Consider the following 144,179-nt stretch of genomic DNA (forward strand, 5'->3'; position numbering starts at 1 on the left):
ACATGTTCGTGTCCATCGGCTACATCGTGAGGCTGATCGCCGGACATGAGAAGGTGGCGTGTAACCGGGAGTTCGACCTGGAGCACATCCACTACGAGACCACCGGCCCCGCGCTCTGCACCGTGGTCTTCCTGCTCATCTACTTCTTCGGCATGGCCAGCTCCATCTGGTGGGTCATCCTGTCGCTGACCTGGTTCCTCGCGGCCGGGATGAAGTGGGGCAACGAGGCCATCGCCAGCTACTCTCAGTACTTCCACCTGGCCGCCTGGCTCATCCCCAGCGTGAAGTCCATCGCGGTGCTGGCGCTGAGCTCCGTGGACGGGGACTCTGTGGCTGGGATCTGCTACGTGGGGAACCAGAACTTGGACAACTTGCGGGGCTTTGTTTTGGCCCCTTTGGTGATTTATTTATTCATAGGCACTATGTTCCTGCTGGCCGGATTTGTGTCCCTGTTCCGGATCCGCAGCGTCATCAAACAGGGGGGCACCAAAACGGACAAACTGGAGAAGCTGATGATCAGAATCGGCATCTTCACGGTGCTCTACACCGTCCCAGCAACAATCATTGTCGCCTGTTACTTTTACGAGCAGCACAACAGGCAGAGCTGGGAGATCACGCACAACTGCTCCAACTGCCTGTTGGAGCGGGACCGCAGGAGCCCGGACTATGCCGTTTTTATGCTCAAGTACTTTATGTGCCTTCTGGTGGGCATCACGTCCGGAGTGTGGATCTGGTCCGGGAAAACTTTGGACTCATGGAGGACTTTTTGCACGCGCTGCTGCTGGGGGAGTAAGGGCACGAGCGGCTCCATGTACAGTGACGTGAGCACCGGACTGACGTGGAGGTCAGGCACAGCCAGCTCCGTGTCCTGCCCCAAGCAGATGCCATTGTCCCAGGTTTGAATGCGAGAAAAAGCAGCTTATGTGGACTGCTAATTGTTTGGGAGATAACCCATCACTCCCTGTCTTAAGCAATTTGCATTGTAATGAACTGCTGCTGAGGTGTCCCCCCTTTACTCCCCCCAAACTCACCTCTGCAGGGAGAGCTGGCTGAAACAATGTACCTGGCATTCACACACCTCCCTGTTTTAATGTAGTAGAGGTACACACACAACCTGGGCATTACCTGCTGTAGGCAGAGACACAGTTTGGGTCCTAACTAGCTTCATACAAAGAGTTTTTATTGCCTACAACGTGCCAGAGAACATTGTAACTCAATCACATCAAAGATGGTTTAAATTAAGCCTTAAAGCGCCCAAGTATTTTACGGGTCTTCGTTGTTTTTGTAATTTCAAATGTATTTATATAAAGTTATGTAAAGTCTTGTATATTTGTGTATAAAAGAAAACTTTATAAGCTAAGCTGTAAATTTGTACAAAGTGTAGATGTCTCTTTTTGTGAGAAAAAGCAAATACGACCTTTATTTTGACAATAAAACATTTGATAAATCTGAACTCTCTCTCTGTTGCAGTGTTTTCCCCGAGCATGGCTCCGTGGGGCAGATTTTTGTGGTGCTCAGGAGGGCAGAAACAGCCGCTTTAGAGTCCCGGCTGCAGAAAGGAAGCCCTTTTAACCATCAGAGACCGGTAATTAGAGGCAGGGGTTGAGTTGGAGCATCTCCATAATTGTTAAAGTCCTCTTCACATGCCTGCCGAAGCCCGCTTTCTTAATTTAGTAAAAAGAGGGAGTGTTTGAATGGGGGGGGGGGGGGGTATAAATGCAGGGAACAGACCCTTTTCATCTGCACAAACTTTGATCTTTCTTTTTAGCAGCCCAGAAGAAAGGTGGTGTGTATTAGGAGTGTCTGTCTGATGTGCCAAGGTTCCCCCTAAATGTCCCCATTTGGATGCTTTGATGGACGTCCTGCTATTCAAAGAGCATTTTGGAACTCGCCTTTCTGGGTTTGTCGGAGCTGAAACCTGCCAGAGCCCCCCGCGTCTTGTGTTTGGTTTTTTTCTGCGGCGAGCCTGAATTGAAACATCTTCTCGCTCGGCTCAAGCTGTGTCAGCGAGTGCAGGGGCCTTGACATGAATGATATTGAAAAAGCAATGAAAGCCCCACAGGTGGTCTGTTCACATGATCTCACATCTTAGGGGCCCTAATCGAGCCGTTTTCGGCTACAAATGTATCTGCTTTGGTCCCAATTAACCCAATGCGCTGGCAGTGGATGATACAGTGTAACCCAGAGTAGAAATGTCTTTGATTTGCTGGTCAATGGTGACAGGCGGCTTTGTGCTGACAGCTTTGTTCCTGCTTTACACTCACGCTGGAGATGTTAACCCCAAACGCTTCTTTCAGTGTGGAGTAGACGTGCATCTGTTGGGAGTGTAAAGAGTCTAACATCAGCTCCGCAGAGACACTCACAACTAAAATGTTCCTCAGATCAAAAAAGCTTCTGCAGGATTTTGCTGTCATGAAGCTCCTCTGCAGCTCTGAGAAGTTTTAGCAGTTGTGTAAAGTTACTAAAGAAGTCAGCGAGTTTAGATCTTGTAAATAAGTTCATAAAAAAGTTGCACTTCTCTCTGCTCGGGAAACATCTTGCACATGTTGATGCTGTGATTTATTTTCCATCATTACTCACTGTTGCTCTCCGTCATGAAGTTTGTCTTTCTGGTGTTTACCTCAAAAGCCTCAGACAGTGTGCAGCTTCAGCTCTCAGCGTCCGCCTCTTACTGAGCACAGACTTTAACATGCAGCTCCACCTAGTGGTGGAAGCAGCGCTGCACACCCCGGCATGCAGCCAAAGTTTTTTCCAAGCAAAGTTTCAAGATTCTCATTAAAATGTGGAAGCTTTGTTAGAGGAGAAGGATGATGATATCCAAACAGGAACATGTGTGCTAACAGATACAGACTTCTGAACAACATGAAGACGTTTGTTGCGTGACGGGCACGGCGTTCTAAAGCTATCAAGAGTTCATATGTTAGTATGATTCTTTAAATGTTCACATCAAACACACAAATATAAATGTTATAACAGCAGAGCTGTCAAGTGCAAGTGAACAACAAAACTCAACATGTTAAATTAAAGTGGTTATAAAGACATGAACTTTTCAGTGAACTGGAAATCGTGCAACATGTATTCATTAGTTCATCCTCAAAATAATTAATCATTTGGATTTCCACATTCGTCTCAGGCGACTGATGAGCAACACTAGTGACAAAAATACAAATGTTACAGTTTAATTTATCAGATGAACATCTGAGAGTTAAAACAACACGAGCAACGATCAGGACAGGAGGGAGCAAAGTCAGGAAGAGACAACAAACAGCTTCAGGTGTGATCGGACTCTGGAGCTGACAGGAAGAGCACAGGGCGCTTTTTTTTTTTTTTTTTAATAATAATAATCAGCAGCAGCATCAACAAGGTCAATATAGTCATCATCATCATCATCTAGTCAGCATAAAGTGCATCCTAGTCATCAATCTCATTAAGGTCAAAGGTGTTCATAAAGAGCTGGGTCTTCTGCTTCTTCTTAAAGGTCAAAGGGACTCTGCGGACCGAGTGGAGTTCGGTAGCTCGTTCCACCACCGAGGGACGACTGAGGAGAAGAGTCTAGTTAGAGACTTAGGGCTCGTTGTGATGGGAGCACCAGGTGCCTTTCATTAGTGGGGAACGCAGAGCGTCTCTTATTTAGCTTCTCAGATGTGAGTTTGAACACTTCTGTGTAGGAAAATAAAATGTTTGTTGGTCGATAAAAGCAGACATATGAAAACATCAGCTGGGCTTTTGGGAAGCTGTGAGGGACATGTTTAAAGACAGACGTACAGAAGAGTGTCAGGACCAGGTGTTTGAAAACGTGGATTTTTTGTGTTAGAGGATTTTTTTTCTGTGCTAGAAGAGAGACAAAGTGTCAGGAGTGAGTTTAATAGTTTTAGTTTAATAGTTTTTAAGTATGAGGGAAAAAAATCTTTTGACTTTATTTTTTAAAATGCAAAATTAATTAAAACCTTTCGTCTAATTTTTTAAATCTCATACTTGACAAATACTGAAAGTTTAACTTCATTCTCAACACTGAAATCCATTTTAATATTTGATTTACGTAAATGTGTACAAGGCCCAAATATTCAAGCATTACCTGAAAACACAGCTATATATTTTTATGAATAACATCTCTGATGGTCGGGGGGCATTTGGGTAGATACCGTGTTAGTGATGTCATACCTGCAGTCCCTCTTTCACAACACGTCTGAGTCGCTCACATGTAAACTTCACGTAGTGTCTTTAAGCTTCCTCTAACAAAGCTTCTACATTTTACTTTTATGACACATTATTCAGTGTTCAGGCCGATATAAACAAAATGACCTCCCTGACTCCTCCTCCCCCCATCCCCAACTACCCGGCTCCACACATCAACTGTCCAGGCACTCACAGCGGCGTGTCCCGGCCTGGCCCTCACGCACACACTGTCATTAACTCAGAGGAGAAAGTCTGAGAGCGCCATTAAGAGAAGATTCACACAGACGCAGCACGGCTCTCAGGACGCTCGTCGTCCAGGCCGGGAGGTTTTATTAGGAACTATTTTATGGACATGCTGCTTATCTGATCGTGCCGGGGCCTGTTCCCACCGGCTGTTATCACATGCAGACATTCTCAGGTGGTGTCACCGGGCAGATGGCTGCAGAGCTGCATATTACAACCTGTGCATAAAACCAGCATCTTCCTCTCTCTGTATACAGGTGCAGGAGGATCATTCTGACACGGCTGTCAGTCAAATATTAATGCAGCTGTTTGATGAGAGTCAGACAAAGAGGGGAGCAGAGGGGCGATAGGCAGGGCGTGCTTCTTAATGCGACTGATCCCCGTGAATCACCTGGGAGACGCTTGTTTCTTTATGCATCTTAATGCACGAGAGGAGACGCTGCAGATGTGGACATCAGTTTGTTTCTGTCTCGGAGATCATGACGGACGACTTCATCAGGCCAGATTTAGTGTTTGAATTTGGGGCAAAAGAGTGAAGGATTTTGGGTTAAACCACATGTTGCAACTTTGATTTTATTGTATGAAATGTGCAGAAAAAGTCTCATTATATGTTGTGTTTATGCAGTTTAAATAAGGTGAGGAGGAAAGAGCTGAAACGTGAGTGAAGTCACTTTCTCTGTGGAAGATGAACAATAAAAGTTTCCATGGGTGTATTCGTCCCTGCATGAAGCATAACAGTGACCTCGGGTTCCTGTGACCCCTCTCAGATTAATGTTGCGGCTCCTGACCTCCGGCTCAGGCACATTATTCCCAGCGGGCCGTTACAGACGCAGATGTTGGAAAGTGGAGCGGTTCAGCGCTCAGGCTGCGGGGTTATAGTCTCAGAGGGACGAGGACGTCATCAGAGCCGTTTGGACACTTCAGAAAGTGAGTTTAAGTCAGACAGAAAGATAAATGCATTCAACGTAATCAGGGAAAATGAGCCCAACAAAGATGGCCGACTCCCCATTGGCTCGGTAACAATGCCTGTGGTTTAGTAGTCCTTACAGTGCACCCCCGCTGCCTCCTCTATTCCAAGGAACCCCCACCTCCACACACACACACACACACACACCGCAGCAGAACACTGTGTTCCCTCAGTCCTCCCCTGACTGACGGACACAGACACAAAAGGAAAACTTCTTTCATCTGAAGCGCCGACTGTTTTTCCCAGATTCACTCTGGTTCGGTCACATCAGGCGAGACTTCAGGACAAGAAAGAAGAGCGCTCGGGACCGAACACGGGTGTGATGTCACAGTTCTGATCGTAAACAAATACTGAACAGCAGAATTAAACGTTAACGAGCCAATACGAGCTGAAGTTTGTTATAAAAAAGTGCAACTCCTTCTTCAGGCTTCTTCCCTGAGCTCTGACTGTCCTGTCTCTCCTCAGCTTTAATATCAAATAAAGGCGAGAAAATGCTCCTTTAAAGCCTAATGAACCGTGCCGTTCACTTTATTTACCCACTAACTGACAGAACAGCGGCCTTGAGGAGCATGTTTTGGTTCAGTTCGTTGCCTCAGGACACTTGGACGTGCAGACTTGCAGAGCTGAGGATCAAACACTAAATGCCGGCACTCCGTGTCTCTCGTCTTTTGTTTCATTGCATGCTTTGGAAACCGAAACTTGGCCAATAAGAATAGACTTGGAAGGCTTGTCAAAACCAGTAACATCTCAGGGAGGTGTCAGGCTCGGCTTCTGGCCATTTACAACAGGCAGGTCTGAGGAGGGCTCGTGTTGTGCTGGATTTCCAGAATCATCCTCTTCAGAGTTTTGCTCTCAGGCCGTCGTTTCAGGGCACCGGTGCAAAGACTAAAAGAGTTTATGTCTCGTTTATAACAAGTGCAATTCATATGCTTAATGACAGTTAACACTCAGGTTGCTTCACTTGCACTGCTGCTGTTTTTGCACATTGCACACCTCCAAAAAAGCACGTTTGCATATTTCCACACGGCAGAAATGTTGTTGTTTTGTCCTTTTATATTGTGGTGTTTGTTTTGTGTCTGACGTTCAGGTTTGATCTTTATTGGGTCTGTTTGTACTGTTGATGTTGTCCTTGGGTGTTGCTCTGTGTGCTCCTGCTGCAAACAAGTTTCCCCTTAAATAAAGATAATCTGAGTCTGAGAACCTCGCTCGACTTCCTGAATAACTAACACTGCTGTCCACAAGAAGCAGCCTGTCCCATACTCTTTATGTCATGCAATACCCAACTCTGCCCACTAGATGGAGCTGTTTGCTACATGTTACTGTGTGATCCTGAGTTTGACCTTCATGCACAAAGGTTCATCAGATGGAGTGACCTCAGAGACGGGGGTGTAGCCTGCCTCTCCTGCGTCTTCGGCCTGATTAACTTAAACTCTCTCAGCAGAGTCAGCATGACGAGCAGGAGCTCCGTACGGGTCAGACGTCCTCTGAGAGGAACGAAGACATCAACGATCGTTTTTTAAGGAAGTCACTTACATTCATTAACAAAGGTCCGGGCTGCAGGGACTCACATGAAGGCCTCTGGTGCCAAACTCTGCACAGAGTTCAGGTTTGCACAAGTGAATCCTGTGCTGACAAAAAACTGCTTTTATATAATATGAGGAGGAAATGATGGATTACATCTCCTCTCATAACTCGAACAAATGTGTTTTTCTTTTTATAAATAGGTCATTTCACTTTGACGTATCTAAAGCATTTTATTTTTGCTCCATTTCAAGTAGCATCCAAGTAAGAACAGAATGTAAAAGTCATGAAAAACAGTGTGAGAGAACAGATAAATAAGAGGGGATAAAGGCCGACAAGGTGTCTATTATGAGGACAAACAGGTGAGGGGTCTCATTCCCACACTAACACATGCATGTACGTGCACAGAAAACAGGCCCTGTTTCGTGCACACAACCGTGAGAAATGAGAGCGTCTGATGAATTGAAAATGCGAAGAACAGTTAGAATGGTTGGGAGAATTGATTGTGCTGATTTGTAGCTGTTTGTCTGACCTCTCTCTGCCGTTAATGCTTATTAAAAGACAGCAGTGAAGAAGTCTGACAGGCTTTAACTCGTCCTGATACTCATTGTGACTGCTCCTCTGTTTCACTGACCCTCTTTGCTGCTGCTCTGTTTTCTGCCAGGCAGCAGCAGCAGCAGCAGCAGCATGGGACACACCTGTGACAGTATGCATGATGCACTGTAGTTCTCTGCATGCTTTTTTACATGCAGCAACCTGCAAACTCCTCGACCCCTGCAGAGAGAGCTTTAAACTGTGCAGACCGACACGAAACGGGACACATTAAGTGACCAGACATTGTTGCGTTAGCTGTCCCAAAAAGCTTTTAGTCAGTTAATAACAGTTCATATTGTGCACAAAGTATTCTCACAAGATTTGTTTCTGTTTCTAAATGATTGAAGAAAGCGTCACAACAAAACAGTTTTCTGAAGAAATATAAATATTCACATTCACACTGAGCGTCACCAGAGGGCAGCAGAGTCCGCAGCTGGAGAGACGACAGCTGGAATTAAAACAAGTTACATAATAAAGTTCCTCAGAGAACAAACACCCTCTCAAACGCTCTGATTACATTTATCAACACCCATAACTGTTTTACATACAGACACCATCTAACATGTGAGAGTCAAACACCAACAGAAACAAGAAAAATCCAAAGATGTTCACGAAACAGTTTACAGGAACCATAAAAGTGAACATGAATTTATTTATTTTGTATTCATAGAAAACTAAAACCATTTACTGGAACACAGCCTGAAATCTGAACGAGGCACGGACGGTTTTAAGTCAAATATGTGTGAAAATATGAAATTCAATGCAAGTGAGCGTAAAACAATAATTATTCCACTTCATTAAAAAATATAACAAAACAAGCATTTTATGAAACACATCATTTGAGAAGTCCTCGAGGCTGTTCTCAGTCACTGTTTTTACTTGTACTTTAAAATATTAATGCATTATAATTCATATATAGCCCCGTTAACCATGAGCCAAACTGAAGCCATCTGCAGCACAGCTCAGAGCAACAGCTCCAGACATGCGGGAAGTCAGGTGACGGAGATAAGAGGCTAAGCGGGCCGCGACGTGTCTGTACACAAAAAGACGATCCAAATGTCCGGATACGTTTATTAAACTAAACTAACGACTGAATTCCAATGAAAAAAGGAAAATGTAACGTGACGTGACGGAAAATATCAGAGCCTAACTCGCCCTCTTTGTCTGAGATCCTGCCTCCAAACTCAACAGGTAAATAAAGGTGAAACCACAGCGAGGTGCCAAACACCGGAAGTCTTTAAGCCATAAAAGGAGGGCAACAAAACAAATGATAACTCACAGGCATAAAGCATTACGGCTCCGACATAGTAGACTAATATTGTGCACTTGGGGATCAGACGGCTCAGAAAACAGAAGGTGTTCTCCAGGAAACCAGGGTTAGAGTTCAGCGTGGGTATTTGTTTAACCTGCATTATGATGTGTTTTCAAATCTGAACCAAGTTGTTTATTTTACCTAAGTTCAGCCTTAACCGTGTCTTGAATCAGATGCTCAACACACGCTTCTGTATGAGATGACAGAGGGGGGGCTGCGACAAAATAAGAACACATCAGACATTTGAAGAACTGCGCAAATAAAATGTGCATAACTTTTCCTTACACTGTCGTTCATTGCTTCCTTAAAGCTGCAGGCCGTGCAGCAAAGAATAAAACTGTCACTGATTTTTTCATCTCTTTGACTGAACACTGGGTGAATGAGGGAGGCGTGGCACCATTAGAGCAGCTGTGGTTTGCAGAAAACCCCCTGTGGTCACCTGAGGTAGACACTGTAGGTGAGAGGATGGGCGAGATACGAGGCCGGGAGCTTTTGTTGTCACCTTCAAAGAAACCTCAAGAGGAGGAAGATCAAGGGCTATCGGCTTACACAGAGACCGGCCCTCAGCTGCGGAGCAGATTCTGTGATGCTGCTGATTTACTGCGGGTGTTAGTATATCTTCTATCTATCACGTAAATAGACCTGGGGAAATCTGGAACAATTCAGGAGCAAGTTAATTACAGCAGACCTGCTATATATATCACCTGTGACAGAGTGAGCGGGTGTCTGACCCACATTAATGTGAGCTTTGATCAAGGTGAAACTGAAGCCAGCAGCAGCAGAGAGCAGATATCCTGAAGGGCAACAGGCAGCTCGCTCCTCTGCAGAGCTCCCTGTGCTCTATTTCCAGTCACAGTGTACGCTGCGTCGCTCCTAAGCTCCACAAGGCCCTGAAATAGAGTGACAAGCTGTCTCCATAAATACAGAGCCCCTATGGGGGAGCGTAATTGCTTTGTGAGCCTGCGTCGGCTTCGCGGTGTCCTTCACTACGAAAGGAGGAATTCCTACTCTCTTCTATGATCTTGAAAGCACCATCTTTGCCAGGTTATGCTTTTTTATTTCGGCCTGATTCTGCAAAGGTCAACAAAACACCCAAGTACAGGGCCCAGAGGCTACCTGTGACCTTTGAACCCAGTGACCCAACCATAAAGGAGAAGGGCTCGGTGGTGGTATCATGTAGAGTGCATGTAAGACAGGTCAAGGCTCGTCTTTGTTTATGGACAGTGTTTCCGGGGAGGTGGGGGTAAAGACAACAAGGGGGGAAACAGGTGGGCTGCACTCTTTTAGATATTCTCAAGGTTGAGGTTTGTTCAAGGACGCTTTAGACGTTCTTGTTTTCGTATTCATGACTTGAATTCTTGTCTCTTTGCATCCCTCAGCCGGCGCTCCTCACAGGCAACGGGATCTGATCGTGCGACACAATCGCAGCAGATTTGATTATGTCACATGAGTCCGAGGTGTCTGTTCGATGCATGCCGGTCTGGATTCCCCTCAAGTAAGAGTGCAGACTGCACTGGAGAATCAGGGAGACAGCATGGCGGTGTGTGCAGTCCTGCGTTCACGTGCTCCTCGGATGGTCACATTTCCTGAGTTGGGAAGACTTTCTTCCGACTGAAGTGGGAACAACATGGATGCCACTAAGAAAATATGTCATGTTTTATTGCTCAGCAACTATTTGTCCCGTTCTTTACTTCCAGAAAAGTTGCAAATAAAGTCACCAACTCTTTAAGTCACACCCACTCTGACCTCTTCTCCTGCCCGTCATCAGACTGAAGCTCTGGGCCGCTACTCAGCTCAACCAGCGTATACTGTCCAACTCTTCTGGTACAAGTTGTTATTGAAACTTCCCCAGTGGGCCCTGCTGATCCTCCAGGCGATGACCCAAGGTCCCGTCTGGGTGGAGGTGGCGGTTTGAGTCGACTGCGTTTGCTAACACGGATGGATCTTGGCGTCCCCATCGGCTCTGGGGGGCAAAGCGCCACCTCGCTGCCGTTCCTCTCTTGAGCTTCATCTTGGGTCACAGAGTAGCCGTTGTTCCCGTTGGTGTTGCAGCTTGGCGGTCCTGGAGGACATGTGGAGAGTTGTTCCTGACCTGAAGAAACTACTCCCCCTACACAAGAGCCCTTACTGCCTTGCCTCTTCCGGAAACTCCCCGTCTGACCAGCGTCTACCTCCACATCCTGCTGAGCCAGGGAGTTTGGCTCTGTCCCTCTGGAGGCTCCTCCAGCTGACAGGAAACACTGCTCCTCCTCATACATCTTCTCCACCAGCATCTTCCTCTTGCTCTTCTGCCTCACAGAGCGCTTGATGGCGCAGATGAAGTCCAGCACATTTAGGAAGAGCGACAGAGCGGCCACACCGAGCATGAAGTTGAGCATCACGGTCTTCTCGGTGGGCCTGGAGATGTAGCAGTCCACCTGGGTGGTGCAGGGTGGGTGCTGACACAGGAACCTTCTTGGGATGTAGAAACCAAACAGGTAGTAGTGAGCAGCGCCAAAGCCCGCCTTGAGCCCCGTCCTGAACATCAGATGGAGGATGTACGCTCCTGTGAAGCAGCGGTTCGACCCTTGCGCAAGATGTTTGTTGTTTTCAGACGTCTTTCTGAGCGGCTTCTGGTGGAGCTTAAACAGCGGCAAAGCTTTGACTTTCCCCTCAGATGTTAGATCCACAGCGAGGCCTTTCGAGACGGTGTGGACCACGTAGATGACGAAGATGATGTAAGGCAGACTCAAGGAGACGAGCTGCACCAGCCAGAAGCGGAAGAGAGAGATGGGAGAGAATAGATCGTAGCAGACGTTGGCACAGCCGGGCTGGATGGTGTTACAGACAAACCTCTCCTGCTCGTCCTGGTACAGAGGGTAACCAGCGAAGAGGAGGATGAGGACACGGAGGAAGATCATCACAATGAGCCACACTTTACCTGGGAAGTAAGAATATTGGTGGTAAGAATTTGCTGATTTGCAAATGACTTTAAGAACTCAAAGTCGCAAAAATCCGACCTGTAGAAAAACCAACATATTGGGTACTTTGTATTCTTTATTTACATCTGTTAGAGACCAGGAACCACGTTGCTGAAGTCCACTTACCCATCAAAGTGATGCTGTGATTGACAGAGATAAAGATGACCTCTGAAGCATTTGATCCCGCCATCCTCGCTGAGCTCGAGGCCTTCCAAAATCTACTCTTACAGTCCGAGTCCTCAGGGTGAACCAGCACCTTGATCCCAATCCAGCTCCTCTCCACCCGTTCCACCCAGGGGCACAATGGCTTCACGTTGCACAATAACCTCCAGGTTGACGGACACAATGTTCCCTCAGCAGTCTGACTCTCTCCCTCTCTCCTAGAAGGACTCTGTGCCTCTTTCCGGCAGGTAAAATCCAATCTGATCCACTGTAGTCACTCAGAAAGTCTGAAGAAACCATCTGAACCACCTCTTCCTCTGTCACCGACAACTGTCTGTCCTCAGACAACAGAAGACGGGAGCGAGCCCCATTGTGGGTCTATTCTTAACACACTTCCACAGGCACGTTGCCGTCCTGGCATTGCAGAGATATTTTGGTGCTGCTGGTCGTCCTTACAGGAGAGGAACGAGCCTCCTGGCTTACTCACTCTAAACGACTGTATTAGATTCCGGAGCACAAAGGCGAGCATGTTCAAACTGGCAACTCTGTAAAAATACAAGCACTTACTGCTCCATCTCCGGGTGATGAAGCAAGACAACATGCAGATATGCAGACTGAGGATTAGCTCCTATGAAACGTTAGCAGGTTGTAAATTGTGTTTTCCCACAGCTGAGGCCAGTTTATGACGGAGGCTGTGCAAGCGTGTTAAACTAAACGGTTTGATTGTTACTTTGAAGTTAAAGAAAAGTTTATGTTATGATCAAAGAACCAGCTGCTGGACTTCAACAAATGCACAAAATAGTGCAGATTCCCTTAATAAAAATCTGTAAAGGAGGATAAATATGTTCCTTTCCGACACGCTGCATCCACCCTCGCTCATGGAGGAGGTCTCTGTTGGGACACACGGCTAAAGACAGCTGGCTCGGCTCATAATCACTACAGATCAATGGTCATTAGCACCTTAATACTCACGGGAAGAATCCCACGTGGCTCGTTTGGACTGGATTGCATGGCCGGGAATATTTGGGTTAGGGTCAGGGAATATTTGGGATTATCTTAAGAATATGGTTAATAAATAATGTGTTAAACTGAGAGTATTCCTTTTGTAAAGATAAGATTGGAAAGTTTCTGTTTTAGACCAAATGTCATTCGTTATTTAAGTATCTTCTTAAGGACAAAACGTCTGTGCTTTTGTTTCCTGATGTAGAATTAGATGCATTTAAAGTAAACATGTACCTTTAGTCATGACAGACGTTTAGTTTACAGTGTCCTGATTTTTTCTTCACCCGTCGTTCTTTTCTCTTGAGTTTAATGAGTAAATAATAACCACAGAGACAGACCTGTTCTCTGCAGGAACTCTTCGTCCTCACATTCTGTTTTTATCACAGATGTAAGCTGCATCAAACTCAACAGTATTAACATAATTGTTTCCATAAAGCATCAGGGCCTTCGATTAGACTCAGGGATTGATTACTGCATGTGTGAAAGTCCTTCATAAGGAAACTCTTCCCCCCCCTCCCCGTCCGCTCAGTGTCAGTTCCATGCATACTAACGATCCTCTCGTTTATGAGCAGAACATTTCCCATCTGTCCTGCAGCTTCTGTTCGGGAGTTTTCCCGCCTCAGTGATTTACCTGATCAGCCACCTGATCCTGCAGCTGTTCCCCTGTTTCTCATTAGGAATCGGAGGTTTAGCATAAATATATGATGAGTCTGTGCTGTGTCCGAGTCTCTCTCCCCACTCTCTCGTCCCCATCAGGGGCTTTCTGTCTTTTGACACATTGTTAATGATCTAATTCATCACTTCATTTTTTGATGGCACCTGTAGAACCTCAGAGTTTCTGTCTAAAAGGGACAGTCATGGTTTCATCACCTGAAAGCTGCACTTATCAATATTTTTATGTGAACAATGGGTCAGATAATAATGTGTACTATGATCGTTTGTAATGATGAACCCAAAGACAACAATCACTGTCACACTGTTGTCCCCGTCAGCTCCACGGAGCGTTTCTTTAAGCTTGTGGCTGAGAGCCAGCTTCCTGCTGATGCTGGGAACAAGCTTTATTAGAGAAGTAAAGTCGCAACCTTAACAGCAAAGTGTCTCTTAAAGCCACTGAACACTACCTGCCTGACGCACCTGACTCAAGTTAACGAGTGGCTTGTGCACACCGTGTGGTGATGTCGTGAATGAGTTGGCTCCTTGAAGTGAATAATGCGGGCCAGCTTCAAATATCGCATTTGTCTCGAGGAACTCCACGAGGGACTTTCCTCAGTTTGGCACAAACTGGACTCAGGGATGAACTGATTGGAATTCGATGTAAGAGGTCAAAGGTCAAAGCTCAGTGGTTAAGGCACGCACCCCATGTACTGCTCGACGCAGCTGCCCCAGGTTCAACTCCGACCCGCAGCCCTTTGCTGCATGTCATCCCCCACTCATTCTTTCCATATTTCTATCCACTGTCCCATCAAAGGTCATAGGTCACTGGGAATTTGATGGGAAAGTTCAAAGGTCATTGTTATCTTTTAGAAAATGTTTATGGCAAAAACTCAAGAATAAAAAACGCTTTTTAAATCAATTTCACACAAATTTCTAATAAGAAAAAAATTATTATTAAAATTGTGACATTTTTCAAGGTCAAAGGTCAACTTCACTGTGACATCATAATGTCCAGGAAAAACACTTTTCTCTGCATGATTCCCGTCCCATTATTGTGAACAGTTTCACACCAGTACCTTAGAGAATATCTGCAGATTTGGCGCAAACATCCACTCAAAAATGAAACTGTTTTAGTTGCTGGAGGTCAACGGTCAAAGGTCAAGGTATGTTTGACCTCATATTTCAGCAATGCCTGGAGGAAATTTGATCATTTCTGGTTTATGTTAAAATATGTTTTTTAGTCTGCGAGAACGATTTAATCTCCCCGAGCTCTTCGCCTCGCTCGCTCTGCAGGAAACGCAGCGAGCTGGACGTCCTTCAGCAAATAAAGAAATGAACCCACGGCCACACACACGGTGAGAGGGTGAACTGTGTGCGTCAGTGAACCCAGCAGACGCGGTTTCAGAGGCGTTGGGCAGTTGATCTCTGCAAACCTCCCGCCACCTCTTCATTTTGAATTCTCTTGTATAGTAATTACCGGAGCGGCGATTGAAATGCAAATCAAGGCTAATGCGCGGATTAAACGTGTCCCTCAGTGACAACATGAGCGGAGTGTAATCTCTGTATTACCACGAGCTCTAAACCATTTAAACGGGCCTTTCTGGGAGAGGAGACCCTGCTGAGTCACAGCAGCTGTATAACACAGCACATTGAAATATTGTGATAGCAGTGTGGGACGCTCTACTGATTACACCATGAATGATTAAACGAGATGTGTGTAATGCTTTAGGATATTCTGGTATTTATTTTTATTTTTTAATGTTTGGGGGGTCTCAATGATGACGTGCAAAAGGTTTCATTAATGCTTCATCAAAGTGCGTCCATTAAAAGTTCTTGGTTTTCGTGTCTGACAGCGTGACAGTGATTTCGTGAAATCAGAAACAGTCGTTACATCGCTCTCTCCAAATCCACCAGGGTAATTTTATCTTGCAGAACTTGGGAATGGCCATTTAACCGCTGATTGGTTAGTATTTCTGCTTTACACAACAAAAGCAGAGTCACACGACAACACTTTGAGGCAGCGGTGGACCAGTCACTCCTGTGTTCTGCAGGCTAAAATGAGAGTTTCTTTCGATGGAGTTTGGTGGTTACAAAGCGAGCTCTGCCATGTTTCTTAATCTGTAACACAAAAAGGTCTGTCCTCAGTCCCTCCACGTAGTGCAGGCCATTTCTGTTTCTAATGCAGCTTTTTTAAAAGTGACGATGAATGTTTTGAGGACTGTTTTCTGTGTAACACATCACGCACGACATATTGGCTGAGCGAGCTGTTTGTCTTCTGACATCACTTCTGGACAACTTCTGTGACAAGAAAATATGGGGAGTAGAAGGGGAGATGACATGCACCAAATGATCCTCAGACCAGAGCTGTGAAATCGGATACTACATACTATGTACCACATACTGCAGACTGCGTTCGGCGGTAGTCTGTAGTACGGAGGAGCTTTTTCAATCTATTTTGCAGGATCCTGCCAGGTGACAGTTTCCGGTTTTGGACAAAAGCAAACCGCCGCTTCTTTCACTGTAGCGCCCCCTTCAGCTGTCCGCTATTTTAACTGCCGCTGAGACACTCCAGCGCTTTGCATTGTGAGATACAGTAGGCGAGGCGGACTGGTCCGATGCGTACTGAAGATTTTCTCCAAATCAGTCCAACATTTGGGCATCTTTGTCATACTGCACATTTTGCTTTTGTTTACATGCTACATTTTGGCCAAACCAGTACATACTGCTAGTGTAGCATGGCATTTCAAACACAGCACGGGAGTCGAACCTGCGATCAGTGCATCAAGGACTGTAGCTTCTGTGCATGGGGCACCTGCTCTACCAAGTGAGCTAAACCAGCGCCCCTGCACACGCACACTCAAGGAGAGTATACACATTACATTCACGCTGCTCTACTTATTTCGGCTGCTGCAGCGTTAAACCACTGATAAGAGAACAGGAGGATTACTGTCCCACTGTACAATGACTATCTGAAAGTGGACTGCTAACAGTTTTCAGCACAGAAACACGGAGAGACATACATTCTTAAAGACTCTGTAGTTCGAGGCCGGATCACCGATCAGCTGCGTCACAGCAGAAACGTATTTTGAACACGAAAGATGTGAGTTTGGTGATAATTGGTCAAACTGGCGGAACAAGTTGCAGCAATTGTCAACGTTGTCAGACACTTGGAATAACAATCTGAGTCAGTGGAAAAAAACAAGACCTTTAAATGGACGGACTGACGTCAGGCACATTTGTCCTCCAGGATTATTTCACAGCCACAGCCTGTTTTGTGGCCGACTGAAGCTTCTTCTGGAGATATAAAAAAATGTATCATCAGTCCATTAGAATAAAAAACATGTAAAATCAGGGCATGAGATTAAAAACAATTACACTGTTTTTTATTGCAAATTTTTGAAGTTTAATTTTTGCACAAGTTTTCTAAACATTTCTTGAGAAGAGAAGAATTGGGAGCCGTTCTATAAATCATAGTTAGAAACACACAGAGAAGAAGAGAGAGAGATCTGAGTTAGGCAAACAGATGAGGAACAGACAGAAAGTAACGACAGTAAGAACCGGTTACAGTACAACTCTTTGAAAATATCCATAAAAAACAGATCACAGGTACAGCAGTCGACTGATGTGAGCACGGGACTCGTCATGAACGAAGCAGAGTTTGTGAAACTGTCGTCACAGAGAAGAAAACTGAAGAGGAAAGTAAAACTCTATGCAGAGGTAGAGTTCAGTGCACAAGGCTATGACACACAGCTGACAGGACGCCACGGGCCCCAGGTCTCCGCTGTCCGAGTCCATTTACCACCTCACACGCCACGCCGGGCTGTATGCACACACACATACAATAAATAGGATATACAATCTCTGAACACCTCTAACAGTTTGAACTCACAACAGCAACTCCAGTAACTTTCCTAAACACGTTTTCACTTTCACTTCATTCAAAGCACAACTAAACAACAGTTCTCTCTCCGAGTCCCGACACCGTCACACTTCATGTGCAGGAGGCGGAGTCAGAGCAGCTCGTCCAACGGGATCGTCCTTCATTTCTCCGTCACTTTGGTTCGGTTCTGTCTCTGCTCACGCCTGCTGCTGACCGACTGATTCTCTGTTAGCTTGACGAACAGAACTGAAATCACTGAAGTTTCCAACGAAAAAAAAACAGAGGCTCGAAGGAGGGTGTGCTGAAATGTATCTGACCTTTTGTTTAAAGGAGAAGAATGCTTTAAAAAAAAGGCATTTTTCCAGGTTTTGTCTATTTGTAAGAACAAAGTTTACTTCCTATGTAGAGATGTAGTAGAGGAACAGCAATTATTTAAAATTTTACATTTTAAAAAAATGACGTACAAATTTTCCAGGTGCTAAAACTAGATTTTATGAAGCCAATTAAACACATTTTAAAGTTTAACCTCTCCTACATCCCTGTGTGTTTCCCCGTTACTGATTTAAGATATGTAGAGAGAAAAAAAACAATGACAGGTTTACTTATTTTCAATAAATGCCAGAAACTTTGGAGCCCTGAAACTGAGAGAATGTAAGAGATATAACTCAGTACATAACTACTGTATACTTTTCCTCTAAGCTTCTGTCAGTTGGTGGCTAGCTAGCTTAACTGAAAACAGAACTAGTATTGATGCGCGATGAAGACGAGAACAGCAGGCCTGCAGAAAAACCTAGAAAAGTCAATTATATTTGCACAACAAGTCGATGTTAAGACCAAGTGAGAAGCACTACTGCACATGTGCAGAGCACCACAAGTCCTCTTTGAATGTGTTTCCAACCAAACACCAAGAAGGTTAGCTTTATCTAGATAGCTAGCTGAAAAGAGGGCTAATTAGCTCTCTTTTAAGCTAGCTATCTAGATCCGACTTTCTTTGTCAAATTACAGAAACCAGGGTACGAGGGCTGTCACTTTTCGTTTGAGCCTGGTGAATTATCAATAGTTTGAACTGTAATCATCGAATTCAAAACTGAAGCGCAGCAGAAAGCGCTCGCCCACGAACAGATCTGCTGTCCAGAGTCCCAGAATGCTTCACGTTTAAAGTAGTGTGCCTTGTACTCCAACAGATGGCGATAACACTCTGCCTGCTACAAACCAACGGAGGAAACTAAAGATTGTTGTTAACCTTTCCTGCTTCAGTGTCCCGACCGTAGTCAGAGAGCACAGGGGAGACTTATTCCTGTTCTGCTCCCGGGCCGAAGCTGTAGGCTAGCTTTGGGGCTAACTCCTTTGGGGCTAACTACAGGCGTGACAGCCCTACAGCATCTTGTTGTTGGATTTCTGTGTGAACTATTGTAACAGTAGTTAAAGCATTTTAGCCGCCATCATACGCTAACAGCATTAGCATGCTAACGCTATTTGAATGAGGAAAATGGCAAAGAAGTAAAAAGAAAGAACTGATTGTCGTTGAAGGAAAACGTTGTAAAGTTTGACTTTTTACACTCTATAGTTATGATGTAATTGGAATTTACTATTGATTGATCCATTAGTTATACAGTATTTTTTAGTTGCCTGATACAGATTAATACATTTTGTCAGTCACAGGGCTCCATATGAAACAAACATAATTAAACACATGAATCTGGCGATGCTTCCAAAGAGTTGTTTAAAAGAAATGACAACACATCATGAAGCCTGAATTGTCTTGTATTATCTATTTACCATTTATGTAACATAAAACATTTTGCAGAACATTGTAACAATAGAGACAGAAAACTAAAGTGGTGTCTCCCGATAAACTCCTAATAATTCACCTTTTGTCTTTACTTGATTTGTCATGGTAACGAGGAGTCGAACATGAACGTCCCCGTCACGTACACTCAAACTGACCCGATATAAATACTCTAACATCATTCGGTCAGTCCACAGATCCTGCACACTGTATTTACACTTTACACAGACGATTTAGCAAAATGTATACAATCTGTTTTTTTGTAAGCAGAGTTTGAATGAATGCTCTTCCATTCATCTCGGTCCTCTCAAGAACAACAGAAACTAACCCTGAAGAATCATGCTTTAATGGCTCCTAAATGTCAATAATCCATTTGTGCTGTTTGTTTGTAAGCTGGAAGAACGGTACAAAATGTTAAAGACAAATTACTTCACTTTATTTGTTCTACTTCCTCCAGTAGAAAGAGGAGACGTGTTAAAGTAGCTTATTACAGGCACCACAGGTCAGGACGATGGCAGTGAATTGAGTTGTACACAACATGAACTCTACAGTATGTCTCATATCTGACCCGATCTTCCAATCAGTCGGCTCCCGAGTGTGCATGCTTCATCGTATTCTTCCGCAACAACAGAGCAATGCACGAGTATTGCTTTAGGTGAAGAGCTGTGTTTGAGGGGTTGGTTGGATGGACTTACTGTAGAGTGTGCAGACCAGAAGTGGAGGGAATGCAGGATGGTTTTGGTGAGACGCAACACAGGAATATTCTCTTTTCTAGATACTTCATAAAACCACGTCCATTACATTATCTGGAGGTGCAAACAGCTCGGTTAGCTTCACGTTGTCATCGAGGAACTGTGTCTGGGTTACTTTCCTGCTGCTGCCAGCGACTTGGGGCTGACCAGTGCCCCGTTTGATGAGCTGTTAGCTCGGATCAGTACCAGGATTTCTCCGATGGACACAAACTACCGGCGTTCTGTTTCAGCTCTTAGCGCCCCGGGTTGAACTCCCACCCTCGGCCCTTTGCCGCGCGTCATCCCATCTCTCTTCCCCTGTTCCGACACTATCCACTGTCCCCTCAGATAAAAAATTTAAATGTGGCTTACAGCGTTATGAACCCAAAATAAATACATTTAGTTAATTCGATCCATCCATTACCTTCCACTTATCCGGGGTCGGGTCACGGCAGCAGGCTAAGCAAGGTGACCCAGGCGTCCCTCTCCCCTAGCAATATTTTCCAGCTCCTCCTGGGCGATTCCGAGGTGTTCCCAGGCCAGACGGGATATACAGTATAATCCCTCAAGCAAGCTCTGGGTCTACCCCGGGGCCAGTTGGACGTGCCCGGAAAACCCAGGAGGCATCCCAATCAGAGGCCCGAACCACCTCAACCGGCTCCTTTACATGCGAAGGAGCAGTTGTGATTTAATTGCAATAAAAGATGAAAAAGGAGGGCTAAGTAAGCAATGCATTATGCAGATTTGTGTAAAATAAAAATTCATGCTTTGTCAGGTCTGCACCACGACAAAAACGCCTGTTTTTTAAATGGAGTTTGGTTTGAACATTTCTGCTGTTCGGGACGTTAAGGAGACCCCGCAAGGCTTTCATGACACGGTGTCATTCGCGTCGGCCTTTTTGCACCTTTGCAGTAACCTGGTCTGTGATTGTGCCGTGCAAAGATTCCCTTCCCTTTTGGTCTGAACACACCTCGAGAGAAAGTGTTCATAACTGAAACATGTTGAATTCCCAGGTCCTGTCAAAGCGCCCTTAAGCTAAACACTGACTTGAGTTAAATGGCTACAAATGAATACTGTAGATTAAGTCATGATATGTAGTCCAGTTTATCAACTGTAAACTCACAACAACAACAGTGGAATGTACATGTCTTTCCTTTGTGTGTGTGTGTGTGTTGTGCGAGCGGAGCGTCCTGCTGCATGGGAATGCAAAAGAGCAGAAAAACACCAAAAAAACAAAAACAAATTGAGCATTTTAAAATTTCATAATGTGCCTGTAAGCTGTCATGAAACAGCTCCTGCCTCAGCTGAGAGGCTGAAGCAGGAGATTAAAAACAAAGGAATGTACAAGCAGGTTCCCTCAATCAGCCAGCCGCGCCTCAGAGGGGATTATGGGACGCTGTCGCCGCTGTCGTCTTCACACAGTCTCTCGTATCGCCAGCTTTACTTCTGTTTGGCCTCTTCTTCTTCTTCTTCTTCTTCTTCTTCTGCAGCTTTCATTCTAACGACTTTCACGCACACGCTTCAGTTTGGTTCAGCTCAGCTCTGTTTGGTTCAGTGCAGGCACCCAGTGGGACTTCGTTTATGTACAACAACCAGGGAGGGTGCAGTCACACTCGTAAAAGTGCCAGATTGTGTGAGTGTGTGTACATGTGTGTGTGTGTGTGTGTGTATTCCAGACAGACCCACTGATCCACAGGACTGCTGCCCACCTGGTTCTACCTGCCCACCAGGCAGAAACACAGTACAGTTAGTGTGACAGGTGTTTCTCCGTGCTGCAGGTGTTAGGAAATGATGGCCGGACACCACCGCACCACCGTCAGGTTGTCCGCGCTCTGCGACCGCTTCTTGGCTTGTTTCCTCAAGTCCTTGTATTTGTCGTCACACAACCGAGAGATGGCCTGCAAGTCACAACAGAGAAATGAGATGAGAAGGTCTGCCTTTGCTTTATCTGGGCTGCTGCCAAACAGGGTTTGAGATAATGAAGCTTTACATCCCAGTTTTCTGGCTGAAGGGTCTGCTCATGTGTTTCTGGTCTTGTCCCCTTTATGTCATTACTGGCTTAAAGAATTCAGATGCTTCTCCAGGGTGTTAAACAAAGATATCTAGGGCAGTCTGAGACGAGCACTTTTGTCTAGAGTCGAGTGATTTCCATGTTTACTGACCTTATAATCAATTTCTTATTTATATTTAGATATTTATGGATTCTCAAGGAGGCTCGCAATCCTTTAATTGTTGTTTTACTATGACTCTTTTATGACTTTGCCATCATAATGTAAGTAGAAAGTATCGACTGTGTGTGTTTCCTTGTTTCTGTGCTGCAGGTTCCTGGTAGGCGTGGCTTCTGTGCACCTGGGAGTACCTGGCAAGTCTCCCGAGGTGCACTGAAGCCCCAGCCGTCCCCCAGTGTGGTTCCCTCTCGAGCATCGTCGCTCTCCATGCTTCGGGCACCGCGTTATTGTTTGGTTGGCTTCGGCCGTCTTTGTAGTTTTGTCTCACATCATGCAACATGCTGATTAAGACACCCCATAACCTTTTATTTAATATTTACAAGTTAAACAACCGTGTGTTTCCTCATTCGAGGTGTGTGGGGCCTTTATCTCAGGATTGTTGTATTTCTTTCGCACATAACACCAGAACACAAGTATAATGTGCATAACATAACATAGAAGCGAATGCCCCTGATTCATATGTTCATATGTGAGCAATAACAGTGAGACATCATGCAGAGTATCAGGGTCCTGGTACCAGGCTATCTAAATGGAATGCAGCCATTATTAATGATATTAAACGCTGTGCATTTCCTGCTGTGACGTGTCAGAATTCTGTGAAAACGACCTTTTGGACAGAGGAACATGCAGGCGATGATGCTGCATATCCGCACACATCAACATCATTACTGCTGCATAGATTGTTTCAGACTGTAACTGCAGCGAGGCGGAGGGGCGGGACGGAGGAGGAGACAGATGCTGAGGCAGTGAAGCTAATTACACAGCAACACGTCCTGCGCCCCGTCCTTCACCCAGCTGATGATCTACAGGCTGTGTTTGTGTGCACGACTCTATAGCCGAGGCACCGGCTGGCCTCCAGTCATTGTTTTCCACAGACTGCAAGAAAATTGGGCTCAGATTTTGAGATGTCTGTCTCCAGTTCTATACACATACAGTTCACTCCTCACCTCTAGTTTCTGGGCCTTGTCCCTGCTGAGGGGCTCCAGGGGGAAGCTGAGGTTGTTGGCCTCAGCCAGCGAGCGCAGGTCAAAGTAATACTTGGCGTAGACGCTGGACGGCACGTTGATGTTGAACTGCAGCAGCTCCAGGAACTGACGCTCCAGCTCGTTCCTTTGTAAAGACAGAGAGAGAGAGAGAGAGGATGTGTGAGTTTGACAAATCTGATGTTTTGCAATTAGGAATTAGGAATTAGTTAAAGTTGAGGTTGAAATAAAGCCTCACTGAAATCGAATTGTGTGTCTATAAATAAACTCAGTATAGAGGCTCTGAGAGGAGACGAAGACGCTGGATGCTCATGAGACCCTCCTGGCAGATCCATCACCTCGCACAGACGGTGGGTGTTATTTTCACATGTACAGCGCCAATACATTACACCAAGTAAATCCCCAGTACTCCCACCTAACATAAGCCTTCCCTCATCCTGAAAACGAATGGTATCTTAGCGAGAGGCTCTGAGCGTTACGAGTAAGAAAGCACATTAATCCCACATCCTGAAAATGCTATTGTCATGCATCGCCTCGCGCTGCACGGCCCTGTGATCCCCTCTGCACCGCTCCGACAGCAGGCTTTCATGTGATGATCTCGACTCACGACTGATTCAGTTTGCATTGTAACCTGCAGAAGAAATATCCATCCCTTCTTTTTCCTTTGTTTCCCTCCCACACACATTTACAGGCGTGCAGCAACAGACGAGCTAAATTTAGCCTCCGCTGTAGCCAAACTCTGCCTAATAACGCTGCTTCTTTTAAATCTCGCGGTGGCGCTCATTCAGCTATTCTCTTCTATTTCTTCTCTCTGCTCCTCATAGTTTCCACACTGACACCTCTGCAGTTATTATCAGAGTCGAGCTGTTGGGGGAAAGGAAGGGGAATTCAGCAGGGCAAGGTTCCCGAGCATGGATTTAAAAAAGTCTAAAAGGGATCTACCGGGGAAATCGAGCCGTGAGTCACCGTCCGGTGAATTGCCACAGCAGAAGCGCAGACTGGGCGGCTCTCCCTAGAGAGAGTCCCAAACAGGTGGATCAGAGTCACTGCTGTGTAAAATCTGAGCCCAAGGACAAGAATACACCGCCACGGGTGCAGAGGGGTGTGAATGCAGCGGGGGTTAGAGGTTGCAGCAGTGGCAACACGTCTGCAGCATCGTGTTCCACTCGGAATACGACAGCCAAGATTCCTGAGGATTTCCTCGGAGTGCTTCTTCTGTTCTTGTACACAACATTTTCTTTCTCAGTTATCCTGATTATTATCTTAAAGGGGAATAACCTTTTTTAAACCATGGGCTTTATTTATGCATATTTAGGGGTGGATACAAAAAGTTTTGGAGTGCTCAGAAAGATTACCCGCCATGTAACAGGCTGAGATGGCTGCAGCGTAATCTCTGATGTTCCCTAAAAGTTCTTGTTGTTTCCACTGACCGGCTCAGACAGTTATCCTAAGTGTCTGACAACATGACAGAAAGGATCCCTGCAGAGACAGACCTTTTTGTTCCAGAGGAAGATGAGTAACAGCCGTTACGTCGCTCTCTCCAACGCCACCAGACTCCATTGACAAAAGCAGTCATTTTATCTTGCAGAACACAGGAGCTGCTCGTCCACAACTGCTGGGATCAGTTAGTTAGTTTGTGTTATTATGTCTTGTTGCAACACAGCTGTACCTCTCCAGAAACTATAAAGCAATACAAACTAACAGGTGGAGGCAGCGTTGGACAAACTACCTTCTGTGTTCTTGGAGGTAAAACGCTTGTTTTTGTTCATGGAGTCTGGCAACTACAAAGCGAGGAAGGCAAAGGCTGTTTCTAGTTGACGTTGCAGCAACTACAACCCGTTTTGCAGCTGCTGGTTGAAGCAATCTGCTTGAGCAATTCCAAAACGTTTTGTAGCTCTTAGTGAACGTCATCCAAAATATGTAAAATCAGGGCCTAAGGCTTAAAAATCCCAGAATTCCAATTTACGATAAAGCCACATCATAAAATCTAATGTTTTCTTTTGCTTCAGACTGATTATTTTTAATGAAACCCTTGGTAGTTATTCAGCAGAAGCCAATCATCTACCATCGCTCGTTGGAACTTCAAATCCAGCTCTGTGACTTGATTTGATGTGGAATCACACTATTACTTCATCGGTACAAGAATAGCTCCTAAGAACTGGCAGCACCATCGGTCTGTTGGTGCGTGGAAAGGGATAAACAGAGGGCAGAAGCCATCTTCTCAGGTGCTCCATCACAGGGCGCTTTGGGACCGAGCCAAGAGCCACAACAAAAGAGAGTCAAGGGTGTCAGACGTATCAGGCACAGGTCAGCAGAAGCATGTCCAGACCACCATGCATGTGACGCTCAACACCTCTCAGGCCCGGGCTGACCCCACAAACACAGACTATTCTCAGCATGGAAAGATCCTGAGTGAGTCTGTGAATGGAGTGAAGACAGGTACAGAGGTAAGGACTGAGGAATGACCAATAACAACAGGCACCTTATTCCAAGTAAGACAGAGCAGCATGTGTTTCAAGGACGGCTGAATGTGGCCATCTGGATATTTATATATATTTTTTGTTTTCTATGATAGTCATTGATAGTTTCGACTGTCTGTCAAACTTATATTTTATTTATTTCACATCATAAAGATCAAACTCAGCCGATAACAACGTGCAGATTATTTCACAACAAAGCTTCTGAATCATTAGCAGCCGTCACAGTTTCAAGGCTGGCGTGTTTGGAGCGAAGAGATCCCATCTGTGCTTTGTTTGTAAGGAGATATTAGATATATTAGAGTCATAATGATATGAAAGTGAGGCACAACACACACACACACACACACACACACACACACACACACACATTTCTACATATAATACGAACATATACTGCAGCCAGTCAGCAGGGGGCGATAGAGAGGGTTTGGCTGCTATGCCGTCCATCTTTTAACACAGTCTATGGTACAAACCTAAACTGCTTTATTTAACAGTATCATACAGATATTAACATCTGAAAGTTAACATCATACTCAGGATCTAAGAAAACAGCGCTTGTGTGTTTTATTAACTCAGCAGCTGTTTAACTTTACTGTGAAACAGATGTTTGCAAAAGAAGAAATGCCGTCAAAGCAATTTTCTTTTCTCTAAATGTGGAGCGATGTGAAATCGTCTGTCAGACTTAAAAAAAAAAAAGTTACATAAGTTCCTGTTTCTGCCGCAGAGAGGGAAGTTCGTCCTAAAGCTCGCTGCTGTATCTGATCCCTGCACTTTAACGAAAGGTGCTTCATTAAGCTGTGAGTGAGACTTCAAACGGAGTTCACTGTGCGATGGAGTGGGAGAGGGTCCGGTTTGAGAACGACCCCACATGTCTGTACCCATTCTTTCACCAGAGAGGGATCCCGACACACACACACACACACAGAGTAAGACAAACAGAGGTCAGGATCAACACTCCTCTCTTCTCTTTTGTTCTTTGTCTCTTATACATTTTTACAATGAGGAACAACAACCTGCAAAACAATCTAAGAGCATACGCTGCAGTGCATAAACTCTTGAGCTAACTTTATAAATCATGATTTAACACTCAGCTTTGTTGTTCTGCACCTCCCATGCAGACACACGGGTTTCCTTTAGAGAGGAGGTGGAGGAAATGTTCCCTCAGTCTCTACATCTTTGCTGCTTCCACACTTGTTTCTCCCAACTCCACCCAGTTTCCAACAACGCACCTGTTGTTCTGCACTTTTCTGGTCATGAAATGTCTAAAAGTCTGACAGTCTTCAAATGGGATATGCCGATAAATCAGCTGGAACAGTTTTTAGATTTTACGACTTTAAATATATTCAACAAGTGTCAGAGACGTCAAGCATGCGCACACACGTTTGGTGGAAGTACTTGTTGGCTCTCACACACAAACAGAACCAGCAGGATGTAAAGTTGATTCATAACTGAAGCCGATTAATTTTGCTTTTATGTTCTCTGAGAAGTTAGCTGTAAAAGCTTTGTGTTATTAAGAGCCGTAAAACGACATGATCAGCGCAGTAATAATAAAACACCTGCAGAACACACAGAGACAGTGCTTAACGGATTTCATGCTCAGTGATTATTTTGATGCAGGAGGAAATTAAACTGGTTAAAAATAAGACCCTCAAAGAGCCACAGGAAACAGCTGCTCACACTGATCACGACTGACTTCAGTCCACAGGTCTTTGTGTTGTGACGGAGACACATGAAATAAGAAAGTGTCAAATCAGTTGTAAAAGGGAGTTCATCAGAAGGTTTTAAAACTAAGAGACTGAGGCTACTATATGGGCAGGATGTGGCGTAGATGCAGGGGAGGAGGATTAATGTTGAGTTGGGTAGCGCCAGGCGGGAGTACTGCAGGTGGCTTTTAATAAACCATAGACTGTTCGAATGTGAAAGAAAGTATAAGGAGAAACCTTTGAATGAACTGTGGGGGAATTGAAAGAATCTGAAAGAAGCCCGCGGCTGAACACGCAGGAGGGGAAGCAAGAAGGAAGATGGGATCTAACCGGTGGATTATTCTTCCTCCTGAAACTGGCTGAGACCGGTGCCTGTTTTGTATTTTTGTTACTCGTATTAGTCGCGATCGATCACTTTTCTGGTGGATTATTTTCTGTTTTCGGAACGAACTGAAGGATTTTTGTTTTGGGACAAACGGACGGCGGCATCGGCGGATTTATTGTTTGTTTTCGGGGTGAAAAAGGACTAAAAGAGACTTTATTGAGTGAACTTTTGTTTATTTAAATTCATATTTTGTTAGATTTTGGACTTTTAGCTGGTTTTGAATGTATATGGGACTGATTTAAAGAGTTATTTTTGTTGTTCATTTGTCGTATTGAGCTGAGTGAAGTTAAGTTCCTCGAGTGACGCACATCTTTTGATCACCTAACCGGCCTATCAGTACAAAGTGGCTATAAAGATTAAAATGAACAATTGCTGTAAAGAGGGTGAAACTTATTTTAAAGAGATATTTCCTCTGTTTAAGTTTTTGTTTAAAAGTGTTTTCTTTTCTTCTAAAAGTGTTTAACATCGACAAGATAAAAAGGTCGAGTGTTACAGAGTTCTGCATTTATTGCATTTGTCAGCACTTTTAACTTCTGCCTGAATCTACCTGCTTGGTGGACAAGTAATTTGTCAATTTGTAAGTCTGACAGAAGAAACACAGAAAAATTCTGGCTTGATTTGTCGTGAATCCCGTTGGAAGGATGAAGCACACGCCGAGGAAGAGCCCGATACATCTGCGCATCCAGATCCGACTCAAGAGCAACCAAAAATGTCTTCTTACTGAACAAGCTGCCACGCTCATGATGTTATTTCAGTCTCATCATTTGCACATATGTAATTGACGATAAAGTGTTTCCGTCTGCGAAAAGAATAATGTAAAGAAATAAAAGTGAATAATAAATACGCAGCTGAGATGAGGAAATATAGATCCAGTGGTCGTGCTGCAGGTTATCAGATCATTGGAGACCGGCTCACTGACTCTGACAGGGTCTGTGTGTGTGTTCAGCCACTCACATGTCCTCCACAGTGATGTCCTTGAGAATTTGGCAGTAGTCGACGTTCCAGACCGCCTGGTCGTCCCAGACCTTCGATGCCAGGAGGATGGCTCCTAAGACGATGCGCTTCCAGTTAGCGGGACAGATGTCGATTTCAGCGTAGGTCAGGAGCCTCTCCAAGTAAACCTGGGACAAAGAGACGCGTCACGTGTCAATATATGGGATACATATTCAGTTTCATCCTGACAGCAACATAACAGAACCTTATACTAATGTTTTATCCATAACCTATGTAATCACCACTTCCTCCTGTGTCTCTGGGTGCAATTAGCCTCTGCTCTCCCTGTCTCCAGCCTCAGCCCACAGAGGCAGTCTGCAGCCTCCCTGTTTTGCAGTCTCCTGCCTGCTCCACCTCCAGGTGAAAACCTCAATAACAAGATGTCAGAAGCTGATGAAATCTAGCTTCCCCCGAGCGTGCTCATTAAAATATACAGTCCGTCTCCCTGCCTGTCTCCCTGCCTGTCTCTCTCTCTCTCTCTCTCTCTGTCAGTAGGCAGAATTCCCACAGTCTGCAGCACACAAAGCGCAGTGAGCCTGCGGGCACCTGTTCCTTACAAGATGAAATACTTGTGCAGGAGCTCACTCTTCTGATCCATTGATCATCATTTTGTTAGAAAGAGAGAGAGAGCATTCTGTTAGATTTTATAGTCGTTGTCGGGCGTGCGAGCTGCAGTGATGTGCTGCATGCAGACGACCTTCTGTCTCTGTAGCTCGCCTATGTGTTCCTTACAGTTTGTTTTGTCTCAGAGGCTCATTTATCTCACCCTAAACGCTCTTAAACAACACACTGCATGCCCTCTGTGGAGCATCAAACATCTTGTTCTGTAAGAAGAGAACAAACGAGCACGTATCGCCCTCAGTTCTCACCTTTTTTTGTACGTAAAATGTTGATTTCAGTAACGATTTATCCTGTTATTTAGCATTTTTTATTAACGTGCAACTCAAATAGACTTCAACAGAAGTGCTTGTAGCAGTGTCGGTGGACCGGCAGACTTTCTAAGCATGCAATTTGCACGTTTTGGAACAGATATGTTCCGATACAGGAAGAGAAGCTTATTCTTCTTACAGCATGTTTCCTCTGAGCTGAAGGGAAAAACTGTTTCTTATTTTCCATAAATAAAATCTGCTGCAGGCTCAGCTGAAGTCAGACCAGCTCCGGCAGCTTAGGCTTTGAAATCTGTCATCTCAGAGGACGAGTCTGACAAAGAAATCTAGTTTGCAGAGATGCTGTATTTTTTATGGCAGAGGGAGATATACGTATTATAATTCCGTCTGAATCTGCTCTGTGGCAGAGCTGTCACATTTATGTGGCTTAAAAACCTGAGCAGAATCCCAGAAGACTGACGGAAAGCAGACGATAGATGATCGTTATTTACCAATAAAATGGTGACTAAATAAATAAAGTGGCGAAAATAACGAAAAACAAAAGAAAACACTCTTTTATCCTACGTCGCTGCCTGGTTTGCCCTCCAGGCCAGATCAGGTGGCTAATTGGACGAGTCATGCTGGGCAGGTCTCTGTGCCTGCAGGCGATGCTAACCCGCCTCTGCTGTGGCCCAGAGCCAGCCGACACACACCACACACACACACACACACACACACACACACACACACCACACACACACACACACACACACACACACACACACACGCATCAGGCAGCAGACACGAAACAGCGCCGAGGAAAGCCTGCATGAAATGAGAGCCGGACCACATGCAGGGCGATGTGAATGCATCAGCACAGAGAGAGAAGAACACAAACAAGCAGAACAAAGACTGCAGCGGGCAAACGGCGGCCGAGGGCAACGACAGCACATTTAAATGATTTCATTTTGGGATTCTTGGGTTGATGTCACAAACAAACCGGTCTCCACAGAGCGCACACTAACAGAGGCTGCTGCAGCTGCTCTGAATGTTTGAATCAGAACTTTAATATTTATTATACAACATATTATTTTCATATTAATGTTACTTGTCCGGTTTTATATCGTTTCTTATGTGTATAAAATTAACACATATATGATTCATAACAATTTGAGCTGTGTGAAAGCAGTAATCTGGAGATACAATACAAAACAATGTATCAATATAAACGCTGGATTGCTCTCTGGGTGGGGAGTGAGTCTCTGCCTCAAGCGAAGGAGTTCAAGTATCTCGGGGTCTTGTTCACGAGTGGAGGTAAAATGGATTGCGAGATAGACAGGCGGATCGGTGCAGCATCAGCAGTAGTGGGGGCGTTGTAGAAGGAGCTGAGTCTGAAGGCAAAGCTTTCAGTTTACCAGTCGATCTACGTTCCAACCCTCACCTGTGGTCACAAGCTTTGGGTAGTGACCGAAAGAATGAGATCGTGGATACAAGCGGCCGAAATGAGTTTCCTTCTGAGGGTGTCTGGGCTCAGCCTTAGAGAGAGGGTAAGGAGCTCAGAGTAGAGCCGCTACTCCTTTGCATCCAGGAGCCAGGTGTGGTGGTTCGGGCATCTGGTTAGGATGCCTCCTGGGCGCCTCCCTTTGGAGGTGTTCTAGGCACGTCCAACTGGGAGGAGACCCCGGGGCAGACCCAGAGCTTGCTTGAGGGATTATATATCCCATCTGACCTGGGAACGCCTCGGAATCCCCCAGGAGGAGCTGGAAAATGTTGCTGGGGAGAGGGACGCCTGGGTCACCTTGCCTCACCTTGCCACGGCGACCCGGCCCCGGATAAGCGGAAGATGATGGATGAATGGATGGATGGACAATACATGTTACACCACAGGGGTTACAATTTTGGGTATATATCTGGTATAAGCACGGCTTTATGATGTGTCCTTTGTGACTCTGCCTTTTTAACAGGCCTGTCTTTCTGTGTGTTTATTCGGGATGTAACGACACACTCAACTCACGATTCGATATGAATCCCGACACTGGGTTCACGATATGATCTTTTTTAAATTTTGAGGTTTTATAGTTTATTTATTGTGATGTAAAAAACAGGAAATTATAGATGATAAACACAGTGTGACAAACTGCTCATATACAATTAACTAGAAAAAATACGTTCTATTGGGCTATTTGGGACTTTTAGGTCTGTCAAACAAAAAAATAACCCTAATAAACCCTATAAAAGTAGAGCGAGCTCAGGTGGAGCGACGCGTTTCTTTATAAATACAAACAGACCTGTGGGCTGCAGTCGTGTTATTCATACGGCATTTCATCCACCGTTTCTAACAGCGTTCAAATGTATGTTTAATCAGCGTGAGGAGCCCGGTGATGGTAACTTTTAGAAACGAAGGCTCAAGTCTCCTACTTCCTGTCGACACACACAGCCTCACGCAGGGCACGTACGCTCCATGGACGGTCCGTTTATGTGACCACAGCGTTAACCAACACCAGGGCGAGGAGTCGCTGTTAATGGCAATGCATTCACTGAAAAGCTGCCTCACGTAACTGAAAAGCCCTGAAAGGGTAACTGTAGGAGCCGCATTTCAATTTATTCCTAATTTTGAGATTTTCCTAACATTTTCTGTTTTGTATTTGTGAGCCCTCTGAAGGTGCTGAGGCCGTCCTTATAAGTGAGTGGGATGGAGTATGCTGGGGAGAAAGTGGGCACAGCGACAACGCTCTGGATTCATTTTTTGGCTGCGAGTCAGACACATGCACTCACCCGCTCTCCACATGTGGTAAAACTTTTTTAGGCTGGTATAGACTGAAATAGGGGTTAAAGGAAAAACCAAACCAAAGATTTTTGCCACTACAGTAACCTAGCCGTCATTACGTGTGACAGCAGCAGCAGCAGCATCGCTTGCTAAAAGTTTACATGCAGGAGACACAAGCTAAAACAACACAAGCAACGATCAAGACAGGAGGGAACAAAGTCAGTAAGAGCCAACAAACAGCTTCAAATGTGAGTGGACACTGGAGCTGACAGGCAGAGCACAGAGGTAATGCACAGAGGTAATGCACAGGGTGTAAAGAAGCCGATTTTTTTTATATCCAGTAAGTAAGCATCACAAGTTTTAACTCCAAACCATCAAGACTAACCCTTTAAAAAACTGTCTGCTTGGACAACTACATCATACTGAGCCTGTGATGATGGTTTACTGTAACTCTGGTCCTTCTCCTTAAGTGTTATCTAGTAACAGTACCATCCACTTTAGGTAGGGAATAATATGCAGCAGTAGTTAAACATATCAGTGTAATTTAATGGCACATGTTACAGTTTGCCGTATGTCGCCTGTGTGACCTGCAGACTTCCCGAGCGTCTGTCCCCTCATGAAGACTTCTCTTCCCTCTCCTGTGATGTCGGTGCAGGGACGTAGAGGAAGGCACCCATTACCCATCTCAACACCCGGTCTAAAGTTAGCTGTGTCAGCTAGACTAACCCCAGAAGCAGCAGCCAGCAGCTCGACTCAATTACAGACAGCATGCCAGACTATACCCTGGGGGACTGCAAGAGGCTCAAATGTGCCAGAGTGTGTGTGTGTGTGTGTGTGTGTGTGTGTGTGTGTCTCTGTGTGCACATGTGATTTTGTTAAATGACACATTTTCATTAGAGTACGTCTGTGCACTGATAAAGACACAGAGACACTCTGTGCATCACTGTCTGTTCCTACATCACTGTGTGGACACCACAGCCTGCACACTCACCCGTGCATGCCGTTAACACACGTGTGCATCTGTCAGGAAGCAGAGCAACTCAATACTAGGCCACCAGGCCGGACATATTAACCCCACACCTCACACACTGCAGGGACACACGTGTCAGCCAGAGCGGCAGAGTGTGGAGTGTGGACCATGTTACCGGGCAGACGAGAGGGGAGGAGGAGGAGGAGGAGGAGGAGGAGGAGGAGGAGGAGGAGGAGGAAGAGAGTTGATGTTTATATTTGGGAAAAACTTTGACTAAAAAGTATCGAAAAAAAACGTAGCTCAGTTCTTTGTTAGTTCATGTGTTCTTTAAACACATAGAACTCTTAGACCTCTGCAATAGAAAAGTTTTACCAGTGCGTGAGTCATTTTAAATGCTTCATATCCTTAAGATCTAAAAAAGGTTACGTAAGTTGTAAAAACATAAAAACTGATGAAAGTACTGAAATTCTCAGGATAACAGGAAAGAAATAGAAAAACCGAACATGTGTTTGAAGCTAATTTTACTAAATAAACAAAACAATGGAAAAAAATAAGGATGTAGAAACATGTGTTGTATTGTATGTATGATTTAAACTCTGTACATTTCTTAGTTCTTTACGATGTTCTCATTTTTCCAACAGAGTGCGAAGGAGTTTTATTGTTGTTTTTCATATCTTCAAACTCTGCACAACCTACAGCTCATAGAAGTTATGTGAGTTATGCTTAATGTATTATGATTCTTAGTGTTTTATATCAATTTAACCAGGACAAAAATATCCTGCAGAAAGATCACGACTGCCCCCTCTGGCCAGCATGTAGTCACCATGTTTACATGGCAAAAATACGGTGGCCCTGAAGTGCAAATCACAACGGCAGAAAACACAGCGGCATTAACCAAACCAGAAAAGGTAGGTACCCTCGAGCGACATGCAGCCCTGCTTCTTTAAAACGCGCCTTCAGCGTACGCAGACTCATGTTTATGTTGTGAATTGTCGACAGCAGATCCAGTATCACGTCATATCTGTGTCCTGCATCAAAGTCAACTTTAATAGCAGCGAGTACGTTGTCACTGGCGGCGCTCATATTTTCATAACATGTAAACCACGTCCTTCCGGTTCAAAGGACGGACCAATCAGCGACGTTTCATGTCCCGAGGGTTCCTACCTTTTCCGGTTTGGTTAATGTCGTTGTGTTTTCTGTTTTGCCGCTGTGATTTGCACTTCAGGGCCACCGTACAAGAAATATAATGTAATGTTATCAATAAATGTACAACACTATAATATAAGAGACCGCGATCTAAGTTTTCCAATGCATACTGAAAACATGCTGTAGCTGTTGTAGTTTCAGACCAACTTAAAAAGGATTCTGCAAACGACAATCTGTCTTTTCATAAGGTGGAGTAAAAGTCAGAACTTTGTTACAACTAATTACTGAAGGAATTTTATTTGATGATAAGAGAAAGCAAACAAAAGAGATGATAAGGAAACAAAGAGTCAGGGAGGAGAGGAACAAAGGAAGTAAAGCTGTCCATGTGGACGAGCAGAGCAGGATGTCTTTAGTGACCTTTCTATGGGCACAGACCCACGTCACATCACATGGACCAAACTGATCTTTCCTGTGTCTCTTTATTCTCGTCTCTCCTGTGATAAAAACTGTGGAAGGATACATTCAGCATTTCCTACGATTAAAGAGGAAGAAACGCAAAAATAAAAGAGTCTGAAGAAGTGGATGGAAAGAAGGCAGCACATGACTGTAAAGAGGGCAACCATAGAACCAGGAGGCAACACTCCCTCCTGGTGTCAGCACTGAGACACACACACACAGACACACTCACCAGTGTGACGATGGCACACTCAGCGGTGAGCTGTGCGGCGCTGAACAGCGTCCTGACGAAGCGATAGATCTGCTTCTGCTCGGGGTCGTGTTTGTCGTAATCAGCAGGGATCTCTGACTTCTGAAACACAAGATCAAAGACAGTCTGATTGATTTGACGGTTCACCAATCAGGAAAGAGCCTTGCAGGAGTTGTGTACGAAGAGTCGGGCAGAGCTGCTGTGTACATTAGAGGTTTGAAACTGTTAATAAAAAGGGGAATGAAAACACGTCTGACTGATCCAGATGGCTCCAGAGATTAGAGGACAGATTAGCCCCACATTTGATCCATTTTCACATATTTTCTGCTCGTCAGCTTGTGTGCTTTGTCCTGCTGACAAGTTTGGACAGCTCTGCAGCTTCCACATACAAATTTATCTTCAGTTCACGTCTTACCGAAAGCGGATGCAGCCTCTCATCGAAAATGTCTAACAACATTCGTCCGTCGACGTCTCTGGAAAGACAAAAAGAAGAGAGGAAGAACGTCAGAAAGAAAGAAAAGAACAGATCTCACGGGAGTCATTTCATTTCAAAAAGATATTGCCCGTCTAAAATTAAATTGGTCCGTGAGTCAGAGAGGACGGGCTCAAGAGGACGCGACAGATGCATTTTACAATGGGTGATGTTACAGACTCAGGTGTTTCACTGCAACCTGCAGACACCCTGAGGCAGGTGATGGAGGCGTTTACAGAGCCCATTAAACCGTTAGACTTTTGGAAACTGCTGATCCTGTTTTACTGTTGGGTTGTGTCTCAATTGAGCGGCTGCATCCTTCGAAGGACACGAGCTAGGAAGGACGAGTCATTCCTCACGTCACGCGATAATTTGTTTTCGTTTTCAACATTTGTATCGCAGCTATTCCATCGAGTTGAAACCAAAAACATTTAGAAGTGTATTCCTCGGCCGTGAAGGATGCACCCGATGGATCCTTCGTGGCCCGGGAAAAGGAGGGCATATTTGTCGGCCGCATCTGAAGGAGCCTTTGAAATGGGACGGCCTTCGTGATGCAGTCGGCCTTCAAAGGACTCAGCCCCTGAATTGGGACACAGCTCACGTGTCACGACACGATTCGGCTATTATGTGACCATTTTCCAAATGAAAACAACAATCAGCCTTGACTTGCAGTGTTTAATTCAACATTAATAACTAATTAAAGGCGCTGATGACCTTGTTGTCTGCGCTAGCTGCTGTTGTGCAGTTAAATTCAGCTTGTTTTAACGCTCCTTCATGGGCAGGAGGGGAAGTATTATTCATGTGAATCACATGTGCAGTGTTAAAAAACACAGGACAGATTTTCACAGATTGAGTTCACAGATCAATATTTGGTGGAATAACCTGATTTTTAATTACAGCTTTCATGCATCTCCTGCAGATCCTACACAGAAATGTAGACTCTGTAGGCAGGGACGTGGCTTTTAGGGACGTCATGTGTTCTGGTTTCCGTTTGTACTACACTTGTAGTCCAGTAATATTGACCAATCACGTATCAGCAGGTGATTTAGCTTCTTATTAATCTCTATAAACAGACATCTGCAGCAAGTTCAGCTAACAATCTGTTCTAGATCAAAAATGTAAACTTGAGACAGATTCGCGTAACGCTGTGTCACGAAAGCCGTTCAGCGTTCAGATTTCCCGACTTCCTCGAATGCATCAGAAAAGATCGATCCAATCCGCTCAACAAACGTCTCATGTTAAAGTAGTCTTCTTCTCCTCATGAGACCTGACAAAGCCTCATGTTGACTTGTTCCTAATCTGCATCATGATGTCGTTATTTCAGCAAACTGAAGAGCCGTTAGTTAAAGTCAGTCACAAGAAAAACGAGTTCTTTCTCTGTAAACAATGAAGCACGCAGAACAGGAAGTCTTGACTGGAAGTCGTTTATCGCTAACCGCCGGCTACACGCTCCGGCATGTTCACCGTTGTCCCCCAGAACAGAGGGTATGTCATCATCAGACGATAGCCGATGGGATCTGAGAGTGGTCCACTCTTGGAGCAGCCTGTGACCATCCCTCTTCCTTCAGTGGGATTGGGCTGGCCGTGAGATGTAGAGAGATGCTGATTTAAGGAACATTTGGAGCAGTCTCTTTTTTCTGGAGCTGAATTAATTTAAAGTTTCAGAAATAAGTTCAGTAATTAATTTGCAATGAGTTCAAAGGAGGTTTTGTTTCACTGAGGAGAAAGGCCGACTGTGTGCAAAGATGTCCAGCAGGTCAGGACAACCTCTGATCTGAGGTATGAGAAATTTGGTGAATGCAACGACTTCTTCTGCGTGTTTTTCGTCTCTCACATTTCTGTGCAGAGCGATGCCCGGCTCGCTCAAGCTTTGAATGCACTCAGCCTGCAGACAGAACGTCACCGTGACTACAGAGCTGACATTTCAACACAAGCCTCGGGGGCCAACAGGGACTTATTTATCGTGCAGTGTTTAGCCTTCTTAGATAACCTTTGACGCTGATATGTAACGCAAACCTAGGTGTAAATAAAGTAAATAAAGAAACTCTGCATCATACCTGTTCTTTATGTGGTAGTATATTGCGAGGGCTACGCTGTAGAGACAAAACAAGGAGGAGAAAGACCGTTAGAAACATCAGAGGTCAACGACCCGTAAGAGATTAAATGTGCGAGTCAGCTGCAGCAGATGATGTAGTTACCATTTGATGGTGTACTTGAGGTTGGGCTGACTGACGGTGCTGTCATCGAGGAATATGGTGGAACATGAGCTGTACTTCCGTCTCACTTGACCTGGATGATGCTGGAGTTCAAACACACACACACACACACACACACACACACACACACACACGTATGTCAAACTCTATGTCTATCACTGCCTGCTGACAGGCGTGAATGTAGGGCACCTGTAAGCCCACAGACTCATCCTGTCTGTCCTCTGTCAGACAGTGTTGCATGCAGGGATGGCATTTATAGTGGAGTGCATCTTTGGAGAAGCCAGTTAGTCATCAAACCTCCTTTTCTGGAACATTTTCTTCCAATAATTTTCTGTTGGAAAATAAGTTTTGTACGAAATCCAAGCGTGTTTAAGATGAACACTTTAAAAGTGCACATTGGGGCTTGGGTTGTCACGATACCAGAATTTAAAACTTTGATAAGAAACTCGATATCTGTTTCGTTGCCACGGCAACAAAAAACGAACTCCTGGGAACAAAGAACAAGGTACGTTTTTCATTTCCCACCTTCACACTGTGCTGCTGCAGAACAAGACACTCAACACATCCTGTTAATAGTGCTGAAAGGCTTAATGAGCAGGATCCATATTAAGATATTCCCTCTTCATCATCACTCATCATGCAGGAGAAGTGTGAGCTGGTGTCTGTGTCTGCAGAGGATCCGCCCTTCAGCTGTGTTTCTGTTCTTCTTATCCTGCTGTGTTTGGGACATTTCTGGACGTCCATCGCTGGGAAGAGGTCTGGAGCTCAACCGAGAGTCTGCAGGTCGGGACTACATGAAGACGTGGCCGTCTATCTGCTCTGCTCTCTGTCTGTCTGCAACGTTTGCATCTTAATGTGTCGTCCTGTGAATGAGAACATCTGCTGTGTCGTTGCTGTATCAGAGCTCCAGGTGTGACGGAGGGCGGCACGGACACACACGCACAGACGACTTCAGCCTTCAAAAACTAAACCCTGTCCCTTCCTGCGGGGTCGTACGGAGGTGTAGGCGTGTTAGTTTGTTGTTTAACCGCTGTGAAACAATCAGAAAATTTCTTATACAACTTTCCCACCGAAATTACGTGTTGACGGGACCCGGGAAGACCCCGCTTATAGATGCTGATTGTCTCCGTTCCCATTGCCAGTGAAGTATCCTGTCGGTCTCTTTTCTGCAGCGTCACCGTCTGACGTCGCAAACGCGCCCGAAACAGGGTTAGTAAACAGTGAAGATGTTAGCGTGGTTATTTATCTTTCTTACTCATTGGCGCTGACAAATTCGGAACAATGTTCGAAAGCTGCTCGGACGGAGACGGCCGGAATTTAAAGTTACCGATGGAGCATAGCATCGCGCCGGAAAGGGGGCGGAGATTAGCGTGTCGACACGGGTTTTGTGGGTGTTAGCGGATTTTTTGACCAATGGGAATTAATGGCACTTGCTTTCTTTTGCTCGCGGCAGCTTTGGGTTGAAAATCTGACAGTAGATCTGTTGTTTGCTTAAAGCTTCGGTATCAAACGTAGAATTAACACGTTTTAAAACGTGGTATCGAAAAGTATTTTGACAACCCTGTTTGGGGCTGAGAAAGTGATGCCCAAAGATGAACTCCACCATAATGTGATGAAAATGTTGCTTTAGTATTTCTAAATACTAACATCTAAGCATCAGCTCGCTACACACACACATGAATAAGGCCTTTAATGGAATGAGTGGGACGGTTAAATAAACTATTATAAACAGGTTTATTGTGAGGACGTTACCTTGTTCTCCGAAATATGTGTAAACTTGCAAAAACACAAGACATTAAAATCACTACTTGCAGGATTATAATATGCTCGAGTACTTGACAGTGTGATGATACACTGCTGCTCTTTTAACGACTCGTACAGGATGCCCGTGAGTGTACTTACATGGTTGATGTAAAGGCTCTTCCGCTTTTCTCGAACTGAAAGGGAAGATGAGAGAGTCAGTGTCAGAGAGGTCAGCATGAGTGCAGTACACAACCCTCACAGACAGGGAGCAGCATTTATCCAGGGTTTATTAGTCCCTCATAGATTTTAAGGAAATTTTGGATTGTAAAAAAGAACATTTCAGAACCTGAAGATGTTTTTTTCTCTTCTGATGCATAAAAATGTGTTTTATAACGTGTGTGTAAGTGTAATAATCTGTTCCCCTTTTAGCCCTTCGTGAGTCCAAATGGGTTATTTGAGAGCGTGTGTCTCTTTTCCTTTTTGTGTATTAAAATCAGGTCCTGTACGATACTCATCCTGTCCAAAGGACTGATGATTTGTAAGGTCTACAGAGCTCACCTGACACCCAGCTGTGTGTCTGTCTGTGCACCCATGTGTGTTTCTTTATGTGTCTGTGTGTGCAACCCCCCAAAGCAAACCGGAGCAGATGCAGAGCACACCATCGCACCATCACACAGTGACGTAGTGATGCTGTCTGGCGCCTCTCATCCCGACACCGTCTACCTCACAGACACACACACACACACACACACACACACACACACACAGACACACACTCACACTCTAATGTACGTGTTTGTTTTACCCTCTGGGAGCGTGCGCGCTGCTTTCTAGCAAAAAGCAGCATAATTAGGGTTTTGCATATTTTAGTAAAAACAGCTTAATCACAATCCTGCCTGCTGTGATTTATGGCTCTATTTTTGCTTCACATCAACACCGACACATTTAATATTCTTGTGAAGCAATGTGCTGTGATGCTGGTGTCAAACGCTACTTTTTTACTTCAAAGATTTTCCTCCGTAGAAGTTTTTCTAATCTGCTGCTGATGAGGAAAACCTTGGGTGATATATGTATAATCAAAACAGCACTCTTGTGACCAGTAGAAAGACATGCACGTCAGCACAAACACACACACGTTAAAGAGACACCAGCAGCGCAGAAGTAAAGGCACGTCACCTGCTCACAGAAGACGATACAGGTCGAGTACGAGAATACAGAAAAGCTTGAGACTACATGAAAAGTCGAGCCTGAACACACAGGAGACAAACCCGCCTACTGACACCGGACACACACATGCTTACCTCTCTTGTTGGGCACAGCAACTGAAAAAACACAAAGTTGTCTCTATGATTGTTTATGACACAGATGCACAACCCACTTTTATCATATTTTGGGGACTAAATGACTAAAAGGTAGAAAAACTTGAAGAATTGCTCCAGGAGCTGTTCTGCTTGCAGCCAAAAACGCGCCCCATCAAAGTACGTCCACTAAAAGTCTCAGATTGTTCTTCTAAGTGTCTGAAAACATTACAGAAACGACCCCGACAGAGATAGCCCTCTGTGTTGAGGTGTAAGAGCTGTTACATCGCTCTCTTCAACGCCACCAAACTCCATTGTGAAAAACACGATTTTTACACGGCAGAACACAGGAGTTGCTGGTCTACAAATGTTTCAATGGGTTAGATTGTTTGTGTTGTTGTGTGTTACTTTAATGTTGTGTTTGAGCTGAACTCAGAGTTTTAATCACACAATAAAACAAACAAACCAACCAATCGAGGCAGACGTAGACCAGTGACTCCTGTGTTCTGTGAGGTGGAATTGCTGTTTTCGCTAATGGAGTCTGGCGGCTTTGAAGAGACTGATGTAACAACTCTATTTAAATGCTAATTATGGTATTTTTAAAGCTAGGCTCTGTTTTTTTAAAATATTTTTAAGGAGTAAAAGGTACAAAATTGTTTTGTAAAAGGCTACAGATGCCACACTGCTGGAGTGTCTGCGACGGCACCCTCGGGGGCAAATGCGACCAATCAAAGTAAATCCTCTATAAGTTCTTGTTTTTGGCACTGACTGGTAAAGACTGTTATTCTAAGTGTCTGACATTATAGAAAGGTTCTCTACAGAGATAGACCTTTCAGTTAAAGGGTAAAAGAGTTGTTACATCAGTCTCTTCGAAGCCGCCAGACTCCATTCACAAAAACGGCAATTTTACTGCGCAGAACACAGGAGTTGCTGGTCTACGTCTGCCTCGATCCGTTGGTTGGTTTGTTTTATTGGGTGACTTTGGTGGTTAAAACAGTGACTTCAGAACTAACACAACATTAATGTAACACAGAATCTAACCAACTGAAACATTTGTAGACCAGCAGCTCCTGTCTTCTGCAATCTAAAATAAGGGTTTTTTTCAATGGAGTCTGGTGGCTTTGATGAGAGGGATGTAACAGCTGTTTTGGGTTAAAAAAAAAAATCTTCCTCTTTAACTGAAAGGTCTATCTCTGTTGGGATCCTCAGACGCTTAAAAACATTCTGAGCCTGTCAGTGGAAACAAACAAGGATGTTTAGTGGATGCAGTTTGATCGGTCACATTTGCCCCCAAGGGCACCGTGGCAGACACTCCAGCTGTGTGGCATCTGTCGCCTGAAACAGACCTTAACAATGTTTGACAATAGAGCCCAGGTTTAAAAATACCCTGATTACCATTTAAATAACTTTTGCAGTGTAAAAAAACTCCCTTTCCTGTGGTCTCTAAATGCTATATGAACAATATGTTGAGAAAAGAGGGCAGCAGACATTCACACAGGAGCTTGATGAAGCTAATTAAAGAGCATCAGATCAATACAAAACGCCGTCAGGCTACAAACTCAGCTTTTCTCCTGTGTGAGCAAAGGGAACAATATTAAGCCTCTTATCATCAAAGTAAAGAGATTATGTCTAAACTGAAAGAGTAATCTCAGAAAGGAACTTCATCACATTTCAGATGATTAAAATGAATTACTGTCACTCTGCAGGGTCCACACCGACTCTGACAGAAGTGATCAGAACACCCCGCTGTGTCTGAAAGAAATCTGACGCAGAGTCAGCTGGTGTAACATTTTCCACCGGAGCCTTTTACACCAGAGGAAGCAGCACTTTAATACAGCCCCACATCTGAAATCCCTGCTTCAGTCGGCCCGCTTGCTCTCCAACGAAACAGGTGGTGGATGTCTGCGTTTGACTTGTAAGAGTTTGTAACATAAAAGACACTTCAGAGATTATTTTCCAGGCGGCGTCATGGCTTAACGTGCAAACTGCCACATATGGCCACGCCGCTCTCTGAATGACTCAGTCAGCAGGTGCTGCACGAGAATCAATGGCAGCTGATGAAAACAAACATCATCATGAAAGTTTAAAGCCAACAAACGAAAGAGAGGACTGTGTGAAGTTTGGGAAAATGTTATAAATACAAGAGCATTGATGGAAATCTCTGATCTGTGTGTGTACGTGAACCTGGACCCTGTTTTACATATTTGAGGTGTAAATTAGTAACAGGTAGGGCTGCACAACTAATGGAACATCAATCCAGATCACAATTTTGTCTTCCCATGATTAAATAAACATGAACATATTGACAGCAAAATGCTCCGCCCATAGAAAACTCTGCTGCATATCAAATCTGCCGCCTCCTAAACTAACAGCCCCTCCACCAGGGGGCGATGGAGAGGTTTGGGCTTCAGTTTTGGGGGAGCTGGCAGGTCATGTGATGAGCGCCGACCTCGCAGCTGCAGTTTAGAGTGAAAGAGTAAACAACAGAGACAATCGGGAGAAGGGATGCAGCTAATATATATCACGCTTATTTAATTGTTATTGGTTTATTCTGCTCTCACTCTCATATAAAGGGACATTGTTCACATAATTTTTGGAGCAACCTGCACGGAACGAAAACAAAGTGACACCTGTGGTGCACCAGCTTAATGTGACGTGCTTATCAAGAGCCCGGAGGCTACGCTACATTAGCTTTACTATGGCGGAGGGACCACGCAGCGAAGCTTTGCATCCACCGAAGAAAGGAGTGAAGTCGGCCTTGTGGGGGATTTCAGGTACACTATGAATGACTAGGGACTTATTCAATCCCAGGTCTGCAAAACCTGCCGGAAAAAAGTTGCAGCTAAAGTGCAAAACGCATCAAACTTGATGCAGCATCGGCGGCGTCACCACCCAGCACTACACGCCCAACGTGATAACTGTGGTAACTGACGTAGGGAATTAAATGTAAACGCGTCACTTACAATCAGTGGCCTCGCGGTGAAAGTTGGGCTCTCAGTGCAACGCAAACAAACAGCAGGAAAGCAGCATGTACTCTAATGGAGGACAAAGTAGTCCTCAAGGAACCGGAGGGTGGCCGGTTCAAGTCCCGGTATGGACTAAGCGTGGAATTGGGCTGGTAGCTGGAGAGGTGCCAGCTCCTTTCCTGGGCCCCGTCGAGGTGTCCCTGAGCAAAGCCCCGAATCCCCCACCGCTCGGGGCACATGTGCAGCTCCCTCACTCTGACATCTCTCCGTTAGTTCATGTCCATAGAGTCCTGTTTGTGCAGGTGTGCATTTCAAATGAAGCATGTTTGTAGAAACAGAGTGGAAAAACAGAACTCCCCTCGGGGATAAATAAAGTCTCACTTCTTCTTCTTCTGTCAGTGACCGTTTAAGGTTGCTTCCTCCCATCTGTGTGGAGGAAACGCTAGGCATTTTAGGTAAATGTACCAGGTGTAAAACACTAACACAACATCAGGAGCTTGTTGACTTACAGCACTATACCATTTAAATTACTGCATTTAAGTTACTAATAACGCTGCATGAGAGAGATTTTGCCTCTAGTCTAGATTTTAAGTCTTAGTGAGTTTTCACATTAGGTTCGATTGCTTCGTCCTGTGCCTGAGTACGGTTGCCCCCCCCTCTCCTCTCCCCTGCCGGTCAGCTTTCACGTTATTCATTTCGTTCCAGACCCGAGTACACTTGTGGTCGGACTCTGCAGCAGAAGGTGGCGGTAATGCACCAAACAAGGAGAAGAAGAAGAGTATCATCAACTACGGAGCATTGTTTATGTTGTTGTTCCAGTGTCGAGAAGCGTGTGAATCACATGATCCCAGCCCGTACAATGGAGCCGACCTTCGCACTCTGCCTGCTATTATTCATGTTTTGGAGAAAATCTCAAGATCGACCCTCTCACCTACGTTCCTACGGTATCAGCCATGACCGCGTAGTTCAGAGGATGAGATCGGCGGTGCTGCAAGCCTACGCGGATTTCGGAGACGTTATAAAAAGCAGTCCACCTCCGTGGTTTGGTACGGTTAGCTTTCACACCTGATGCGTACCGTACCTGAGTACACATGAACCGTACTCGAGACCACCTTTTCAAGTGGACCCGGGCATGGATCAACGAACCGTATTCGAGTACGGTACACAGTGTTCACACGTGTACTTGGATCCGGGCCCGGGTCCCTAATGTGAAAGCCCCCTTAGTTTAATGCAAAATTTGTACAAGATCCCAAATGCAGCACTCGAAGTACATAAAAAAAATGTTGTCCCTAAAATTTGTAAATAATCATTATCTCAAATTTAACGATCAAAACTATCGTGCAGCCCTACTAAAAGGTAGAAAATGTTGACCGTGAAACGTGCAAGTTGCTGTCAAATAAACCCTCAAATGTGCAAAAAATAGGCCCAAGACGACAGCATTGAAAGGTTGTGAAATTTGAGCTCAAATGAGTTTGCATTATTTGTTTCCAAACCCTGAAACACACGTAACATGTCCTTTGGTTTCTGCTCTCTTTTGCTAAATAAGTGTCTCGTCAGCCTGTTTCAGGCCTGGCATGCTGTATACGTATGACACAATCATCAATCACTAATAGTAGGAACCACCCATTACATAAGTGCGTAGTACACACTGTTAGTCGAGGCTTAATTTCATCAGTGACTGTGTACGGAAAAAATCCATCATAATTACACAGAGCTCGTCTTCCTCTTGCCTCACACGACCTCAAAGCCGTGTCAGCAGCTCCTGTGTGTGTCTCATACAATCACGGCTGTCCACGATGTCTGAACATGCTTCTTACAGACGTCTCGAACTCAACAACAACCTGCTTTAATGTCGTGTTCCCACTTTACACGAGAGTCTCCTGAAACCAATCTGATTATAATGACGTGATTAAATTCAAAGGGTTCATCAGAGAGTGAAGCTCACCATCAGTCTGTGATTTGCTGAGGAAGATGGTGCTGGCCCGCGGATGATCGGAGGGATTGTACTCCATGGGCAGATCTGAAAGGAGGAGAAGGAGAACATGAGTCTACAGGGAACAACTTAGAGATTTGATTTGAGTTTCAATCCAGGAAGCACTGTGGCACAAACACAACTTATACAACCCAAGAATATAAAGGAATCATCAGTATTGCAGGAATAGTTACAGCAGGTTAATCACAATAACTCGTGTACATGTGTCCTGAAACCTTCTGAGGTTGAACGTGTTGAACTTGCTCCACCTCTCCTGTAATGCTCTGACTGAATGGAAAAACCATCAGTCAGCCGACAGTGTGCAGCGGCGGCGCTGTGTAAACGGCCGTTTGTAAATCGATGCGCTAAACAAACACAGCAGAAAGGTATAGATTTGTTTTAGATCATTGTGTGTACACAGACGCCACCTAGGAACAACCACCACCCGAGAGAGCGGGCAATAGAAACTGCAATAGATACCACGGACAGGATTTCTGATAGTCAATAAAGCGATCGGGTTTGTACATCTGTCTTGTGAGGCTGACGCTGACTGCTGAAGGAGCTGAAGGAGCCGCTGTCTGCGAACACGGCTGCAGGTTTATGGCTCAGACATTTTAAAGTGAGTTTAAAAGAAATAAGACATCAAACATTAAAACATGGTGTTTTGTTTCCACCTGCATGTTATTCTTTTAGCTTCATTTAATAGAGAAATCAGGCATTTAAAGTTAAAGTGACTCCAAAGATTAATCCATCATTTTAGTAAATCCTTGCTATTTTTTTGCGATCTTTAAACCAGTCTAAAGATCCACTTCCAACCAAGATCCTGAAACTATTAGTCCCACAATGTACTGGGCTGGGATAAATTGTTTAACCATCACAATAGCAATGTGCGCATGTGCACCAGTCACATCGCAGGACGTGCACTTGTACAGCAAATTAACTGCAACACGTCAAGCTGCTACTTTATTGTTGCTCGGTGCAAAAGGAGGAGTCCCCATTTATTGGTTTTCATCATTATTATACAACAAAAGTGCATCTGATATCACGTTAGTGCAGCTCTTCACCAGAGCGAGCTGACCGCTGTGCTGCAGAGTCTGCAAACTGTAAACAAGCACGCGGCGCTGCTGCCGTCACAGATAACATCAGTGGGATGATCGAGGCAGGCTTTCAGTTATGCATGTCGGCTTTTCAGTGTGTGTACTTCCGTTATCAGCGGCACCTCGTCCCGGTGCTGGTTACCGCTGTGGCTACATAAACGGACGGGTCATGTTTGTATAAGGAACGTGTCGCTCCACCTGAACTCGCTCTACTTTTTCATGTGGGTGTCAAGATGCTGAACAAAGAGTGTTAAAAATCCTGTATGATCGTTGGCCTAACGTCTGGATCCTACAGGATCCGTGTCCGGCGGTGTTCTTTTTTCGAGATGTCAGTGTGTTGTTGTTCTGAAAACAGAAAAAAACAGGAGTCTGTACCGGTCTGTACACTGTGTTTTATTTTGAAATGACCGGATGCTGTGTGCTGTTTGTGTGTGACTTCCTGTTTGGAACGATCTGCTCTGTTCAGCTTGACGTGTGCTTGAAGCAGCCTCCGTCAAAAATAGACTTAGCGCGTATCTTTAGTGGAGACGGACTGTGACGCGTGCTGTGGAATCACGAGCATTGACTTTAATCCGGAGGTTGCGGCGCACACGGAACGCACCGGAGAAGGATCCTGTGGAATTTGAGGGTAATTGTTTATGTACATAAAAACACAGCATTTATCTGCCATCATTTCATGTATTTTTTTATATCGCAATAAAAATCGCAGAACAAAAAGTAAACACAATGTCACTTTTTTTTCAATATCGTGCAGCCCTGATTCCTTCAGTCCACTATGGTCTGCACAGACTGGATAACGGAGTCTGCACAGTGTAACAAAGCAACAGCTGATGTTACATGTTGAGCCAGCTCTGCAGAACGACTCTGATGCTCACACAGAGACCGTTGAGTCTCGTACTGCAGCCCAGCTCGTGTTCACGGCTTTGGCTGGTTAAACAGAAAACCTGCTGTTTGAACAGTGGATGAATTTTACGGCGGCCTGGTGGATGATTGTAATATCCTGAACAAAGGTAGATGAATCACCTGTTGACATAAGGCTGTGATCTTTCTCTTAATCTGCTCTGGATTAAACATGAGTCTAAACTATGAGAATAACTTTTACTTCTAAAAAGAAAGCAGCTTCCTGGTTTGTGGGATGATGTCAGCGACACAGGAAGGGTCAGAAGGGGCCAACACCCAGACAGGCTAATAGAGAGACAGAGAAACAGATGCCAGGAGACGGAGAGACAGAGGAAGAGTGACAGGCTGATAATGACAAAGAAAAGGACAAGAGGGCGGAAAATGAAGAGATGAGTGTGACAGATTTGAAGCGTGATTGACAGGAGAGAGGAGACGGCAGGGCCGAGCGAGGACAGAACAATAAGAGGGAGAAAGTGATGAAAGAAAATAGAGATGGAAGAGGAAGAAATGAAAAAGATATGAAAGAAGAGACGAGAGCAAAAGGTCAGTGAGAATAAAAAATGGGGGAAACAGACGATACCCTGGAATCCACAGAAATAAAACACACATATTGTGCTTAAAATAAGTGACTGAAGTAAAATGTGATTGTCTTGCTTAAAGAAAGAATTGAATCTCTGGTAAATCCACTTCTCAAAAAGCATCTTTGGGCTGTAACAGAATTATACAACAGTTCAAATGACTCATAGTTTGTTCTCCAGATAGGAGAGTCTCTGTTCTGGACGCCTATAAGAACACATGTGGACATTATCTGTTATTAATACACAAAGAGATAAAAAGGACGAGCTGCTGGGAGAAGGACATTCTGACTTTGACAAAGCAGCTTTGTTCTTGTCAGTGTTGATCAAACACATTTATAATTCTGCTAATTATAATTCTCAGTAGCAAGTTGTAAAAACTGGAGATAATTTAGGACACAAAAAAACTGCCTGCTGGGAGGAAATATCTCATCAGAGGCCTGATTTAAGATTGACAGAGCAGCTGCAGTCGTGTTTCAGGACATAAAAAATGCTCTGCTTGGAATAATAAATTGTGTCTGATATGTTTTCTCTGCAAAATATGTTTAATGACCTTGTAAAAATCCTCCCAAATCATCTCCTCCTTCTCCCTCATTAAACATTCATGAATCTGCACAGGCCCCGCCCACTATGCAAATTTCCACCCGTCCCCCTCCGTTGCGAAAACAAAACACTTCTCGCCATCGTTTAGCGGCAACTTGTCGAAACTTAGCTAGCTTGAAATGTAGTAATAAGTAGTAACGTTACAAAAATTACAATGATGGTTACAGCCGGCTTGCGCATCGCCGAAATGGTTGCCATAGGTTACACAAAATGATATGCATAGCGTCACCTCGTCCATTAACGGGATTGGCTCCTTAGGTTTGTGACATCACAAACCTGCCAATCTGAAAACGTGTTGTTCAGCCTGTCCTTGGTACACTGCAGTTTAAAAGCAGACAGGCCCAGCCATGGAGATGATGCTGATGTTATCCCTGATATGTCTTGCAGCACATGAGAAACACCACATGGAGATGTTTACTAGGTTACTGGATTTTACCTGGCGGGGGTCTTTAAGATCTTACTTTGGGGCTGCACGGTGAGGCAGTGGTTAGCGCTGCAGCTCACAGCTAGAAGGTTCCCAGACCGGACAAAGTGGGACTCTCTGTGTGGAGTTTGCATGTTCTCCCAGTGCACGCACAGGGATTAATAGGAGAGGATGCATATAAGGTCAGTTTGCATCCAGTGTCAGTATAAAACCTTGAGGAAATAGTTATAAAATAATAGAAAACTTAAGCTTAAATGTTCCATTAAAACCAACAACGTCACGGTAACTGCAGATTCTCTTCCTGTATAAAAGGTTACACACGCAAGCCGCTGCCATTGTGTCCAAACGCTTTTGAACTCCTGTCCTTTGTGTTCGAGAGCCACTTGAAGAGCCTCAAAGGACACAAACACACACACACACACACACACACACACACACAGCCATGATGAAGGAGGAAGTGACACACGGTGCTGAATAAAAGATGTGTGTGTGGGAAGAAGCAAAGAGCAGCGAAGGAGAACTGAAGGTGGATTAATGATGCTGCTGACTGCTCAGCTGTTAGTGATGTATACAGTAAACATAGCGCGCTCACATATACATCATCAGTCACTATTAAATGACTATTTTAAAGCTGACATTCTGCTGTGTATGATCGGAGATGTAACAGGACCTCCTGCAGGCAGCTGCTGGAGATCACCATGTGCATTGTTTTGTTTAAAATGATGTAAAATAAAAACTATGAAAGCTAAAGCATTCATTCTTTTTGCAACAGAAAGCCAGATCTGCAGTTTTTCACATAATCCTAATTTGCATTTGTTGATGACATTAGAACATATTGTTATCTGCAGGGTAATGCGTGGTGACAACATGCCAGCAACAGTAGGCATCAGCGAACTCGCTGCAGGAGGCCGTGGTTTGCACAATCCTGCTTAAAGTGATCCAAAATATAACAGCCAGAGCATGAGTTACGAAACTGATCTGACCTTTGGATTGTTTTGGTGACGAAGATACTGCAAGAAACAACAAGCTAAAATACCAGTGTAGGGGCTGTGTTCCATTGCAGGTGAAACTATCAGGACGCCTCTGCATTCTGCTCAAGATACTAATCATATCTAATAAACACAAGTTTCAATTTGTTTCTTTAGGACATATTTTTACATGTTTCTACATTCAGACTTGTTTGGGATTAAAATGTTTTCTTTGTTCATTTAGCAAAGTCTGATAAAAACTTTATGACTCAATTTAAACACTTTCAACTATAATAATGTTTCACTGACTAACATAACCTTTAATTTTAGGTTGCACAGATTTTAGGGAATTAAAAAGACATCATAATAAGCACTGTTGGACCATTTCTCCTGCAGAGGTCTGAGAGTTAATTCCTGGATGATGTCACTTTTGCACAGGAAGCCGACCGTCCTCAGGATCAGGGAGTGTCTCTCTGGACGAATGGTTTCACTGACCTTTGGTGTGGTCCCACCCTCCCCCACTTCTCTCCCTTTCTCCAACCTGGTGGAGACGAGAAAGCAACCGACTTCCTGCCTTCCAGGAAGCGGAGAGGAAATGCAGCGGGAGCTAGCGGTTACACATTGTTAGGGAGGCGAGCTGAACAATGAGTGCAGGGAGTGGGTCAGTGTGTGGACCAAAGTTTCACTGCGCTCCTGCAGAAACACAGCTGAACACACCTATAGAAAGATGGAGGACAAAGCCAAGAGATGCACACTAAAGCCGTACGACGTCCTTCTTTTATAGCCGCCTCTGATAAATGAATGCACCTCCGCCTGTTTCCCCAATGAAAGCTAATGGACTGTCCTCCATTCAAAGCAAAGCAGATCCATCACCTGGGCATTGTCTTGTCAACAACAGTACAGTAGCACTGCACAACCAGACAATAATAAATAGAGGGCAGGGTTGAGCAATTTGATGACGATACCGTGAGACGATAGAAATGTGCGACCTGTCAGAGACTGATTCTCGGCCGGCTCACTTTTGATATCTTTGGATGCTTTGGCGAGGGTACTTAGGCAATTACAATTCAGTATGCTGGACAGCTTCATATATTATTTATATGACTATGACTATATGAGTATCACTGAATACAGAAGAGCTCAAAGAAAAGATGAAGAACTTTGATTTTTCAGAGTTAAATTTGCTGGTTTAGCCAAACACAGAGATCTCCTCAGCTCCTTTTATCCACAAAAAGCATCTCGGTTTATTTTACAAAACATTTTCTACATCAGAGTTTAAAATAATATGTCAATATAAAATGAATTAATGTAGCAGGATGAAGGACTTTATCCATATTGCCCACTTCTAACACAAAACATACACTACAATGTAACACATCATGATGTTACAATGGTTAATCGCTTGGTCAATGCTTTTTAGCCAACGTCGATCATTGTCAGTCAGCCAGACAATCAATATATTTAATATTTTCCATAGCCTGCTGATGATGTGGAAATCATCAATAAGCAGGTTTGCTCACTCTTCTATAATTTTAATTGTCAATATTATTATAAGAATAGGTCAAAACATAGTATGAGGCTGACCGCGTCAGGTCAATGTGCGCTTTTGTGGGCAACACTGGAAGCGTGGCGTGCACGTGACGGCTGCAGGACGAAAACAGATGGAAGTCTTCACGCTGCTGGCGAGACACACGCCGAAAATGTAGAGAAAAGGAGGCGCGCGCGTTTCTCAGTCAAAATACACGTTGAAAATGAATTGTGATGAGTCCTGCTGATCTCTGACAGCAGCATTAACATCTCACAAGTCACAGGCATGGAGAGTAAAGTAGGTCAACACTTCCTGTGTGCTTTTTCAAAGTAAAAGTCTGATCCCTCGATTGTACGCGATGCTTTTATTTTGAAGTGTTTCCCGGGCTGTTGTTATTTTTTTACTTTATTTGGCTCTGAAAGGACTGTCAGTCACTCGCTCAGTCAGTTACTCAGTCAGTCACATACAGACCCGTGTGTAAATAATTGAAATGCCTTCCGTCTTTGAGTTGAGTACATATTAACTCTTCCATGTCTCAATAGTTAGAAGCTACACTTTCCTGCTTGCACTGTTTGCACTGAAGAGATCCGACTACTCCGCACTGTGAGCGTGGGTGAGACAAAATATCAATACAGCAATATATCATCACCCTGACTCGTGCAATTCAGATATCAATCGGCTGGTGCCGAATGTCGATGTTTGAATCTAGTAATATATTCGATTTAACTTGACATCATTGAATAGAAGAAATCTAGTCCTAAATGCAACGTTTATATGTATTCTTTCTTTGCATCCCACCGTTTATTCAGATGTATGGTCAGGAGGGAAGAAGGGAATCCGTGTCCTGGCACCTTAGCACCTCACAGTTGAGGTCACACCTGTTTTGTCCTCCCGGAGTTAAACCAGGAAAACCCTGAAACACACACCTCGACCACCTGCAGGACAGGAGGAAGCGGATGCCTCTCATACGGCTGTTAGTCAGAATGTAAGCAGGAATATCTGTATGACTGTGGTTAGCAGTTAGCTGGCACCGTGCCCGTCTGCCCTGCGAGTCATGAGAGGAGCTTCAGGGGTTGAAACATCGGCCCAGACAGGAAGGCCCTTTGCTGATTTCTGGCTGCCCCGCTGAGGTGCCAGCCGGAGGGGATCCAGATGGTGCAGCACGGCACCGCCCGGCTGTCAGCGGCGTGCTCTCAAACAGAACGCCCACACGGTTAAGATAAGAAGCACACAGCACATCTTGTTTTGGAGTGTTTGAGAAAAGAGCACATGCTGTAGCTGCTGTTTGAAAATAGATCTGTTCAGAGGAACACTGTGAGACTGGATGCTGTCTTTATAACTGTAACTCAGACTGCTCTGTAGCTGTGCGAGATGATGTAATCAGATTCAAACACTGATGTCTGAGTCTTAAAATCATTGAACTTAAATGGGAATCTTAGCATTTTTACACCTGGAAACTGTTTCATGCATCACTCTCTTTAAAGCCACCAGACTCCACTGACAGAAGCAGGAATTTTACCTGGAAGAACGAGAGAGTTGCAGGTTTACGGCTGCTTTGATATGTTAGTTAATAGCTAATAGTTAGTTTGACACTTTGTGACTTTGGATAGTTTGGATCCACCACCAAATTTATGTAACCGACAATCTCTGAGCCCGAGCCCGGCCCAGCTCAGATATCTGGAGGGAGCTCGGAGTAGAGCCGCTACTTCTTCGCATTGAAAGGAGCCAGTTGAGGTGGTTCGGGCATCTGATTGGGATGTCTCCTGGGCGCCTCCCTATGGAGGTTTTCAGGGCACGCCCAACTGGGAGGAGGCAAAGGGGGTAGACCCAGAGCCCGCTGGAGGGATTATATATCCCACCTGGACTGGGAACGTCTCTGTATCCCCCAGGAGGAGCTGGAAAATGTTGCTGGGGAGAGGGACGTCTGGGCAAACTTGCTTAGCCTGCTGCCACCGCAACCCGACACAGGATAAGAGGAAGACAATGGATGGATGGATGGATGGCAGGTAAATAGAGGATTAAAAAGGTCGTTCTTTACTTATCTTTTGCTCTGACCTGAATAGATTTTCTTAATGTCAAAGGGCTAACATGCTCAGCCTGCTACCACCCCAACCTGACCCCAGATCAACGGATGAAAATGGATGAACTATACACAAAAAACGAAACGATTAAGGCAGCAGAGTAGTCGAGCAACTCTTGCGTTCTGTGAGATAAAACTACTGTTTTTGTAAATGCAGTTTGGTGGGTTTGAAGCGAGCGATGTAACGTCTGTTTCATGGTTGAAAAGATGCTCGTACCTTTCTTTAATTCCCTGAGTTGTGTTTAATGTACAGGAGCAATTCCAAACCTTAAATATGAGCAGGCCCAGGTTAAAAATACCAGATTTCACCAAACATACTCTTGGCCCAACCCAAATAGTGCTGTCCTTATAAGATCTGCATCAACTTGATTGATATGGATTTCCACACAACAGAATCTACCAGACTCTACCTCTTTCTCTCGTCTTTCATCCGAAATCTGATTTCTGGTGTAGAACAGCCTCTAGAGTGACGTTTGATGAAGCAAAGCAAAGCAGCTTTGATCTGATACTTGTCATTGTGCAAACTTTACGACCGCGGCACTGAAAGATACCGTTACATGGCCCCGATAACGCTCCTGTGTTGGTGTAAGAGTGTGTACCTCTGAGGTGAGAAAGAAGGAAATAGAGAGAGGTGAAAAAGCTGTTCACACGCTCAGTGGACGTTGTTAGTGACTAAGGTACAGGCTGGGGGCAGATCCTGACAGTTAAGTGGCTCTCACCTGTGATAACACAACACTTTACAGAGCACAGAGGAGGAAGGACACAACGTATTATGAGGTCTGCTGCGGCGTTAACGAGACACCTCTGCACAAGTTTGTTATCTGTGTTGTGGCATTTACCACTGGCTCGTTTAATGATGCAGCGGCCGTGTTTTCATTGGAACTGCTTGTAAGATAAGGAGCAGGGAAGGGTGTAAAAAGTGCAGTGATAAGACTTTTACCAACACTGGTTAATATACCATCTGTTAACACTCCATCTTTACCTTTTTTATCCCCTTATTGCTTCATCTATCATCCATCCATTTTCTTCTGCTTATCCGGGGTGGGGTCGCCATGGCAGCAGGCTAAGCATGTTAGCCATAGCAACATTTTCCAGCTCCTCCTGGGGGATCCCGAGGTGTTCCCAAGCCAGATGGGATATATAATCCCTCTAGCGAGCTCTGGGTCTACCCCGGTGTCTCCTCCCAGTTGGATGTGCACGGAAAGCCTCCACAGGGAGGCGCCAGGAGGCATCCTAATCAGATGCCCGAACCACCTCAACTGGCTCCTTTCATTGCGAAGGAGTGGCGGCTCTTCTCCGAGCTCCCTCCTGATGTCTGAGCTCTTCAGCCCATCTCTAAGGCTGAGCCTGAGCCTCATTTCGGCCGCTTGTATGTCATTCTTTCAGTCACTACCCAAAGCTCATGACCGTAGGTGAGGAAACATGGAGCGTAGATCGACTGGTAAAATGAGAGCTAATTAGTCGCCATGCACTAACAATGAGTCATTTAATTTTCTGCCACTTCGGATGCTTAACTTGTCAAAATTCAAGTTTCCAAAGTCGAGAGAGGCAGACATGAAGGTTGTTAGACTGAATAAGTGAATGGGAAACCAAGTGAATAGAAGGCTGATGCTTCACGACTCACACACTCACTGCATGCTGGTCATAAACTGGCAGCTGAATCAGACGGCCTTCAGGAGATGTCCACCTAGATGTCCTTCCGTTTCGCAGGTGCAGGGATCTGTGGTCAAGTCGGCAATAATAACACAAGCAGCGTCTGGTTTGACCACCATCTCAAGAGGACTTTCTGGCTGTATATACTCTGTCAGTTGACTTAGAAATAAAGCTAACGTTGGATCTATCATGACTCGCACTCCTGTCAGATGAAACCCCTGGCAGCATCATCACCACTCTTCCTCAGGAGCTTGAACCTCCCCTGAACTCATATCACTGTCGCTGACATCTTGCAGACTCTGTGCAGGGATGCGGACTCATCAGAGGGAAGGAGCTGAGCTTTTATTACCTGAACAGCCAGCAGGGACAAGAAGATGGAGGTGAATGAGTTTGATATTTCACCTGAACTAGAAGCAAACACATTCCCATTCTGATGACCTCCAAAGGACTCTGTCACAAGTGTGCATCAGGCTGTGAGTGTTCACAGGCTGTATTCACGCTGACTTGGGCAACATTGTGCTGTGATGACATTTTGTTTAGTTCCTCTTTTGGTACAACACAGAAGAAGTAACATTTTGTTCCTGTAAATTCAATATGTCTTGAGCTGAGGCAGATGTGTCAAAGATAGCAACGACTGGAAGCAGTCAGTTTTCACTCAAAGCCTCAGAGCGAGTCAGGGCCTCACACCAAGCGTAGGAAGTGTTGCATGCTGTGAAAAATGAATCCTGAAAATTAAAAACAGGCTTTTTGTTTCACTGTATTGCAACATCTCTGTGCAAGAATACTGAGCCACAGTCTGAAGGCAGTGAATCACTGCAGGCAGAAGAGAAAACCACACAGGAAGAGAGAAGCAGACTAAAAAGTGCCCTTCCACTTTCACATTCAGTCAGAGGGAAATCAAGCTACTCCTTACGTCATCATTGTGCCTAGAAAACCCCTCGTGTCTCCTGAAAGGGTTGTCAGACTTCCTCAGTACATATTGTGTGTTCGTAAAGTAGAGCTGAGACCAGTACAGAAGCGGGCTGATATTGTCAGCCCATATGGACCTAGCACAGATGAGTGTGCACCAAACTTACAGGCCGGTTGGAAATTCACTTTTTTGTCCCGTGGCTGGTGGATTCCAAAATCTACAAACCACTCGATATTTTTAACAGACAGTTTAGACGGCTCTTGGTCTTCACCCATGCGCTGTAATGACACATTTGCTAAAACGGAAGGCTGAGTTGGGGACCCCTCGTGTCCTCCTAAAAGTGTCTGATTGAAACAAGCCGACTTATTGTTTTGTCTGCATTGTGAAACGTCTCAAATGTTACAATGTTTGTTTAAGCTACCTGCCACCGTGGCTGGTAAATTAAGCAAATTCACCTCACACTGCACAAAAACACCCATATTTGGCAGGTGTCAATTTCCAACCCTGGTCTGCACCAACAGACATCAATGCTGTGGGAGTTTTACAATCAGCTCTGTTGCAGCTACTAGTAACAGAGCATCACATAGTAATATAAAATATTCTTTAATAGAGTTATTTGTTTAAAGGAAGCAGCCGTTTGGAGCGCTGGTTTAGCCCAGCTGTTAAATTGCGCGGCCCGTGTGCAGAGGCTCCGTCCTCTGTTTGGCGGCCCTGGGCTCAACTCACACCCTCAGCCCCTTGCCTCATGTCGGCCCCACTCTCACCTCCCCTGCTTCTGACACTATCCACTCTCCTCTCTCTACAAATAAAGGCCAAAATAATTAGTAATAATTAGTAATAACTGGTGCAGAATCAAAATAGAAAAGGTATACATTTATTCCAAATGCCATATCCCAAATCTGTGAATCCTCCCCTCCAGTACGGACATTTCCTTTGGTCTCAAAAATGTGATATCCGATATATTGGGCTTTGCCAATAGGACAGTCTACCGCCATGCTCGCAGCTCTGTGAAGCAGTCACTTTGAGCTTAATGCTAATGTCAGCATGCTAACATGCTAACAGTGACAGCGCTAACAGCCGATGCCGAGCTTAGATGGTCTAATTTACCTGCCAACATTTGATGCTGCTTGTCGTGCTCTGAGACGGGGAGACATCACATAAAGAAAGACCCGGCGAGGAACAACAATAAGGTGCAGCCTTACAGCTCAGTGTGTGGAGGACTACATTAAGGCACCTGAATCCCCACAATCCATCTCAGTGATTTGTTAAGGTGACTTTCCCTGGCTGCGTACCTGGACATGTATAGTGGTGTGTCGGATGTGGAGCACTGCTGTTGATTACTTTTACACCTGACGGATGGCTGTGATTAGGTGGAGCTGAAATGGAACGGCCCGGAGCAGAGAGGAAAGAAAGCAGCGTGTTGTTATGCTAAAGGCGACAAAGGAGGCAGCAGAGAATGATGCTGCAAGGACGGAAAATGTTGCAATGCTGAAAGAGTGGCTCCACTTCAACTTGTTATTGACATTTTATTTAGAGAGGCCAGTAGCTCATATTATTTTCCAGCCTCTGAGCCTCGCAGTCCAGTTTAATGTGATGGCATTGCAACATCAGCTATTATCCTTCTATCTGTTTATTGAGCTATAAAACTTTATGGTCTTTTACGACACTGAGACTTAAAGTTTGCCAACTTAAAAGTGGATTCTGCTTTTGTCTGACTCTGAAGTGACCCAGCCGACACTTCAGCCCTTAGATTTGCTGTTCTGCACATCCAGAGTCTGCAGTTTGTTTGGAAAGTGTCACAGTCCCTCCTCCATGACATCTGTGTGCCTGGAAGTGTGTGTTGTTTGATTACGTTCAGAGTTTTTAATGTGTGTGAGGAGTGCTCGGTGTGTTTTTGTTCTCCCCTCCCCCCTGGCTCTCTGTCTCTTTCACTCTCCACACACCTGCTCTGGATCTCCAATCAGCACTCCTGCCAGCCATCAAGCAATCACCACCTCCTATAAGAGCCCTACACTGACAGTCAGTCCCTGCCGGATCGTTGTGCCATACGGTTTGTTTATGTGCCACAGCTCAACTATAGTCTTTAGCCTGTCTGCCATATCTTGCTTGTGTGATATCTTGCTTGCTTTCCTGCCTGCCGCCCTTTTTGACATCTGTTCTCCCCGTCTCCAGGACCTCCTTTTGCCAGCCAGCCCAGCCAACCTCTCTCTGGATCACTCCTCCACTCCCCAGCCCCGGACCCGCACTAGCAACTCCTTCACCATCCTCTGCCTCAGACCTCCAAATAAATCTCCATTGTGAAACCTTACCTGTTGTCAGCCTTGATTCGTGACAGAAAGCAGCACAAGACCTTGTGAGTTAGCATTCAGAGACGAGCACATTGGCTGAAGTGAGACAAAAAAATACCAGAGCCAGAGACCAGAAATTAAGTCTAAGGTATGAAATAGTCACTCAAAGCTGCAGCAGCACTGCTAATTTATGCTAGCATCTCAAACAGAGACAAACAGCTGTGCCGGAGACGTTTGTGGCACACAACAGCCTACAATACCTGCTAAGAGCTGCTAAAGTTAGCGCAATTGAATCGATTCAAATTGTAAATCAGATCTGGTGTGGAAGAGATCTATGTTTAGACCACATCAACCTGAGACAGCACAGAGAGGGAAACACTGTTTCATCTGGAAGTCATCTTTGTGAAGTCCAGGGCAGAAACACGATTCACACGATGCATCAAGGTGCAAATCAAGAGTAGCTCTGGTAAAATGTAACTTTATTTCAGCTGATAAGAGCTGTCATTATGTCGATCACTTTAAAAAATACAGATCCAACAAAACTACAAGACAGAGCAAACATGAGAAACAGAAAGGATGTTACGGGTCGAAGAGTCTACTGGTGAGGAGTGAACTCATTTACTGCATCCAGCTGATAAACCCTCCCTCCCTGCATCCTCTGCTCGCTGTAACTAGGCAACGCTTGCTTGAAAGGCCCATCAAAGGCAGAGACAGAGCGCCGGCCGTCTTTTTCTTCTGTCCTCTTTAAGCCGTCTCCCACCTGCTCGTAAACTAAACTGTACCGACTGGTGCTGAGTCTTGTTCTGCTTGATGATGCAGCAACTCTGTTCAACACAAAGTACAGACTACAGCGCATTGCCCTACTAGCAGAGACAGGAAGTCATCGATGTCAGTGGATGGTGAGTGACAGTGGTGAGTAACGTGACTGACAAGATGGGGATTAAATCGTTCATATTCTCAAACTAAATCACGTAGAGAAAAGGAAACAATGATTGCTTGTTTACACTGACATGTTTGCGAACTACAATTATAGATGTACAGAAATTGACTGGCTTCCCAAAAGATAATGAGCAGAGCGTGCACACTAATCACAGAAAAGATCAGTTTACTTTCAGACAACCTCTGAGTCGTTCACTGAAGCAGCTCTGCAGCTCTGTCCACGGTCTGTAACTTGGCTGACAGTTTGCTAAAGCAGCGTAAAAGACGTGTACTCACAAAGCGAGCAGCGGAGGAAAGGACCCAGGTGAGGAGGAAAACAAGCAAACCTTGCTGCCCAAAATGTGGAGGCTTTAAAGCCATAAATGTGTCTTGTGCAGCCGAATACTCATGTGCACACATGCAGTATCAGCCCACAGCCTCAGAGCAGAGGTGTGTCTGTGGTGCAGCACTGCCATGTCATCCATCAGTATACACACAGGGTGACAGCAATTACGGTACAAAGAGGCAGCTGGGCGGACAGGCAGCAAGGTCACTGACACTTTGGAAGGAGATGGCCAATTACAGACGACAACACGAGAGGGGTTTAAAAACAAAGGATGAAGAAAGGAAAAGTGAAAGGTGCTGAAGACAGCCGGATAATCACCTGCAGGTAAGAACACTGGTGTTTCTTATAATGTACATGGTTGATCTAAAAATGATCCAGTTGTCATGGAGATTATTATTATTGTCCCCTTGAGTCCCCTCCTCTTTGACGTTCTGTCCCTGCATAGTACGACACCACGAGCAGAGAAGAAGGGACATTTTTCCGCGTCTAAATTACTAATAGGTAAAAATTCAACGTGGAATTGCTCCAGAAGATCGCATGATGTAAAACAGGCTGCAATGGCTGCTGGGTAATACTTGTGGGCAAAATAAAAGTGCTTGTTATTTTCCGTTAACAGTGCAGAACCACAGACTGTATAAAAAGATGGACGACATGACAGCTCCCTAAAAGTGAAGACAAAGCCTCTCTATCGCCCCCTGCTGACTGGCTGCAGTATAGCTCATAAAGCCCGCCTCCTCCATGTTAACAGATGGGACATGAGTCAAACTATAAAATCAAAATACACGTCCAATACATTTTTCTCAAACATGGTTTCTGTCATTATAGTTAGTTCTTATCATGCTGATTTATGTCCAAGTGTTAATTTTTCTGACAAGTTTACTTTTAATTAGTTATTTGATGCTGTCAAAATGATGATTGACAGCTCTGTTGACAAATCTCCTGCAGCCGATCAGTTCCGGATTAGCAGAGTGGAGGACGAACGGCGAGAGGAGACGTAACTAAAACAATCACTACAGTCATTGAAGTTTCCATACCTGTGAACTTTAACCTCAGACCAACACAGAGAAGCTGTTCTGCTGTTAAACACACCGGCGTGCGGGATCCTGCTGTTTTTTCGGTAAGTTAAGTGTGTGTTTTGGTTAGCGGAAGTGGCTACGGCGGCGCCACCCGCCGATCTCTACTGCGCAGACTCTGGCTCCAAATGATGTCACCATCGCAAGCGGCAGCGCCTATCACAGGGGCTATATCGGCATAACTTTTGTACAATGGGAGCAGATTGTGCAGAACAGTTAGTTTACTCACTTGGTTAGTTTGTTATTGTGTGACTTTGATGTTTGTTCACAATATTTGTGTAAAACACAACACAAACAAACTTATTAAGTGAGGCAACATTGGGCAGGCAACTTTCTTGTTCTGTGAGAATTGTTTATGTGAGTGGAGTCTGGGGGCTTTGAAGGGGCGAGGACGGTCTGTTCTGGTTGGGATCCTTTCTGTAACGTTTTCACACACTTAGAAAAACAGTCTGAGCCTGTCGGTGGCAAAAACAAGAACTTTTAAAAGACTACTTCTTTGAACAGGAGTATTTGCCCCCAACGATCACATTGCAGCCATTAAACCCCTCTGCATCAGCAACCTATTAGTCATTCAGACTCTAATATATGTAAAAAATAAGGTCCCAGATGTGGAAATACCAGAATGTAAAAGCATGTAAGATATCACAGAGGACACACACGTTGTATGGGTTCCATGACACTGGAGATTATTCACGTGAGCATCCTTTGCTGAACTATTTCAATGCAATTTGCAATGCAAAGGAACTGCCAACACAACAGCCAACCTGACTACACCTTTCTGTGACTAACTCACGCTCCTTCATACTAAAAGCACCTTTCCACTCTTTACACACATAACAGACACATTACTGAGTGACTAATGAAAGCTGTTCAACTGTGATGCATTAGCAGCCCATCACACCCTATGCTCCTCACACAGCTCCTTGTTTAATCCGAACCTCTCTCTCTCTGTGTGTGTGTGTGTGTGTGTGTGTGTCCTCTCCCTGTGAGGTTCATCCGGTGTCAAGCTGTGGAAGGAGCCGAGGATGGCAGGAAGGCCGCCTGTGCCAAGCTCCGTCATACTCTGTCTGTGTTGACATTTCCCCACAACACGTGCACGTACAAATGTTGGCAAGCACACACACATGCCCACATACGGGCACACATGCATAAATTAAACACAACAGACAAACAACAGCTTTTATAAGTGATGCATAAACACACACACACACACTGCAAACATTGAGCAGAATACACTCCAGGATCAAACGAAGCAGGACAACAGTGTGACTCAGACTTCCCTTCTGGTAAGAAGTCACAGATGGTGAATCTGCTCCACCATAATCAAAGGAGCATTACAATAAACCATTATGCCCAGTCCAGCTATCTGTTACTGACCGTATAGTGTTTCAGGTGTTGTTATGCCATGCTGGCAGAGGAGATCAAGCCCGTCGGCCAATCAGCAGAGTGTAATTACTTCCACACCTGCTTATCAAAGCTACCACCAGCGACTCAAGTGGTCCCATCTGACGGCTGCATGCTCTGTTAGCGCGCTAAATTAGGCCTGACAGCAGACTCAGAACAAACAACTCTCTGCTGTCCTCAGTACAAAAGACAAGATCTGTGACTTCTTCTACCTCGCAAAGCTTCGTCATGTGATTGTGCGGTTTTTACTCTTTACAGAAAGTTACATTAAAAGAGTGAATTTACCCATCCATCCATAAACATGCAGATATATGCAGACAGACAACCTTGCACACTCACATTCACACCACGGGACATTTTAGAGTCGCCAATTAACCTGAACCTAAATTATGGGCACGTCTTTTTTCACTCTCATCAAACATCTTCTACACCGATACTTTCTCAGACACATTTTTAGATACTTTGTCTCCAGTTTCTTTAAGTTCACATTTGGTTCACAGTGTCGGCTGTCTCGACTAAACGTGGTGAAGTGTCAGATCTGTAGGTAAAAGTATGTTGGAGTAATCCCCAGGCTTCTCAGCTCAGTCTGCAGGCTGCCGTGAACGCCAGGTTTCACACAGTTTTTTCTACACGCTGCACTTTGAGACGTCAGCAGCCTTCGGAGAGCTGGCCAATCAGAGGAAAGCAGGCTTGTGGAGGCGGGGTTTCTTAAAGGGACAGAGCTGACTGAGTCGTTTCAGTGCAGGCCTGCACAGAGCACCAGTGTTTAACTGTAAATTATGCTAAGCTACTCCACAGGTTTCACGGAGTAAAATATTAAGCTTCAAATTAGCATAATACCCCCTTTAATATGGGATCCAAATAAAATTATACAATGTGGAGTATTTTTGCCAAGTGAATCAATTAATGTTATGAATTGAGATTTTGGGTAAAAGATGTATCATGCTTCCTGAACACATTTGCTATCATGCAGCAAACCAAACAGCAGGAGCTGTAGGGCTGATGCCCTGATATGAGGACGATGTGTGAATCTACTGTAGGCAGCTACGTCAGCCCAACGCTGCAGGAAGAAGCCCCTTATAGAGCGAGGTTTGACTTTAAACTGTCACAGTCCCTTCTCCGTAACGCAGAGTGCTTTTGTTTACTCTCAGATGTTTTAGTATGCTAAGGGAGTGCTTGGTGTGTTTCAGTTCTCCCCTCCCCCCCTCGTCTCTTTCACTCTCTGCACACCTGCCCAGGATCTGCAATCAACACACCTGCCTGCCATCAAGCAATCACCACCTTCTGCAAGAGCCCTTCACTGACTGCCAGTCCCTGCCAAATCACTGAGCCATACACGGTTTGTTTATGTCACGAATCCAGATCTAGTTTGTCCTTTTTGCCTGCCTGTGTAACTTACCTGTTTGTGTTGACGTACACCTGTTCTCCCCGTCTCCAGGACCTCCATTTTGCCAGCCTGCCCAGCCACTTACCAAGCCGGCCAGCCAGGATCACTCCATCACTCCCATGCCCAGCTACCCCTTCACTATCCCCTGCCAGCTTACCAAAATAAAGCGTTTTTGGCACCTGTACCTGTTGTAGTCTGCAGCTGGGTTCAGCCGGTTCCAGAGTGGTTAACAAGGCTGGTACAAGAGCTCATCATTTGTCCACACTGGCTTTTGGTCAGAAACACATTTCTGTATCTGTTACACAATGTGTGGAAAAAAGGAGTTCTTCGAGTGTGAGGTAACACATGTACGTACGTAAGGTCAAACACGGCCACAAAGACTAACCCTCTAAACTCGATCCGTCTGAGGGATTTGGGCGTCTCTGTCCCCTCAGAGACGAACAGTCCCCATTTTGCAGAACAAATTTGCCAGTAATGCAAGTGGCCTGCTGACAGCTGTGCCCGAATGATCTCTTGAGCTCCCGAACACCACAACTAATTGCCATCGAGTCCCATTTCCAAGTGTGTGTGTGTTGCAGAAAGCGCCACTTCAGCCAGCAAACAGACAGATTGCATTATGTAAGCTGATTTCTGATTATATCACTCAAGAGCACTGATGGGAATCTACTCCGACACTCGAACACGGGCGCTCACTGATTTGTGTTCCTCCTGCTTACACTCTGTTGATGAGGCGGTTTTGGGGAATACGCTCCGAACGACGTGGTGAAGACTTGGATCACAAAAGGCGACTGGCATTCCCACGCTTGGCTACACAGCTGTCTGACAAAAAGCTCAAGCTTAACGCTCTGGCAGCACAAAAGCAAAACAGACGGAGGTCAGGCAACATTACAGCACAAATGCTTTTGGTGTTTTTCTCTGTCTCTAACAGTTTGAAGCGCTCTGACCGTCGGGCATGAGGGGAACCCCCTGTTAGTCTGAGGGAAACATTATGATGGACTTCGAACACAATGTTTTAAAGCTCTCTGTAAACACGGCTGGTTTTTTGCCCCTTTAGATTCAGTTTTGATCTTTACGTTGGCTCACAATGAAGTGTTTGATCCCCCTGAATTTTCTTTTATTCATCTTTACATCTTTTTCTCCATAAAAACTACAACTTTTATCAATTTGGGGAAGAAAAATTTTCTTTTCATGTTGAAAAAAATGCATTTGAGGGTTTTTTGTTCTTTTTGCATATTTTTAGTATAAGCTTGGGCTGCACCAAATCCTCGATCAAACATCTAGTTAATGAGAACAGGGTTAGACAACCAAACTGTGAGTCTGTGTGAGGGAAGGAAGGAGCACTGGAGACAAGTGAAGTTCATGCTTGTTACAGTAGTCGGCAAAAAGTGTCCACATAAGCTCAGGTTCAAGTTTAGTGGATGTGCGAACACGAAGCAAATATTCGCCTCACATTACTCGCGCAAGTTTGACCGCCGGATCAAAATTTGCGTTTAAATAACAGGAATGATATTTGCTTCCGGAATGGAGAGGAAGCGGGGCTTATCTCCTTGGTTACCAGTGGCGTCAGGAGACTCTCGATGTTGATAGGCTTTCGCTAGACCACGTGACGCAAATTCGCAGAGGAAGTTACATTTTTTTCAACTCACACGAATTTGCGTCATTCGCATCATTGTGTTGATTTTGTTTGGAATCTCGCCGCAGATTTACGTCCATTCGCACTCGATGTGAACGCACAAGAATAAAGCACGTGTTTTCAGCAAAGTTGCCAAAATGTCTCTTGGCTATTCTTCACTAGTGAGTTGGTTAGCTTGTTAGCAGCTACGAACCAGGCTGAACCCAACTAAATCCGTGAAAAGGAACTAGAGGTCAAAGGTTCAGAGGACAGAAGCTGAAAGATAACGGTCGCCTGAGTATCAATAATACTTTAATTTATCTTGTTAGTATATCTTTGGTGCTAGCCAGGGTAGAGTTGATGGAGACAGGGGCAGGATAATGTTATACTGACTTGTAAAATGAACAAGTGTTGTCTTTACTTGCTGGTTGTTCTTGGATGTTAGCCTTGTTCTTAAAAAGTCTTTTCACGAGTGAGCTACTGTATACTATAGAAATGTTAATAATTAAAACATTCTTCTTCAGTCTGGAACTCAAAGCATTCTCTGATGACCCCCAGAAATATATATTAACATGAACATAATGTGAGACATGAACTTGAGCCAACAACTACGAGCCAATGACGAAAATCTTGAGTTGCAGGTTCAGTCACTTCCACTATGCTCCTATACAGAAGCATCTACACAGTGAATAACACTGATTATCTAGTTACAGTGACACGTACCACCTACCTAAACATTGTTGCAGACCAGGTACGCCCCTTCATGGGACAGTATTCCCTAATGGCAGTGGCCTCTTTCAGGAGGATAACGCGCCCTGCCACACTGTAACAATGGTTCAGGAACGCTTTGAGGAACACGACAACGAGTTGGTGATGTTGACTTGGCCTCCAGATTCCCCAGATCTCAATCCAATCGAGCACCTGTGGGATGTTCTGGACGAACAAGTCCGATCCATGGACGCCCATGGAGGCCCCAAAGGATCTGCTGCTCACGTCTTGGTGCCAGATACCTCAGCACACCTTCAGAGGTCTAGTGGAGTCCATGCCTCGACAGGTCAGGACCTACACTTTATTAAGCAGGTGGTCATAATGTTATGGCTGTTAGGGATGATCTCAGGATCTCTAAGGATTTCATCGCACAAATTGTGTTCAGGAAATGCTTTAGCTGTTACAACTCAATCGCTTTGAAAATGTATGAATATCTGTCGCACAGAGACTCTTTCTATTATTTTAAAGAGCGTTCCCGATCGGCGCTCCTGAGGCTCGCCTCTCGTCTCTTCATCAGCGCCGGCAGAGCAGCAGTACAATGTGAATTTCTCAGGAGACGGCAGCACCGGGAGTGAACACGCGAGCAGGTAATTTATGGCCAGCAGATGCATCTTCTCCCGCCCAGTCGAGCCAAACCAGACACCAGAATGAGAGTGTCACAGGCAATTGGGTTTCCATTAACATCGTGTGAATCGGTTAATTTGTTTTTCAAATGGAAACCATTACCTCTGAAATGATTTGTTATTCCTTCTGTGGGCAGAAATAAGACGTCCTCAAGTAGATGAATTGTTTTTATGAGGCCATGATAGTGAGTCGCTCCAGCAGTGATTCAGAACCTAACAAACACCTAATGCAGCTGCAGTGTAGGCTGGCAGCGTGCTCGCTCTCCTGTCAGCTGAGAAACAAGGACCAATAACAAGACGGTATCAAACAGACCGTTACAGTGTGTTCAATGCAATCTGTGTCCCAGCGTTTGAGGGTTAAGTCTCTGTCTAAAACTCTGGGTATAAAGAGAATCCATCAGACCTTAACTCTGAGCGGCTGACACCAAAATGTGACATTTGCTGGCCTGGTTTCAGACAGCTCATCAAACTGCAGTCAGAGTCTCTTTGAAGAGACGGCTCTCTGCTCGGTTCACTGGAAAAAAGACAGCTTGGTTTTTATTTGGCTCATCAATCAGTTCAATGCTTTTAGATTTAAAGCCAGTAAGGATCTGTTCGACTATTTCGCTGGATTATTCTGCGTTTTGTTTTGCATGATCCTGTTTAGAAAAATGATCGGTGCAGACGTGAAGCCGTCTCAGTGTTGAGCGCTCAGTGTTGGTGTTTACATTCAGCGGATTAATTGTACTCTTTTCTTCACTGTGTTAAGTTTTAATTCACAAACTACTTTAATGTGATCACTTTGCTTTGCTTCAGTCCCCCAACACACCTGCACCTCTGCTCTCTGCACAGCTGCTGGCCCCGCCCCCTCTCTCTGTCTGTCTCTCTGTCTGCTGTGTTGACTGCCTTCATCAGCAGTCTGTTTAATTAAGTTACAAATGTTAAATATTTTCTCTCGCAATTCAAAACAGCTTGTGAGCTGCGTGTGCACGAGGGACGTTATTAATGACGAGGCGATCAAAACGATCAATCGATCGTTACCAAATGACAAGAACAACTGTTTATTTGGGGCGGACAGCTCCGTCGTTTAATTGCAACTTCAGGAGACGTTATAGAAATCTGAAGCAGCAGCGGCACATATTTGTGTGTATGAAGAAGAAACTCTGGCGTACACTTAAGTGACGAACAAACATGGTACTCGAGAGCCCGTCTGCAGCTCGTCTCCAGCCACTCCGTCTGGCTTCTCCTAACAGGGGCCGAGCTGACTGTGATCTACTGTATGTATTTAACCATTTGTCCATGAGCGTGTGAGCGTGTGAGCTGACCAATCACGTACCTGTACCAAAAAAATACCTGTTCTTGATACCTATCCACAGCTAAACAAGACTCCCACATCCTACAACTATGACACCTGCCCTTCACAGTTGAATGTTTTTCCATTGACAACGAGAGGAGTCAAATATCCCACGCAAAGTAATTGTTTTATACATATATTTGAACAGAATACTCACAGTGAAGGTGTGTAAACCTCGGCCATGCCTTGTGAGTTGTGATAGGATGGATTTCAGCCGATAGATATTTCACTCAACATGTAATAACACGTTTTTGTACAATAGCATACTTGCAGTAATTCTCACATAAGAACTGAAATGATAAGTCATAAGTCATTCTGCTTTATAATTGATAGAAACAGGAAAGGCAAAGGTCGAGAGAGGGGGATGACATGCTTCAAAGGGCCCTGATGGGATCCATACATGCCCACTGACAGGAGGACTCAGTCTTCATACATGGGAAGCATGTCCGACCAGGTATGCTGCATCTTTATGTAGAACATAAAAATTTCGGACACAATTCACCTCAGTGAATACATAAAAGCAGGATCATACCCCGCACATCTAGGTCAACTTGTCTGGGAATTATAGTTCGGAGACTCCCCAGGCTCATCAACCAGGCATGAATAATCCACGTCCAGATTTCAATTAGCCTGCGAGCAAGACTCATCAATATATGTGTGTGTGCGTGTGTGTGTGTGTGTGTGTGTGTGTGTGTGTGTGCGTGTGTGTGTGTGTGTGTGCGTGTGTGCTCCAGGAATAACTAACTTCCACACTGATGAGACAGGGATGTATGCAGGGCCCGAAGCCATCGCTCATTTACAGATGTCTATGTTAAGTAAAACCCAAACAGAGCGAAGGATCCGTCTGTCTCATGTCCTGTCTCGCTCTCCTTTCTCTCGCTGACAGAGAGACATCCTGCGCGGCCCAGGTCTACCTTCACTCAGAGCAGCTGTGCAGCGACACAACACCACAGCGTCCTCCGATCACATCAGGGTAAAAATAGCTCAGCTGTTTATTTGGAGGGTTTTTAAATTGCGAAGAAGAATGTCCCTGAAGCCCCAGAGCCTGCTTACCAAAATGTCCAAAGACAACAAAGAAACAGATTAACAAGGAGGATGATGAATGGCTGCTGTAAAACACAACATCGTAGATCTAAAAGCTTTCTCCATACAGGGCTGTAAACTCAGGAACACTTGGACTGAAATCAAATTAATCCCAGATATAAACTTTCATAGCAAAAGTGAAGTGCTGGTAAAACAAGATTCTAAATGGTGTGTGTGTATTTTTGTATTATGGTTAGTTTATTTTTCATGTCTGCACTCGTTTTTTGGAAGTGAAAGCTTGAGCTGAAAATAGCCAAAGCATCTCTGCATCACATCAGGTTTCATGCTCTGATAGGAACTATGTTAAAGTGCATTGACCCCATTTAATATGTGATTAAGTTTCAAATTAACCCAGTTATGTTGAGCAACACGAACTACCGTACATGTACGCGAGTTAATCTTTTCTTCCACATTTCTCTCCACAAGAAATCTTCCTCTCCTGCATACAGAAAAAAAAGTTCCTTTTGTCTTATTTTAAAGTTATTTCCTTTTTTTAATAAATCCATCAATTTTCCATATCGCTTATCCTGTTCAGGGTCGCAGGGGGCTGGAGCCTATCCCAGCTGTCATTGGGCGAGAGGCGGGTAACAACCCGGACTGATCACCAGTCAATCACAGCGCTGACAGATAAGCCCCTTTTACACTTTACGTTTCATCTTCTATGTAAAACGCAGAGGCAGAATGGTGGGGCGAAGTCTTTCTACCTCAGAGGCTTCAGAGGTAGTAACAGACGAAACATCGTCAGTGTAAAGTTGTTTACACCTCCCCAACATGCTTCATTAACAACACGGTAAGAACACACTGCGGCGGCCATACGCCAGCGTGACTCGGTCTAATGAAAAATGATGAAGGCGGCATGACAGCGGAGCTTCGTTACGGCACTGTGGTGGAACTGCAATGTAAAAAGGGCTATAGAGACAGGCAACCTTTCACGCTCACATTCACACCTATGGACAGCTGAATGAGCCTAACGAGCATGTCTGTGGACTGTGAGCTGGAGGACCCGGAGGGAACCACAGGGATTCAAACCAGGAGGTGACAGCACTAACCACTGCACTAATCAAATTATCTACTTAAGCTTATTTATTTTTTCTTTGTATTTCACTGTTTTTTGTGTAAAACCTGTGCTTAAAAAATTGACCCTTAGTGGGATTTAAAAGTTATTTAATGCTGATTACTTTATTTTCTGGCATCTTATTTGTTCTCAAGAGTAGCTAAAGAAATGGGCTGGTACTAACACAGCTTAACTTGTTTGAATATGTTTTTATAAAGCAGAAGCTTGAGTGAAAATGTGATTTTGATCAAAAACAGTCAAAGCTTTTTCTCATTTTTTTCTGTTACTTTCAAGATGAGTTCAAGAACGGTTCCCTCTTGTTGTTGGACTTTTATAAAAGTCAGGAAAGAGGTGTAAAGAGATGTTTCATGTTGTGTGAAGTCACTGCTTCCAGCCACACATCTTTATGTAACTACTTATGCATTTTTAATATCACATGCATCTGGACTGAGACGCTCCCTGACTGTTGCGTCGGCTCAGTGACCAAACGAGCCACCAGCCGGAGAGCAGGAGAATTTCACGACTGACTTCCTCCTCCTGTGAATCAATGACTTAACATTTGTGTTGATAGCAGCTATAAAACTTAACTGCCGTTCAGACGTGAATGTGCACGGTAGTCGACGTGTCTTCATAACAGTCACAGACGAGTGATGGGTCTGACCCTGAGAGACCCGTCTGAGGGCACTGGCAAGCAGATATACGTGCTGTGAAATGCAGCCTATAGAGCATGACAGCGTGAACACAAACAGGGATGAAGAAGCTGCTGGGAGAAGCGTGAATCTGCAGCCTCTTTATCTCCGGTTGTTGCCTGAGTTATGACGAGAACACACCGGGTCGCTGTCGCCAGCCAGCGATACATCAGGCGAGTCAGATTGCATGGTGGATTCGTGAAAGGGGGCATTTAAAAGACCCCCTCATACTTGTAAGGAGGCTGTTCAATGAGCTCTGTGTGTGATCTGTCTGTGCACACACGACAGTGTGTCATCACTACTGTCAGCAGGTCTCTTGGCTGATTTCTTAGCCATCACATGCTCAACGCAGCCGAGGTCACACACGCATAGACACATGCACAGGGAGGATGGATGCAGTGTATGCAAACAAGATCACAGTATTTGTGTAACCACGTCAAATATAAAACAACAGCTTGTTTACCTTCATATTTTACAATCATATCGCTCTCCTACATGAGCGATGAAGGAGCAGGACAAACACTTGAGTCATTATTTCCTCTCTCAGATATCACATCTCCTTTCATCACATGGTCTCCTTCAGCATTTCTATATTTATTGTTCACACAGTCCTCAAGACTGTACTCAGTCTTTGCTTGGACATTATGACGTGTAGTCTATGTGCCTTTCCTATTTGGTTTGAGGGTAGTCAATATAACCGGTGTTACACAGTGTTGTGTCATACGCTGATAAGGAATGCCAACGTGAGGAAATTTTCCTGGTAGTCAATAAACTTGTGAACAAATCAGAATTTTTACAAGCTGTACAATGACGCTAAATATCTGTGGAGCTTATGAGCTTATGGGAGACACCAGCAGTGAATATTGGCAATGGAAACTGTGGACAGTATTCTGTTTGAATAAATAATAACTGTCCTCCAAGACTGAATGTGCTGATGTTTCATAGAGCCCTTACTCACGGAGGAAACACGGACACTGGTCAAGGAGAAGCTAATAATTCTGCCGCGGTTTTCGCTGAATTGGGCTAATTTTTATGTGTTGGCACAGGTGGAAGTTTTTGTCCGCTGGTTGGGTAGACCTGTTTTGCATGCAAATCACATGAATAATAAGCTATCTATAAATAGAAATCCTTCATCTTTAGTATTATTTTAGATTAAATCATTTATTAACACCCAGATCCTACCAAACAGACTCCAGATCACTCAGCACTACAAACAAAGGACATGGGACATGCATGCCCACATAACAAACCCACACACTCTACTTTGCCACACAGTTAGCAAACTTAAACTGCACACAGTCCGTATCCGTTTGGTGCACCGTGTGCAGTCAGCAAGCCAGCTATTTTCAGCAGTGACACCTGCAGCGGAATCCGTTAACACGCCGGACAATTCAAGCTAGCAACCGCGGCCGGAGAGAAACATGACGCCCGGTGAGTGGGAAAAATACGGGAAGAAATACACAAGGGACTGGAAAAGAGAAAACAGAATCAAAGACTGGACAGGACGTGTGGCTGGAGATCATACGAAAGCTTTTTGTCGGTGCTGTAAAACCGAAATTGCAGGGGGTGAGGAGTTGTCCTTGATGGATGCTAGTTTTGATAGCATCCTCCTCTCACACATCTCTGTGACCGAACGAGTTTAATCAATCTGTGTATTTTATAATGCATTTGAAAATGATAGCAATGCTGTTAGACGGGTACATTTTGAGTTCTAGTGTTGGGCTGGTTTTTGAGCTGGTTTTATTGGCCGTTGGGCTGGTTTTGACACACAGACCTGGCAACCCTGCATCAGGCTGATGGTTTTTCCAATGCTCTGCAGGTGCTTTAGAGTATCTGTGCCTCATCGTCTGGTTGGTCAGCTGACTGTGGGTTAATTCTTATTGCTCATGTCCCGACATAAATGTACGTATTGTCTGTTGTTTGATTAAAGCCCTTTTTACATTACACCGGAACAAAGCTCCCCCGTTACGCCGAGGTTGTGTTTGACGTGAGTCGCGTGTGCACGAGGGGCGTTATAAATGACGTAGCGATCAAAACGATCGATCGATCACTACCAAATGACATGTGCACCTTTTTATAAGCTTTATAAACAGCAACAATCATTGTATTTACAATAGGGACTTATGGAGATACAAAATAGGATTGTTTACATTGCGTAACAGAACTGCATATGAGTATGTGTGGACAGAGAGCGTCCGATGTTGGACCCTCTTTTGCTGTTAGAACACTGTGTGAGGACAAAACTGGTCCCGCTGTTGTTTATTTGGTTGCCACGACTTCACATGTGATTGACGTCCTGTGACTCCTGTCACTGTTTCAGTGCTCGTCCTCATCAAGGAGAGCGGGCGAACGACCGTTCATTTGGAGCGGACATCTCTGCGGAGTCGTTTAATTGCAACTTCGGGACACGTTCTAGAAATCTGAAGCTGCCGCTGCGAAATGTATGTAGCGGAAACACTGACACTGACACCATTTCACCTCTGTTACACTTCTGTTACTACCTCCCCTGCAGGTTCAGAGGCGGATGACTTCGCCGAGGTCGAGACGAGGCATAACTGAGGTGTAATAATCCCTTGAACTAGCAGTGTAAACGGAGCTTAAGTATTGATAACTCTTGTAATGGGTGTATTGGTGAACACGGTGTAGCATCACAAGCCTAAAAGTAATTACACAACACTAACATTACATGCCCAGCAGCAACAATGAAATGAAAGTTATCCATAGAGCATCAACAGAGCTGCATAGCTGGAGTCAAGCTTCACTTACATGTGATAACAGGAGGAGAAGATAACTGACAGGATTTTAGGAAAGCAAAAACTTCTATAACCTGTTTGTTCGTGAGGCAATGTGTAATAAAAACAACCAGTGTAATCGGTTAAACTGGTGTTGTCACGTGTTTATTTACCAGTAGGAACATTTCCTCGTGTCGTGTTCCTCCGTAAATTAGGTTCAGGAGTCGTCTGGCATGTGGAATGCCGTTAGAGGCTGAGTGACAGGTCAAACGGTCATTACATAAAGACTTGTGCAAACAGCTTAGGAAAACAGACAAACAGTAGAAACCAGCTTTAAACCAGTTCCTGCTTTCCCTTTTCTTTCCCCAGCATTCATTCTTAGAGACACAATTCACAGCTTTGTGTTCGGATTTGTTGGTCAGTCAGACCTCGTGTCCACACAGCCGGAGAATCATCCTGAAGACTGACCTGCTGGGTTTTAATATTTGTTACACAGATTTTTTAGCTAATATATTTAGAATGTATTAAACATATTGCTTAATATGCCTCCAATATTGACTTGCAACAACCATTTAGTTTATGAAAATAATACAAAATGTCTTTCAAAAAAATGATTAGAGATGCAACAATTACTGGGTTAATCGATCACTTTATCAGGGGAAAATTATTCTGCAGATTCTTCTTCTTGAGAAGTCTTCTTAGACGTTAAAATCATAGAAAGATAGATTGAAGTATGTGACAAAAGAAACTCCTCACATTGAAGAAGCTAAGTCCGGAAAATGTTTATAACCACACTGATCAAACCACACTTGCTCCATCAGTTACAGAGCTGCTGACGGGGGCAGAGTTCAGAGCCTGAGGCTTCCCTGGTCGCTCACTACAGGCAGGCCGACCCTCCCAGTGAGGACTAAAGTGAGGCTGACTGGTCTTTTACAGCCTGAGTAATAATGTTGTCTCTGGAGAAACCTGCCATGCCAGAGAAACTGATGTAGACATAATTTCAAGTGACATTTTGACCTGATTTTTGGCTGACATCATGCACCGTCCTGTGTAGGGCTCTTGGTGCCGTTTGTCTACTAAGCTCTGCATGTGGCCTCTTTAATCATTTCGAGGACTGAGACACAGTGATGCCAAGTTCTGGTTGGAGGTTGCTCCAACTACAACCATCAGGGCTGGTGCTTGTTATTGTTGTCTCTCATAGCCAAACCTTTCTCCAGACTTAGCTGGAGAATTCTAAGTATTTTTCTGCACCAAGGTAAAGACGCTCGGGGAGTTGTTTATTTCTATAAGCCCACCACAATCCACTAGGTCGGAGGTAAAGGCTGCGTGCAGTGACACTGTCTTTGCACGACAGTGTCTGGAAGGAACTTGTTTTGTAGCTCGGTGGTTCTATCCCCGGCTGTTGAAGTGTCCTTGGGCAAGACACTGAATCCCCATTAGCGAATGGTTAGTTAGTACTAATGGGCAGACTGCCATCAGTGTATGAATGTCTGTAGCCCCTTTTTACATTTTGGTTTTGCCACAGTGCCGTAACAAAGTTCCACCGTTACGCCGCCTTTGCTGTTTTACATCGAACCCGGCGACGCCTGCGTAAAGCTGCCTCCTTGTGTGTTGCATTTCGGCACTGCGAAAGCTAAAGGCATGCGACATGAAGACAAACAGTGCGAGGTTCACATACACACACGCGGTGCTGTTCCGCCCTGCCGGCTCCGCTGTTTAGAGTAGTACTCCATAAAAGACAAGAGGCGTAGTAATCCCGCCTTGAATTAGCAGGGTAAAAGCGTCTTTGCAAAACAGTGTCTGGAAGGAACTGGTTTGCAACAGTGGTAGGTTGTCTCTCAATTAGAAGGTTAATGGTTCGATCCCCTGCTCCTGCAACCTACGTGTCGAAGCATCATCCGGTAAGACACAGAACCCCCAATTGTAAAGCATAGCCATCGGTGTTTGATCGGCACTTAGCAGCCTCAACCACCAGTGCGTGAAAATGTGGGTTAAAGGGCGAATGTGACATGTAGTGTGAAAGCGCTCTGAGTGGCCGGAAAGTGCTACATGAGTACAGTCCATTTGCAGATGGGGAGCGGAGCCCTGGTATTAAAATGGATAAATGTCTCCTAAATAAAAGGAAAGATTGGCCGTTTCAGTGCCGGGCTCGGAGGTTGTTGTTGTTTCAGGTAGCATGGAGGACTCTGAACATTGACACTGACATTAACATGCAGATCATGGAAGGGGAGAACTCCCTCTGAAACAGGCTGCCAAAAGCAGGCTTATATGCACGCTCTGCATCCTCTGAGTCAGACTACTGCTAATGTTTCATGTTTGCTAATAACAGCACATTTTCTCAAGCATAGCAGCTCATTTGCTTGCAGTGGCTGCATGCTGGGAGGACTCTCTTTCTTGTCTTCCTCCCTCTCTCTCCTTTCCATTTCTTAACCGATCGCCGGGGTGCCTTTGTGTGGCAATGACACATAAACAGACGCCATGATCAAACGGCTTTAATTGTGCTGCAGGAAATTCTGAACTGTTGTCTAATAAATATTTATATGCTGTTGGTCAAAGTGTTGTTTGACTCAATAAAGCAGTTTCTCATTTAGCCGGGGCAACCCCTAACACCTCCCGCCGGGCCCTGTGGGGACATGTGATCCGAAACGTACAGTAGAGTATGACTGACTGCGCGGGTGTTAATGAGCATCGAACGTGCGACTGGTCATTTCCTGTCAGCTCCCTGTAGGACATGAAGGGACACCCTGCACTGTTCACCATTATCACACCACCTCCCACTGCAGCTCAAATTCACACTCGCCCTTCAGCATGCTGCTCTGCCCTTACACACCCGTTCACACTCTGACACATGGTGGGGATGACGCAAGCCAGCAGACTCACTCAAGTTGCCTCCTGGACTTTGTGGGAGAAGAAAATATTCTGACGTAACAGTTCGGGATTCCCACTTTGTAGATGTAAAAGACCCTTTATAAGACCTGGGGATAGTAAACTGGTGGTTCCCCCGCAAAAACACCTCAGAACCTTTGCACCGTAGTTTAGGAAACCACAGCTATACAGCCTACAATTAGCACACAGCTGGCGTTTCTAGTTTCTTTGCATGCAGATTCAAATCGCCTTTAAAATCATGATGCATTTGCTACATGCAAAACTCTTAAAACATATGCATTGATCCATCAGTGCACTTAACTCTTGCAGCCTATTTTCTGTGTAAATGCACGAACATCTGACACTTGTTTATAGAAAATATAAACAAGGGGCTTTTTTCACAGCCGACATTTTGACTTATAACAGGAGGGAAAGCACAGGTGTCAATAATAAAGCTTTAACGATAGTTCTGTTCCATTCAGGTGTGTGAGAAAGCCATGACAGGCAGTCAGCATGCACACAACCAGGACCACCAAATTAAAGCAGCTACATGATTACAGCCAAAAGTCTGCTGTGAAAAAGGACCAGATTCTTAGTTAGGATTGTCTTCAGAAGACTGAGGCGTTTACATCAAGACTGAACTGCTCAAAAGTACATAAATAGTTCACAGCAGCTCCACCTTCATCTGCCACAACCATCAAATGCTGCTTGCAGATCAAAACATCGACATTTTATTCAAATTCTGCCACTACTCTGATACTTCAAGTTAGGTGTGTTAATAATACTTCTATAAAGGTGCAGAGCTTTTACTCAAAATCAATTAAGGTACACAATTAACTAGCTATTAATGTCTTCTTCTGCATGGCCAGAATGTCATTAATAATATATAAATTCTATATGCTTTGCTCAGCATGAGCCTTCTAACTGGGCAGTAACACAAACCGAGTATATTAATCAGTAGTAATAAGGAGGTTATTAAGGGAAACGCTTTATAGAATAGACATACATTTGTGGTATGCAGTCATAGGGGAAAAGGCACTAATAAGTCCGTTATAATTACTTTAAAAAATGTTCACGTTACTCTTTTTGAGTACTTCGTCCACCACTGCTGATGGCTGATTTCCAACATGCTGGAGGTCTATTGAAAGGAAGCTCCAGCAGCACTGTAGTTATTGGTGTAATGGGTGGGTGGGTCCGCTGCACAGATGTTGCAAGCCCTCATTATCTGTTAATTCTCCAGCAGAGCCATAACCAACTGTCTCCAGTTATTGCAGTGAAATATATTTATGATACATTTGGGATATTGGTGTTTGATGCTGCTTTTCATCAGTAGAAAGAAGGTTAACTGCATCTTACCGTCTAGATTTTCTCTGTCGCTGATGTGCTGGAGGTTGCAGCCCGTGTCCTCCCGGCTCAGCTCCGGCTCCGGCCGGTAGGGCTCGAGCCTGGAGTGGTTATTCCTCCGGTGTTTGGGGCTCGAGGACACGCAGCAGGAGGTTGTATTCCCCATGGTGCAATCTGGTTTTGGTTATAATCCAAACCCAGCACGGTTTCTCCAGTCCCCTCCTGTCTTCCCGTGCTGTGGGCGTTACTCCAAGAGGAGAAAAAACGGGGCGGTAACGCGGATAACCAGGCAGCCCTGGTGCAAATACGAACCCCGGTATCCGTTAGCGTTACACGCCCTTCCCCCGACTTTAAAATACGATTAACCGGACAAGAGCAGCCATTTAAAAAGCTGATGAACGCCTATTTGGGCAAATAAATACCCAGAGAAGCCCAGAGTCCCCTTCCACACGTCTAGGCGAGGAGGGCAGATATTTTACAGGCTTCGGTTTCGACTCCCTCGCCTTGTAATTTGCGTCCCAGCGTCCGGTTTTCTTCACAAAAGCATGTTGACGCTCTGTTACTTTATGGCGACATGAATTAATGTCAGGACATGATACTTTAGCTAGTCAGGGGGAGATATTCAAGCTCGCAGCGCTACATGGTTGCCGATGTACTGTAGACTGCTGCTGCTGCTGCTGCTGCCGCTGCTACATCCGCTGCCGTGTGGCATTTGAGTGAGCCTCGGACAATCGGGGGTTCGACGACGAAGTTAAGAAATGGCTTCGCACTTTTAAATTATTTCCATATACTGGTGGTAGGTTTGTTTCCCAAGCAATGCCTGGGAGAACATAATTATGATTAAACATTTTTTTTAATTTCTTTTGCGTGTCAACACAATTTTTGAGGACATACGTCTTGACCTTGATGCACCATATTTCCTTTAACAATGGAAACAATTTCCAGAACAGCCATACAGTAGCAGTGCCCCTCAGTGACACCCTCTTCCTGATGTTATTTTTGTATATTTCCTTTATCTGATTACTGTAGAAGGTTCGTGCACGTATGAAACTCGAAACTACAAAATTGGGGCAGTACGTAAACATATCTTAAAAAATCTACAGTGCTCTAGCTGTTTTGGAAAAGGTTCCGGTTCAAGTAGGTGGTTACATCTGTGTATTAAATGGACAATTATTACAGTCCCTTGGGGGATTCCATAAAGTATAGAAATGCAGAATTAAAATTATTAGAATAACACTCTCCTAAGGGTAAAAGTCTGTTCCTGGAGTCTACCAATTACTCGTTCAATTTCATCAATATTTAACCTACTTACAGTTACTACAATTACCGAGGAAAATTAAGCAGTTGTTTAGTGAGTTTGGGTTAACTGAACTGCTGTATATCCCTGCCTCTGACATGTCATGGACCCAAACAGGGGCATCTGTCACTTCTGTTTTACCCATTATTGTGTGTCAGTTAATTATTTGATGTTGACTGATAACAAAATCGTATTGGTTTTGTAGTCCCTGTTCAGTCTAAATCTCTCTGAGGGATTAAATTGGGATTAGCAGAGGTTAACGTAAACAAAAGGAAGTCCTTGAGGAATATCCTAATCCCTTGAGATGTTTCCTTTGCCTTCGGGACAATACGTACATGATGATGTCTCAGACTGATCAGTGATTATGCAGGAGACTATAGCGTATGAAGATAAAGAATAGGCTTTTATAATGATTACATTGGTTGACAGGATCAGATATGGGGCTATAGTGCCGCCTGCTGGCGCTGCAGCTGCATTGCACCGTCATTGCCTGCGGACGTAATATTGGAAATACATTTTTCTTCTCATTCTTAGATTTCATTGGTGAACTTTAAAGAAAAACACAGGCAGTTTCAAATTATGCGAACAAAGACAAAAAACAAAGTGTGTGCTGTGGCTGAAAGAGGGCCAAGCATTTTAGATATTACATGAATGACATGTTGTAACATAATTAAACATTTCATCCACTTATAATAAGCATAGTGCTTAAATAGATTATTGCTATATTCGGGCTGTGTGGCACATAAAATAATAATAAAGATGTTTTGAATATCTCAAACGTGATCTTAACCATTTACAGGTCTTCTCTAGCAAATAAAAACTCAAATGGTCATTCCTAACATGATCAGAATTTGTTGTGTTTTCATCCCAATTGATTTGATTTTAGCACATATTCATGCATACTAACAATAACAGACTTAAAAGTCACCATTATTTTTCTGAAAAAGAGACCAGAAACCAAAAATAAAAATATTGAAAACACATAAACATCCTGACATTTTCCCCAAGCTCTAAAAACAAAAATAGCTTCTGTATGGGCCTTTAAATTAAACAACCTCTCTAATTTAGTGGTATTATGTCCTCTTCAGTGCACCACCAACAGGTGTAACACATCGACTTGAGAAAATGTGCGTGATTCTATTTCTCTGAATTTGCATAATTCACACAATCTATTGCACTGTTTTTAAATCCGCAAACCTCCCGAACCTGAGGTCGGTTTCCTGTTCTCAAGTTTGCAAATAAAGACCCCTGACGACCTTGATTTGGATATAATTTCAATGTGGTTTTATATCTGTTAACCATGTTAAAGTCTGGCAAGTAACTTTTCTAATGAGGTTCACACTGAATGATACATGTTCCATAATTAACTGTAATTCAGATTACTCAAAAACAACATACAGCTCTGCAGCTCATGGAGACGTGTCCCTTTTCTAACATAATAAGCCCTGCAGCAAAGCTTCAAACGGGGTGGACGCATGCATCATAGAGTTGTGAGCATGTGTGATATTACAGCTGTTTTAAACGTTTTGACAACTCCCAGCTGAAGCTAAGATTTAATTCTGACTTCAGAAGTAAAACTTTAACTTGGTCAACGTCTTTACTGCAACGACTCTTTGAGTATTTCAGAATTTCATTGTACCCACTAAGTCCAAAAATCTTTCCCTCCTCTATGCACATCCACATTCCTCCGGATTAAGGAAAATGTGTTAACATACTCATCCTACTCCTCCTTCTTCCAGCTTTCACTGTGTAATTACAGTGTGGCTCTTCCACAATATGTCTGCCATCTACACAAGGCAACAGAAAATAGCTGTGCGTCCCTGTGACAGTCCTAATAATAAAGTCAGGGGCCATCACTGGAAGGACAGCACATCCTGTTCTGAGCAAACAGACTCAGTGTGCCTTTAAAAGCTTTATAATGTTTTTAAAAAAGAACATTAGTGGCTGGCTGTGACTCACTCGTTACAACGTGCTTTACAACTGCTCAACATCTCCGGGCATTGACCGAACACACTGAGCAACGGGCTCTCATGGAGCTCTGATATTCACTGGTGTGAAAACAACACAGAGACTGAACTGAAACTTTATTGAATACATTTTAAAAGTGTGTCTTGAAGACCCTTTGAAAGTTTGTGCTGATAACTAATAACACTTCATTTGTAACAGATGAACATTTACCTTCATTGAAACAAACAGTTACACAAATAACTTCCAAAATCAGCCATTCATGCCGTGATGAAGCAAAAAAGATTCCCACAAATGCCGGTGAATGTTAAAGCAAAACTTTTTTAAACCTGGGAACTATTTTTTTTACATACTGTGGCGTCTAAAAAAACAAACAAAACAACAAAACAACAAACAAAAATGATTTGGAATTTCTCCAGCACTGAATTAGGCTGTTAATGCCTGCAGTGTAATCCTCTGCAGCAAACGCACCTGATTCAAATCCATCCACTTAAAATGCTTGTTTTTGCCACTGACAGTCTCAGAGTGTGAATTAAAGTTCCTGAAACCATTGTGGAGAGGACTCGTAGAGATAGAGGCTTCTTTTCAACCAGATCAGCTGTTACACCACCTTTTTAAAAGCACCAGACTCCATTAACAAAAACAGTCATTTTGTCAGACACCTTGAATATCAATCTGAGTCTGTCATTTGCAAAAACAAGCATGTTCAGTGGACGCACTTTGATCGGGTGCCTTTGCCCCCAAAGGATCACCGTGCAGCCATTACAGTCTGTTTCGTGGCTGCTGGATCGTCATAACTCTTTCTACTGGAATTCCCCTTAAATTAAAACTTACACGAATAAATAATAATACATATTAATGCCACATGTTAGAGGCAGATTCGTCCTCATGCAGAAGCACAACAGAACTTTGTGGGTCTCAACGTTGAATACAAAGAAAGACGTGTAATAAATGCGTTTGTTTCTGGTTGTATGTTTTCAGCAGAATTTCTCAAATGGCATAAAATAAAACACAAACATGTGAACACATGATGAGCCGATTCCTTTTGAACATTTGCCGTCTTGCAGCAAAACTTCACAGCAAATCAGACCATCACAAAGACGATCAGGTAACAAAGTGTTTTAATGGTTTGGTCATAAAGGAATGTAAGACACGGTGCTGTTAACGTGGTGACGGTCTAAGGCTTTCCTGACGTATCCTGGTGGAGAACTTTGATGTTCTGGTTGTAGAGGAGCTGCAGCTGGGCCTTCAGCTTCATGTTCTCCATCTCCAGTAAGGTGTTGCGTTCCCTCAGAGACTCCGAATATTCCTTCTTCCTCCTCCTGCTCTGTTTGGCCGCCTCCCTGTTCAAAGGGACACTCACTGATAATAACCCTGACATGAAACAAGGTTCTTGTTTTTGCTGGTGTTGGCACATGGATAATTAAGAGCCAGAAACATTGACATCATCGTGTAAACACATTTAACAGCACGAACAAGGACGGTTTTGTCTGAGTTTGTTTGTGTGTCTGTTTAAGCAAAACCAGAGTCCTCAAGACAACCCACAGAAGTACAACAAACAAAGTCTGCACGCCCCTCCTCTCGTCGGAGGAATCACTCGGCTTTGTGTCGATAGATGTCTTTAAGGGCTCTAAGCTCCTCAATCAGAGTCTTGTTTTGATTTTCGAGCACGGCCACGCGATTTTCGAGGCATTTGACATATTCCTTCTTCTTTCGCCGACACTCCCGGGCGGCTTCCCTGGAAGCAACAACAACATTTACAGTGAAAAAAGAAGCCTCTTACATCTTGGCTTTTTTCCCAGATACAACAGAGAAGTCATTCAATCCATGAATCAGTTTACACCGAGGGGAAGAGGAGGCTCGCGTTACAAGAAATACAAGAGGATTGTGAGGTCATGTGGGCACACAGTGTTTAGATGGAGATGATTATGTTTGTGAAATTAGATACCTTAGGGACATGGGGAGGGTATCGTAAACAACTAAGCAAAGCATCCAAGAAGCTTTACTGATGATTGACGGTAGTAAAATCATCACGTGGGAGGACAGGGAACATGCAAACAAGCAAGGTAGGAGGCAGAGCCAGCAGTGACACACGGCTGTTTACTGCAAACACACAGGAAGCTCAAAGTCTTCCACAGACAGCAGGCAACACGCACATTAAAAGCAGAGGGTAATCAGTTATGTGCAACACTCCATACTTATCGACGTACAACTGACACACTTACAAGTTCTAACATTAGTCATGCCATTCACTCAGAGCAGATGGAGTCAGACAGCCTGAGAGTGAGCAGCTGAACACACTCCATGCAGGAGAATCATGTGATCCAATGATGACAGGCTTGTGGATCTTGTTATTACATGCATGCAGTTATTGTTATCCATTGTCAATTGGTGTTTGCAAGGTGTTTGTGTATGACACAGAAGAAAGGGCAGAGGAGGAGAAGCGGTCATACAGTAAAAGGGCCCAACAGAGCCAGACTGATGTTGTTGGTGAGGCCGTACCTTTACATATTTTGAGGCATAAATGATTCATAGGTGGGGATAGGTTTGGGACAGCTCCAGTAGATCGCTTCAGCCCGCGTCTGCATGCTTGTTTTAATCCAGAGAAGCTGTTTAATCCCTCGCTCCAAAGCAGCCAAACAGTCATTTTAGCAGAACACAGTAATTGCTGGTCTCGTGCTGCCTCTGTCAGTTAGTTAGTTTGAATTATTGGTGTTTTTAATGCTTACTTCAGATCTAAAGTCAAATTTGTGTCACAACAAATAACACAAAAACAGGGGGGTACGCTTCTTACCAGGGAAGATCACCATGGTAACTTATGCTGAACACCTAACCTGCTCTGAAGCAGGTTATGTTGGAGATAAGAGATCAACCTGAACTAAACACCAACTTCTGACCAATCAGGTCTCTTGATTCAGGAACTCTGTGAGCAGATCGTGAGAGGGAGGAGCGAGAGCACTTCCTCTTTACCGTATATGAATCGAGCTTTACTGATATACATCAGAGACTGATAAAAACAATGAAGCCTGAAGTACTTGTACTTAGAAGATATGAAAGGAAGCAATCGTACGGCTCTAATTTGTGGTTTTATATTCATTTGTATTTGCTCCATAGTTTGATCCGGCTGAGAGAATAAGACTAAATCTGTCATTAACACAACAAAAATACATCTGTGCAACGTATTAATCTAATGTAACACATGAGTGTTATAATAAATATGTCGTTCTCTCATGATGGAGCAGTGATATTATTTAGTGATATTATTTGCTATTTGTCCTTCCTGCATTCAGCAGCTGAGTGGAATTAAGTCTGGATTATGTGTATCTTTCTAAAATCATAGTTTGCTCTGAGTTTGTAAAATTTGCCGATCAGCGGACGGCAGACTCGCCCGTGTTTAGATCGGTCATTTGCTCCAAACAACGGCCCTTTAATGTGAACGCGCTCATAGAAACCCTGGGCTGGCCCAGTTGGTGGCGGTAATGCACCTTTAAGCTTGTTTACCATCTGCCATTAAACACTAAAGAAGAAGAAGAAGAAGCCCTGGGTTGACTTATCGAGTTGATAACCAGTGTTGTGTGCCTTTGGTAGGTTAAGCCAGATCAGGAAAAGCTAAACTCGCTTCGTAGTATAGGCCCGTATAGGCCCCTGATGGATGCAGCAGTAGAACAGCAGCTCCCATGTTCTGCTAGCTACAATGACATGTTTTGTCAATGGAGTCTGGTAGCTTTGAAGAGAGGGATGTTAGTGGACGTACTTTGATCAGGTGTATTCAACCGAATGATTACACTGCAGCCATCACAGCCTGCAGCTTCCGGCTGGAGAGATGTACTGGAGCAACTCCAAACCTTTTGTACACATCAGTCATTTATACCACAGAATATTTATAAAACAGATCCCACCTTTAATAATACTGCACTTAACCCTTAACTTGTCAACAACATATACCAGGTTTATCAGGGGGGCTCAGAGGTTTTGGTACAGAAGGTTTCCAGTATTTATGCTAAGCTAAGCTAATCACTGTCGGGCTGTAGCCTCATTTTTATTGTACAGACATGACAGTAGTGTCAATTTTCTTACCAAACTCTCAGCGTGAAAGCAAATAAGAGTGTTTCCCAAAACCGTAACTATCTTCAGCCTTCTAAACTGCAATTTTAGGTAAATAATTAGGACCATATAAAGTAATAACAACATATCTAATATAGCTAGTTATATCATGTTACTATATTTTCGTCTGAGGCTGATGAGTGTGATCGTTCCCGTCTACCTGTTCTTCATCAAGCGCAGCTCCCTCTTCTGTACGGCCTCCTGTACGGGCTTCTGCAGGCCGTGAGCCCCGCCACCCGCCACCCCCTGTGGCAGACTGGAGCTGGGGTTACGCAGCTGGTAGGCAGTCAAGTCACCTGCGGTACCTGTGGAGACACAAATCACAAACACGTCAGTCATGCTTAGGAAATGTCTCCTTCGCGTCAAAAGACTTACCAAGAAAGAAAAACGGTGGTCCCGTCCAGGTGTGCAATTTAATTTGTAAGAAAAGTCACTGTAGTATTTCAGGCTATAACATAACTGCAAGAAAGTTACAACAAGTGATCCATTTAAGATAAATAGATAATAATAGAAGGATAAAATAAGAGCCCATCATATCATGTAAAACACTGATTAAGTCTGTGCTGGAATTGTAAAAGCAACAACATATAATCACAGCGTGGCCGGCGACTGACGTCAGTGCTCATCTCATTCACTGATTCGCATTTACGTGTCGCTGCTGGGGGCCTGTTCCAGGAAAAGCAGCGACGTCAGCCACTGCTGCTATGTGCTGTGAGTGGGCAGAGCGCTGAAGCGTTTCACAGAGACAGGGACAGAGAGAGAGAGAGAGAGAGAGAGGGAGAGAGAGAGAGGCGAGCAGACCGGGTGAAAATGTTTTTAAATCGGAGTGAGCTTGTTGCCGCAAAATGTGGAAAATTGAGTTTTAAACGATCCTGTGCCAACGTTCTGGAGGAGTCTACGCGAGATGGTATTTGAGGGGAAGTTGAGCTTTCCTTTCAGGGTTTTAAAAGGATAACACAAAAAAAGATTACCAAATATTTCATGTCTGAAAAGCCAAAACAAAAATCAGGATTTTGAAAAATCCAATCCTGATGAATTACCTGAGAAAATGTTTGTTTTTGCCATTAATAATCACAAACTACATTTTTAAATACTCCTACTGGACGACAACGTAAAAAAAGCCCCCCTTTTAAATCTAGTAGTAAAAGACATGATAGCAAACATACCTGTTTCTGTCTCATCCCCAGTTACAGCCATACTGTATCTACTCCAAGGCTTTCCAAGAGCCACTGTCTCCTTCTGAGTCTTCCCTCTGACTGATATGTTACCACTGCCAACAGCGGGGCTATGTGTGCAATTTACAATTAGAGGCACTGACATCACCATGACATCACTGGCCTCCTGATGTCAACGGTATGGTTTGCTCTCTCCCGCGACACGGCGCTATGAGTCAGGGGCTCTGCTGTTTGTCTTTGGAGGAGGAATTTTCTTCAGCTGCAGTGGAGCACGAACGCTGAAGAATGCAGCTCGTTGAAAATATTCAGCAGAGGCTCGGATGATTCTGACTTAATTCTTTTAAACCTTATTTCTACTGTTAGTTTAATTGTTTAAGTCTGACATAATACTTTATCACAGTGGTATCTTAAAGTGCAGATTTCTTTTATTTCTGTGCTTTCATGTGAATATGCCACAATGACAGAAAGACTAACATTATAAATTATTGTTACTATTATTATGTTTCTTGCCATTGTCACAGCAAGAAAAAAACCTTCCCTCGGCTGATTTATTTCAGACTCTAAGCTCGAGGAGCTGGCTCCATCTGCAGGCATTACAGAGGTAAACAGAGCACTAAGTCCTGTTATGATGACGTCCTGTGTTTTCGTTGGAGATTTCTGCAAGTATGTGAGGAGAAAGAGACAGAGGGATGTAGGAAGTATTCTTTTACTGAATAAAAAGCAGCAATACCACTCACTCAATACTGCTCAGTTACAGGAAAAGGTCCTGCACTGACAAGTAAAGGTGTGTAAGTATCAATATAAAATAGTACTTAGTAAAAGAACTCTTTCTTTGCTGTCTACTGTCTGTTATGTATGTTGGTGGCCTGCAATGCAAACAATAATACCTTTTCATCTGCAACCGGACAAAATAAGTAAGTAAAATATTACCCTACCATATGTTTTATATAGAACGTATACATTTTTTTGTTATGAACAGTATATAAGAATTGGTTGAAGCTCTTTGAAAACTTAATTAAGTACCGTAAACCTGTATTCTTTCTTAAAGGGGCCATATCTTTTAAATTAATATTCTCATATTTTCATGGGTTTCACATGTTTGGGTGTTTATTGTTCACAGTGTTTTTCCAGAATTACATTGTTATAAATGTCGCCTCTGAAACGGGCCGTTCAGAACAGCTGCAGGTTTCTATGTAGAACCTTCCTTTCGCTGAAAATCGACCAATCGTCACCGTCGTTCACCTCAGGCTGCCTTCTCGCACTTGCTTGTAGTCAAGTCGTTGTCAAGTTTCGACTTACCATTCCGATACCGTCTGGTGATTCTGCCTCGTACATATAAGGCAGAATAACCGAACCTAGAGTGGCCATGTTTTCTACAACTTTGCGGTCACTCCAAATACTGTCAGCCAATCGTGGCTAAGGTCTGACCTTTGAATGGCAAAACGGCTTGTTCGTTTCAGGAGGAAGGAGAGGCTCCGAAAAATAATGAAATAAAAATATGTATACAATTTTTAAAACTAAACAAACTTTACCAACAGATTCAAAAACACATCTGAATAATAGAAAATGTATTGCATAGCTTAAATGTGTCCACTTTAAATGCTTGTGCCCTTTAATGGCCAGCAGGGGGCGACTCCACTGGTTGCAGAAGAAGTCTGGTTGTTAAAAAGTCTATAAGAAAAAGTGCCTTCCTCTCACTTGAGTAAACATTGTCCTAATGAGTTTATGGTCTAAATCTTTAGTTTTAAGTCTCCTTCAATACAGCGTGATGTACTGTATGTTTAGTAAACTATGGACCCATTTAATGTCAAATCAACCCATCCTTATTATTTACTTGACATGGTGGGGAAATCTAATGGGCTTACCTGTCTTCTGTGAGTTATCCGACGTCCCCCCGCCGTACTCAGGAGCTCCTGATTGAAGCGGTGGTGCTTGGATCATGGACGTAGACGGCAGGTGCTGTGTCCCGTTAGGATGTAACCCAACAGGATGTTCTTGACATACACCGGCTGTGTAGGTAAAAGGGGTGACGTGTAAAATAGTACACCAGTTTTTTTTTGCAGCAATAGTTTGTCTTTTCTTTTTTATCTCTATAAGTTGATCGATGTGACTGTAAGATACAGTTCTGAACCTATTAGAATAATGGCCTTGAGAGGGGATATTTTATATACAGTATATTATATTTTCAATCCCTTTCATTGAGAGGCAACAGAGCGCCATGCTACATCTGCACACTTCTTAAATACACACAACTCTGAAAATTAAGTGTTACCTGGTGTTTGCATACAGTATTGCTGTGTGCTAGTCTGCCTCTCCCTGTAGTACAGAAAGGTGCCTGATGAAGGCTGGGGTGTTTGCGTGCAGGTCATGCCCACAGACGACGGGTTCTGTGTCCAACATTGCAGGTACCTGAGTGGAACGCCCTGTAAAGACCCAGCTGGAAAGATATTTTTGGCACATATTTTAAGCATTTTTGAGACTGCTCACTTCATGTATTTAAAAATATAGCAGCTTTAAACTTCAGAGTCAAAAAATCATTTTGGTTAGTAAAATATTTGAACATCTGCTTTAACGCTGTGATTGCGTGTGTGACTGTGTGTTTGTATTACTGTTAAGTAAGACACAAAAAAAGTAATTGCATTACTATCATATCCATGTTCATTTCTGTACCTGCATTATCGTGACTGTACTGGTTGTGGCCGCTCTGCTGTTGAACAGGTGTATGAAAACAGTGCCCAGTTGCAGTGGCCTGATATTTCCCTTCTGAGTTCATTTGATTCATTGTGACTCGCGCTGCTGATCAGGGGATATCTCCTTTGGGATAAGAGAGAGTAAGAGTTAAGGTGTTCATATAAACAGTAGAGATATAAGTCAATGATTGGTACAGTATAGAGATGCTCCTGAGCTGCCACTATCTGCTGTCACCTCTTTATCCCACTCCTCCTAATAGTACAGCCCAAAGAGGTTTATCCTATTATTCTTTTACTAGTCAAATAATGGCTTGACGGTTTAAATTTTATGTAAAACCATTTACTCATTCTGGTGTGATCACTCAAACAGTTCCCGGAGTTTGTAAAGCACTTCTCCATTTGTTCTCAGTTCTTTCTCTTCCTTGAATTATTGTTGAAGGGAGAGGTGGGGGAGGTTTTTTGCAATCAGCCACTAGTGCTGCCTAATGTCACTTAATTTCTAAGTAAGACAAAATTGTATCATCCAGCTGTACATAAATAAAAACACACTTTAAACACTGACCTTGAATAACTCCCCCTGTTGGTTGTATTAAATAATAACTCCGCAAAAATTGCTCAGGAAGCAAATACTTTGCTTACCATCCAAACATTTCTGATGAAGAAATTAAAAAAAAACATTAATACATGATTTCGTTTAAGCTATATTAAATATAGCATTAGCTAGCTAGTGATGTGTGCTATGTCTTGCTAAGAGTTAGCCTGGAGCAGCATCATAATTAACTAGCTACCAAACTTCTTTAACTTTTAAAGATACAATTGCCTTATTTCTACCAGAAGTGTACATACACTTAAATATGCTGTACCTGTTGCAAAGAACCCGATGAGCTCGAGCGACGATCGGAAATAACTCGGTTGATAATAAATGTGTAAATTTTTCTTGATTGTTTATACGTAAGCTACCGAGTGCGTTATTTAAACAAATTTAACCCCAAGCAACGTCATTTAAAACTATTCTGATTAGTTGATTTGACTTCCACTCTTACTGTATGTAAATAATACAATCGATATTTTAACCTGTAATGAGAGACACGTCAAACGACACACCAAACAATTTTGCAAACGACTTCATCGATTTTCTATTTATATCTCGTCTGTGTCAATTTATTCATGGTGGGAGATTTCTGTTAAAACATCATAGGATTATGAACTTTAACAGCTGCTTGGTCACTGTACAAATATATAAGTTACACCTTGAAAAAAACGTTTACCCTCTCTGAAAATAATATACATTTAAAAAGATGACAACCCACGGAATACCTGTGGTTTCTAATTTTAATACTCAATTCCTCGGAGGTTGCCGTAGTTTTTAGGCTAAACCATTAATATACGGGTATTCTTCTGACTTTGGTCCGTGTGGGTTTGGTGTCATTCTCATCACTACGCAAAGATATATATCACATTTATAAAAATCTAAATTTGATCAAAGACACTTTACAATTGTATAAAGCAAACAAGCCTAATGATCATTTGACGCTGGTTCATAATACACCCCCATTGAATACAATGGTATGATCCAAGAGGTAGGGAAGACCTGTGAGTGAGACAAATCAAGCCTGTGACAGCGGAGAAACTTGAGTTTTATAACAAATAAATACTGAACAGAGGTACGTACTATTTAAAAGTCCATGCTTGCCCTCAGTAACCTGTTTTGTTTAACAACAGTACTATGTTTTGCCGAGCTGTCAGTACAATTGTAGGGAAATTGCAAAGAAGATGACCATTTGCTAGCGATAGCAGGGCTATCGTTAGCTTCCTGCTAGCTCACTAGCTGCTAGCTGATGCCTCAGAACTATTGGGACTTGATCAGGAAGAAGTAGCATGCTAGCTAGAAGCTGGCTAGCCGTTTAGCTAGCCATCCTATTTTGGGATTGGCATTCCGCTAGCTGGTAACCTTAACTTAGCTGCCTTTATCATGAGTGTATGACGGCTGTTTATGTAGTTACGCTTACACTTCCCTTGAAAAGGCAGACATCGGCATATGTGATATGGTTAGCAAGAAAAACTGCATGATGATGTTGCAATGTTTTCACTGACGTGAGATCAACTGGTATGAATGACGAGAATCACAGGGCCTAGTTTCTGCTACTTGCAGGTAATCTGTGATTCTTCTTAAATAGATATAGAAGTTTACATATTAATGTATAAAGCAGAGTAGCTGGTAGATTACACCGCTAAAGTATTATTGATACCCGAAGGCTACCCCACTGAGTTCACAAGTCATGAACGTCAGTATTACCTACATGAACTTGAGCACAGTGTTTATCTCATCTGTTGCTACCATAGCAATGCGAGCAGCTGTTTTGAAGCAGGGTTTTTATCGTTAGACTAATATCTGTTGATGCACACGTTCACTTTGACCTTTATGCTGACACCTGTGCAATTCAGGTACTCTTCATTAATGTATTTTCTTTTTGTTGCCACTTCCACATTTTAGGCTGCTTACAATATGTAAGTTAGGGGGTATTCTTTTAAAGGGGATATATGTTTGATGTAATTGTCCAAAATGCAGAAGGGGCAGGTAAATGGAAACTGATAACACATAATAAAGAAACTGAAATCAAAAGGTCAGGTGTAGCGACAGCAATGCTCTTAAAGAGATTCTTCTTTTGTTTTTTACTTCTGTGATTATGAGCGTCCTACAGTACTGTACACACCGCCACACCAGTGTCTGTCCACTGTGTTAAAGTCAAAACTGCTCCACCAAATGAAAATCTACCTAAGATTGTAGGTCAAGACATTTTATGAATCAGCCTACAATAAAAACATTTTAAGACTGGCAAACAACATTGTATCTGAGCCCAACCACTCTCTGAACAGTCAGTAGGACTATTGCCATCAGAGACACAGGGTCCCAGGTTTTAACAAGGTTAGAATGAAGCATCCTTTTGTTCATCAGTCCATTCTAAAATTAAATATAGAGTAAAATCCTAGATCTGAGGTACATTAAAGGGCCTTGAATACTGTCTTGTGTGTTACGAAATGTTATGTCAAATGTATGTTTTTTATATCCTGTCCTTAACTTTTATCTTGCAAATGTAGCTGATGTAATGCAAAAGAAATTTCAGACCTGATCTGACGATAAAGTAATACCTATCGATCTAAAGGCACTACGTTTTAAAGCAAAGGAAAAATAATTCACTGTTTGTTCCACATAGACTTCTAATTTGCTGAATGTTTTAGTTTTGACAATATCACTTCAGGTTTGACGAATGCACATTAGGGAATTAAAAAAACTAACATGTTGAATATTGATTTAATGTTGGATTAAAAGTCCTGCATTGCAATTTCACCATTTCTGGTGATATCATACTAATAATGGCTCACAATGAATCTCTTTGTTGTCTCTTTGTTGTTCTCAATTCCTTCACTCACTTCTGTATTCATGTGCTTCTTTTTTCTGTCAGGCTGAAAGAGAAACTGTACGATGTCCTTGAAGCCGCGGGTGGTGGATTTTGACGAGACATGGAACAAGCTACTGACGACAATCAAGGCCGTTGTGATGCTCGACTATGTGGAGAGGGCCACGTGGAATGATCGGTTCTCGTATCCTGTTCCAATGCTGCTTCATTTGGAATTAAATTACAGTACAAGATTTTTGCTCAGCTTCAATGAAGGGTTTATCGATGAGAAGTCAAACAGCTTCACAATACAGTAAAACAGTTGCCAGCTTTCATAAAGTGATATTTAAATACCCAATACAGTTAATATATGTAGAATAATTGTTTCGATTTAACACTTTGTCGATCCTTTTAAGAAAGTTGTAGTAGTGTCAAAGAGGAGCTGTTTACATACATCTTTATTTACTGTTTTTTCATATCGATACAGAAAGGAATCCTCATTATTTATCCTTAATTCCTGCATCAGTGACATTTATGCCTTGTGTGTTGCATACCCAGAGCCTTTGGGTGAAAGATTATACACAGAGACGAAGGTGTTTCTTGAGAACCATGTTCGGCAGTTGTACAAAGTAAGCATTCCCAAAATCCCAGAGTGCATTTTCTTTATTTTTTGAATGTGCATTAAGCTTCTTCCTGTAACACCTGTCATGCTCGTGTGTGTTACAGAAAGTCCTGGAATCAGAGGAGAAGGTTTTAGTGATGTACCACAGATACTGGGACGAGTACAGCAAAGGAGCTGACTACATGGACTGCTTGTACAGGTAAAACTGCTGCCTTACTTTTATCTCCTTTTATGTTTCCACCTGATAGGCTCATAAAGTGCGTATGATGTCATTGAGTCACTACGCTGATTCACTGTTTCGTGCAGTCTGTCTTTACCATCTCTGTTTTTCTGTCAAACGTTAGACTACATTTCTAACTGACATATTATCAGTCTATAAACTGAGCAAATAATGAAACTGAAACAACAGTGTGGTTGATTGGTTTCGTCTGTTGTCAAATGACATGTCTAGTTGGCTGTTATCTGTGTGGTGTGTTCAACTTTTCTCAGAGGAGTTAAGCCAAAGCAGGTGTCCGTCTTAGTAAGTGCCCGTTCTTTAATGTTGGCTTGGTGCGTCAAGGTGTACTAATTCTATCACAAGCTGCAATATGCCAGCCGACAGTTTTTGTACACTTAAAATATTACCTTGAAAGCATAGTGTGAAGTGCCAGCGGGCATTTGGTGTGTCCTGATTCATTCTAAATCAATACTCCCTTGGAGAGCTCTCAGATCTATTTTTATGTGTACTTCCCACCAGACTGTCTTTGCATACATATGCCTTTGTAATTTATTATGTCAGTGTGAGCGAGAGACGGGAGGCTGTTGGCTTCAGTGATGACATAGCAGTGTTCAGTTCTTAATATAGACGAGTGTGGCTTTCTGTCCTCAGCTGATGTCTGCGTGAATGCACGCTGCATGTTTGCATTCTGTCAAACGTAAATCAGCATGTAGTGGAGGTTAGACTGAAGAGCCAGCTGAATCCAAACAGACAGTTAGAACTGTCACTCACAAGTCTGCCCTCCAGGTTTAGTCTCGTGCTCATCTCAACACTCGCTGCCGTATTAGCAGTCACTTAACCCTTGTTCCTGGTGTGTTATGCTTGTCAAGCTCGACTCTATGAGAGAAATCAGGCTGTGTGTGATTGGTATACCGCTGATAAAGGCAGACGGCACAGCTGCGAAAACCGCACATCACATCAGCTTGAGGACACGACAGAGCGTCAGTCTGTCTTCATAGCTCCTGACTTACTCCACGCTTCCTTTGAAAAATGTTGAAACGCAGCTGAAATGTGTTGAAACTCTTTCAGTGTACATATTTCAACATCCAAGTAGCTCTCATGAATTAGTAACGGCAGTATAAAAAGAATATTACTCACTGGTATATAAAACTTTTCAAGTGAGGCAGAAACATAATCGTCTTTCAAAGCTGCCTTTTAGCTGCCTTGACTGTTTACTGTGTCCAACAGACAACAAGATTACTTTGTCTGTCTGCTGTTCAGCGCCTGCAGGTAGTGTAGAGTGATGTTATCAGAGCTTTTGCCGGAAACTGCTGACCACAAAGGGTTAACAAGAGCAATAAAACACGCCCATACAGTAAATGTGTGAGCTGTGCAACCCAAACAGTGTGCTAAAGTGTTCTGAAGAGCTGCAGACTGGATGATTATATATGTTCAGTGATCCTAATGCTTTGAGGATAACCTTTCACATTACACAAAGTAACTTGATCTCAGATACAGTTTGTTAAATTGCTTACAAGCATCCTTTAAAACAGAAGCCACTTCTTCATAGCTCATTATGCGGTTTGGATGAACAACATGCATCTTGTTCAAACAGTTAATCTCACCCACAGAACCCACTCAAACCCCAAAGACACTTCATACACGTCTTAAAATAAAGTCGTCGGACAAAAACACTGCAACAGTGAAAAAGCATACATTGTCACTTTTGTTGCACTGAGCTAAAATACACAAACAACGGGGAGGATTTTATATTTGATGGATTTTTATCCTTCAGATTTTTCACATAAATCAGTGTTTCATTTTGCTTTCATTTTGAATCATAAATGCAGCAATTTGCTTAAAAATGCTTAATTTCTGTGTGTTTGCATATATTAATTCACTGGTAAAATATATAAAATGAATAAAATAATTTAAATTAAACCTTCAACGTGTATCTTAAAGTGCTAACCTTGATGTGTCGTAGTTTTTTGCGATAAACGGTAATAGCGGGAGCGCACTTCCCAGAGATCCAGACAGTGCTGCATGTGTGACGTTTAAGGTCGGCTCCGTCTTGATTTTCCTGGCTGACGGTCGCTTTCCTTTTTAGACTGTTTGCTTTATCTGAGCGTCGAGTTTGTTTCTTCTTCTTTGGATTTTCACTTCTTGTTGAAGTTGTATCTGTAGTCATCCATCTTTTCTTTGTCTGTTCAGCCATAGTAGATCTCTCTGGCAGACCAACCACTGCTGGGTGATGAAAACGCGTCACTAACTGGGCGCTGCTTGGGATTTTTTTCTGCAAAAGTCGCCACAGACAGCCAGTCTGTGATACTGCAGATGCAAAGTCTTTCATCAGTGGGCCATAGGCTCAATCACCATTGTGTTACCTCATTCAGAGATAGGTAGAGACTTATCAAACGTTTATTTACATGAAAATCTTCAAGATTATCACTTTAAATGTTCGGGGGGGAAAGAGTTCATACATTTTGCACAAATTGTTTTGTTGACTATTTAAAGAGGTTTGACAGTTTTGTCACTTCAGGTTTGACGAATGCATATTGGCCAATTAAAAAAACTGTAATATGTCGAATATTGATTTCATGCAAAATTCCTGCATTGTAATTTCACCATTGCTTATCTGAATAATGTCAGCCCGTTAGTCAATTATTAAGATGTTTTGAAAATACAACGGTCATCTTTATTTGACACGTTTATGGTACTTTTGTTTCACAGTCCGTTAATGCCTTTGAGTCACCATTCAGTTTCCCGTGAACCATGAAGTTGATTCAGAGAAATACTACATCCATAAACTTCAGTTGGTGTAATGATTAACCTTGTATTTCCTGTAACGAGAGATAAAAGCACTCGCTGTCATATTCTGCAGAAAGCTACTGTGCTAAGTATTACACGGGTATTCTCACTAATGAAACAAAAACACCTCCATGTCTGTCTATGGCTCATGTGTAAGAAATGTTGGGCATACTGGGCTTGACCTTTACACTCAGCAGCCACAGAGCGAGTGAGTGACCATTAGGGTAACCAAAGAATGGCCGTCTAACAAGGCTGCACGACTGACCTCGACTTGCTTTTGATGGCCCTTAGAAGTGTAGTGGTAGAAGTGCCTCTTGACACACACACAGAGACTGTATTATAGGCGGCACATCCTCAGTCTCTCTTGATGCAGCTGATATTCTAACATCTTGACCTCCTGCCTCTCTCTGTTCAGGTATCTCAACACTCAGTTCATCAAGAAGAACAAACTAACAGAAGCAGACCTGCAGTACGGCTACGGAGGAGTGGACATGAATGAGCCGCTCATGGAGATTGGAGAGGTACACACTCATTTTTTTCACACTAATATAAAACCATTTCCTGCCCATCGAGCAGGGTTGGAGATTAACTTTTTTGTCCACCTGGATGGAGGATTCCAAAATCTAAAAGCCACTTGACTTTTGTACCAGCCTCTCGTTTTCATCTTTTGTACCTGAATGTGGCATTGAGATGCCTCTGTGATCCGGGTTTAAGTTCTTACTTCCTACAATGAAACTTATAGTTCTCTTATTGGCAACCGAATCGTGTTGGCGTCCTGCCGAACAGAACATTGTCTGGCATGTGTCCTCGAAAGCGAACCACTCTCAGGACGATTCATTGTCGTCTTTTCTCCACTTTTTGTAAGAATTTAATTGGCGTGTGTCTCCTCCTGAGTCTGCAGACCTCAATGTTACGCCATATTGTTTTCTTTGTTAGCTAAAACGTCAGCCGACGGCACCCGGAAGGCTGAGTTGGGAACCCTTGTGTGTCCTCACTCAAGTGTCTGATTGAAATAGTTTGTTACAAATGTTACAATGAATTACAGTTGAATTACTTGTTGTATATGCTACCTGCCACCATGGCTGGTAAATCAAGCAAATTCACCTGACACTGCACAAAAACATGCTAATTTCCAACCTCGCCATCGACACACCCACCCGGGTTTATAGATTATTTAAAGGGAGCAAATGTACAGATTGATTTGGAGATTAGTGGGAATTAACTTCTGGGATCATGGTCAAGTTTTCACCTTTTACATTGTTGTGATTGTCACTTGTTGTCTTTTCATTTGTCGTTGCAGTTGGCGCTCGATATGTGGAGGAGGCTAATGATCGAGCCGCTTCAGGCTGTCCTCATCCGGATGTTGCTCAATGAAATCAAAAAGTATGTTTGTCACACAAATCAGTAGTTTCTGAAAATCACTTTATCACCTAAGATGAATAATTCCATCTGGTAGAGAGAGAATTAGCATCAGTATACTTGGTGTTGTCACTGTGAGCTTATCAGGTTTTAATTAAAATTTCAGTGGCTAATTTCTCTTCTGTTATTGACAGGATGTTTGTCTGCTGTGGCTGCGGTGTTTAACCTACAGTACTGTATAAAACTTAGGCCTAACCCGAGCTTCTTCCTGTCCCACAGTGATCGTTGTGGCGAGAACCCCAACCAGAAGGTAATCCACGGGGTCATCAACTCCTTTGTTCATGTTGAACAGTACAAGAAGAAGTTTCCACTAAAGGTGAGACAACAAAAAACGGCCCATGTGTTCATATGTTATTTTTAGGGTGTTCATTTAGTTATTGTTGATAATGTCACTGTGTGTTGATAAGTGAGATGTATTTATCTTGCAATGCTTAAAGGAGCCCCTGGAAAAGCCTCTGTCAGTCACAGCTGGTGTTCTCTGTAATCGATAGAAGCAATAATATTTGAAATTGGCGCCATAGCTGTGGAGAAAGTTGTACAAACAGCTTGTGGTTTCACCCATTCTACATTCCTACAACACCCAGCATGCATTGCGCCCCTTCCTCTGAAATGAACGACCCAGCGAGAGACGCTGGAGTAAAATACTACCGTTTTTGCTGCAGGTGATGGCTCAGAGCGGGACAGAATCTGAAATACGACGAGAATATAACAGTAGATCGTCTAAATAAATCTTCAGGTCTGCAGTCTACATTTCAAACCTGACGATTTTGAACGAGGCATGACATCGGAGGCGGCGTCCTAGATTGAGGAAGTGTAGTTTAGCGAGCTCCCTGGACTCCACCAGATGACGCGTTTTACTTAGTCTGGCGGAGGTTTTCCGGGGCCCATTGGAGAAGCGGATAGCGTCCTCCAAAGGCACAGAGTGAAATTGCATTATTTTTTTCCGCAATGGAATTAGCTCCCCATAACAGCATGATAGGACTGAGGTTGAAAATTTGTCTCTTTTTTACTATGTTCAGCTGTGTTACCACCCCTGATCAACAGGCAGTGATTCCTTATTGTTTTTTCTTATGAACAACATGTACAGTAGGCATTTAAATTGGTCTTTGTATGTCCATATTAAATCCTCTGTGTCCCACATCTTCTTCCTCTGTTGCAGTTTTATCAGGAAAACTTCGAAGGGCCCTTTCTGGCGAAAACAGGAGAGTATTACAAACAGGAAGCCTCCAATCTACTGCAAGAATCCAACTGCTCACAGTATATGGAGAAGGTAGGAGATGGACAGATAATGCAAGTATGTGCACGTCTTGTATGTCGAAGCTGCTGTATGAACCCATATAACTCTGGAATACCCTCGTTTTTAAACTGAGCTGCTCTGCTAGTAGTTGGAGTTGAGTTTTGATGACTAACAGTGTGCATCTTTCTCGGAATATGTGTGTGTGTGTGTCCGTCAGCTGACTGTACATTCACCCAGACTGTCGGGTCATTTCAGTCCTCTGACATAAGAGTTTTAATCTGAGTATTAGCACTGCTATTAACCGCTAAGGCTGACATCACAGACCCCCGGTAACCTCTCTCCCTCTCTCTCGTGTGTGTGTGCGCTCTTTCACACTCCTCTCATTCATTCATTCCAGCTATAATCAGATTTCCCTGATAGATAATTCCGTGCAGCCTGTAAACAGGATCATCGTTAAAGCTTTACTTAGGCTTTAGGGCAGTGTGTGATATGACCACAGCAGACTCGGTGGTTAAGTTCAAGCCCCTCCCGGCTGCACAGACTCGGTCACAGTTGCTTATCTGACCCAGTTTATATCTGTTACAGGATTTTATTTTTTACTTAGTTATCCTTAACAGGCTGTGTGCCGCTTGGTTTTTACTGGTTGAATGAATGAAAAATGTAGATTTTGCACTAAGTGAATGATAAGTTCGGTGTATAAGTGGGTCTTATACACTGAATTTTCCTGTGTCGTGGTGCAAAAATTTGACAAAATGCCCCAGAGAAGCACCACCTGTCCCCTAGCATCGCCTCATTGAACTGTGCAAAACAATGCACAGCAGCACAATGTAACATAGGTACACCAACAATTGTGATAAAACTATCATAGGTTGCATAAAAAAGGTATTTAAATCGTGTTTCTAACCTCATATATATTTGGCTCCATGAAAGCTGCAGATATCTTAATAACTTCTGCCCTCCTCTTTCAATCCTTCTCCTGCTCCAGGTTTTAGGGAGGTTGAAAGACGAAGAGATGAGATGTCGGAAGTACCTGCACCCCAGCTCCTACGCCAAAGTCATCCATGAATGCCAGCAGAGGATGGTGGCAGATCACCTGCAGTTCCTGCACGGGGAGTGCCAGAGCATCATTCGGCAGGAGAAGAGAGACGGTCAGTCCACTGGGGTCCTTTCCGTCCTTATGCATGGATCTGTTTTGCGTGAATTGTTTTAAATTCACTTGTGCAGTATACACAATGAGTTGTGGTGTTGTTTTCCGCAGACATGGCCAACATGTACACCTTGTTGCGGGCAGTGGCCAACGGGCTGCCACACATGATCCAGGAGCTGCAGGTCCATATCCACAACGAGGGCATCCGAGGCACCAGTAACCTCTCTCAGGAAAACGTTAGTGCTAAAGCAGCGTGTGTGCAAAGATGACTTTGTTGGGTTTTTTTTAACATGCATCTCCACAATCACGTTTCTTTTCATGATGCCTGTGAGGGCTGGGAGTCTCTGTTGCAGCTCCAATATTTGCTTTAATCGTTGGTTCAAATCTGGACTTATATTTGTCTATTGTCATTGGAATATTATCAGTTCTACTTACATGGAAGTTGAAACCTTCTGACTGCACGGCCCCATTGATTTAAGCCTCGGCTCGGTGTGAGTACAAGCGTACTCCTCACAATGTTGTTTTCAGCAGTGGATGGTGGATAGTGTTTTTTTAGCTGATGATGCCGTTGTTGCCGTGCCGCTACATGAAACTGCCCTGACATCATCTTCAAGGCAATCTTGGAAAACCGTTAGGTATTGGAGTTGCGCTGAATTTCATAGGCATTCCGGTTTAGCCAGCATTAAGCAATGGACTTCCGGTCAAGACTTCCTTTTCTGTGCGCTGCATTGTTTACAGTCATGTTAGCAGCTTGAGAAGGGACCGTGTGTTCAGATCAAAAGTGAAACAAAATTCACCCCTGCTGATGTGTCAGCAAAATAAACACTCTGGCTTACGTACAGCGGTATGAACCTGAATAATAATTGTGATTTACTTTAACGGGTCTTGTTACATTTTTAAAGGAAAGACAAAAACACGACGCAGTCTGAATGACTTTAATGCAAAAAGACCTGAACGTTGCATATGCTTGCTTTCAACACACACACGCTTTGCCAGGCCAGAGCGACCCCGGGCAGATCCAATACTTAGTGTACATCGGTTTTCAAAGCATTGACGTCATTCTCTGGGTGTGTTCCTGTACACGGGAACAAATTAATCTTTTCCCATACACCCTGGTACCTGAACTATTTTTCCAGATAAGCATAAGGGCGGAATTCCCCAAATGCCGCAAGCAAAGCATTCTTTTTCACAATAGTCTTAACTTTGCTGAAATAACAACATCATGATGCAGATTAGTCCAAATAATGCTTTGTCATGGAGAAAACTACTTGGGAAAAAGTTTGTTGAACGGAGGTCGGATTCATCATTTCTGATGCATTCGTGGTAGTCAGGAAATCAAAACGCTGAACGGCTTTCGTGACACAGCGTCAAGGGAATTTGTCTCAAGCTGAATTTTTGATGTAGAACAGATTGTTAGCTGTTAGCATGCAAGCAGATGTCTGTTTATAGAGATTAATAAGAAGCTAAATCGTTGTCAGATGATGCTGATGGGAGCTGCGATGTCGTTGTGTTGGATTATATTCTGCCTGCATTTGACTCTTTTTTTCTGCGTACGCCGCAGCCTGCTGATACGTGATTGGTTAATACTTCTCAGACTACAAACGTACTACAAACAGAAACCAGAACACTTCCCGTACTAACATCCACGTCCCTGCCTGCAGGTTCTACATTTCTATGTCGGATCTGTAGAGATTGTGACACAAACAAAGCAAAAAACTGCACTTGTCAAGTGACCACAGCGTTGTTTTCCAGGTTGTAATCGTCCAAAATCTGTGTAGAATGAACAAAGAAAAATTGCCCTTGCTATTGCTGGTAGCTTGAGTATTAAAAAAGGCCAGGTTTTGGCAGGGTGTCCAGTGTGTGGATCCTTATTGATCCGTCAGCAGTCTGCAGTGTTTTAGCTTCACCTTTTAGTATTGGCTCAGCTTGTTTTGAACCCTGACCAAGGTGATGCCAAAAAAGGATCCAGGTACCAGCTACTACATTTGCTGATGGGAAACCAAAAATATACGGTTCCCGTCAGTTTACCTGTTTCATGCAGTGGAAATGATGCAGAGAGACTTATTGTTTTCACTGTTTTAAAAGTGTCTTGTTTCCCTTTGAGGGCTGGAAATAACTGTCAGTGTTACATCACGATGGATTTAGCTGCAATCTCCTGTTATTGTTGTTGTTGTTGTTGTTGTTGTTGTTGTTGTTGTTGTTGTCATGCATAGCCTTCTCCTTGTGTGGCTTTATTGCTTAAAAACAGACAGAGATGAATTATCTTCACTGTTGTTGTTTGTCTGTTAACTTTGAATGCAAATAATTTCTCCTGTAACACAACTTTTACTTTCTTCTCCCTCTTGATTTTTGTAGATGCCAACCCTGTTTGTGGAGTCGGTGCTGGAGGTTCACAGTAAATTTGTTCAGCTCATAAACACAGTTCTAAACGGAGATCAGCACTTCATGAGCGCCCTCGATAAGGTACTAAACCACAGACTGACATAAAACACGCTTTAGCAAGTTCACTTCCCTAATGTTCTTCCTTCAACTGTAAAACCACAGCTTATAAAGTGTTAAATGTTAGATATGGTGCATTTGTTAATGCGGCCTGATGTTTTTTTCAGGCTTTGACGTCTGTGGTGAACTTCAGGGAGCCTAAGTCCATCTGTAAAGCCCCTGAACTCGTAAGTGCACACGCAGATACACAAAAAACACACGTGCCGTATCAAACCCAGTGCTTTGACCCAGTCATGTCCCTCCTGGTGTCTCCGTGCAGCTGGCGAAATACTGTGACAATCTGCTGAAAAAGTCTGCAAAGGGAATGACGGAGAACGAGGTGGAAGACAAGCTGACGAGCTTCATCACAGTGTTCAAATACATAGACGACAAGGACATCTTTCAAAAGGTGACAGGAGTTCTTCTTCTGATGCATCAATCTTTATTTTCGCTTCATATATCGTTTGATATTCTCGTGTTCAAACCTGCTTTAAAGCTTAAAATAGTTCAAGAGGCATGAGCGCCATGGTGCGTCCATTTTTAGCATCATCAATAGTCCCAAAATACGTGTTTGAATCAAGTCTTGTTTTTCTTTGTTTTCCAGTTTTATGCCAGAATGTTAGCAAAGAGGTTAATACATGGTTTATCATTGTCGATGGACTCGGAAGAAGCCATGATCAACAAACTAAAGGTAAACACAAAGCTAAACATGCCACCAGGGTCTCAGCTAGCCCACAGAGAGCGTTCCACTTCATTACAATCCTTCCTCTGTCCCCTCCTTGTTTCTACAGCAAGCCTGTGGCTACGAGTTCACAAGCAAACTCCACAGAATGTACACAGACATGAGCGTGAGCGCTGACCTCAACAACAAGTTCAACAATTTCATCAAGACACAGGAGACGGTGGTGGACCTGGGCATCAGCTTCCAGATCTACGTATTACAGGTGAGGAGGACTCTCTGACACGCCTCCATCACACCAGCAACCACAGGATTAAAGGTTCTTAGGTTGGGTTTTAAGGTTTGCTCAAACAAACAAACTGCGTTTTTGAAAACACTGAATAAAGCAGCTTCCATTAAAATAGGTCTATCTCTCCAACACTGTTAATTTTGTTAATAATGACGGAAAATGTTCGTCAGCGACCATTTTTCCATGATGAAGATGAGACGGTGACGAGCTAAAAATAGGTTGTTGATAATCAAAACTCCGACGACACGTATGTTGTGTTTTCAAGAAGATGCGACGGGACTAAAATGTTCAGACGTTCAAAATCCATGATATGTTCCCCCACCGTCTAATCTGTCAGTCAGAATACAAGCTAAGAAGTCCTGTAACTGGTTGAAGTGGTTAAGGGGCGTGTGCAGACCCCCTGAATCAGACCCAGCCATACAGGTGATGATGTCCCGGAGCATCAGCTTGACAACAATGCACGCAACACAATCATGTATCACAAAGGTGGTTATCAACTTTCTCTTTTAACTCGGGCTTTCTGCTTCAGGCTCTGTCAGTTGACGCACAAAAAGGAGCGATCACCGACTGTCTGCTTCAGTCACGCTGTTTAAATGAGAAGCGATGATGAATATATAAAAGGTTTTTATGGTAAAAACCAACACTGCTGCTGCAAATAAGGCAAGAGAGGAATGTGCAGCATGTGCTACTGTAACTGCACAAGGTCATTCTGTGGTTTTACATGCGTAACGTTACGTTCTAAAAGTTTCCATATACACAAGCTGTGTCCCAATCCAGGGACATCGAAGGCTGTCCCAATTCATACGCTCCTCCAGATGCGCCCGACAAATGCGTCCTCCTTTTCCCCGGCTACGAAGGATCCATCGGGCCCAACGTATCCCGAGATTCATTGCGCGCCAGTTCACACGAGATGACAGGCTCTTGCATGGCCGAGGAATAATTTTTTGTTTCCACTCAGTCGAACAGCTAGAGATACACATGATAGAGATAGACCGCCTCCATTGAAGGCTGCTGCCCCTGGATTGGGACACAGCTCCATATAGCCTCAGCTGAGTATCTATATTACCCGTGGAGAACATCATCAGGAAGTAATTAATGAAAGGACGGCTCTTTGCAGCAGAGTGGACCTGTATAAGGCTGAGTGAATACGTTTAAAGAGAGAAAACGTTTCGACTGAAACTTTAATGGGTAAAAATGACTAAAACGTGACAAAAACTAAGAAGCATTTTTGTCGACACTAAGTCTAAAATAGCTGCCAACATTAACACTGCTCTCCAAAAGTCAAACTGGCGCTCCTCAAACAGAAGAAGGCTGTCAGCTGGAAGTGTTTTGATTTGCGTCCTATTGCCTCAACATTTATTAACAGTTTTCCTTCTGAACTGGAGAGAGGACTTTGTCTCATTGTGGCTTTTCAAATGTCCAGTTTTACTGGGAACAGATGAGACATGTTGGCTCTGCCTTCAGGAAGAACGAATTAGTCACAGTCGGTCCATTCATGATTAAAAGCTCTGTTTTCCCTGTTAACTCTCCTCTGTGAAGCAGCATGGGGATTACTGTCCTCTGACTCACTTATTTCTCCAACTGCTGTCTCTTTTCTTTCTAATGTGTCTGTGTCACAGACACACTTGAGCTGCACAGCATAATGATTTGTTGAGTATCATTGCATCAGATGATTTAGCTAGGAATGCACCAATACTGATACCAGTACGGGTAGTGGGTGGTATCGGAGCTTAAGTACTCGTACTCATAAAACTACGACAAGTACCGCACCCAAATACCACTTTACGGCTTGACATTAGCCTCCCGTTAGTTAAGCAGGTAGGCGGAGAAGGAGCACTTTACAGAAAAAGGCCTAAGGGCCCGATCAGACAGATCTTTTTGTTGAAGCCTACAGTTACTTTTTTTCTACTGTTGTTAAGGCAACCACCAAATCATTAGCTGTCGTTATCCTAACCGTTATTTTGTAAACTGACAGAAGGCCCGCCTCTCCTTTCATCCGATTGGACAATCAGAAAAAACGCCCATGACGTCGGGCGCTTTTCTGTTTTGAGTTGAAGTTTTTTCAACTCGAGGTGCTCAGAGTGTTTCCTCAAAAATGAGAGGCACATGGAGCGGGAAAACGCGAAGCGCTCTGCAACGCAAAAGCAGCGCGCAAAAAGCCTCTCATTGAAAACAATGACAAAAAAGCCCCCAGCTGCTAAAACGCGTTCTGTCTGATCCGGTCCTTAGTCCTCACAGACAGCACTAACATACACACTCACGGCCAAACTGAAGCCATCAGTGTAACATAAACATACAAACTAACTCACATATTCATGGACGCACACACGATAAAAAGAGTCTGTCGGCGATCACTGATGTCTCCGTAGTAAGTGCAGTAAACAAGTCCGGGCATGTCTCCCTCACCGCATGCTGTGTTGTGCTGCGTTCAGGTGCGCTCAGAAATGGGAGCACTCATCACGTGACATTTTTTACACTACATATGTTTTGTTATGTTGTACTGAAATCCACTGAATGTGGTTACACGAAAGTAAAATGTGTGGCAGCGATTTACTTTGTTACAGTCAGAAAGCGAGGACCATCTGATGAAAATGAAACTGTAATGAGAACTGTAATGATATTATTATGTACTCATATTGGTACTCGGTATCGGCAAGTACCCAAATGTAAGTACTTGGTCTGAGAAAAAGGTGTATCGGTGCATCCCTAGATTTATCTATAACGCGTGCAATTTGTTTCCTGAGCCGTTAAAACTGGGCCGTAACATCTGGAAAAACTGCAGTTAAGAAAGAAACGCTCTGTCAAAACCTACTTTATTTAGCTGTTTCTGTTTGTAAGCGAGTACAATAAGAGAACCATGTCAGGATACATGAAAGGAAAATTAGATAAATGTTTATGTTGTCCATTATTTCCTTTTATTTACCCATGGTTTATGACACAGGTTTTCAGTTCTAATGTGTAATGTTGTTGTAAATGTCCTGTTGTTTCAGGCTGGAGCCTGGCCCCTCACACACGTCCCCTCCTCCACATTCGCCATCCCTCAAGAGCTAGAGAAGAGCGTGCAGATGGTGAGTGGACACCTGTGGAGCACAGCTGTAATGTCACTTGTATAAAAGGAGCACAATGCCAAAACATAACTCTGTCTTTATCTCCTTCTGCAGTTTGAGTTGTTCTATAATCAGCACTTCAGTGGGAGGAAGTTGACCTGGCTGCACTATCTCTGCACAGGTAACACAAACACACACAGACACTATTTACAGACGAATTATGTAAGGTTTAAATGTTGAGATGCATCTGACTGTTTGACCAGAATTAACATTATTAAAAGACACCCAGGAAGGTTTAATCATGGAAGGAAAAAACTGTATGTCTGCTCGTCTCAAACCAGGTGAGGTGAAGATGAACTACCTGTCCAAGCCCTACGTTGCTATGGTGACTACATACCAAATGGCCGTGCTGTTGGCCTTCAACAACAGCCAGACGGTGACGTACAAGGAGCTGCAGGACGGCACGCAGATGAACGAGAAGGAGCTTCAGAAGACCATCAAGTCCCTGCTCGACGTCAAGATGCTCAACCACGACTCAGAAAAGGTGTCAGAGCTTTTATGTGCAACAAGTGGAAGTAGAACCAAATACAGAGACTGATAAGAAGCTCTCTTAGCAGGGTGGTTTGTTGTTATAATAATAAATTGAATGAAAAGTTTATGTCCCTAGCATCCTGGTTATTTTCCTTCCCTGTCCACCCACAGCCAACAGACTATTCTATATTTCGGATATGTTGAAATGAACATTGTTTTTCTTCTCTTCTCACAGGAGGACATTGAACTCGAGTCCACATTTTCACTAAATATGAGTTTCACCAGTAAAAGGACAAAGTTCAAGATCACAACGTCAATGCAGAAAGACACACCACAGGTCAGACAAATGGTGGTCCATCCTTCTCGGTCTGCACCCTGCTGTTTGGTAGTTATGTTGATGTCTAAACTTTGTCACGTGTCTGTCTGATCTTTAGGAGATGGAGCAGACGAGGAGCGCCGTAGACGAGGACCGTAAAATGTATTTACAAGCTGCTATAGTGAGAATCATGAAGGCCCGCAAGGTGCTCCGACACAACGCCCTCATTCAGGAGGTGAGTGGAGGTCATCTCTTGTTGATTTATTGATCCTTTGAGCGGTTAGTGCGAAGAAACAGGCAGCAAACTCCTGACAAAAGGGATTAAATGAATATAGTCCTACTCTGCTCTAAAGATATCATTTCATAGGGTTCAGTGTTTGCATTTAATGAATATAAAAAAGTCTGATGCTCCTCTACAGCTCTGTGTTTATCTGCGAAATATATGAACTACACAGCAGACTGGAGCCTCTTAACAGTCACAGACGGACAGAAAGATCCAGGTGATTAACACGCAGATCGACGTTATTAAACGTCTGTGTCAACTATGATGAACTGATCGCTGGTTACAGCTCCTGCTTCACATGTGGAGACGTATACTTCATAGTAACTGTGCGCGGAAATACGGACGGATTGCGTCGTGTCTGCTCGTCTCCTGACGTCTGTGGTTTAAAAGGATTGTATTAAATAACTTGTGTTAAAGGAGCTATTTTTCGACCCCATAGTTTGCAGTCCGCCCTCCTTTTATCATCGTTTATTTTGAAATATCTCCAAACTGCTGACGTGCTTTTACTCGTCCTACCTGCTCAGCTAACAGGAGGCTAACGTCAAGCCGTAAAGTTGTATTGGGTGCGGTTGTATCGGCGTAGTTTTACGCGTACGAGTACTTAGTATCTGTATATACTATATATTTTAATAACTGATTAATATTTTCAGCCATTTTTCTAACATCTTTTGTTAGTCCCAGCTCTTAAATGTGAGGATTGATGCTTTTCTTTCTTTGAGTAAATGAAGAGTTTTTGGTCTGTTGGTTCGACAAAATGAGCAATTTAAAAATGTCACTTTTTGGTTTCTTAGAGACCTTTTTATAGACTTCGTGAGTAATCCATTACTCATGAATATAACTGGGCATTTATTGCAGAAGTAGTTTCCCTCAATCACTCAAATGAAACTGTAGACATTGACAAAACTGAGTGCGGTGACAGTGGTACAAGAGATATTGAAAGAACCTTATTTCTAATATGTAAAGGCCTGACACATCAGTAAGTGCTAACTTTTGGTTAGCCTGTTGTTTATGCTGGATGCTACAGATGTGTTTCGGTTAGGAATGAAAATGTATTGAGGTTTAAAACCCAGCTCTACTACTGGTGGCCATAATCAGTCACCCTTAGTTATCACTCAATTTACATGTTTTTATTGCAGACTGTATGTAATAAGTGGACGTAGACACAGTGACATCCTCCATTGGTTTCAGTATTTGGATGAGAGAGTGGCTACACATTGCCTTCATTGTGATCAACACAGTCCTGATAGCGGCTTGTCATTGACAGGTAGCCACTTCCTAAAGCATCCTCTGCTTTAACCATGAGAAAGAATGCAGGTGTAAAGCACCTCCACATTGGCTTTGTCTGAAACCAGGAAGCTCTGTGCTCTTAAACGTAGGGTCTATAATTCTTATCCATCCAAACAAGTGATTGTAAATGAAGATATTCCAAACACACTTAGTTTGAGAGGCAGTCGGTCAGTGTGGCAGCACTCTGTGTTTGTAACTGTGTAATCACTGTCTTTTTAAACGCCTCTGTGTGCAGGTCATCAATCAGTCCAAAGCCAGGTTCAACCCAAGTATCAGCATGATCAAGAAGTGCATCGAGGTGCTCATCGACAAGCAGTACATCGAGCGGAGCCAGACCTCGGCAGACGAGTACAGCTACGTGGCGTAGGCCGAAGAGCCGAGCGAGGGAGCGCTCACACTCAAACACTCGCCTGTGTGACTGACCGGCAGAAGCAGGTTTAAAATAATAACAAAACAGACTCATTCATCATTTAGGTTTTGGACTGTCGCTGTCTGCTGAGATTTTCTGCGGTGACTCAGAGCAGGACTGGTGCCTCCATCTTTGAAATCAAGAAAAGGTCATCGCGTCACGTCAGACAGCCAGCTAACACCACCACCCACGAGACCCTCCTCCGACCCCACCCACCTTCTGATTTTTAAGCTGTTTACAACATCACCAGTGCCACGCACCCGTGCGTCAAACGACAAAAAGAAAATGCCTATAGCCGCTGGGGAGGAAAGAGCCGATAAACATACAAGCCGGAAATAAAGGAAAAAAGAAACCGGGGAAGAGTTCGTGGTGACATCAATGACACATTGGTGGCTACACATTAAAAAAACATGCTTTCTTTTCTCACGTTTGCAGTTGTCGTGTGTTTATTTTTCTTTCTTTGTTAAATGTACTGAAGTTAGGAAAAAATATTGTAATAAAACTGGTATACTGACTTATTGTATCTACTTTCAAATGTAAAGAAAAATGAGGTGACAAACATGATCCTGCTGCTTGTCAAATAAATAAATAAAAACACTGAAAGGTTTTATGTAAACATTTGTCTTGTGTTTCAATTCTTGTGTCATTTTTGTGTCTGTCGATGAATGTGTGCTGTGATACCGACATTTAATTAACAGGTTCCTTTCTCACTCACTCCCCTTTTGTGTGATTTGTCAACGATTTAACACGTCAATCACGCTGATGTCAAGTCTAACGTGTGGAAAACCTAGATGAATGTGTGTTAGTCACAGCTGGGATCAGTGAAGTTTACATCCAAGTAAGATCTCAACTAAACCACGCCAAAAATCTAGGACGAGCATGATTATAATCATCAGCACTGTCAGGCTTTCACTGTGAAGCAGCTACAGAGTTATTCACCATTTAATGACACAAGTGTGATAAAGGAGTTAATTTCACTGCAGCTCAGACAAAAGGAAGAAACACTGATTCTGTTGTAGACTGAGAACAGAAACATGAGAGCATGTTGAAACTACAAACGATGGCTAGACACCGTTTCCATTGAGACTGTTGATTACTGGAACTCATGTCTGAGTCAGTTTCATCGTGACGTCAGAACAGGACATTCGGGGAAATCCAGAAAATGAGGAAATTTAAGTCATCCTATGAATGCGCAAGCGTTTACTCATCTTAGTAGGAAACACAGCGGCTAATGATAAAGCTAACGGGTACTTCCACTCTTTTAAAATCATTGACTCTATTTTTACATATTTTGAACTCTAATTGACTTACAGGTACAGACAGTATTGGAATAGATTTAGTCCGTTACAGAAGGGATCCCTACAGAGATAGATCCACTTGAGATGCTACTCTTAATAATAATAACACATTTTATTTACATAGCGCTTTAAAAGGCACTTTACGTGAAAAAAGAACAGAAAATAGCATTAAGAACATATACAATAACTTTATCGATCCCCAAAGGGAAATTCACTTCTCTGGCATCTCATCTGCCATCTACTGAAGAATTAAAAAGTCTGATGGCTGTGGGTGCAAAAGATCTTCTTTATCTCTCCGTCCTGCAGCGTGGAGAGAGGAGCTGTCCACCACTGTTGTTTCTTTGCTCCATCAAGGTGTTATGACGTGCATGATCCGTGTTGTTTAGAATGTCCTCCACCTTCTTCAGCGTGCATCTCTCCACCACACCCTCCAGTGAGTCCAACCTGGCTCCAGTCACAGAGCCAGCTTTTCTCGCCAGTTTGTCCAGTCGCCTTGCATCCTTGTGTCTTATCCTCCCTCCCCAGCAGACTGCAGCATGAAACAGAACACTTGCCACCACAGACTGATAAAACACCTGCAGCATCTTACTGCAGATGTCTAGAGATCTGAGCCTCCTTTTTGTAGAGTGCATCTGTGTTAGGGACCAGACCAACTTGTTATCCAGGTGTACACCTAGATATTTATAGGTTGGCACCACCTCTATGTCCACCCACAAGAGTTCACTGGCTGAAGACGGGGCTTGGACCTGCAGAAATCTATTATCATCTCCTTTGTCTTTGAGGTGTTCAGAAGGAGGCAGTTTTCGTGACTCCAGTCACTGAAGGCTTTTATCAGATCCCTATATTCTGATTCCTGTCCATTCCTGATACACGCCACAACAGCAGTGTCATCCGCTGTATGCAGTGTGAACAGGTAAGAGAAAGTTGAAATGAAATAAGAGATCACAGATTAAAAGCAGATTTAAATAGGTGAGTGCGTTTTTGAAGGACGGAGTGAGGGAGAGTTTCTGAGGTGTTGGGGGAAGAGAGCTCCAGAGGGAGGGGGAAGCAATGGAAAAGGCTCTGTCCCCCAGGTCCGGTGTTTGGTTTGGGTGAGAGCGGTGAGGAGGTTGGCATCAGTAGATGTTAGGTTGCGGGTGGGAGTGTATTGGTGAAGGAGGTCAGTGATTGATTCTGAATTGGATGGGAAGCCAGTGGAGGTGTTGAAGGACAGGGGTGATGTGGTCTCTGGTGGGAGAGTGGGTGAGCAGACGGGTGGCAGAGTTCTGTATGTACTGCAGTTTGTTGAGGATTTTGGAGGATGTGCCATAAAGGATGCTATTGCAGTCGTGCGGTCGTGAGGTGATGACGGCGTGAATGAGAGTTTCAGCGGCTGAGAAGGTGAGGGAAACCAAAAACATCTGTTACGCAGCTCTTTTAAAAGAATAGAATACTCGGTCCATCTCCTCTCAGTGGAGGAAAGTTAAAACAAAACAAGAAACACAAGATAAAAACAGGAACAGGTATTTACACAGAACAACTTTGGGGTGATAAACGTCCTACTTCTTAACAGAGTTCCGTTGCTTGATGGCACGTGGGTACAAGCTGCTCAGGAATCTGGATGTGTGGGTCTTAGACCGACAGCTCCTTCCAGAAGGCAACAGGTAGAAAAGGTGGCGTCCTGGGTGAGGTGAGTCTTTGGTTATATTTGTGGCCCCGACGTAGACATCAGGACCTCTATGTGACTTGGAGAGACAGTAGCTGTGTTCCGCTGATGTTCTGTGCTGATTTCATAACTCTCTGAAGAGCTGTCCCGTCAACCTCTGTGCAGCTAGAAAACCACAGAGAGGATGCTTTCAGCAGAGCAGGGATAGAAGGACACCAGCAGCTGCTGAGACACGAGAGAGGTTCAGTGTTCACAGTCCATGAGAGGCCCTGGGAGACGTGTGTGTGCCCAGGAAATTAAAGTCAGTCTCTCTCCACCGTGTCTCCTCTGATGTGTAATGGAGCAGGTTCCTCCCTCTTTTTTAGGGCCCAGTTTTTCAGCTACTTAAATTCCCAATTACAATGGCTGAGTACTCAGTAACTCTAAATGAACTTATTTTTGCATTTTATTATTTCAAAAATGTAAAGTTATGATTGTAAGTGACCATCTTTACAGGGCCCAGTTGGGTGAAGGACAGGACTTTAAATAAACATGAACAAAGCTCTATATTAAGCCAACAGCATGAATTCCTTCAAAAACAATCAGCATTTTGTTTCTCATTGTACAGATGCATGTGTTGTTAACAGGAACATTTCATATTGATTATATTTACAGTAAACATTGACTACAGTAGCGGGAAATAATAGTGATATAGCCTAACTTAATAAACCAATTGCTAAAGTATAATATAGAACAAGCTCGTTTAAACATCATTTTGTTTTGAGTCTTGTCGTGAATAAATGTTTTGTTTGGAATCGTTATATAACATTAATCAGAGCGTTTTTCCGTGTTATTTTCCAGGAGACCAAACTACATTTTTTCCAAACTAAGGCGAAGCTTTAATCAGTATTTTTAGCAGGTTAATAAATGAGTTAACAGCATGGAAGGATGGATCCGTATGACAAGAGCCTGCGTCGTGCGCACATGCGCGTTGTCTACGCAGCATGTACAACCACCACGACGCTCCCGAGGTGAGCTCGTGAGCCGACAGCTGTCCATGGTGCTGACGCGGGCAAAAAGGAGTGAGAACATTTATTTATACAGAGGAACACTGTGAGCAACACGATGATGACCAAAACATGAAGTCCTGTTGTGTTTTAAACAAGAAGCCTGTCGGAGGAGGGAGGCCTGTAGGGTGTTTTACACTCCTTATGTATTCATAATGTTCGTTTTAATTGTACTTTATCGATCCTGAACGGCGACACAAGCAAGCAGGAACCACATACCTGACTGTACCCACTGTATTTATATTTTCTAATCCCTTTTCTTCCTCTCTTCTGTTCGTAGGACCTCGTGGCGCAACGGTAGCGCGTCTGACTCCAGATCAGAAGGTTGCGTGTTCAAATCACGTCGGGGTCAAACCTTTTCAGGTGTAAAACGGTGAAGACCACTGACCACCTCGTTGGTACTAAATTACATAACTCCTACTACAGTAATTGTGCTGCTTATTCACTAACTAACATTAATTGCAGTTCAATATGAAAACAGATCTCCTCCATAAGGCTCCTTTTATAATAAAATTGGTATTTATTTGTTTTGTTTTTTTATTCAAACTGTAAAGCCACGTCCTGTTGCACTTTATTTAGTCTTGGTTTTCATGAAGTGTCCCTTTTTATTTTCATTTATTCTACATTAACTCAAATAATACCAACAGGAAAACACCAGCAAGTCCGACTGTATCAAACCACCTAGAAGCCTATTCACAACAATAAACCTTCATTCACACTTGTTCACTCATTAACACTATCCTTCAATTTTCACTTCACCTATATCCCACTGCACAGGTAACACGTTATATTCATACTTTAAAACAGCACTAACAAAAAGGAAGACCATGATTTTAAGCTTTGGTCAGAAATACTTAAAAGGAAAGAAATGGACATTAAGTCATTTGCTGGTGCCCTGTTTCAGAATACTACTTACTATTTTGCAACTTAACCATTTCTCTTTACTCAGTGATCCTTTCTTTCTGAGTCCTTCTATGTATTTAAGTCATCATGGTTGAAACTTACAGTTTGTCCCACACCTTTCCATGTCCATCCATCAGCAGGATGGAGCCTGTCATGGTTATAGGGGGGAAACAACCCATACATACGAGTCTGTGAAGCTTAGACCCATGGACCCATACATACATTGTTGGCCTCATCACCCAAGGGGACAACAGGGTGTAAAGAGAACTGACCCAGGTTTTTGCAGTATGGTGCCAGAGAAACCACCTCCAGCTCAACACAGGGAAGACCAAGGAGCTGGTGGTGGATTTCTCCAGGGAACGGACAGTGAGATTGTGAAGTCATATTAGTACCTGGGTGTTCACCTGAACAATAAACTGGACTGGTCAATTCAAACGCACTCTACAAGAAGGGACAAAGTAGTCTCTCTCTGCTCAGGAGACTCAGGTCTTTTGGAGTGGAGGGGGCTCTTCTGAAGTCCTTCTTTGACTCTGTGGTGGCATCAGCCATATTTTGTGGAGTAGTCTGCTGGGGCAGCAGCTTTTCTGCTGCTGACAGGAAGAGACGAAACAAACTGGGGAAGAAGGCCAGCTCTGTCCTGGGTTGCCCTCTTGACCCTGTGGAGGTGGTGGCTGACAGGAGAATGATGGCCAAGCTGTCGTCTCTGATGGACAACACGTCCCACCCCTTGCAGGAGACCATAACACCACTGGGGAGCTCGTTCAGTGACAGGCTCCTACTGCGGGTCTTTTCTTCCTGCCGTGGTCAGACTCTATAATCAGCAGTAAACACCAAAACGGACACAATGTGCAATAACACTCCTGTTAAAAGCGCTGCAACTCTCCATCATCTACATGTGCAACACTTTGTATTTATTGATTTGTATTTATTCATGTGCAATATCACTATCTCACATCTCAACATGTGCAATACTATTATATCAGGTGGTCTATTTGTTCATTCATTCATGCTGTACACTTGCTGATACATTGTTCACTTATCTTATTAGTTCTGTTGTTGTTATTGTAATGTTGCACTGTCCACTTTGCTGCTGTAACACTGTAAATGTCCCCATTGTGGGACTAATAAAGGATTATCGTATCTTATCTTACAAGTGTAAAATTTGAAGTACATTAAAATTATATTCATATTGTTTGAAATTGTTGTATTATATACACTTCATCCATACACCAGATAGAAACAAGACAGTTAAAGTTTACATTTACAATTCTGGCCCAAGTGAGCCAAGCTCCAAATATGTCCCATCTTTCAGACAATTGTTAATATCTGGAAGGGACTGCACATTTCACTGTAGATCTCACATGTTGTGAAGTAAGTCTTTGATGTGCTACCATTGCTCCACAAGGTCACATAATTGAGTATTCCTGGGAAACTTACAGCTGTGAGAAGAGAACATTATGTGAACAATGCTGAGGTCAAAATGAGATGTTTTCTATTGTCATCCTTATTTTTATTTTTAACTTATTCACATCAAGGGGGTTACATTTCTTATCTTATGTTCTGGATTCTGTTTTATATTTATGTTATCATAATGTAATTCCTTACTCTAAGCACTTTGAGCTACATTTCTTGTATGAAGTGTGACATACAAATAAAGTTATATTTATTTCTTCTTTTATCTAAAGGTAAAAATGATCAGCATAGAAGCAGGACCAGGTTTACACACTAGAAGCACATGTCCTAACTTTAATGCTTTTCACTTTGACCCTGAAGTGTTTTGAATACTCAACCTTCTGATCTGGAGTCGGACACGCGATCATTGAGCCACACAGTCAGGTTTTGTAGGTCTCCTGTCAAACTAACAACCGTGCAAAGACTTCAGCACATTAATTGAACACAGGAAGTTTTCCCTTTGAATTAAATCACATTTTGTTGTTGGACTGTAAGGGGATCACAACACCATTAGACACAAAGTATGTGCTCAACAGCAGCTCTCAGCTTTTGCAAATCCATGAAATCAGAGCTCTAAAGCTGCAGTAACACCATTCTCAGTGTTCACAGCGACACTGGGTCCAATCCCCACAAACACAGCAATTAAAGGCTCTGAGCTTAATCCTGACAAAGAAGATTCCTGGAGGGACGGAGGGTGTAATACTTCTAAAGGCCAGCAGATGGAGCCCTTTAGCCTTCAGAAATACTGTTATTGCAGCAGTTGAGCTCATTCAAATCCTACAGGTTGTAAGACACACATGCACAAGTTTAAGTCAGTGAGGGAGACATTATATTAATGATAAATTATGCAAAACGTTTTTTATTAGTTCAAGCATCCACTAGTTATAACCTGACACAAAAACAGCCACCACCTTCTTCCACCTCTCCTTCCCTCCTTGCCTGGCCCTAATATTCTTTCCTAGATGTATCAGGGTTCAGTTTACACAATAGGTTTCAAAGACATGCTGCTGTTGTTATGTCAGCTTTATGCTGCAATCGACAGCACTCTAACATAGAAAAAACAACAACAGCACTGTCATCCACTCTGCAAGATCCAACTGGCCTGAGGAGGTCGACATGAACACACCTGATGTCACAGCACTTTTGTTTCACACATTGTGAACAGAAAGCAGAAAGAGCCTTTTCAACAGCTTTTGCTTCATGTTAAATACTTTTTCAGTTTGCTTTTCGCTTGATAGAAGTGAGCTTATCAGATATATCTGCCTCTCTGGTGTCTTCAGTGGATGCCTGTGATCCAGAGTCAACTTAGAATGTGATGCTTTTGTGTATTGACCCTGACATGACTTGAACATACAACCATCTGATCTGGAGTCTGACACGCTACCGTCGTGCTACAAGGTCACGTACGACAGAAGTGAAGGCTTCATTGTAAGTAACAATGAAATAAAAACACAGTATTCTGACACGTGAAATAAAATCCAGAGAATTCTTTGATTCATGCATATGACCAGCAAACCTGGCCTCAAGAATATTCTTAAAGGCCATGTTTGAAATGTCCCCTCACATGTTCTCTGCACCTGATGCTGTCTCGTATCTTGCACCACATGCAGGACTTAGGGGTGAAGTAACCAAGGAGACGTGACACTAAAATCAAGGTTACTTACTCTGTTTTTGTCTACCATACCTTTTAATGTACAAATGTTAGTCCACCTGTTCAGAATAACTTCCCCTCTGCTTATGATGAAGTCCACATGTTCACTAATAAAAGGCTCACGACACATTTAATACAGTTATACAGAAAGGTTGTATAAAAGGGCAGATGACACAGGGAGGGTGTAGCAAATAACGTGTGTAAGAATGATTCTGTGTTCAAGAAGTGTGTGTGTGTGTGTGTGTGTGTGTGGTTTGAATTCTCTGATGGTGAGGTACGTCTGTGATGACAGTGTCTCAAGAAATACCTCCTCCACTCCTGGGACCCTGTTGGAGCACGTCTGCAAGGGAAGTAACACCTTACACAAACACACACACACACACACACACACACAAACACACACACACACACACACACACACACACACACAAACATCTATCTATTTTTATAAAATACATATCCACCATAACGCCACACACGTGCATATTTCTGCACATATGTGCACAAGCACCCACTAACACACGCACACACATACACACAAACAATCCTGATTGTATTCACATATTAGTCTGTTATGTCATGATGATAACATATGTTACAATATAGTGCCTCCATGAATCGCCACTCCTCCATGAATCGCCACCTTAACGTGGTGGAGGGGTTTGCGTGTCCCTGTGAACCTGGGAGCTGTGTTGTCCGGGGTACTAGCCCCTGGTAGGGTCTCCCTAGGCAAATTGGTCCCAGGGGAGGGACCAAACCCCGGTTCAAAAACCCCTATGAAGAGGCAATAACGTAAAAGAGCTACCTCGCCCGGATCAGGGAGACCGGGGCTACCTCCTGGAGCCAGACCTGGGGGGGATGCTCGTTGGCGAGCGTCTGGTGGCCGGGCTTTTGTCCATGGGACCCGGCCGGGGTCAGCCCGAACGAGCAACGTGGAGCCGCTGCCTTGTGGGCCCACCACCTGCAAGGATAGGCATAGGGGTCAGGTGCAATGTAAACCGGGCAGCAGGCAAAGGCGGGGGCCTTGGCGTGCTGATCCCTGGCAACATAGACTGGTTGTTGGTACGTGGAATGTCACCTCTCTGGTGGGGAAGGAGCCGGAGCTGGTGCGGGAGGTGGAGCGTTACCAACTAGAGATAGTTGGGCTCACCTCCACGCAAAGCTCTGGCTCTGGATCCTCAGTGGCAAGGCGCCAGGTGTAGATGAGATTCGCCCTGAGATGCTAAAGGCTCTGAACATTGTTGGGCTGTCGTGGCTGGCATGCCTCTTCAATGTCGCGTGGAGGTCTGGGACAGTACCTGTGGAATTGCAGACCTGGGTGGTGGTTCCCATTTTTAAAAAGGGGGACCGGAGAGTGTGTCCCAATTATCGGGATATAACACTACACAGCCTCCCAGGTAAAGTTTATTCCAGGGTGCTGGACAGGAGGCTCCGGCCGATTGTCGAACCTCGGATACAGGAGGAACAATGCGGATTCCGACCTGGCCGTGGAACAGTGGACCAGCTCTTTACCCTTGCAGGGCTGCTTAGGGGGACATGGGAGTTTGCTCATCCAGTCTACATGTGCTTTGTGGACTTAGAAAAGGCTTATGATCGTGTCCCCCGGGTGGTCCTGTGGGGGGTACTGCGGGAGTATGGGGTATCGGGGCCGTTGATACGAGCCATCCGGTCGCTGTATAACCAAAGTGAGAGCTGTGTCCGCATCCTCGGCACAAAGTCAAACACGTTCCCAGAGCTTGTTGGCCTCCGCCAGGGCTGTCCCTTGTCACCGATGCTGTTTGTGATTTTCATGGACAGGATCTCAAGGCGCAGCCGGGGGGAGGAGGGTTTCCAGTTTGGGGACCTCAAGATTTCATCTCTGCTTTTTGCAGATGATGTTGTCCTGTTGGCTTCTTCAGGCTGGGACCTCCAGCAGGCATTGGGGCGGTGTGACACGGTTGGGATGAGAGTCAGCACCTCCAAGTCTGAGGCCATAGTTCTCTGCCGGAAACCGGTGGATTGCCCCCTCCGGGTGGGGAGTGAGTCTTTGCCTCAAGCGAAGGAGTTCAAGTATCTCGGGGTCTTGTTCACGAGTGAGGGTAAAATGGATCGTGAGATAGACAGGTGGATTGGTGCAGCATCAGCAGTAATGCAGGCGTTGTACCGGACTGTGGTGGTGAAGAGGGAGCTGAGCCTGAAGGCAAAGCTTGCGATTTACCAGTCGATCTACGTTCCAACCCTCACCTACGGTCACGAGCTTTGGTAAGTGACCGAAAGAATGAGATTGCGGATACAAGCGGCCGAAATGAGTTTCCCTCGGGGGGTGTCTGGGCTCAGCCTTAGAGATAGGGTCAGGAGCTCGGAGATCCGGGGGGAGCACGGAGTAGAGCCGCTTCTCCTTCGCGTCGAAAGGAGCCAGTTCAGGTGGTTCGGGCATCTGGTTAGGATGCCTCCTGGGCGCCTCCTTTTGGAGGTTTTCCGGGCACGTCCAACTGGGAGGAGACCCCGGGGCAGACCCAGAGCTCGCTGGAGGTATTATATATCCTGTCTGGCCTGGGAACGCCTCGGAATCCCCCAGGAGGAACTGGAAAATGTTGCTGGGGAAAGGGACACTTGGGTCACCTTGCTGAGTAGGCTGCCACCGCGACCCAGCCCCGGATAAGCGGAAGATAATGGATGGATGGATGGACAATGTTTGTTTAGCGGTTAGTTGAGAGGCCAGACGGAGCCACCAGAGAGGCACGAAACAGGCACCCCCACCCAGCCATCCCCCCAGCAGCACAACCAGAGACCCCAGCGGGAGAGTAAGTATATAAAAACTCTCTCTTTGGAGTAAGAGGGTGTTTAAGTCACTAATGTGACTATATGATGTGTATAACAACCCTTCTTATAGGTAAGTGGTTCCCAACCTTGGCTCCGAGTCCCACTCAGGGGGGGCGCCAAAGATCGCTGGGGGTGCGTGAGGCTTTGTCTGCACTGAGATTGTCAAGATTAGATTTGCACATGTTAAATGAAATCATTAAAAAGCACTGACTTGATCATCAAAAGTCTGTTCAACTATTAAAAAAATTAATGCATCCATACATACACACACGATATACTTTTGACATTCATTCATACATGCATGCAGAAATGCCTCCACATATTTAAATTTAAAAGGGGTGTTTATAACAATAACAAAAGATTACTTTGATAAACTAAAACGACAAAGAACGATTGGTGTTCACTTTTGCCAATAAAGATTCGGAATGAATCACTTTATTGTTTTGGTGTACATGTGTGCGGGCTAGGGGGGGCTCATCCTTTCTTAGATACAAGCAGGGGGGGCTCCAAGGAAAAAAGGTTGGGAACCACTGTTACAAAAGGCCACTTTCCTTTAAAGGGAAGGCTCAGCTTGTAATACTGGGGATAAAATCCTGGTTGTTCAGACTCTTTTCATTCATTAATTAGACTATTAGAGGCAGTCCTACTCGAATGATTTTAAATAATGAAAACTAAATGCATGTTTTTTATCACATGATCAAGATGGGCTTCCAGTGAAACCAAACAGATAACATTAGCTGGGACTGCTGTGATGTGACGGCTCTGATGACTTGAAAAGGAACTGTAGACAGTATATAATCTTTGCTTTTTTTACTCTGTTAGTGTTACTTTTGCACTAAATGGCCTCAGAGACATTTCACATGGGCTGACATGTCCTGTTATTGTTTGTTCACTATTTAAGGAAAGCACAACCTGCTTGCTCGTGCTGCCTGCAGTAAAAGATTGGATGAAAATTGATGGAGGGACAGGAGCACCGATCAACTGTTTTACTAGCTGTTATAATATTTGTAGACAAATCATGAGAGTGAGAGTTTGGTTCAAATGAAACATTGTTGTTTCTGTTTCAGGAAGCATAAAAGAATAGAATGAATAGATTTCTAATTGATTGCATCATGCAGTTTAGAACTGACTTGATGTTCTAGAACTTTAGAATGCAGAATTTTGTGACACTGTGGCTTTGAAGTTCGAACATTCCGGCAAAAAGCTTACATAAGGACCTTGCACATTTGTCATTTGTCATTTCTCGTTTCAACAGTGAACTACAAACCACAAAACCACAAACCACTTTGAGAGTCATGGCATCCAGACCTTCAAAACCACAAAGCAGTGATCAGTGTCAGGCCTCCAGTGCACAACTGAGTAAGTATTCATGACAAATTGTCTCTCTTGTGTATCAAGATGATTTCGTAACTAAACTAAAATTGGTGAACCGTTAAAACCTCTGCAAGAAGGCATTTTGTCAAATTTGGCCCCTTTGCAAGAAGCTACAGCAATTAAGTGGACTCGTTCATTCTCAAAGTCACGGCTGAACTTAACGTCTAAATTTGCTCTTTAGTTTATTGAACCTAAATGTGTTATAAGTCTGGGTGGTCTTCATAAAATGCACCTCATTAGTCTGAATACCAGTGAGCACAGTTTGGTGTTAACTCTTCACACGTGTATGTCTTAACTTAAAGTCGTAATCTCGAAGATCTCTGTTTCGTTCTCTTTGGCGGCACCTATCATGATAAATGTTCATTGCGGGAGCACACTTCCCAGATATCCAGACAGAGTTGCATGTGTGATGTCCACGGTCACACACGCTCCAGGTGTAACTCTTGATTTTCCTGGCTGATGGTCACTTTCCTTTTTAGACCGTCATCTGAGCGTCCAATTTGTTTCTTATTTCTGAAGTTGTATCTGGTTATCTGGGAAGCGTGCTCCTGTAATTGCTGTTTATCGCCATAAGGTGCCACTAAATAGAATGAAGCTGAGATCTTCGAGATTATTACTTTAACAGACATTTCTTTAAATTAAAATCTTGGAGATTATTACTTTAAATCCAGCTGAATCCTGTGATTCAAACATGCTCATATTTGTTTTTTCTATTCTTCTTTATCGTCACTCTTGTTCAGGAGAAAGCCCAATCTTCTCTACATCCAACAAGAGGAAGTCCACCAGTAGTGAGAGTGAAGAGGGGCCACGCAAACGGAGCAGATGGTCCCTCACTTCTGCCAATGACGATGCTGGAACATCCACCAAAGCTTCCAGCATCAGCTCACAGTCTGAAGGGAGGAGGAGCAGTAAGAGGAAGTCTGAGGACACAGAGGGTCCCAGGAAGAGGAGCAGAAGGTCCCAGAATTCCTCTGAGAGCCCAAGCCACCACACCATCTCCAGTGACAACTCTGGCACCTCCCCGTCAGCAAGCTCTGGCTATTCTGACGGCTCAGGTAAGATGGCATAGACATGAAGTAAATATAATGAATAGTCTTAGTTGCTGGAGAACGTTTTCAAAAAATAGCTCAACATATTTTGGGAAATATACATTTAACTTTCTTAACAAGTGATTCTGCTCTTATATTTGCTGTTTGATGTAAGGCTGCAGCACAAAGCGCTTTGCTAACGGGTTCATTTTAATTTGTACACTGATTTTTTTTCCTACTGATTTAACAAATGTGTTAATTAGTAAACCTCAGGCAGTTTTAGGCTGCATCCATACTGCTGCTAAAAGTGTCCCAATTCTGATTATTTTCCCGCCTATGTGAAACAGATGAGATTTTTTCAAATCAGCAAAAAGCTGCATGATGTCGCATTTTTTAAAGTCAGAACTGGGCTATTTGAATGTGTGGTACTAAATCAGAATGCAAAACATGCGACCTGCATGCAACTGGTATCTGAACACTGAAATCAGAATTGGTCCGTGTTGCCTCGGCAGGAGAGGACGGGAACAAAGTCAATTTACTTGAGTACGGTAACACTTTCTATGAAGACCACATCTATAGTGCATTATAGGGGCATTCATAGTGAATTATAATGCATTCATAATGCTTCATGACTACACTCATAAACGCACATAATGCTTTCTGATGCACTATATCAACAGTCATAAAACATTATAGATGTGACTTATAATGAATGATAAGTTCAAGGGTCTTATGGATGCTCCTGACTAGTTATAAACTAGAGGTTGACTGATACATTATAATACATTATGACCACCTATACCTATTATTATGCATAATAATCACTTATGATGCAGCATAGATTCTTTTAAATGCATGAAAATGCATTACACTTTACTTACCACCAACAATGAAATGTTATGATGAAGCATGCATTATTATAGATGCATCAATATGTACGACACTTCACTTAACACATACAATGTTAACTTATAATAGTGCATGGACTGTTATAGTATACTATGAGTCCTTACTACAGTTTATTGTTAAGGTGTGTTTAAGTGAGTGTAGGTAGTCACAATGTATTATAAGCCCCATCAGAAAGCATTATGTGTGTAAATGAGTGTAGTCATTATAACACTATAGATGTGGTCTTCATAGAAAGTGTTAGTGTTACTTTTACTCAACTACATTTGAAAGACAAATATGGTACTTTTGACTCCACTACATCTCTTTGAATGTTCTCGTTACTCTTCACTTTTGCTCTGAAGTTGATGAATTAATTATTTCATTTTCTAAAATCCAAAAGACAACACACTGTATTCGTCTAGTTCTGCGTGTGGTTTGTCTAAGTGGTGTTGCCGTACCTGTAACACGCGCCATGGTTGAATGTACCAAACGTGGTGGTAACGATGCTGCGGCAGAGAAGGATGATGATAGAGAGCAGTAGAGAGACGGCAAAATAGCAGATTTAATTTGGGAAGATGCCTCTATCCAATCAAAACTAGAAGGCTCATACCGCAACTGAAGAGCCGCTCTTGTCCATTTTGCCCGTCTCTGATGGAGATGTCGCTTACTTGCACAAAAGTTAATGCACATCCAAAGTCCCAACGCACGAGAGCCATCCATGTTTTGTGGAAAACAAATGTCAGCCGATGTGGCGTCTTTTGTTATTGTTGTTTGCGCACGCGTGTCTTTTTTAAATCGTGTTCACAATCGGTTCACATTGATATCTTTCCTGGGTCACATTCTGAAATGGAACAATGACCCCAAAAAAATCAGATATGAGCCCCAAATCGGAATTGAGCATGAACGCCTGCAGTGTGAACGCAGCCTTAGTGTCCTGTGGTCAGATTCAGGTCCAGCTGTTTCCCTTCTTGATGCTAAGCTAAGCTAATCTGCTGCACTCTTAAAATTCAGCTTTTGGTTTGGATTCTGGTTGAAAAATGATTCTATTTGAGATAAATAAAGCAAATTATTATGGACTAGTTCATAAATATAATCACAAAAACTGTTTATGTGTGTATTTTGTTTTTATAGAACTTTTCAAGGCCAAGTACGTGGAGGGGAGACTACTTGGTACAGGAGGCTTCGCGTCCGTCTTCGCTGGCTACCGCAAGGAAGACAATTTGCCGGTAGCCATAAAACGCATTTCCCGTTTCCCACATTTTACATCAATGGTAAGTGATATATTCTTATTCCTCGTGCCAACATGTATCTGAATCATTTGATTTGAGAAACATTTCTTGACATTTCTCTTCTTTTTTGGAGTATAAAGGAAACATATGCAAATATTCTTCTTTTGTCTCATACGATCTAAAACGTAAATACTTTTCGTATGTATGCACAAAGGTTTAACTGTTGTTTCACTCTAAAGCTTCTAGATGGAAAACTAAGCCAGGTTCCTCGTGAAGTTGCGCTGCTGCTGAAGGTCAAACCAGCAGCAGCAGAGACCAGTGCAGCCGTGGCCCTGCTGGACTGGTATAATCTGGACCATGAGCTGATACTGGTCCTGGAGAGACCAGTCCCCTGCTGTGACCTGGTCGACTACATCAACTGGAGACGGCCCTCCGTGCAGGAGCATGAGGCAAAAGTAAGTAGCTGATACAATCTGTGATTCAGTGTTTTTGTATCCGCGTCTATGCACGCTATGTCACTCAGTCTTTATGTCTCTCTCTTCTCCCCCAGGCCATAGCAAAACAGCTGGTGGATGCTCTCATTGAGATCCATTCAAAAGGAGTATTCCACAGGGACATCAAGCTGGACAACATCCTCTTGGAAACTGGCTCTGATGTCCCTCGAGTCCGGATCATCGACTTCGGCTGTGGAACTTTTCTATCCGAGGGGAACTATGTAACACGTCAAGGTAGGGTATCCCTCCTATTGTCCTTTTCTCTGAACCTACCTTGCATTGTTGCTGTCTCTGTCCTTTACCTCTGTCCCTTAGCGCTATATTTTGTGTGAATTACAGGAACCACTGTGTACACCTCCCCCGAGTGGTTCAAGGATAGGAGCTACAGGGCCGAACCAGCTACAGTGTGGCAGCTTGGTGTGACGCTTTTCGGGTTGTTGCATAAAGACCTTCCCTTTAAGGACAGGGCTGAAATTGTCCGTAAAGAGCCTGCTGTAAAAGCAAGTCTTTCTATCGGTAAGTCATTCACACCCACATACAGTAATATAAAGCACAGGGAAACCCACATTGAGTACAGTGTTTGTATTAAACCGTGATTCCTGTTTGTCTGTCCAGGCTGCAAGCATTTCCTACAGGGCTGCTTTTTCAAGAGCCCAGAGAACCGGCCCACCCTGGAGGCACTCAAGGACCACCCCTGGCTGAGGTCATCAGGACTACGTCCAACCCAACCATTTGCCAACCGCCGGCACCGCAGGAGGACCTGCCGGCACCGCAAGAGGACCTGCCGGCACCGCAAAGGAGGATCCGTTAGGACCACAGGAGGGCCCCAAAGGAGTAGGAGGACCCATATGGACCACAGGAGGGCCCCTAAGGAGTAGGAGGACCCGTGAGGACCAAAGGAGGGCCCCTAAGGAGTAGGAGGACCCGTTAGGACCAAGGGAGGGCCCCTAAGGAGTAGGAGGACCCGTTAGGACCAAAGGAGGGCCCCTAAGGAATAGGAGGACCCGTTAAGACTACAGGAGGGCCCCTAAGGAGTACAGGAGGACCCGTTAGGACCAAAGGAGGGCCCCTAAGGAGTACAGGAGGACCCGTTGGGACGACAGGAGGGCCCCTAAGGAGTACAGGAGGACCCGTTGGAACGACAGGAGGGCCCCTAAGGAGTACAGGAGGACCCGTTGGGACGACAGGAGGGCCCCTAAGGAGTACAGGAGGACCCGTTGGGACGACAGGAGGGCCCCTAAGGAGTACAGGAGGACCCGTTGGGACGACAGGAGGGCCCCTAAGGAGTACAGGAGGACCCGTTAGGACGACAGGAGGGCCCCTTAGGAGTACAGGAGGACCCGTAAGGACCAAAGGAGGGCCCCTGAGGAGTAGGAGGACCTGTTAGGACCAAGGGAGGGCCCCTTAGGAGTACAGGAGGACCCGTTAGGAACACAGGAGGGCCCCTAAGGAGTACAGGAGGACCCGTTAGGACCACAGGAGGGCCCCTAAGGAGTAAAGGAGGACCCGTTAGGAGCATCTGTGACACTGCTGCTGCTTTAAACACCCAGCCGTTGGACGGGTTTCTCCTGTTTCCTTGTGTGCGAAGGTTTTAAGGAGTTTTTCCTCGTCCTCTTACGGCGGGAACACACCGGACGCCGAAGCACCGCGAATAGCTGCGAAGCGCCGAGAAGCGGAGCCAGTTTCCTTTCGGCGCCCATGTTAACCGATTGTGTCGTTCACACCAGTACCAGCTGCAGGGCGCGAGCCGGCTGCAGAGGTGCGCGCCCTGCAGCGATCGTTTCGCCGTCTTGTCCATTTTTTGCGCGAGCCGCGAGCGATCGCGTCAATCCTGGCAGGAAGTCACACATGAAACAATGAGAGAATCCGGTCAATTTTCAAAATTAAAACAATTTTCAAAATAAAACACCGCGATTGACAAATGCGATGTTATATTTGTGTGCTTTTATATATTTGTCAATATCTTAACAGAGCGCGAGAGAGATGACGATACACACAGACACAGACACACAGACACACACACAAACACACACTTCGCAGCGCTTCGGCATCCGGTGTGTTCCCGGTGTTAGAGAGCTCGGGCTGGGTTGACAGCTTGCACACAGGGGACAGACTTACAAGATGCATGGGCCTCCAACTATCTGACTCTAAATTTGGATGAAATCTAAGGCCTTTTGCTCGCTACTGAATATGGCACAATTAAAATGAATAAATCTTAAATCATTTAATAAATCAATATAAATGTGTGATCATTTTCCTCCATCAATCCTTCATAAAAAGACAGAGTGTAGATCTCGTACAGGTGTGTTTTGGGGTAAATGGTTGGGGGAACATTAGGTTGTTATTATGTTTACTTTTGTATTTGAATGTATTATTGTTCTCTACACAAAACTACACCACATAGCTGCCTTAGAACATGCAAGTCAATTGTGTCTAAAATAAACAGAGAAAAAACCTCCACAACACAGTTATTTTATATTCTCACTTGTTGGATCTATCAGGCCTAAGTGCCAATCTCCATGTTAAGGTTGATAGGACCCAACAGCAAGACCGGCAGACAAAGGGAGATGGGTTAAAAGGGAGATTTATTGTTAAAAGACTGCACTGAATGGACTGGCGGGTTAGAGGCTCGCTTGAGGCTGAGGCGTCGAAGAGGGGAAGGTGAGGTGAAGGAGCAGAGAGGCTGGGTAGTGAGGCACAGGAAGCAAGGAGAGGACACAAAAAGGTAAGTCACAGGGTAAAAACACTGGTGATCAAAAAACACAGAAAAAAGTTCTCAACAAGCCATCGCAAGAGATACAGGCCGACTACACCACTGAGAAGGCGGAAATCATCTGGCAGCGTGGATGAGAAGAGCCAGGGTAGAAGTACTGTCGCTGGTGATTGTGTGATGAGGCACAGGTGTGCATGCAGGGAGCTCCAGCACCAGAAGGCCACACCCAGCCTCTGAAAGAACAAAACACACAGGGGACACCAAAACCAAGGCCCACAGGGAAGGACCACGACAAAATGCAAGAAAGGTAAGAATCGAAAATGCCGGGCAAACACGATCCAATCAGATCTTTGCCCATTCATACCCGATGGCTGTGTGTCTATTTCTCGGAGGTTAAAAAACGGGTGTATGAACATAGTTGCAGTCCCCGACATTCTGTGTCCAGCAGGCAACATATTTATAAGTTCAAAGTTTCTATAAGAACCATCATTTTCTGGTGCACCTGGTATTATTGTTTGTATTTGTTGTTAAGTTTAAGGTAACGTTCACAGGTGTAATGTATCTTACACTCAATGGAGCCTCGATGAACAGCCTTGTTCCTCGGCACGGTGCATGTGTTTTTAGATGTACTTGTTATTTCCTTGTGAACAAAGCAGCAAAGGTGAAAAAAACCGAACTTAACCTGTAATTGCACTTCACCTGAACTTTCGTGTCCCACACAGCCTTACATTTCCAGCACTGTGTCGCTCCTCCTCCCTGCATTCCTGCTGTGCATTGGACATATACAACGATCCAGGCTGGGAGCTCCTCTTACTATAGCAGGCAAGAGTTTAATGAGCTGTTGTGTCCTCATGTGGTAAAGATTATGGACTCCCCCTGCATTTATATGTTGTTATCACAATTTGATCTCATAATTAAGGATGAAAGGTAAAGACAATAATCCAATAAGTTGATCAAACTGTCCTTACTTCTCTCTTTAGGGAAGTGTAATGTCTTGTTGTTACCACCAGAGGGAGTATAAGTTGTTTGAAAGTAGGAGCCTGTATCAGAGCTGTCAAAGTGGAATCCCTCATACAGTAAAATCAGACAGAAACAGGAAAACTTTTCTGAAGTTTAGTCAGACTTTAGTTCAAGTCAACATGCTTGACTTTGCATGCACTCTAGCTTGACCCTGGCATGACCTGAGCGTGCAGCCTTCTGATCTGGAGTGCTGCCGTTGCACCACAAGGTCAGCACGCTTTTTTTGGTGGCATTGAGCATTCCCTTAAATTCATGTACGCAGCATGTATAATGATTAAGTTCCATAAGAGCAAAACCAAACAAAATCAGGAGTATTTGTGAAGTTGTATCATGCAGAGGTTTGTAAAGGAGCTTACACATGTTTTACGCGTGTTCATGTTCACTCACTTGTCCTACATTACATCATAAAGAAGACGAGCTGCAGGGACACAGAGATGCTCACAGAAAGGTTGAAGCTTTTATCAGCAAATTGGGTCAAACTGGAGATCCAGCCTGAGGCCGACTTCTCCTTTTACACTGCAGGTCAATAATTCAGTCAAACATACAAAACAGGGGGCGCTAGTGAGCCAGCAATGGAGTAGGACGTGTTGAGCCGTGCTCCTGCCTAGCTTTTCCAGAATTATTATTTCACTGCGCACTTTCTGCAAATTTAATGTGAATATCACTTTCTAACACATACGAGATACACTGGAGTAAGTTTGAACTGTGCACGTTACTTCAATGGCAACCAAGCTCTGTAAATATAAATACGACGGCTCCTCGAGCATGAGGTCCGACACATCCAAGACACAAGATCAACCACCTGCCCTGCGACCAGAGTCAGAAATGGACACAGCGGACTTGAAAGCGGACTATCTCTCGTCACTGAGAGCGGACATCTCTGTTGTTATCAGGTCAGAGCTAAAGAATGCACTCACTGAAGACTTAAACTTTCTTAAAAGTGAGTTGAAAGAAGTCAAGTCTGAAATTGCAAACAACACAGCGGCTATTCGCTCTGAATTGGATAATATAAAGGCCGCTATCGGCGGCATGGAAGAAGATCTGTCAACATGGTGGGATGAGGTAACCGCGCTACAGGCGACAGTTGCTGAACTTAAAACGGAGATGGCTAATTTGAGGGAGAAGAGTGAGGATATGGAAGGGAGGATGCGGAGGTGCAATGTTCGTATCGTGGGTGTTGCAGAGGAACCCGGTTCGAGCTCCACTGCTTCAGTTTCTAAACTACTGAAGGAAATTTTGCATCTGGAGAAAGAAATCTTGGTTGATCACTCGCACAGAGGCCTCGCACCGAGAAAGTCTAATGGCTTTCGTGAAGCCTCGGGTTATTGTTGCCAAACTTCACTACTACCAGGTTTGTGTTGATGTACTGCGCCGAGCCCGAGAGCAGGGCCTACTTCAACACAAGGGGGAGCCGATATCCGCGAGTGTTGCCAAAGCCGAGGCCGACGAGACATCCGCTATGGCAAGGGTGTCAAACTCATTTTCACCAAGGGCCACATCAGCATAATGTTTGCCCTCAAAAGGCCAGATGTAACTGTAAGACAGTATAAATGTAACTAAATGTAACCAAATGTAATGTAAAATAAATGTAACTACTCCTCAAAGTTAAATAACTCTGAATTTATTACTTATTCAAGTTACAAATATTACATATGCATTTGCATAGATGTAAAAAAATATATATATATGTTTGCTTGTTGCTCTGTTATTATAACATAAATCCTTTTAATTTGTCAGGTTAAGAAACCCACATTACTCCATCAATCAACGATCAAACTAGGTCAAGTTTTTAGGTGAAGTTGATGAGGAGATGCTGCCTGTCCTTGTACACACCAAGTGGATATCCTCTCCAGCATCCTCATCCATTGATCATGTTCTGAAAATAACAAACACAAAACAAAATGCAAGCACAATCATTAAATTGCACACAGTTTAAATATTCTTCTTGGTTGAAATACATTGTATTATATTTTAATTAGGTTTTTAAAAATGCTTACCTATGTGTTTTCTGGCCGGATGTCCGACACCGTTTTTCCGTGGCCAGTTTGTCAATATCTGGTTTTAGGTCTTGTGCTGAGGCAATCCGTAGAACAGCGTGGAGGTTGTCATCAGTGATGCGTGATCTGTGCTTGTTTTTGTTTAGATTCATTATTGAAAATGTCTGTTCGCACAGATAGGTGCTCCCAAACAGAGACAGAACACGGGCAGCATGAAGTCGAAGCTGTGGCATCAAACCAGGGGGCAGTAGACGGAAAAAGTCCTGGATTGCAGCATCCTGGAACTTTGCTCTCAGGCCACTATTGCTTTGAAGCTCTATTAACTCCATCTGAAGGTGTTGGGGTGCAGTGCAGACGTCGGTGGTGAAAGGATTGGCAAAGATGGCAAAGCCCGAGTGCTGTGCTCTAAAGTCAGAGAAGCGCCGATCAAACTCATTCATTAACCGGCTCAGTTTGGTGGCCAACTAAGCACATGAAAAAGTACCGGGAAATGAGGCTGAGATGCTCTGACAAAAAGGAAAGTGGGCAAGATTGTCCTGTTTCACTTGGCACATCCATAGGTCACGTTTACGCTGGAAAGCGGTGATCATGTCGGACATCTGCGTGATGACTTGTTTGCGTCCCTGCAGCTTCTGATTCAGTTGGGCGAGATGCTCGCTTATGTCACACAACATAGCAAAGTCACACAGCCATTTTGGATCAGACAGTTCGGACAAGGGTTTTCCTTTACTCTGCATGAAAACAGCAATGTCTTCCCTAAGCTCAAAAAATCGTTTGAGGACTTTGCTCTTACTCAACCACCGTATCTCTATATGGTACAGCACGTCTCCGTGCTCCGAGCCCATCTCCTGCAAGAACAGCTGGAACTGATGGTGATTCAGGCCACGCGCCCGAATGAAGTTCACTGTTTTCATGACCGTGGTCACTATATCATCCATCCCCAGCACCTTCCCACACAAAGCTTCTTGATGGATAATGCAATGATACATTATCAGAGGCGTGTGACAGTTCCTTTTTTGCATTTTCTCCTTCATTAGTCCAACCAAGCCCACTTTTCCTCCACACGTTGCAGGTGCACCGTCTGCAGTTAATCCCACCAACTTTTCCCAGGGCAATGCATTTTTACTTACGGACTTCTCAACCGCATCAAAAATGTCCCGTCCCGTTGTGGTCCCATGCATGGCAGCTACATCCAACAGCTCCTCAGTGACAGAGAGGTCCGACTTCACGCCTCTAATAAAAATGGATAGCTGCGCTGTATCCGTGTTGTCTGTGCTTTCATCAAGAGCTAATGAAAAAGCAGTGTAGCTGCATGTCTGTTCGGCCAGCTGTGTTGCCAGGTTTCCTGCCAGTTCCTTAACTCGGTCCGCGATGGTGTTTCTTGATAAACTGACATTTTTAAAAGTCTGTATCTGGTCGGGACACACCTGCTCACAGACCTTCTGCATGCCCTCTGAAAAAGACTTTGAAGCTCGGGCGATTTCTTCAGCCACAATAAAGCTAGCTTTCACTGCCGCATTGTTTTTGGTTGTGGCTTTCGTGAACACATTCTGCTGCGATCGCAGTTTGCCTTTTAAGTCTTGGACAATTTGTTGTTTTTCTTGAAGGCTTACTTTGGCATACTTAGCTCCGTGTTTCGTGTCAAAATGCCGACGTAGATTGAACTGCACGCTTTAGACTTATTTAATTTTAAGACAATCAGACCTTTTAAGCTCTTGCGGGCCACATAAAATGACGTGGCGGGCCACATTTGGTCCGCGGGCCTTGAGTTTGACACATATGACTATGGGGTATTATTCCCAGCTCGACTCTGCATCTCATACAATGGGGATAACAAGGAATTTCTGGACCCGGAGAAGGCAATGGCCTACATGTGAACACTATTCCAACAACAGAGGCTCCACAGTGACGTTAATATTTTGATCCATTTGATCTTGAACCCAGCTCTTTTCCCTCAGGCTGATGAGAGGTGTGGCACTGGCTCGTAGACAATTCCACTTAAAGGGCTGACATTTATTTACTTACTTTACTTTTTTCATATATCATTTAGAGGGATATCATGACACCCCCCCCCATCATAGGGTAAGCCACTCATACTACTCATAAGTGGCATCACATACAGATTTAGTTAGTTTCAGAATATTATGAATCTAGAGTTGTTATGAAGATCTCTTTGTCAATATACCATGTGTCAAACACCCACACCAGTATTTATTTGATTATTTTGCCACTTTTATTCATTTTTTTCACATGGTGTATGGGTGTATGTACATACTAATGCACATATATATGGCAGTTACGGATACGTTATGCTTTGCTTTGTGTGTGTAGATGCATACCTAGACGGGTAGGGGTGTGTGTGTGTGTGTTTTATTTATATAATTTATTTCAATTAATTCATATCCCTCTCCCCCTTTTTTTCTTTTCTCTTTTTTATATACATATTACTATCATTTTCTCCGTTCATTCATGTGCAGTCTTTGCTTGCTCCACTGGCACTACTGAATGTTATATCGCCTTGATGCGCTTCTTATTTCTATTTCTTAACGGGAGGTTTGGCGGGAGCCGGCCTACTGGACACTAAATTACCAACTACCAGCACTTAATGTGTGGTTTGGTTTGCAAAGGGTGTTGCAGTCACCATGTTCTCTTAGGTGACAGGGGTTGTGGACCTACCAGCTCTATACTATTTGTCTGTCTTGTTAACGGTCTTACACGTCTTAGAGTACACTGTCTTGAAGTCTTGGGGTATATTTGTGGTGTATTGTTCATTATGATTCCTAATGGCTGATACAAATAACTTAGGAGAGACTGTGGGTTGCCTGGTTAACTTTGTAAGCTGGAACGTCAAGTCCTTAAATCATCCGGTAAAGCGTAGAAGGGTTCTCACACATCTTAATCATCTCAAGGCTGATATTGCTTTCCTCCAGGAGACTCATCTCCGTACCGCTCTCAGATTGAGAGGTGGATGGATAGGACAAGCATACCATTCCAACTTTGGCTCCAAGGCAAGGGGGGCAGCGATCCTAATCAGTAAGAATGTACCATTTGTGATATCTAGCATAGAATCTGACCCCATGGGGCGTTACGTTATTGTAGTTGGTCGATTGCACGGATTCCCAGGTGTCTATGCCCCAAATTGGGATGACGATGCTTTTTTTATCAATACCTTCTCCCGACTTCCTAACATGGAAACACATCACCTCATTCTAGGTGGGGACACAAATTGTGTAGTTTCTCCAAATTTAGACCGTAGCTCCTCTAAGACAACATCCGAGTCAAAATCAGCCAATCAATCCAACTTTTTCTTCAGGCATATGGCGTAGCTGATGTCTGGCGTTTCCGCAACCCTACATCTAGGGGCTATTAATTTTTTCCCCTGGTCCATAAGTCATTCTCACGGATAGACTATTTCTTTATTGATATAAAATTGAATATCAGTCCATAGTCATCTCTGACCATGGCCCCTTGACTATGAGGATACGCATTCCCGGTGCAGATCCCGGTTATCGCACATGGCGACTTAATTCTTTGCTTCTTTCAGAAGGAGCTTTTGTAAATTTCATTAAATCTGAAATCAAATATTTTCTTGCCCATAATCAGACCCCAGGAGTGCCGTCCTCAATGGTTTGGGAGTCGTTAAAGGCATATTTAAGGGGACAGGTCATATCTTATTGCACAATGCGAAGGAAAGCTAACACTGTACGCCTTAAGCAGTTGACAGATGATATTTTGAAGTTAGATTTAATGTACAGCCATTCACCTTCTGATGACGTACTCAAACAACGTCTGACACTTAAAATGGAGTTTGATCTCCTCTCGACGCACCAAGCAGAAAATCTTATTTTAAAGTCTAGACATGGTTCTTATGAACATGGGGGAAAGGCTGGGAAAATTTTAGCACATCAATTGCGTCAGAGGACCGCCAATCAGTACATATCTGAAATTAGTGATGAACAAGGTCTAAAGCACACAGACCATTTGGAAATTAATTCATGCTTTCATCGCTACTATTCCTCCCTCTACACTTCATAGCCACCAGATGATGGATCTACTTTGGATTAGGGATGCACCGATCCGATACTGATATCGGATTTCTGTCCGATACTGACTCAAAAAACTAGATTGGGTATCTGTAACAATGGGCCGATCTATGGGGCCGATCTATTATATACAGTTCTATGCTATTGTGTGTTTACAACATCCACGTGTGTGTACGACGTCACGTGTCATAAGCAGGCAGGTTAGTGTGTGCATTTTGCGAGAGCTCAGAGCTAACATGGAGGGAGCTAAAAACAAAGGCTCAGCAGTTTGGAGGCATTTCACGCTTGTTACGCCAACAACTTCTACAGATACTTGCAATATTTGCAAAGCAAATGTTTCGAGGGGTGGTGGTAGCATTGCTAAATATAACACCACTAACCTAATCAAGCATCTCAAGAAGCATCATGCCAAAGAATACGACGAGTTCAACCAAACAAATAAGGCAGACGAAACGAAGCAGCTAACTTTGTCGGCTGCATTGCAAAGACATGAAAATCTTCCCAGTGATGCTTTTAAAGCAAGAAAAATAACAGAGCAGGTTCTCGAATTTATTGTTTTGGACGAGCAGCCACTGCAAGTAGTTGAAAACGAGGGATTCCGCCGCCTGCTTGAACACTTGGAACCACAGTACAGTTTGCCATCACGTAAATATTTTTCTGAGACTGCTCTGCCTGAACTCTTCAAGAAAGTGTGTGAACACTTATCGACAGAGTTAAAAGATGTAACCGCACTGAGCTACACCACAGATCTGGAGCTCTGACGTTTCCCCGTTGTCACTTTTAAGTTTAACTGCACACTGGCTGGACACGAGTTCCACTCCGCACAGTGCTGTGCTTCACGCTAAAAAATTCCACGGATCACACACCAGCGACTCGATTTCGGCCACCATGAAGGTGATGCTTGATCAGTGGCATATTCCGTTGACTAAAGCGCATGTCATTTTGAGGGACAACACTAGCAACATGAAAAAAGCCATGGAAAACATGGGAGTGCATAGCTTAGGCTGCTTTGCACATACAATGCAGCTCGTAGTCAACAAGGGTTTACTGTCACAGCGGAGTGTGAGTGATTAAATGTAACATTTTCTTCTCATTTGATGCAGTTGTTTTATACAGATGAAAAGCTTCTTGCAAAGCTCTTGGCCAGAGGTCTTGAGATATCCCTCCCTTCAATAATTTCAGCAGACCAAACTGGCTTCATGAAGAACCGGTATTCATTCCCTCAATATAAGGCGCCTTTTAAATATTCTTTATAGTCCCTCTCCATCCGACGCACCAGAGATTTTGCTATCACTTGATGCTGAGAAAGCTTTTGATCAGGAGGAGTGGGATTACCTTTTTTCCACTCTTCAAAAATTCGGTTTTGGCCCAAAATTTTTATCCTGGATTAGAATTCTCTATTCCTCCCCAATGGCTGCAGTACGTACCAACAATAACCTTTCTGCTTACTTTAACCTGCAAAGAGGTACTAGACAAGGATGTCCGATGTCTCCACTCCTGTTCGTCGTTGCTACTGAGCCGTTAGCACTAGCTATTTGACAGGATATTCATATTAAAGGAATTGACAGAGGAGGTCAAGAGTGTAAACTATCGCTTTACACTGATGATTTGCTATTGTACCTGTCGGATCCCCTGTCAAGCCTCCCTAGAATACTAGACCTATTATAAAGAAATTTGGCAAAATATCCGATTATAAGACAAATCTTCAAAAAAGTGAGTTAATGCCAATCAACATAACTGCTAATGACATCTCCCTTAATTCGACCCCTTTTAAAATCAACACAAAAAAGTTTAAATATCTGGGAATCTGGATTACACATAATTATAAAGACCTCTACAAAGCTAACTTCCTGCCCTTGATAGACTGTCTGAAACAGGACATTAAACGTTGGGATTTGCAGCATCTTTCTCTGACTAGAAGGATCAATACCACCAAGATGAATGTATTACCTAGACTCCTACATCTGTTTCAAAGTCTTCCTATATTTCTGACCAAATTCTTCTTTAGCTCCATAGATAAACTTAGATCAGCCTTTATCTGGAACAAAAAAAAAACACGTATACGGAAATGCATACTGCAGAGGCCTCGTCTCCAGGGTGGTATGCCACTCCCAAATTTTTTATATTACTATTGGGCAGCCAACATCACGGTATTGACGTACTGGATGAGTGACATGGGCAACCCTGATACCCCTAAATGGCTAACCCTGGAGAATACATCCTGTAGGCTCACCTCCTTACCGGCTCTACTGTGCTCTGAACTTCCACTGGCAAAACCCATCTCTTATTATACCACTAACCCCATTGTTGCACAGTCGGTAAGAATCTGGAATCAGTTTAGGAGGTCATTTGCATTCTGCAATCTCTCTCTCTCTCTGCTCCGATAGTTAAAAACCACATGTTCACCCCTTCAATATTAGATGGAGCCTTTGGTATCTGGCTTAAGAGTGGTATCTCATCACTACAGGACCTCTATGTAGATAATAATTTTGCATCCTTTGAGCAACTGGTAAACAAATTCAGTATTCCCAGGTCTCATTTTTATAGATATCTACAATTGCGGAACTATAGCCTCACACTCCGATTGTTTCCCTTCATATCCCCCCACATCTCTGTCAGATTCTATTTTTAAGTTCAGGACAGATTTAAGGCAGGTTATAGGTAGGATATATAACCTTCTCAATCTACATAATCTGACAACTCTAGATCACCTCAAAAACAGATGGGGAGAGGACTTAAATGAGCAGTCTATTTTCAAGACTTTCTCGAAAGTACTAGAAGAGCCATTGGATCCATCCCCTTTTATTGCCTTATTTGGTGTTACACCGCAGTGTGTGTATCTCAGTAATTATACGTGCAACATGTTGGCCTTTTGCACCTTGTTGGCCAGGCGACTTATACTGTTCAGGTGGAAAGACCCTCTCCCCCCTACGCATTCCCATTGGATCAAAGAGATTATGCAATATCTTAACCTAAAGAAGATCAGATACTCTCTCCAAGGGTCTGTTCAGAGATTCAATGCAATTTGGCAGCATTTCTTGACATTTATAGTAAAAATGGAAGCAGAGAATGTAACCCCATAAGCTTCTGACTTGTTCTGTCGCTGCCTGTGTGTGTGTCTGTATGTTTGTTTTTTGTTTGTTTTTTGTTTTTTGTTTATTTGCGTGTTTCTCCTCCTTGTCTAATGTGTAAAATGACCGATTTTAATTTAGCGGTATGGGTCTGGTGGGTTGGCAGACGGGCGGGCAGGTGGGATGGGTGGATACTGGGGATTAGATTAGATACAGTATACTGTTTGTATTTTGTATATTGTGAAATTCTTCCATAAAAAGACTTCGATCCAAAAAAAAACCATACAAAACATGAACATGTGCTTTGAAACAGATCAGACTTTGGTGTATTCTCAGCCTCTTTATTTATTAATGTGCAATATCTCAACATGTGCAATACTATTATATCAGGTGGTCTATTTGTTCATTCATTCATGCTGTACACTTGCTGATACATTGTTCACTTATCTTATTAGTTCTGTTGTTGTTATTGTAATGTTGCACTGTCCACTTTGCTGCTGTAACACTGTAAATGTCCCCATTGTGGGACTAATAAAGGATTATCTTATCTTATCTTACAAGTGTAAAATTTAAAGTACATGAAAATTATATTCATATTGTTTGAAATTGTTGTATTATAGACACTTCATCCATACACCAGATAGAAACAAGACAGTTAAAGTTTACATTTACAATTCTGGTCCAAGTGAGCCAAGCTCCTAATATGTCCCATCTTTCAGACAATTGTTAATAAGGGACTGCGCATTTCACTTTAGATCTCACATGTTGTGAAGTAAGTCTTTGATGTGCTACCATTGCTCCACAAGGTCACATAACTGAGTATTCCTGGGAAACTTACAGCTGTGAGAAGAGAACACACATGTCTCTGACATTATGTGAACACTGCTGAGGTTTACTTTTGTCTTATTCACATCAAGGGGGTTACATTTCTTATCTTTTGTTCTGGATTCTGTTTTATATTTATGTTATCATAATGTAATTCCTTACTCTAAGCACTTTGAGCTACATTTCTTGTATGAAGTGTGACATACAAATAAAGTTATATTTATTTCTTCTTTTATCCAAAGGTAAAAATGATCAGCATAGAAGCAGGTTTAGGTTTACACACTAGAAGCACATGTCCTAACTTTAATGCTTTTCACTTTGACCCTGAAGTGTTTTGAATACTCAACCTTCTGATCTGGAGTCGGACACGCGATCATTGAGCCACACAGTCAGGTTTTGTAGTTCTCCTGTCAAACTAACAACCGTGCAAAGACTTCAGCACATTAATTGAACACAGGAAGTTTTCCCTTTGAATTAAATCACATTTTGTTGTTGGACTGTAAGGGGATCACAACACCATTAGACACAAAGTATGTGCTCAACAGCAGCTCTCAGCTTTTGCAAATCCATGAAATCAGAGCTCTAAAGCTGCAGTAACACCATTCTCAGTGTTCACAGCGACACTGGGTCCAATCCCCACAAACACAGCAATTAAAGGCTCTGAGCTTAATCCTGACAAAGAAGATTCTTGGAGGGACGGAGGGTGTAATACTTCTAAAGGCCAGCAGATGGAGCCCTTTAGCCTTCAGAAATACTGTTATTGCAGCAGTTGAGCTCATTCAAATCCTACAGGTTGTAAGACACACATGCACAAGTTTAAGTCAGTGAGGGAGACATTATATTAATGATAAATTATGCAAAAAGTTTTTTATTAGTTCAAGCATCCACTAGTTATAACATGACACAAAAACAGCCACCACCTTCTTCCACCTCTCCTTCCCTCCTTGCCTGGCCCTAATATTCTTTCCAAGATGTATCAGAGTTCAGTTTACACTATAGGTTTCAAAGACATGCTGCTGTTGTTATGTCAGCTTTATGCTGCAATCGACAGCACTCTAACATAGAAAAAACAACAACAGCACTGTCATCCACTCTGCAAGATCCAACTGGCCTGAGGAGGTCGACATGAACACACCTGATGTCACAGCACTTTTGTTTCACACATTGTGAACAGAAAGCAGAAAGAGCCTTTTCAACAGCTTTTGCTTCATGTTAAATACTTTTTCAGTTTGCTTTTCGCTTGATAGAAGTGAGCTTATCAGATATATCTGCCTCTCTGGTGTCTTCAGTGGATGCCTGTGATCCAGAGTCAACTTAGAATGTGATGCTTTTGTGTATTGACCCTGACATGACTTGAACATACAACCATCTGATCTGGAGTCTGACACGCTACCGTCGTGCTACAAGGTCACGTACGACAGAAGTGAAGGCTTCATTGTAAGTAACAATGAAATAAAAACACAGTATTCTGACACGTGAAATAAAATCCAGAGAATTCTTTGATTCATGCATATGACCAGCAAACCTGGCCTCAAGAATATTCTTAAAGGCCATGTTTGAAATGTCCCCTCACATGTTCTCTGCACCTGATGCTGTCTCGTATCTTGCACCACATGCAGGACTTAGGGGTGAAGTAACCAAGGAGACGTGACACTAAAATCAAGGTTACTTACTCTGTTTTTGTCTACCATACCTTTTAATGTACAAATGTTAGTCCACCTGTTCAGAATAACTTCCCCTCTGCTTATGATGAAGTCCACATGTTCACTAATAAAAGGCTCACGACACATTTAATACAGTTATACAGAAAGGTTGTATAAAAGGGCAGATGACACAGGGAGGGTGTAGCAAATAACGTGTGTAAGAATGATTCTGTGTTCAAGAAGTGTGTGTGTGTGTGTGTGTGTGTGTGGTTTGAATTCTCTGATGGTGAGGTACGTCTGTGATGACAGTGTCTCAAGAAATACCTCCTCCACTCCTGGGACCCTGTTGGAGCACGTCTGCAAGGGAAGTAACACCTTACACAAACACACACACACACACACACACACACAAACACACACACACACACACACACACACACACACAAACATCTATCTATTTTTATAAAATACATATCCACCATAACGCCACACACGTGCATATTTCTGCACATATGTGCACAAGCACCCACTAACACACGCACACACATACACACAAACAATCCTGATTGTATTCACATATTAGTCTGTTATGTCATGATGATAACATATGTTACAATATAGTGCCTCCATGAATCGCCACTCCTCCATGAATCGCCACCTTAACGTGGTGGAGGGGTTTGCGTGTCCCTGTGAACCTGGGAGCTGTGTTGTCCGGGGTACTAGCCCCTGGTAGGGTCTCCCTAGGCAAATTGGTCCCAGGGGAGGGACCAAACCCCGGTTCAAAAACCCCTATGAAGAGGCAATAACGTAAAAGAGCTACCTCGCCCGGATCAGGGAGACCGGGGCTACCTCCTGGAGCCAGACCTGGGGGGGATGCTCGTTGGCGAGCGTCTGGTGGCCGGGCTTTTGTCCATGGGACCCGGCCGGGGTCAGCCCGAACGAGCAACGTGGAGCCGCTGCCTTGTGGGCCCACCACCTGCAAGGATAGGCATAGGGGTCAGGTGCAATGTAAACCGGGCAGCAGGCAAAGGCGGGGGCCTTGGCGTGCTGATCCCTGGCAACATAGACTGGTTGTTGGTACGTGGAATGTCACCTCTCTGGTGGGGAAGGAGCCGGAGCTGGTGCGGGAGGTGGAGCGTTACCAACTAGAGATAGTTGGGCTCACCTCCACGCAAAGCTCTGGCTCTGGATCCTCAGTGGCAAGGCGCCAGGTGTAGATGAGATTCGCCCTGAGATGCTAAAGGCTCTGAACATTGTTGGGCTGTCGTGGCTGGCATGCCTCTTCAATGTCGCGTGGAGGTCTGGGACAGTACCTGTGGAATTGCAGACCTGGGTGGTGGTTCCCATTTTTAAAAAGGGGGACCGGAGAGTGTGTCCCAATTATCGGGGTATAACACTACACAGCCTCCCAGGTAAAGTTTATTCCAGGGTGCTGGACAGGAGGCTCCGGCCGATTGTCGAACCTCGGATACAGGAGGAACAATGCGGATTCCGACCTGGCCGTGGAACAGTGGACCAGCTCTTTACCCTTGCAGGGCTGCTTAGGGGGACATGGGAGTTTGCTCATCCAGTCTACATGTGCTTTGTGGACTTAGAAAAGGCTTATGATCGTGTCCCCCGGGTGGTCCTGTGGGGGGTACTGCGGGAGTATGGGGTATCGGGGCCGTTGATACGAGCCATCCGGTCGCTGTATAACCAAAGTGAGAGCTGTGTCCGCATCCTCGGCACAAAGTCAAACACGTTCCCAGAGCTTGTTGGCCTCCGCCAGGGCTGTCCCTTGTCACCGATGCTGTTTGTGATTTTCATGGACAGGATCTCAAGGCGCAGCCGGGGGGAGGAGGGTTTCCAGTTTGGGGACCTCAAGATTTCATCTCTGCTTTTTGCAGATGATGTTGTCCTGTTGGCTTCTTCAGGCTGGGACCTCCAGCAGGCATTGGGGCGGTGTGACACGGTTGGGATGAGAGTCAGCACCTCCAAGTCTGAGGCCATAGTTCTCTGCCGGAAACCGGTGGATTGCCCCCTCCGGGTGGGGAGTGAGTCTTTGCCTCAAGCGAAGGAGTTCAAGTATCTCGGGGTCTTGTTCACGAGTGAGGGTAAAATGGATCGTGAGATAGACAGGTGGATTGGTGCAGCATCAGCAGTAATGCAGGCGTTGTACCGGACTGTGGTGGTGAAGAGGGAGCTGAGCCTGAAGGCAAAGCTTGCGATTTACCAGTCGATCTACGTTCCAACCCTCACCTACGGTCACGAGCTTTGGTAAGTGACCGAAAGAATGAGATTGCGGATACAAGCGGCCGAAATGAGTTTCCCTCGGGGGGTGTCTGGGCTCAGCCTTAGAGATAGGGTCAGGAGCTCGGAGATCCGGGGGGAGCACGGAGTAGAGCCGCTTCTCCTTCGCGTCGAAAGGAGCCAGTTCAGGTGGTTCGGGCATCTGGTTAGGATGCCTCCTGGGCGCCTCCTTTTGGAGGTTTTCCGGGCACGTCCAACTGGGAGGAGACCCCGGGGCAGACCCAGAGCTCGCTGGAGGTATTATATATCCTGTCTGGCCTGGGAACGCCTCGGAATCCCCCAGGAGGAACTGGAAAATGTTGCTGGGGAAAGGGACACTTGGGTCACCTTGCTGAGTAGGCTGCCACCGCGACCCAGCCCCGGATAAGCGGAAGATAATGGATGGATGGATGGACAATGTTTGTTTAGCGGTTAGTTGAGAGGCCAGACGGAGCCACCAGAGAGGCACGAAACAGGCACCCCCACCCAGCCATCCCCCCAGCAGCACAACCAGAGACCCCAGCGGGAGAGTAAGTATATAAAAACTCTCTCTTTGGAGTAAGAGGGTGTTTAAGTCACTAATGTGACTATATGATGTGTATAACAACCCTTCTTATAGGTAAGTGGTTCCCAACCTTGGCTCCGAGTCCCACTCAGGGGGGGCGCCAAAGATCGCTGGGGGTGCGTGAGGCTTTGTCTGCACTGAGATTGTCAAGATTAGATTTGCACATGTTAAATGAAATCATTAAAAAGCACTGACTTGATCATCAAAAGTCTGTTCAACTATTAAAAAAATTAATGCATCCATACATACACACACGATATACTTTTGACATTCATTCATACATGCATGCAGAAATGCCTCCACATATTTAAATTTAAAAGGGGTGTTTATAACAATAACAAAAGATTACTTTGATAAACTAAAACGACAAAGAACGATTGGTGTTCACTTTTGCCAATAAAGATTCGGAATGAATCACTTTATTGTTTTGGTGTACATGTGTGCGGGCTAGGGGGGGCTCATCCTTTCTTAGATACAAGCAGGGGGGGCTCCAAGGAAAAAAGGTTGGGAACCACTGTTACAAAAGGCCACTTTCCTTTAAAGGGAAGGCTCAGCTTGTAATACTGGGGATAAAATCCTGGTTGTTCAGACTCTTTTCATTCATTAATTAGACTATTAGAGGCAGTCCTACTCGAATGATTTTAAATAATGAAAACTAAATGCATGTTTTTTATCACATGATCAAGATGGGCTTCCAGTGAAACC

The 144,179-nt window shown here is 43.9% G+C and overlaps 5 protein-coding genes and 1 non-coding gene across 10 annotated transcripts in view; 3 read left to right on the plus strand and 3 right to left on the minus strand.

Moving 5' to 3' along the window:
- The window catches only part of fzd8a (frizzled class receptor 8a), a 2,635-nt gene extending 1,224 nt beyond the window's left edge, over positions 1-1,411 (plus strand). Inside the window, exon 1 of the mRNA XM_069667157.1 lies at positions 1-1,411. This exon is cut by the window's left edge and continues 1,224 nt beyond it. Within this exon, the coding sequence (XP_069523258.1) occupies positions 1-902 (902 nt within the window). The 3' untranslated portion in view covers positions 903-1,411.
- Positions 1,412-10,543: 9,132 nt separating this feature from the next.
- On the minus strand, positions 10,544-11,963 carry gjd4 (gap junction protein delta 4). The gene is made up of 3 exons (XM_069666844.1): positions 11,900-11,963; positions 10,975-11,733; positions 10,544-10,875 (listed from the first exon to the last, which is right to left on the minus strand). The coding sequence occupies exons 1-3, from the start codon at positions 11,961-11,963 to the stop codon at positions 10,544-10,546; spliced, it is 1,155 nt and encodes a 384-aa protein (XP_069522945.1).
- An 8,871-nt stretch (positions 11,964-20,834) lies between these two features.
- Positions 20,835-78,795, minus strand: ccny (cyclin Y). 4 transcript variants are annotated; one of them, XM_069667244.1, is made up of 12 exons: positions 78,155-78,795; positions 45,859-45,933; positions 40,951-40,971; positions 39,809-39,843; positions 39,659-39,682; positions 37,889-37,989; positions 37,748-37,783; positions 35,634-35,691; positions 35,201-35,320; positions 28,725-28,891; positions 23,167-23,329; positions 20,835-21,889 (listed from the first exon to the last, which is right to left on the minus strand). In XM_069667244.1, exons 1-12 carry the CDS (start codon positions 78,306-78,308, stop codon positions 21,773-21,775), a joined length of 1,071 nt encoding a protein of 356 aa, XP_069523345.1. In that variant the 5' UTR covers positions 78,309-78,795; the 3' UTR covers positions 20,835-21,772. The 4 variants fall into 4 exon arrangements, with proteins under 4 accessions (XP_069523345.1, XP_069523346.1, XP_069523347.1 ...); XM_069667245.1 differs by lacking the exon at positions 40,951-40,971; XM_069667246.1 differs by lacking the exon at positions 39,659-39,682.
- Positions 78,796-82,997: 4,202 nt separating this feature from the next.
- Positions 82,998-86,705, minus strand: LOC138596133 (cAMP-responsive element modulator-like). Of its 2 annotated transcripts, none has more exons than XM_069667747.1 (3): positions 86,675-86,705; positions 85,669-85,804; positions 82,998-83,142 (listed from the first exon to the last, which is right to left on the minus strand). In XM_069667747.1, the coding sequence occupies exons 1-3, from the start codon at positions 86,703-86,705 to the stop codon at positions 82,998-83,000; spliced, it is 312 nt and encodes a 103-aa protein (XP_069523848.1). The 2 variants fall into 2 exon arrangements, with proteins under 2 accessions (XP_069523848.1, XP_069523847.1); XM_069667746.1 differs by having other exon boundaries at positions 85,669-85,813.
- Positions 86,706-90,950: 4,245 nt separating this feature from the next.
- Positions 90,951-110,135, plus strand: cul2 (cullin 2). The gene is made up of 21 exons (XM_069667189.1): positions 90,951-91,037; positions 92,838-92,976; positions 93,298-93,400; positions 93,498-93,592; positions 96,813-96,918; positions 97,698-97,780; positions 98,036-98,132; positions 98,976-99,086; positions 100,039-100,201; positions 100,312-100,436; positions 102,556-102,663; positions 102,807-102,866; positions 102,959-103,087; positions 103,283-103,369; positions 103,470-103,622; positions 106,637-106,714; positions 106,808-106,874; positions 107,035-107,237; positions 107,460-107,561; positions 107,659-107,775; positions 109,346-110,135. The coding sequence occupies exons 2-21, from the start codon at positions 92,858-92,860 to the stop codon at positions 109,475-109,477; spliced, it is 2,238 nt and encodes a 745-aa protein (XP_069523290.1). The 5' UTR covers positions 90,951-91,037; positions 92,838-92,857; the 3' UTR covers positions 109,478-110,135.
- Positions 110,136-113,788: 3,653 nt separating this feature from the next.
- Positions 113,789-113,860, plus strand: trnaw-cca (transfer RNA tryptophan (anticodon CCA)). Its single transcript has one exon. It is a non-coding gene; the product is annotated as a tRNA-Trp (tRNA).
- The last annotated feature ends 30,319 nt before the right edge of the window (positions 113,861-144,179 follow it).

The sequence above is a fragment of the Semicossyphus pulcher genome, unplaced genomic scaffold, assembly GCF_022749685.1.
Source record: "Semicossyphus pulcher isolate SPU_LCO1_2020_fin unplaced genomic scaffold, fSemPul1.0.p SCAF_18, whole genome shotgun sequence".
NCBI lineage: Eukaryota > Metazoa > Chordata > Actinopteri > Labriformes > Labridae > Semicossyphus > Semicossyphus pulcher.

Excerpts from the sequence above, each read along its gene's own strand:
- gjd4 (XM_069666844.1), bottom strand. The coding sequence starts at position 11,963 with ATGGCGGGATCAAATGCTTCAGAGGTCATCTTTATCTCTGTCAATCAC. Across the intron at positions 11,734-11,899 it reads TCACAGCATCACTTTGATGG|GTAAAGTGTGGCTCATTGTG; the intron begins GTAAGTGGACTT and ends CTTACTTCCCAG. Across the intron at positions 10,876-10,974 it reads GGATGTGGAGGTAGACGCTG|GACCGCCAAGCTGCAACACC; the intron begins GTCAGACGGGGA and ends CATGTCCTCCAG.
- ccny (XM_069667244.1), bottom strand. The coding sequence starts at position 78,308 with ATGGGGAATACAACCTCCTGCTGCGTGTCCTCGAGCCCCAAACACCGG. Across the intron at positions 45,934-78,154 it reads CGACAGAGAAAATCTAGACG|ATCTGCCCATGGAGTACAAT; the intron begins GTAAGATGCAGT and ends TCCTCCTTTCAG. Across the intron at positions 35,321-35,633 it reads AGAGGCTGCATCCGCTTTCG|AAGTCAGAGATCCCTGCTGA; the intron begins GTAAGACGTGAA and ends CTTGTGTTTCAG.
- LOC138596133 (XM_069667746.1), bottom strand. The coding sequence starts at position 86,705 with ATGGCTGTAACTGGGGATGAGACAGAAACAG. Across the intron at positions 85,814-86,674 it reads TGGGGATGAGACAGAAACAG|GTACCGCAGGTGACTTGACT; the intron begins GTATGTTTGCTA and ends GTGTCTCCACAG. Across the intron at positions 83,143-85,668 it reads CTGCGCTTGATGAAGAACAG|GGAAGCCGCCCGGGAGTGTC; the intron begins GTAGACGGGAAC and ends TGTTGCTTCCAG.
- cul2 (XM_069667189.1), top strand. The coding sequence starts at position 92,858 with ATGTCCTTGAAGCCGCGGGTGGTGGATTTTGACGAGACATGGAACAAG. Across the intron at positions 100,437-102,555 it reads GTAACCTCTCTCAGGAAAAC|ATGCCAACCCTGTTTGTGGA; the intron begins GTTAGTGCTAAA and ends TGATTTTTGTAG. Across the intron at positions 107,562-107,658 it reads TGCAGAAAGACACACCACAG|GAGATGGAGCAGACGAGGAG; the intron begins GTCAGACAAATG and ends TCTGATCTTTAG.